We start from the raw sequence: 144,179 nt of genomic DNA on the forward strand, positions 1-144,179 counted from the left end.
TCCTGCTGCTGGGGAGTGCCCACTTCCAAGAAATCCTCCGCGTTGAATTTCTCAATCCCATCCCACTCATCTGCTGCATTGTTTGGTTAAAGGGTTTACAGGTTTCACATGTGCTAAACTAGATCAGAAACTTGGTGCGAGTATGAAAGATAATAGTGGGTGACAGACTATTAGAAGGATACGTCCTGTCTCCCACATGTTCGTCATGCTAACTCCTGTGTTGTCCGATAAGAGCCAGTAGTCTGTATCAGCCTGACAATATAGAAAGGGGTTAATGCCTTATAAAGTGCTTGCACTACAAAAAAAATGACTGCAAAAAGGAACATCATTGAGCTCAGAAGCGGCACAAGGATAATTTGCATAGAATAGTTTCCAAAATAGATGTGTAATCCATGAATATGGTGATGCTTGATAAAAAAACTCAATTTGTAACTCTTTACAGATCAATTGTTGAATCATCACAGGGAATCATATGGAAGTTGATATGTGTAGCGGACAAACTGAGAAATTGATATGTGCCAGATTGGACGAAGCATAGACCAACTAAGGGTGAAGCCAAAAGAGAAATTGAGGAGAGATGCAATGAGCCATGCTATAAAATAGTAATAAAATGATCTTAGACAAATGATTCCATTTAATACATCTTTTTGGATAATTATGCATGCAAGTGAACTTACATCAAGCTCCGAAGGGACAATCTTCATCATCCCTGAAATGTCCTGTGAACTACTAGGTGCATCAGAAGGTAGGATCAGTCCTCCGTGAATATTTGATTCCATCCCTGTGACTTTGTTGCAATCCGCAGCCAAAGGCGTCCTAGGATTCTCTAGAGAATCCATGCTTATTGTCTGTGTAGGCCTTGGAGGAGTCTCCATGCCACTCATCTCCTCAAATTGACTATGATCAACCAATAACACAATGTTAGGCAGGCAGGTTGGAGATGTACATTCTGAATTTATGTTTTTAGTACAATAATGTCAGGTGTATATGGAAACAAGGAAGATATACCTAACTAGGTACACATCTATCGGACCCATGGTACTTCTTAGGACAATCCTATATCTCCTTTGAGGATAATCATTAACCTGCAAAAGAAAATTGCTTCCATTAACGATATGTAACATCCCTCTAGGACACCCAGTATGAAAAACAAGGATGGTTTTGCAGACCCACCTCATCAGGATCTGGGACTTCCAAAGTTGTGCCATGCGGTGCTTTTATAGCAATTAGAGTCTGATTCTGATAGTTGTAAGGTATTATTAGTTTATATTAATTGATTCATATATACACAAAGTAGTAATGATTTTCACAGTTACTAGAGTTAGAAAAGAGAAGTACCTGGAAGCATGGCAAAGATTTGATATCTTCTTCCGTGACATAAAGCCACCTGTAGGTAGAGCGATTCATTAATAAAATCTTAAACCTGCACTGCCTTGACATCTGAGTAAGTTGCTCTGAAGAAGAAAAAAGGTAGTTACTTTTGATTATTTTCATCTTCAGTAAGCCCTCTTAATCTGTCCCGCATTTCACTGCAAATAATATTGGAGAAGCATGCTTAGTGAAAGCATAGCAATAGCATGAGCCTTTTAACAACTGGTGTCTAACCTTATTCGTTCATCCAAATTGCGCTCTTGCAGTGTAAGAGCATCAATATCTGCCTGTTGATAACAAATATAAAGAACAAATATTTATTCCAAGAGAAAAACCATTACTTAAGCATGAAGCATCTGCATTCCCAATTCGATAAATTGTGTCATGAGAATTCAAAGAACTAAATTAGTCAGAGAGAAGTGAACAGTGGTACCTGTAAAATTGACATATCATCACTAACTTCTCCGGGTCGAGAGTCATCAACTCCTCTACAAAAGGCCACATGAATTAAGTAATGCCCATAAAACACCAATTACAGATACAGACATTGAGAATAATTACTTCCAACGGATGTTGTTCTTAAGCTTTTTTTCTATCAGTCCTATCCCTTCAAGAACATTAGTGATGTCATATATACGCCTTTTCTGTACCTGAAAAAAAGTTATAAATGCATATGTTTAACAAAAGAAACCATGATTGGATCAAGGTACCAAAAGGAAAGCACCAACCTCTAGAGTTTCTGCAGCATTATTCAGATCAACAATGCCACCAGGTGCACCTTTTAGCAAGTTCAGGAACTTCTTTGTCAAGAGCCCTAAAAGGCAACAATACCCCGCAATTAAAAAAAAGGAAAACTCATCAAGATGCCATGGAGATGTGAACAAAAGAACAGGAAAACCAATAGCTGATTCTTCTCACCGAGGGAGCTATCATAGCGGCAGCCACCAACAGGAGTAGAAGGATTGCCCGGAGAACCTGAGGAAGAGTATTTGCAATTGAATTGAGTATTGGTCCCAAATAGGATGATTTATGGTTTACATTACAAGTGTGGCATCACTCACCAAAACCCAAAGGGGTCTGAGGACCAGATTTCTGGCCCTTCGTAGCCTTAGGCTTGGTGGATGCTTTTAAACCTTTCCCTGAAGGGGGTGTAGGAACTGGGCTGCTGCCAGCATTAGCATATCCAGGGCTCATCCAGTCATTTGATTCGGCAGCTTCATTTTCTGTTCTGTCGTTATGTTTCCGTTTCAACTGCAATAGGAAGGTTCTTGTTAGAATCGGAGCTAAATAAGGAGTCACATGCAAATGGTAAAGCGTAATGCTTTGAAAAGGATTTGAGATATAATATTTGTGAGCAAAGAGTTAACACTACTAAAAAATGCAATGTCATCCTGATAGTCTCCACATGCAAACAAGTGTAAAACCTCCTGAGAAAAATGTTGGTATGGCACAACTGGCAGTAGATATACCAGACTGATTAGACAATAGTGTTCTAAAGTAGCAAGGTAAAACTTTGTACAACAGTCACTAAGGTTAGCCTTGGCGACGGCGTGGGTCACACTTATTTCCCTCTTAACGAAACACGTGCTCAGGCACAGGAATGAAAAAAAAAGGTTTCAAGATTTTTCAGTAGGTTCAGATGCTGTGCCTGCACGATGTTTTACACCTGTATAAGGAAACATAGTCCACACTCAATTTTCAGCATTGCAGAGCACTGGAGCATTAGTTAGGGTCTTCAAGCTACTGCCAACATATTGCTAGTGCCTGGAGCTTTTAAGAAAATGCAGCATGCAAGATGCAAAGACTTAACACATGTTTATCAAAATCAGGTCAAATTTGCTACGCACCGACACCATAACCGATTATTCAACACAAGAATATGTTCATGTGCAGATTCCTTCACTGGTTATTTATTCTAGATGTTGATACGCACCAAGTAAAAAGATCATAATCCATTCCTTGAACCGTCAAATCAACAAATTCCAGCAGATCAGTACATTCTCTTACTACATCCTAGCAACATTCACCTAAACCGCAGCAAATTATCCTTGTAACCACCACCTAAAGTAACGACAAATTGCAGATGCCACGAATCCGTGCAGAATTCGCAGCAGATCGGATCTTATGTGCTGCAATTAAGCAACATGTCTCGACTAACACCAAAATGCACTCGTCCCCATCCACTTCAGCTCACTTGCCACCAAGTCCAAGGCATTACTACAGCCGATTCAGTCCGCCGGATGCGCGCGGACTCCCCCAGCTCCCCTCGCCGAGGGGCCAGGCCAATATAAACAGGCGCGCTAGAGCGCAAGACGACGCAAACACCGGAAAATTTCAGCACAACTCCAGCACACCACCAGTTCCCGGGAACTCACTGGCGTCCTGAGGACAACCGCCTCCACCATCTCGTCGGCGGCGGCGGAAGGCGCGCCGAAGTGGTGGTACTCCCCTGGCGGCGTCGCAAACGGCCGGTGCTGCTGCAGCAGCGCCCGTGCCCTGGCCTCGCCGGCCCCGTCACCGGCCGCCGCCGCCATGGGGATCGGGGCACGCGCGGGTGCGCGGATCGGAGGCCCGGTCGCGGGCGCGGGCGGGCGGCAGGGTCCTGGAGCTGGGATCTGAGGAGGAGGAGGCGGCGGGCGAGGGTTTGCGCGGGGTAGGGGGAGGAAGGGAGGGAAGAAAACGAGGGAAACGAAGGGGTGCGAGAAGCGAGGGAAATTGGAGTTTTCGTGGGGATTGCGAGTTTATGGTGTGGACGGGCCGCTGTAGCTCTAGTGCTCTCCTGGAGGAATAGGGGCAAAAATGTCAAACAGAAAAGTTTAAGCAGTTATGTTTCCATTTGTTTTATCGTTTTATTCGTAAGAAAAAATCGTTTATAGCTTCATCCGTGCATTGCGATCCGAAATTATTCAGAAATAATTGAATTTTGTATAGTTGAATATGTATGTACTCTCTCTGTCACAAATTAAAAATTCATGATAGCCTTTTAATGAATTCATATAATGATTAAGTTATGTGTTTTGTATATGAATCTAAAATTATCATAGTTCATTTGAATATAAACATAAAAAACAAGAGCTAAATAAATATTAATTTAGAACATATATGGTATATGTTGACATTACCGAAACAAGGCACACGTGGAATCTATGGGGAAGGAAATCTATTGGTACTCGATTTTGAATAGCACATGGTTTCCTTCTTATGAATCCTCTCTAATTCTCTTATCATCAAATTAGCTCTTAAAATGATAGTGTTTCTCTCTCTTAGAATGAATAGTTTATATTATGGTTAGTCAAACATTACAAAATTAGTTACATATTACTTTAACTTCTTGGGTTCAAATATAGAAACGTCCACATTAAATTACAGATTAAAAATGCAATTCGAGCATTTTTTTTGCAAATTATTCAGCATCTTGAATTCATCTCAAGTAGGGAGGACTCAAATCGTGAAGGTCTGTTTGGAGCATTGTTTGGGAGGACTCGGATTGAATTTATGGGAGCATTGTTTTGTCTTAGGCAGCTCCACTCAGAAGAGAAAGAAAAGGCCCTAGTGTCTTAATCTATAGCTTGTTCACTTGGTTTTAATCTGTATCGGCTTCTAATGTTTTTACAGTGTTTTGTCTATATGGATTGCAGCAGTAGTACGATCATTCAGCTTTAATCCGAAGCGAACAACCTGCTACTTTGTCGAAGTAGAGCTCAAGTTTTAGATTAATCTTTGTTGTGAGTTCCAAAAACTTAGTTTTTAATCTATCATAAACCAAATTTGTATAGTTTCAACTATTTTATAGGCAAGGTTTGTGTTAATAGCAAAGCCAAAATAATTTCCATCTAGTAAATACTGAGGAGTACCGCTGCATACCCCTTAATGGCTTAGTTTAGTTGGCCAAAGTAGTGGTCGAGTTTTAGAATCAGTTTTGGTGGTGAGTTTTCAAAAACTACAAGTCGTTTCTAGTTTGTCCTAAACTAAATTTGTATTAGTTTCAACTATTTCAGAGAAAAGATTTTGGCTTAACACCAAAGCTTAAAATAATTTCCATCCACCAAATACAAGACAACGAGTATCATTGTATACTCCTTGACTTAAAACATGTAATGTACATTTGTAGTATAAGAGAAATTCCAGTTGATGCTATACTAGGTTGAATTACGGGTGATGCAATGTGACGTGCTCCTCATTTCGTCACAGCGAGAGGCAGGGAGGGGAAAAGAAAGCCATGGGTGGGCGAGCAGCAGAAAGCAGCAAAGCGCGACAGGCAATGTCGGAGACCATAATTAGGGGTACCCCCAAGACTCCTAATCTCAGCTGATAACCCCCATCAGCACAAAGCTGCAAAGGCCTGATGAGTGCGATTAAGCCAAGGCTCGGTCCACTCAAAGGACACGACCTCGCCTCGCCCGAGCCCAGCCTCGGGCAAGGGCAGCCGACCCCGGAGGATTTACGTCTCGCCCGAGGGCCCCCTCAAGCAACGGACACACCTTCGGCTCGCCCGAGGCCCAGTCTTCGCCAAGAAGCAACCTTGGCCAAATCGCCACGACGACCGACCGTATCGCAGGAGCATTTAATGCAAGGAAGGCCAGACACCTTGTCCTGACGCGCCCTTCAGTCGACAGAGCCGAAGTGACCGCAGTCACTTCGCCGCTCCACTGACCGGCCTGACAAGAGGACAGCGTCGCCTGCGCCGCTCCGACTGTTGTGCCACTCGACAGAGTGAGGCTGACAGCAGCCAAGTTCGGCCTCGGGCGCCATAGGAAGCTCCGCCTCGCCCGACCCCAGGGCTCGGACTCGGCCTCGGCCCCGGAAGACGACGAACTCCGTCTCGCCCGACCCCAGGGCTCAGACTCGGCCTCGGCCCCAGAAGGCTCCAGCGCTCCTCCGACGGCCACGACATCACACGAACAGGGTGCCAAAACCTCTCCGGCTGCCACGACGGCATGTACTTAGGGCACTAGCTCCTCTCTGCTAGACACGTTAGCACATTGCTACACCTCCCATTGTACACCTGGACCCTCTCCTTACGCCTATAAAAGGAAGGTCCAGGGCCCTCTTACAGAGGGTTGACCGCGCGGGGAGGACGAGACGGCGCGCGCATAAGCCTCTCGCTCCCTACCGCGCGGACGCTTGTAACCCCCTACTGCAAGCGCACCCGACCTGGGCGCGGGACAAACACGAAGGTCGCGGGTTTCCCCTTTTACGCCTGTCTCCCTCCGGCTTTCCCCCCCTTCGCGCTCCGTCTCGCGCCGACCCATCTGGGCTGGGGCACGCGGCAACAATTTTCTCGTCTGTCCAGGGACCCCCCGGGGTCGAAACGCCGACAGTTGGCGCGCCAGGTAGGGGCCTGCTGCGTGTTGACGAACAGCTTCCCGTCAAGCTCCAGATGGGTAGTCTCCAGCAACCTTTCCAGCCCGGGACGGTGCTCCGTTTCGGGAGTCTTGAGTTCATGTCCCTCGACGACAGCTACGACATGATACTCCTTCCCCCGCCGCGCGATAGCGACAATGGCGGCCGACAACCCGCCCGCCGGCGGCGGAATCGACGACGTCTTCCCCACGTGGCGGAAGAACAACATTCGGGTTTGTCCCGTCGCCTCCCCCGCCGACGGAGGAGGAGGCGGGGCAACCAAGGCCAAGCAGGAGGCGGCACCTCGTCGGCTGTCGAGCGAGTCGACGGCGCCCCAACGGGGGACACGTCGGGCATCGACCTCGCGTCTGAGACGAAGACGAGCGTCGTTTCCCCGCAACACGCCAACTCCAAGCGGACGGACGACGCCAGCGCGCTCGCAAAGGACTTGTTGGGCGTCACCCTCGTACCTGAGACGACGGTGCAGTCTGCCCCTGACGTGACTTCGTCACCGCCTGTCGACCAAGAGGTACCGACCGATTCCCATCTCGTGCCTTTTGGATTTAGCCTCGACCCACCAAGCGACTTCGCTTCGGTGGACGCTTTCGTAGAGGCGAGTCCAAACCCTCCGGGGTACGGTATGCGGTCACCCTGGGACCGGCTGACAACCGTCTCGACCTACGGGCCCTCGGGTTCCGAGGAAGATGATGAGCCCGACTTTTGTTGGGATTTCTCCGGACTTGGCAACCCCAGTGCCATGCGGGACTTCATGACCGCATGCGACTACTGCCTCTCCGATTGTTCCGACGGTAGCCGCAGCTTCGGCGACGAGGACTGCTGCCCAAGTCATGAATGTTTCCACGTCGATCTAGGGGGTCCCGGCGAAGGCAACCATCTTGGTATACCGGAAAATGGTGATCCCCCTAGGCCTGCACCTCGCATTGACATCCTTCGGGAGCTAGATGTGGTCCTAGTCTCTGCGGGGGGTCAGGACTCACAGCTCGAGCAAATCCGCGAGATGCAGGCTAGGCTCGACGAGGGAGCAGGAACACTTGAGCCGTTCCACCGGGACATCGGGCAGGAATGGGCAGGCCAACCTCCGGCCGGAGAAGCGCATCATCTACCCCAGGGCATCCAGCACTGCATCGTCGACGATGTCAGGGCAAGGCCGCCACCGGCTTCCAGTGGGGTCGGCCAGAACCTGGCTGCAGCGGCAATACTTCTCCGCGCGATGTCGGAACCATCAACCACCGAGGGGCGGCATATTCAGGGAGAGCTCAAGAATCTCCTAGAGGATGCCGCGGTCCGACGAGCCGAAAGCTCTGCCTCCCGAAGGCAGGGGTACCCCTCGGAGCATCGCGCCGCGACTTCCCGATTCATGCAGGAAGCCTCGGTCCACACCGGGCGCACGCGCAACACAGCGCCTGCGGCCCCGGGTCGCCTCGGCAACGAGCACCATCACCGCAACCGTCGAGCCCACCTCGACGAGAAGGTGCGCCGAGGCTACCACCCCAGGCGTGGGGGATGCTACGACAGCGGGGAGGATCGGAGTCCCTCGCCCGAACCACCCGGTCCGCAGGCTTTCAGCCGGGCCATACGACGGGCGCCGTTCCCGACCCGGTTCCGAACCCCAACAACTATCACAAAGTACTCAGGGGAGACGAGGCCGGAACTGTGGCTCGCGGACTACCGGCTGGCCTGCCACCTGGGTGGAACGGACGATGACAACCTCATCATCTGCAACCTCCCCCTGTTCCTCTCCGACACCGCTCGAGCCTGGCTGGAGCATCTGCCTCCGGGGCAGATCTCCAACTGGGACGACCTGGTCCAAGCCTTCACCGGCAACTTCCAGGGCACGTACGTGCGCCCTGGGAACTCCTGGGATCTCCGAAGCTGCCGCCAGCAGCCGGGAGAGTCTCTCCGGGACTACATCCGGCGATTCTCGAAGCAGCGCACCGAGCTGCCCAACATCACCGACTCGGATGTCATCGGCGCGTTCCTCGCCGGCACCACCTGCCGCGACCTAGTGAGTAAGCTGGGTCGCAAGACCCCCACCAGGGCGAGCGAGCTGATGGACATCGCCACCAAGTTCGCCTCTGGCCAGGAGGCGGTTGAGGCCATCTTCCAAAAGGATAAGCAGCCCAGGGCCGCCAACCGGAAGATGTCCCCGAGGCGTCCACTCAGCGCGACACCAAGAAGAAAGGCAAGAAGAAGTCGCACGCGAAACGCAACGCCGCCGACGTGGACCTTGTCGCCGCCGCTGAGTACAAGAACCCTCGGAAACCTCTCGGAGGTGCCAATCTGTTCGACAAGATGCTCAAGGAGTCATGCCCCTATCATGAGGGGCCCATCAAGCACACCCTTGAGGAGTGTGCCATGCTTCGGCGCCACTTTCACAAGGCCGGGCCACCTGCGGAGGGTGGCAGGGCCCGCGACGACGATAAGAAGGAGGATCACAAGGCAGGAGAGTTCCCCGAGGTCCACGACTGCTTCATGATCTACGGTGGGCAAGTGGCGAACGCCTCAGCTCGGCACCGCAAGCAAGAGCGTCGGGAGGTCTGCTCGGTAAAGGTGGCGGCGCCAGTCTACTTAGACTAGTCCGACAAGCCCATATCCTTCGACCAGGGCGACCACCCTCGGCCCAGCCCGAGGCGCCCTCGGCTCAGCCCGAGGCACCCTCGGCCCCTGAGGGTGAGGCACTGCGCGTCGAGGAGGAGCGGAGCGGGGTCACGCCTAATCGAAACTGGCAGACCCCGTACCTGCAATATCTCCACCGAGGAGAGCTACCCCTCGACCGAGCCGAAGCTCGGCGGTTGGCGCGGCGCGCCAAGTCGTTCGTCTTGCTGGGGGACGGGAAGGAGCTCTACCACCGCAGCCCCTCAGGCATCCTCCAGCGATGCATATCCATCGCCGAAGGCCAGGAGCTCTTACAAGAAATACACTCGGGGCTTGCGGTCACCACGCAGCGCCCCGAGCCCTTGTTGGAAACGCCTTCCGACAAGGTTTCTACTGGCCGACCGCGGTGGCCGACGCCACTAGAATTGTCCGCACCTGCCAGGGGTGTCAATTCTACGCAAGGCAGACCCACCTGCCCGCTCAGGCCCTACAGACGATACCCATCACCTGACCGTTTGTTGTGTGGGGTCTGGACCTCGTCGGCCCTTTGCAGAAGGCACCCAGGGGCTACACGCACCTGCTGGTCGCCATCGACAAATTCTCCAAGTGGATCGAGGTCCGACCCCTAAACAGCATCAGGTCCGAACAGGCGGTGGCGTTCTTCACCAACATCATCCATCGCTTTGGGGTCCCGAACTCCATCATCACCGACAACGGCACCCAGTTCACCGGCAGAAAGTTCCTGGACTTCTGCGAGGATCACCACATCCAGGTGGACTGGCCCGCTGTGGCTCACCCCATGACGAATGGGCAAGTAGAGCGTGCCAACGGCATGATCCTGCAAGGACTCAAGCCGCGGATCTACAACGACCTCAACAAGTTCGGCAAGCGATGGATGAAGGAGCTCCCCTCGGTGGTCTGGAGCCTGAGGACAACGCCGAGCCGAGCCACGAGCTTCACACCGTTCTTTCTAGTCTATGGGGCCGAGGCCATCTTGCCCACAGACTTAGAATACGGTTCCCCGAGGACGAGGGCCTACGACGACCAAAGCAATCGAGCTAACCGAGAAGACGCACTGGACCAGCTGGAAGAGGCTCGGGACATGGCCTTACTATACTCGGCGTGGTATCAGCAGTCCCTGCGACGCTACCATGCTCGAGGGGTTCGGTCCCGAGACCTCCAGGTGGGCGACTTGGTGCTTCGGCTGCAACAAGACGCCCGAGGGCGGCACAAGCTCACGCCTCCCTGGGAAGGGCCGTTCGTCATCGCCAATGTTCTGAAGCCTGGGACGTACAAGCTGGCCAATAGTCAAGGCGAGGTCTACAGCAACGCTTGGAACATCCGACATCTACGTCGCTTCTACCCTTAAGATGCTTTCAAGTCATTCGTACACCTCATTCACACACAAAGTCTAACCATCAAGGAAGGTCAGCCTTGCCTCGGCAAAGCCCGACCCTCCCTCGGGGGCTAGAAGGGGGGAACCCCCTCCGTGTCAAAATTTTCCTCGGAAAAGATCTTTTCTGCCAGAACGTCTTTCGTGCTTTTCGACTACTTCGAAAGTGGGATCCTGAAAACGACGGAGTACACGTAAGCAGCCAAGGCTGACCGAGCCGAGGGACTCCTACGCCTCCGGGATACGGATACCTCACTCATCACCTTCTGCGATAAGTAACTCACGCTTGGATAGGTGATTCCGCGGACCGAACAAGTCTTCACGCTCGAAAACTCTTCTGCCGAAACGATTTTTTGGGCCTTCTCGACTATATCGATAGCAGAATCCTACGGACCAGTAAGAGTACACGTAAGCGGCAAGGCCGACCGAGCCGAGGGACTCCTACGCCTCCGGGATACGGATACCTCACTCATCACCTTCCGTGAAAAGTAACTCTCGCTCGGACAAACAATTATGTTACCGACAAACAAGTCCAGATACTCGAAACAAGAGGAAAAGAAATGCAGCTTTATAACACAACGACAGTATGTTTGGGCCTCGGCGGCCGCAGAAAACATACGCACACTACAAGATAAACCGATCCTACAGGCTCGGACCTTGACGAAGGGGGAGCAGCAGCACCCTCGGCGTCAACTACACCTTCAGCAAATCCGACCTAGCCTCGGATGGCAACGCGGTCGGAGGATCTCCACTCCGAAGGACGACGTCGGCACCGCGCCCAGGCCATCGCCGCCAGGGTCTTCTCCAGGAATCCGGCCCGAGCAGACAGCTCGGCCGGCCACCCCGAAGCCTCAGCCAGTTGTCCCTCGAGGACATCAGCCCGGCTCGTGGCCTTGGCAACTCGACTCCGGCGTCGGTCCCGCCAGTGGACGGCCTGGCCAGGCTCCGGCCGACGAAGTCTTCTTTTCGAGCCAACTCTGCCTCTGTCCATGCTGACACCGCTGCCTCCGGCTTCGGCTCATCGAAGAGCGGCCGAGGATCCCTTTAACTAAGCAAGAGAAGCCTCGGGCGGAAGGGCCGACCGAGCCGAGGGACTCCTACGCCTCCGGGATACGGATACCTCACTCGTCACCTTCGCACGAGGCAACTCACACTTGGTTAAGCGGTTCAGTTAGCCGACAGGCGAGTCCTAGTGCTCGAAATGAGGAAAAACACGGCTCCGTGCCGAAAATACATACATGTTCAGGCCCCGACAGCCACAATGAACAAGACACCGGCACTCAAGGTGCCATTACAAACGGAACTCCGTTTCTGCCTCCGCGGGTACGAACAACCCCCCACATTGGAGGTCCCGCGGGGCGATAAGGCTCCAGGTGGCTCACCGCCGCCCGCTCCAGTAGCAGCGACAACGACCTCCACTCTAGGCGGCCAGACTGCAGCGACGATGGCCTCAGGGCGGACGCCTCTGCAACAACGCCCTCGCCCACGTCTCCACTCGAGGGGCGAGGACAAGCTATCAAAGCCAAAGAGCCGGAGGCCCGGAGCGCGGATGGTGGCGGTGATCCCGTCGGCGACGAGGACTTCTTCAGCCGCCACCACCTCAGCGCCGACGACGGAAGCCATCTGCCCACCGGCAGATCCCCACTCGGATCCTCCCGGACGAGTGGAGCACCGACCTCCGCGCAGAGGCGCCGTACCGGGGCAAAGGCAGGACAGCCCCAGAACACGAACGCCGCCCTAGCAGCGCGCGACGTCTTGGGCGGTCCTCCGGTGCGCGCGGCGCGGCAACCGCCCTTGCGGCGGGAGGGGGCACCGGGAGCCGAGCCAGAGCCAGCTGAGCCAGCGAGCCCAACGCGCTGAAGCTGATGACACTCGCCGCCGACCAGCCCCGCGCTGTCGAAGTCCGACCCTCCCGCTAGGCCGGTGAGCGCCCTCTCCCTTGAATGCTGAGGGAGAAGGTGACCCATGAACCCGCGCGGGAGGTAGAGCTCCGGCTCAGCCCGGCCTCCGCCCCAGCCAGGATGATGAAGATCCTTGAAGCTGAGGGCGGGCCCAAGATCGCAGCCCGGCTCGCTTCTCCTCACCATCGAACTAGCGGTCACCGTCTTAGGTGACCACCGGCGAGGGGATGCGGCCGGGCTGCCTGATGAAAATCCTTGAAGCCGAACGATGGCTGAAAGGTACCAACTTCTGCGAAGTTGCGTTCCTCCAACGACAAGGCGGAAGGATTGCGAGTGTTCCCCATCCGGGGGCTCGGAAGCTGGAAAGACGCGATGCATAAGGGGAGCGCGAAGACATGGTTGCCTTTCAAGGGGGTCACCCTCCTTTTAAAGGCAACTCTCCCCACTTGCGTCCTCAGCCATCGCGGGCTGAGTCTTCTCCAACACGCTCCAAGGTCCTCCCCCTACGACACGGGGGATGGGTCCCACGCGTCATGCAAGCTGGCCCAGGGCAGAAGAAGCCAAACCGCCGCGCACGGTGCGCGCAACTGCCCAGCGGTTACGAGCATTCCTCCACTTTCGCCCAGACCAGCGGGTGAAAGGGCGGACCGCCATGCAGGCGGCATGCGACCGCACCAAGGGGGCGCACCCTTTCAACTTCAACGCGTCCAGCATGGAGGCCCAGGCCCACAAGTCATGTAACCGGCGCGCCGGTTGCTACGTACAAGAAACTGCACCGCCACTCATGCCACTACCGTGCCTCCTCGACTGCGGAACCAGTACCGCGACTCGAGGCAACCCTGCACATGACCCAACAATGCCAACCAGGCACATCGGTCACGGGTCAGTCAGTCGCGGGAGAAGGCGCGATGGTCGATACGGCCAGAAATGGGCCGGCAGTAATGGCGGTGGCAGGCGGGCGGAAGCAGCGGTCAAGTCGTCAGCCAAGCTCACGTCCCCTCCTGGGACAGCGAGAGAACCCTCTCCCACGGCGTGAAGACGGCGCGCCCGTGTTCCGTTCCTCGAACGGCTCGCGCACGCGCAACGGCTGCCCCGCGAACCACTCGTCCCGTCGCATTAACTCTGCGGCAGGACAGGCGGCACCTTTGGCGGCAGAAGCAGGCGACGCTTCACTTCCGCCATAATGACCGCGTCAAAAAAGGTGCGCCACGTCATTCAATTTCGTATCCTTTTCCTTTTCCTCTTTCTCTCTCTTACAACAGGGACTGGGAAAGGGGATACCCCGAAAGGGATCCTTCTCCGCGAAGGAAGCGAGCCCCGAGCCCCCCTACTGATCAGAGGTTCGAAGGCTGGCCCCTCGGAAGGGTTCAACAGCCGCCTCAGAGCACTCGGGCTCCGCCCCCACTACTGGTCAGAGGTTCGAAGGCCGGCCCCTCGAAAGGGCTCAACGGCTGCCTCAGACCACTCGGGCTCCGCGCCCACTACTGATCAGGGGTTCGTAGGCTGGCCCTTGAAGGGTTTGACAGCCGCCTCAGACGCAGAGCGAGGGATGACCCTGGGTATGTTCGATACATAACCAAGGCTCGGGCTACGCTCCCGAGGTACCCTAGGACATTTCCGAGACCAACGAGAATGATTTTGTAACGGAATCCCATCAGAGGGAGGCATCGAGCCCTCGGACCCCGTCAAAAGGGGACCGGGTCCGGCAAATCACCCGCAGGTACTTTTGGAGCGCGCCTCCGGGCCACTAGCCGACCCCTAACAAATGGGGCACGGGCGTCCACTCGGATTACCCGTTAACAGCTCACTAGAGACACCATGTTCGGCGCCCTCAAGGGCAACATGGCGCTTTTCCCCCCTCCTCCTTGCGGAAAGGCGACGCAGGGGCGTATGTAAAAAAGTCGAGTCTGTCCTTGACCGTCCTCTCGCTCTGTGCGGAGGCTCGGGGGCTGCTCTCGCAAACCCGGCTCCGGCCAAACCGTTGACAGCGTCAACATACCAGCCCGAGAACTTGGTACTCGACTGAGCACCCGGGCTACGGCCAGCTCGCATGAGGGAACAACTAGACTGGCCGAAGCATCGCGAAACGCATTAAGACCTCGAAGGAGTCAAACCACTCCTCCGAGGCCTCGGGGGCTACACCCGGCGGGTGCACTCGTGCGCACCCACCGGAACAAAATGCAACCGAGAAAGGCTAGTCCCCTTGCAAAAAAGTGCGACAAAAGCCTCCAAGCGAGTATTAACACTCCCTTCGAGGCTCGGGGGCTACTGTCGGGGACCATAATTAGGGGTACCCCCAAGACTCCTAATCTCAGTTGGTAACCCCCATCAGCACAAAGCTACAAAGGCCTGATGGGTGCGATTAAGCCAAGGCTCGGTCCACTCAAGGGACACGATCTCGCCTCGCCCGAGCCCAGCCTCGGGCAAGGGCAGCCGACCCCGGAGGATTTACGTCTCGCCCGAGGGCCCCCTTAAGCAACGGACACACCTTTGGCTCGCCCGAGGCCCAGTCTTCGCCAAGAAGCAACCTTGGCCAAATCGCCACGACGACCGACCGTATCGCAGGAGCATTTAATGCAAGGAAGGCATGACACCTTATCCTGACGCGCGCCCTTTAGTCGACAAAGCCGAAGTGACCGCAGTCACTTCGCCGCTCCACTGACCGGCCTGACAAGAGGACAGCGCCGCCTGCGCCGCTCCGACTGCTGTGCCACTCGACAGAGTGAGGCTGACAGCAGCCAAGTTCGGCCTCGGGCGCCATAGGAAGCTCCACCTCGCCCGATCGCAGGGCTCGGACTCGGCCTCGGCCCCGGAAGACGACGAACTCCGCCTCGCCCGACCCCAGGGCTCGGACTCGGCCTCGGCCCCGGAAGACGACGAACTTCGCCTCGCCCGACCCCAGGGCTCGGACTCGGCCTCGGCTCCGGAAGACGACGAACTCTGCCTCGCTCGACCCCAGGGCTCGGACTCGGCCTCGGCCCCGGAAGACGACGAACTCCACCTCGCCCGACCCCAGGGCTCGGACTCGGCCTCGGCCCCAGCCGACGGTCTCCACCTCGCCCGACCCAGGGGCTCGGACTCGACCTCGACCTCGGAGGAGCCTCCGCCTCGCCCGACCCAGGGCTCAGACCGACCACGCCATAGGAGGGGCCATCATTACCCTACCCCTAGCTAGCTCTGGCTACGGGGAACAAGACCGGCGTCCCATCTGGCTCGCCCCGGTAAAACAAATAATGATGGCGCCCCGCGTGCTCCATGACGACGGTGGCTCTCAACCCCCTTACGGAAGCAAGGAGACGTCAGCAAGGACTCGACAACCCCGACAGCTGTCCTTCCGCCAGGCTCCAGCGCTCCTCCGACGGCCACGACATCACACAAACAGGGTGCCAAAACCTCTCCGGCTGCCACGACGGCATGTACTTAGGGCACTAGCTCCTCTCTGCTAGACACGTTAGCACATTGCTACACCTCCCATTGTACACCTGGACCCTCTCCTTACGCCTATAAAAGGAAGGTCCAGGGCCCTCTTACAGAGGGTTGGCCGCGCGGGGAGGACGGGACGACGCACGCATAAGCCTCTCGCTCCCTCCCGCACGGACGCTTGTAACCCCCTACTGCAAGCGCACCCGACCTGGGCGCGGGACAAACACGAAGGCCGCGGGTTTCCCCTTTTACGCCTGTCTCCCTCCGGCTTTTCCCCCTTCATGCTCCGTCTCGCGCCGACCCATCTGGGCTGGGGCACGCGACGACAATTTACTCGTCGGTCCAGGGACCCCCGGGGTTGAAACGCCGACAGGCAAGAAGCCATCCAGCTGTGTGGGGTCGTCCGACGAATCCCCTGGCCGCGAAGTGAATGAAGTGCACACGCTTTTTATTTTCCTGCCGCCTGCCTCGTCGCCTCCCCCACTTCCCCCACATTGTGATAGGTGCATGACGCTCCAACTCGCGCACGTACCTTACCCCAGGTTTTGGCGGGGAGCTTCCTGATTGGCTCGCGCCAGCGCACGACCACGGTAAACCGCAACCGCCACATGCCCGGACGCTACTCGGGTTAACCGGCACTGACATGACATGGTGGCCCCGCGCTACTGGTCCGCATGTTAGTGGTACATATCACGTGGATGAGGTGGGGGTTGAAGTGATCTAGATGTGACTGGACCGCTCCCTAGGGTAAATTTTAGCTTGGACGCGCTGGGTTGCTGGCAAGAGGCGCCACGAGCATGGGCCGACAAAATCAGCAGCAGGTGGGAAGTGAGCCCATTGGTATGGCCTATTGTAGGCTTTGGTCTATCATTACTAACACATGTGTGGATTTAACTTCACTAAATTTAGCTTGATAATATTCAACTTCAACTTTATTATCTTGGCCACCAACATCATTAACTGGCCCATTTTTGCAAGATTCAACAACAACTACTTTATCTATGTCCACGTAAACCTTCTCATAGAGCAACTGTAGTAGTTCTCTAAAAGACCCACAAATCAATAATTTAGGTAGCTAAACTAAAATTTCCTCTCCAACAGCTCTCTAAATGAACTTTCTAGATTTAGCTATCTCTCATCAACCCCCATTTTCTCCCTGCATTTAACAACCATTTACCAACTCCCTAAATAAAAAAACTAGAGGTAATTTCTGTATTTTGGTGCCTTTTTCACTTTGTAGTGAAGATACACTAACAGAGCCCATGCGTCGACGCCATCAATGCACAATTGCGACAGTTAGTCACCTAGAGATTAAACAGTTGCCAATGCAGCAACCGCACGTGCACATGTTGGGAATAAACGAATAAACAATTTTGACAACAAATCAAAAGGCCAACACAGATCACAAGTTGAATTTGTCGTCGCTGACGATCCCACTCAAATTTGTTGACATGTCAAATTTTAACATATTTAGAAAGTAATATGTAGAGAACCCTTGGAAGAGATGAGTTTTTGTTTCCTATATTATTTGAGGACTTGCTAAATCTATGATTTAGGCAGTGTAATTATACATAACTACTGGAGTTGCTCTAATGTGGCCTCATCTCCCCCCTAGCCTAAAATTGATTGCTCAAATATGATAAAGTGTGAGTCTATTTGTATTTATTAGAGAAGCCATATGACATAGACATAAACAAAACAAATATTTGTCACTACAAACATATATGTTCATGTTTGCTTCTCCTGCCTTCATCTAGCCATGCCTTACATCGTTACTTGTGTTAGACATGACATCATCAAGAAGATAAGAATCATCACAGCACCCCTCAAGTTCTAACATATCACTAGGATCTAAAATAGTATCATTGGTAGAGATAGTGTCAGGTAAAGATGTTGGGTCTTCTTTCATCATTACATCTCTCCAAAACTCCATCAACATGGAATCACTTGCCATGTCAACTTCGTCCCAATTTATATTGTTGTCATCTGCATTAGCATTAGTAGTAGTAACAAATTCTGCATCTAACTCTCCATGTTCAGTATGCATATGATTGGCAGCAGTGGTTTCATCTCCCGCATGTTGTTGACCATCAATAACATTGAAAGTAGCTTCAGGATTAATGCCATATGTAGATTTTTCAATATGTGTTACCTTTAATTTGATATGATTCAGCTCGGTGATATCAGTATATATAGAACAACCGCCATTAGTCATTGGTAATGAGGTTGATAATTGGAAAGGCTTTGAAGGAACATATGGAAAATGGAACACCATGTCTCCATCTTCAGCAATAAAATTACAAGTCTTAGCACTACCAACACAATATGTATCAGTAGAAGCAATGTTACACATGTAACACTTATTTGGAATATTGGACAGTGCTTCTGGAAGTAATTGTGGAGGAGTCACAAGATCTATAGCATCATCATTGTTGCTAATGCCTTTTTCAAAGAACACAAGATCCTTGGTCATGTATGTGATAGGTGGGAGTGGCAAGGGTAGATGCATGTGAATATCATTAGTTTGTGGTAAAGTTGGAGGAATGTGAATAAAGGGACAATATCTAGTAGACTGAGGAATAAATTGTGTCATTTGGTATTGATGAGAAAGAGGTTGGAGATATGTTGGTGACTGATTTATAGCCCTATTGTGATGAGGATTTTTTATAGATTGTAGATGTGTATCAGACTTGTACTTTTCAAGATGTGCGCATAGAACATCATTTAGAAAACCATATGACTCAATGGAGGCAATTGACTCAGCAATATCAGAATCCAGTACGATGCTACGGTTGTGTGAATTGGCACACATCCAAGCACTGAGTGAAAGTTCCTGCACAAATATCTTACATGCCTTTGTCATGAATGTTGGGGTGTCAGACGTCATCATCATTTTACCCTTCTTAGCACAAATAACCTTTTTGAGACAGGTCACGGGGATTGTGTGCTCTCCAAAGTCCTCAATTGCCTCAATTTCTTCTTGTTTCTTCCTCCAAAATTCTTTTATCGTTTGTTGCTCGGACAACGACAAGGGCGTCCTTGGTGATGTACGGATATTAATAGGACGATCCATTTATTTCTTGTTTGGTCTTGATAGATTCACCTAGATATCCAAAGCACTCATATGGTTATTTCTTACTTTTTGTATTTTAATAATGATAAAATGAGCTATTGATTCACCCAACAAGTTGTTAGTTGTATTCTCCTACCAAGCATAGATTTGGAACTCAACATAATTTCTCGAAGTACATACTCCCTCCGTTTCTTTTTATTTGTCGCTGGATAGTGCAATTTTACACTATCCAGCGACAAATAAAAAGAAACGGAGGGAGTATATAACTAGAAACATGCCCGCATATAAACTAATTTCAAGAATTAAAAGGTAGATGTTGTACCTTAATTGGTTAGAACTCTCAAAGCGTAGAATAGCTAAAACTCCAAAAGGCACAACTGGTGATCGATGAGAATGTGCACCACATACATTGGCTTTTATAACAAACCTAGGGGTCACTTTGTTGTAGAAAATAGAATATAAAACTAATAAAATATAAGGTTGTTAGTTGTTGATGATATCTTGTTGTTTTCTATCCTTTGTATCCATAAGTAAATTTTGGTCATTTTATAAATGTTTTATGTATGATGCAATCTTTGCACCATTCCTTTTATATCCTCAAGCTATAGTCGGTTTATCATTTTCCATCTTTGGTGCTGATTTTTAATCATTTATTTGTTAAAGTAATATTAAATAACTTTCTGGTTCTCCTAGATATTACTTGTGGACATATATATGACAACTAAGATGCTCGTGGAATGCTTGGATCAAGATAAAACCCTATTTTGTGCAACCTATTAGACACTCTCAAAGGCTTGTCGTTTTTTCTTTGCACTATTGCAATGGATACATGTTTTGTGTAAATCTACACTTTTATGACACTATCTTTATCTTTCTATTCATAGGATAAAGGTTACCTTATCATTTGGATCTATTACTAAGGATGTTTGTCTATGGTGTGAAGGTGTGTATCGTGTCATTTAAGGGGGGAAACATTAACTTGTTATTTGGCTCTATTACTATGTTTGTTTGTTTGTGGTGTAAAGGTGTGTTTTTCTAGTTACTTGCTTTATATCTTTAATCATGTGAGGATAAAAAGGTTACCTTGTGAGAGCACCTAGAGGGGGTGAATAGGTGATCCTTAAAAACAGCTCAACAAAAATAAACCCGGTCTAAAATGAATTAGTGAGACCAAAAACCAAGTTCGAATGAAGAGTGTGAAAGGAGAGGACTTCAACTAATTGCTCTCACAAGTTGAGTATTAAACTTAGATCATTATTGTAAGTGAAGTGCTAGAAAGAATAGAATCACAATAAAGTAAAGTAGATAAGTGACACAGTGATTTTTATCTCGTGGTTCGGTCAAGCGTAAAATGCTTGCCTACTCCACGTTGTGGCATCCCAATGAACGAAGGTTGCACTCAACCCCTCTCAAGTTATCCAATGATCAACTTGAGTACCATGGTTCTTTTTCTTATCTCAAGTTTTTCCGTTGTGAGGAATCTCCACAATTTAGAGTCTCTCACGCCTTACACAATTGATCTTAAACAAACCATAAGAGTAAGAGAGAGTAGAGACACACACAAGACAAAATCACAGCAACACACACAAGTTGAGAGAAGAGCACATGAGACAACACAACGGAGTTACAACTCAAAAACATATGCTCGAATCTCAATCCATCAAAGCAAAAGTGTGGTCGCATTGTCTCGATGTCGTAGGATGTTCAAGGGATGTTTGGTGTTGAGCTCCATGCGCATAGGGGTCCCTTTTATAGCCCCAAGGGACCTAGGAGCCGTTGAAGCTCCATTTGGAAGGCCCTGGTTGCTTTCTGTCCGTGGGTGCATCGGACTGTCCGGTGCACACCGGACAGTGAACAGTGCAACGACTACAAAGTCCCTGATTGGTGGTTTCCTATTCTAGGAGCACCTGACTGTCCAGTGGATAGCACTGGACCGTCCGATGCACCATATGACTGTTGTCCCCCAGCTGACGTGGCCACTAGCCATTAGCTAGCTGGCACACCGGACTGTCCGGCGCTCCGCGCGGAAGGTCCGGTGAATTATAGCCGACGTAGGATGAAATTTCTGAGAGCGGACTGTCCGGTGGGTGGCACCGGACCGTCCGGTGCAGTGTAGACTAGTCTATCTTCTCTTTTTTAAATCTAAGTCTCTTAGGCTCCTTTTGGCTTGACTTCATAAGTCCCTAGCACTTAGACAAGTATGATTAGCACACAAAACAATTGACTGAGTGTCGAGAGCTTACCTTTTCTCTTGGCACCATATAGATTTGCATTTTGCCCTCTTCCAAGGTCAATTTGCTTTACGTGCCTATGCTTATTGCTCATGTAAGATGATGTTAGTTTAAACATTATGTGTCGAGAATTTAATCACCAAATCAATATAGAAATGGCCCAAGGGCACATTTCCCTTTCACCTTGTTATTTGGCTCTATTGTTATGGTTGTCTATTTGTGGTGTAAAAGTGTGCTTTCTAATCATTTGATTTATCTTTTTAGTCATTTGAGAATAAAGTCTTGGATTGTCATTTTGCTTTGTCACTATGTTTGCTTGTTTGTGGTGTAACGGTGTGCTTTCCTGTAATTTCCTTTATGTATTCCTAGACCATACAATGAGTTATAATACATCTTCTAGTTTTTTATATTGAGTCTTCAAGTTTGTAATAATCATGAGATTTCTTTACTTCTCACTTTTACAATGTTTAAGAAGCCATGCAAGATCATTAAAAAGCATCAAGTTACTTTCTTGTTGACCACCTATATTTTGTGAACTAGAAACATTGTTCATCTTGTAATGTCCTAGAAGTGAAACCAAAACAACATTATTTTACTTTGAAACAATAAATTATGATATGCAACACAAAAACTATAAAATATCAAAGGCATCCATTCCTAGAATTTAGTTATTAATGATAATTTTGTTCCAAGTTTACAAAAGATGTTCATGAGTAATATGGCACAAAAGTACAAATGAAAAAATAGGAAGGGGCCTTCTATAATACCTTCAATAAAACACAAAGTACATGTACATATTAGATGGAAAATACATAAGAAACACATATAACATTCCCATTTGTGGCATAAATAATTTGTATAGAAGCAAGCTTATGAGAGAAGTGGGTGTAACGCCCTGAATTTGGGGGTAGAAATTTTTCTTCTTTTCTCTCACCAAATTCGGGCGTTACTCTCTTTTCTTTTCCTGTTTCGCTCGTTCTTCCCAATTTCAAACCAGTATAGTGACAGGTGTCCATGCCATGTATAAACAAAACCTAAGTGTCATGAGTGTTGCATCATGCCGAAGTGCAGTTCTTTGTCTGATGTCGAGTGTTCGTCTCGTTCCGTTTCGGTTTTCGGTTCACGATTGGAGTCCGTTTAATGGTCGTGCGTGTCGTGGGTCTCGATCCGCGATGTGACCCAACCCAGCCCAGTCCGGTCCGGTCTGGCCCGCGCGCCCCTGGCGCCCCTGCCCACCCCATGCGCCCCCTCCCCCAGATCCATTTGCCTCATTTGATTTCTCCCGCGCAGCAACCTCTCTCTCTCTCTCCCATCTCTCTCTCTCTCTCGTGGTGCCCTAGGTTTTGGAGACAGTGATCGCCGGAGTTGGATCCCGAGGTGAGCTCCCCTCCCCTCCCTTCTTCTCTCCCTCTCCCTTCCCTTCTCTTCCCTGCGCGCGCCCTCCCTTTCTCCCCTGCGCGCTCGCCCCGGCCCGCAATGGCGCTCGCCCCTACTCGCCCCGGTGCGGCGGCCTGCGGCCCCTGCGCGGCCCGCCCCTCCCTCCCCGCGGCGGCGCGGCGCGACCCACCCTGGCCCCCTGCGCGGTGGCGCTCGCCCCTGCCCCTCCCCCGGTGTGGCGCCTGCCCCTCCCCTTCCCCGCGGCGGCGCGGTCGCCCCCGCCCTTGCTTCCCCCGCGGCGGCGCGGCGGCTCGCCTCTGCCCCTCCCGCGGCGGCGCGGCCCGCCCGCCCCTGCTCCCTCCCGCGGTAGCGCGGCCCCGCCCCCTGCTCCGTCCCCCGCGGCGGCCCTGCCCCCGGCGGCGGTCCCCGGCCCCGGTGCGGCCCGCCCGCCCCCCTGCTCCCTCCCCCGCGGCGGTCCTGCCCCCGGTGCGCGGACCCGGCCCCCGGCGCGGTCCCCTGCCCCCCGGCGCGGCATCCCTTGCCCCCGGCACGGCGGCCCGGCCCCCCGGCGCGCTGCCCCTGGCGCGCGGTCCCCTGCGCGCGGCCTTCAGCCCCTGCGCGCGGCGTCCCGGCCCCCGGCGCGGCTCGCGTGGCCTCGGCGCGGCCTCACGCTTCCCCGTTTACCCCAACGCGTTCCCGCGTGCGCAACCCCACGCGCGCGGTGATTATTCTTGGTTTTTAATTGATTTCAAACTCCGTTAGTTAGCGTGCTGCGTCGCGCAACGAATTTGTCTAATTTCAGATTCTATTAATGTGCTGCGTCGCGCGCTTCGTCGCGCGACGATCCATTTTAATTTCAGGTTGTTTAATGTGTGACGTCGCGCGTGCAGTCGCGCGACGTTCCACTTTAAATTCAGTTCGGATGACATATGTCGTCGTGTGTTTCGTCACACGATGCTTAACGTCTCTTTATAATTAATGCAAGTGTCTCGTCGTGCGCTCTGTCGCACGACGAGTCGTTGATTTCTTAATTCGATTTAGAGTGTTATGTCGCGCATCTCGCTGCGTGACAATCCTTTTAATTTATCTTCATCTGCTTATAATGATTAGACATGAAACATGACTTTACTTTATGCTAAACGTAGTGTCCAAATTAATGCCCTTCAATTAAGCGAGTGGTTTAATTCATAATAATGTAACGTGATCGTTTCTTGACTGTCTTTTCCTCTTTCTCTCTTAACCGTAATTGCGAGCCCGCGTGGAACGTCTGTTTATTTATTGCATCCTATTGTATGGTGTACTGTTCTTTTGTATTAAATGTGTGGATGTATGTATGTTTGCGCTCGCATAGAGAACGATCTGGTTGAGGAGCCCGATGAACTCGCAGGAGAAGCCCCTGAGCAACAGTCGGTTGGTGGAGGCAAGTGTCCCTTGACCTATCTCTGTCCTATTCATTCTTTAATTCACCTCCCGCATTTCACAGTTATACCTAAGGATTGACTAGCTTTTGTTATCCATGTCCTTGTTTACCTATTTGGGTTGGATTATTATTGTTTAGCTTTATGCTATTGCTCAACTCTAATCAATGAATATGATGATATTTATCAATGATACGCTGTTTTCCCCTCCTTTATTATGATGTTATACTTGTGGCCTTCAAGGGGGCTCGAGCGGTTTTCTCGAGTGCCTCTCCGTAAGGACCTGTTTGTTGGATGACCGCCCGAGAAAATAGTGCAACCATGAGGGTGGAATGGGATGCCCTTAGCTAAATAATTAGAGGAACCAGGGTGTAGTTCGCTTAGCCATCGTGCCATTAATGGGGCTCGGTGTATGCGGCTCGCTCTGCCAAGCTTGGGTTCGCCCCCTTGGGGAGGAGTGTGATGCATTTAGGAAACCTAACAGGCGGCTACAGCCCCGAGGAATCTTTGTAAAGGCTACATAGTGATGCCCTGCTGGGCCACCTAGGTAGTGGTCAATGGGGAGTAGCTCTCTCCGGGCAGAAAGGGAATCACGACTTGTGGGTAAAGTGCACAACCTCTGTAGAGTGTTTGAAAACTGATATATCTACCGTGCTCACGGTTATGAGCGGCCAAGGGAGCTCCATTGATTTGTGGTACTTGATCAGAGATGTTCGGATTGCAGGTGGCAATGAGATTGATGGTTCTTGGTATTGGTTCTGGTAATGGTAAGTGGTACTCTTTCCATTTGGAAAGGAGTACGTTTGGGTTAATGACGTGGGTTAATTCTAAAACTTGGCTTTCTATACTAGTAATAATAATCTGACCAACTAAAAGCAACTGCTTGACTTACCCCCACATAAAGCTAGTCCACTACAACCAAACAGGATACTTGCTGAGTATGTTGATGTGTACTCACCCTTGCTCTACACACCAAACCCCCCATCCCCAGGTTGCCAGCATTACAACCCCTGCTCAGGAGAGGATGAAGCTGTGGAAGGAGACCACCAGGAGTTCCAAGATTATGATGAGTTCTAGGCATGGGTTAGCGGCAACCCCGAGTCGGCTGCCTGTGAAGGCCGCGTTTATCTACGTTTCGTTTTTGCACTTTGATTTATTGTAAAGACTATGTGGATGTCTCAGACATATGATGTAATCGACTATTATTTCCCTTTTAATACTATTTGAGCACTGTGTGATGATGTCCATGTTATGTAACTGCTGTGTACGTGAATTGCTGATCCTAGCACGTACATGGTTCGCATTCGGTTTGCCTTCTAAAACCGGATGTGACAGTGGGTCCCTACTCCTTGTTGGTTGAATTGTAGCTTTTGTCTTCACTAGTCAAGAAAGAATCCCAATATTCAGAAGCATTTTGGCCTCTCTTTGTCAATCACACATCAATGTGTACATATGTCACACCCGATTTTGGAAGGCAAACCGAATGCGAACCATGTACGTGCAGGATCAGAAACTCACGTACACAGTGATTACATAATTGGACATCATCACACATTGCTCAAATTAAACATCGGAAAAGTACTTTATTACATCAAGATGTCTAAGACATCCCTATAACATAGTCATTAACATGTATACCATCAAAGTGCGGAAATAAGAAACGTAGTAGATAAGACCTTCACAAGCAGCTGACTAGGCGTTTGCCACTAAGAAAAACTACAACTCGTCGTAGTCCTGAAACTCCTCAAAGTCCTCCATGTTGCCAGCATCTCCTCCTGAGCACTGAGTACAATGGGGACAACCTGGGATGGGGTCGTTTGTAAAGCAAGGGTGAGTACACATCAGCGTACTCAGCAAATGTCCCGTTTGGCTAAAGTGGACTAGCTATATGTGGAGTTTAGGTTAAGTGGTTGCTTTTAGTTGGTCATGTATTTATTACTATCAGTAGAGCCAAGTTTTAGTAATAAACCCAGTTATTACCCAAATGTACCCCCTCCAAGAGGAAATACTAGAGATCATAATTGTAACCATCATCATTAATCATCCTCACAAAAGTAACCAAAGTTCTTCTAATCAAAGAGGATCCCAAGGCCACTCTTAACCATGAGCACGACTGATATACCAGTTTCTAACACTCTGCAGAGGTTGCACACTTTACCCACAAGTCGTGATTCCCATTCTGCCCGGAAAGAGCCAATCTCCATTGACCACTACCTAGGTGGCCTAGCAGGGTATCACTACATAGCCTTTACAAAGATTTCTCAGAGGTCATAGCTGCCCGTTAGGTTTCTCCAGTTTGATAAACATAGTACCTCTTTGAGAGCACCTAGAGGGGAGGGGGTGAATAGGTGATCCTATAAAATTCAACACTAAATAGCACAAACTTGGTTTATGAAATGTTAGTGAACTCAAAACCAAGGTGCTATGTCTAAAGAGAAAGAGATGACTTCTTCACTTAATTGCTCTTTACAAAGTGAGTATTAAACTTAGAGCAATTATTAAGTGAATAGACGCAGAGAGAATCGCACAAGAATAACAACAGGTGACACAACGATTTTTATCCCGTGGTTCGGCCAAGTAGAACACTTGCCTACTTCCACGTTGTGGCGTCCCAATGGACGAGGGTTGCACTCAACCCCTTTCAAGGGATCCAACGATCCACTTGAATACCATAGTTTTCTTCCTTAGTAGATGTTTCCCTTTTGTGAGGAATCTCCACAAGCTGGAGCCTCTCACCCTTACAAGATTGATCTCAATGAAAACCACAAGAGTAAGGAAGGGAAAGAAACACACGCAAGAGCTAGAGTCGCAACAATGACACACACATAAGTCAAGAAGCGAACACTCAAACACATCACAACTTGTTCACAACTCAACATGTGCTCAAATCTTAATCACAATGATCCGGATGCGTGTTTTTGGAGTACGAGAAGGTTGAAGATATATCGGTTTGCCAAATCATCATAATTATGAAGTTGACCTCCCTACCCTTAATAGGGAGATGGTCTTGGGAAAGCTTGTAGGGTATTACATCGCTTGGCAATGACGATACATTATAATGTTAACAAACTCGTTGATGCTACCTTGTACTTCTCAGCTGCAATTATTTCTAGTAGTAGAACAAGTACAAATTGGCTCCACGGGTGCAAGCATGTGTGCAGGTGGCACTAGTAGACGATCAATGTATGCCATTGATCCTAGAGGAGATAGTAGCATAGGAAAACATAGAAAACTTTGAAGAAAAGATGTTAGAGATCATTGCGAGGCAATCACTTGGGTTCGGGGTACCATGTAGTATAAGTCACAAATAATACAATGAAGAGGCACATGTGGATCACACTTAAGAAACAACACAACTAATGGATGAGGGCATCTTGCTTCCTCCACCATATATAGCATTAGTGCCTAAGATGATGAGAACATTTGAGAAGGATACCAACCCATATGGTGACATATTATCTATGTTTTGGGTTCTTAGCAAAAAGAATGACAACAATAATGATGCTTTTGGAATCAAGGGAAAGGATGGAGAATCTACACCAAAAGTCAAGAAAACATTTGCTACCAAGGCCATAGAGGGCAAGAAAGCATCTGCACCTAACTTGGCTAGTCCCATATGAGCAAAGTCGTCGTGGGTATTAACTTCGTTAAAGAGTTGGTGAGTCAAGAGTTGTGCAATCCCCTGAAAGTCGCCTAGAGGGGGGTGGATAGGCGGAATCTGAAATTTATAACTTAATCCATAAACTACAAGCCGGGGTTAGAGGAAAACAAATCAACCAAGAAAATAAAGCGGATGACACGGTGATTTGTTTTACCGAGGTTTGGTTCTAAAGAACCTAGTCCCCGTTGAGGTGGTCACAAAAATCGGGTCTCTTTCAACCCTTTCCCTCTCTCAAACGGTCACCTAGACCGAGTGAGGCTTCTTCCTTAATCTCACGGGTCACTTACACCCCACAAGGATCACCACACAATTGGTGTCTCTTGCCTCGCTTACAAAGCTTGAGAGTAAGAAGTGAGAAAGAAAAGAAAGCCAAGCCAAGCAAACAAGAGCAACAAGGAACAGAAAGAATCCTCTCACAAGTCCTAATGCGCTAGAGTTGAATTTGAGACTTTGAGCGGATCGATCACTTCAATTGTGTCTTTGGAGTGAAGTGTATTGCTCTTGTATTGAATGCACTATTGTGAATGCTTGGATAGTTGGAGTGGAGGTGGTTGGGGGGGGTATTTATAGCCCTCAATCACCAATTCAACTGTTGGGGCAGGCTGCTGTCGATGGGCGCACCGGACAGTCTGGTGCGCCAGCCACGTCACCCAACCGTTAGGGTTTGACCTTTTGAGCTTTGTCTTCTTGTGGCACCAGACAATCCGGTGCCGCACCGGACATGTACTGTGCACTGTCGGGTGCGCCCCTGGCGGCTGCTCTGACTTCTGCACGAACTGTCCGCGCACTGTAGCGTTGCAGGCGACCGTTGCGCTGGCTAGCCGTTGCTTCGCTGGTGCACCGGATAGTCCGGTGGCACACCAGATAGTCCGGTACATTATAGTGAAGCGGCGTCTGAGAAAACCCAAAGTTGGAGAGTTTAGAGTTGTACGGCCTGGTGCACCAGACACTGTCCGGTGGCACACCGGACAGTCCGGTGCGCTAGACCAGGGCACACTTCGGTTTATTTTGCTCCTTTATTTTTGAACCCTAACTTGATATTTTATTGGTTTGTTTTGAACCTTTATGCACCTGTAGAATATATAATCTAGAGCAAACTAGTTAGTCCAATATTTGTGTTGGACATTCAACCACCAAAATTATTTGTAGGAAAAGGTTAAACCCTATTTCCTTTTCAATCTCCCCCTTTTTGGTGATTGATGCCAACACAAAACAAAGCAAATATATAAGTGCAGAATTGAACTAGTTTGCATAAGGTAAGTGCTTAAGTTACTTGGAATTAAACCAATTTATACTTCTATTAGATATACATGGTTTGCTTTCTTTTGTTTAACATTTTGGACCACGTTTGCACCACATGTTTTGTTTTTGCAAATTCTTTTGGAAAGTCTTTTCGAAATCCTTTTGCAAATAGTCAAAGGTATATGAATAAGATTGCAAGAAGCATTTTCAAGATTTGATAATTTCTCCCCCTGTTTCAAATGCTTTTCCTTTGACTTAAACAAAACTCCCCCTGAATGAAATCCTCCTATTAGTTTTCAAGAGGGTTTTAATAGATATCAATTGGAAAAATATTTAGATGATAGTTTTGAAAATACACCAATTGAAAATCATAACAATTTGAAATATATCAATAACAAAATACCAATTGAAAACTTTATTTCGAAAATTTTGAAATTTGGTGGTGGTGGTGCGGTCCTTTTGCTTTGGGCTAATACTCTCTCCCCCTTTGGCATGAATCGCCAAAAACGGAGACTTTGTGAGCCCTTTTTACTTTCTCCTCCATTGGTAAATAAAATATGAGTGAAGATTATACCAATCGAAGAGTGGTGTGGAGTGATGGCGAAGAGTAAATGATACCAATAGAGTGGAGTGGAAGCCTTGTCTTCGCCGAGGACTCCATTTCCCTTTCAATCTACGACTTAGCATAGAAATACACTTAAAAACACATTAGTCGTAGGCATAAAAGAGATATGAACAAAGGTATATAAATGAGCTATGTGTGCAATGTTTTAATCAAAGTTCCGAGAATCAAGTATATTTAGCTCATTCCTAAGTTTGCTAAAGGTTTTCTCATCTAATGGTTTGGTAAAGATATCAGCTAATTGTTCTTCGGTGCAAACATAAGCTATCTCGATATCCCCCTTTGTTGGTGATCCCTCAAAAAGTGATACCAAATGTCTATGTGCTTAGTGCGGCTGTGTTCAACGGGATTATCCGCCATGCGGATTGCACTCTCATTGTCACATAGGAGAGGGACTTTGCTCAATTTGTAGCCATAGTCCCTGAGGGTTTGCCTCATCCAAAGTAATTGCGCGTAACAATGGCCTACGGAAATATACTCGGCTTCGGCGGTAGAAAGAGCTACTGAGTTTTGCTTCAACCCAAAACACTAGGGATCTTCCCAGAAACTGACAAGTCCCTGATGTGCTCTTCCTATCAATTTTACACCCTGCCCAATCACCATCTGAATATTCTATTAAATCAAATGTGGATCCCTTGTGGTACCAAAGTCCAAACTTAGGAGTATAAACTAAATATCTCATGATTCTTTTCACGACCCTAAGGTGAACTTCCTTAGGATCGGCTTGGAACCTTGCACACATGCATATAGAAAGCATAATATCCGGTCGAGATGCACATAAATAGAGTAAAGATCCTATCATCGACCGATATACCTTTTGATCTACAGATTTACCTCCTGTGTCGAGGTCGAGATGCCCATTGGTTACCATGGGTGTCTTGATGGGTTTGGCATCCTTCATTCCAAACTTGTTAAGTATGTCTTGAATGTACTTCGTTTGGCTGATGAAGTTACCCTCTTGGAGTCGCTTGACTTGAAATCCTAGGAAATACTTCAACTCCCCCATCATTGACATCTCGAATTTCTAAATCATGATCCTACTAAACTCTTCACAAGTTGATTTGTTAGTAGACCCAAATATGATATCATCAACATAAATTTGGCATACAAACAAATCTTTTGCAATGGTTTTAGTAAAGAGTGTAGGATCGACTTTACCGACTTTGAAGCCATTAGTGATAAGAAAATCTCGTAGGCATTCATACCATGCTCTTGGGGCTTGCTTGAGCCCATAAAGTGCCTTTGAGAGTTTATAAACATGGTTAGGGTACTCACTATCTTCAAAGCTGGGAGGTTGTTCAACATAGACCTCTTTCTTGATTGGTCCATTGAGGAAGGAACTTTTCATGTCCATTTGGTAAAGCTTAAAGCCATGGTAAGTAGCATAGGCAAGTAATATGCGAATTGACTCAAGCCTAGCTACGGGTGCATAAGTTTCACCGAAATCCAAACCTTCGACTTGTGAATATCCTTTGGCCACAAGTCGGACTTTGTTCCTTGTCACCACACCATGCTCATCTTGCTTGTTGTGGAATACCCATTTGGTACCTACAACATTTTGATTAGGACGTGGAACTAAATGTCATACGTCATTCCTTGTGAAGTTGTTGAGCTCCTCTTGCATTGCCAACACCAAATCCGAATCTCTTAGTGCATCCTCCACCCTGTATGGCTCAATAGAGGACACAAACGAGTAATGTTCACAAAAATGAGCAACTCGAGACCTAGTAGTTACCCCCTTATGTATGTCACCAAGGATTGAGTTGACAGGGTGATCTCGTTGAATTGCTTGGTGGACTCTTGGGTGAGGCGGTCTTTGACCCTGATCATCTTCCTTGTCTTGATCAACTTCATCTCCCCCTTGATTGTTGTCCTCCTCTTGAGGTGGCTCATACTCTTGATCTTTATCTTCATTGTCTTGAGCCTTATCCCATCTTGAGTTGGTGGAGATGCTGAAAGGGAAATGTGCCCTTGGGCCATCTCTATAAGATTTTGGTGATTAAGTGCCCAACACACATTAAGGGAATGAGTATATGCCAAAGGGTGGACAAAGTGCAAATCAATACAAAGGTATGATTCTAGACTTAGTACATTGGTTTTTGTGTACTAACATATTTGTCTAAGTGCTAGAATCAGAGAAAAGACAATTGGAAAAGACTTGGCTCGAGCAGCCAAGACTCTGCTCAGTCTGGGTACACTGGACTGTCCGGTGGTGCACCAGACAGTGTCCGGTGCGTCCGACTGGCTCTGGTGAAAAGGCCGCTCTCGGGAATTCATCGGCGGCGTACGGCTAAAATTCACCGGACCGTCCGGTGTGCACCAGACTGTCCGGTGAGCCAACGGTCGGCCGCGCAATCCGCGCGTGACGCGTGGCCGGGCCAACGGTCTAAAGGGGGCACCGGACTGTCCGGTGTGCACCGGATAGTGTCCGGTGCGCCAACGGATCCAAATCTTCAACGGTCGGCTGCGCCAGAATAGGAAAGAAATCTGCATCGGACAGTGTCCGGTGGTGCACCGGACTGTCCGGTGCGCCAGTCGACAGAAGGCAAGAATTGCCTTCCTGGAATGCTCTCAACGGCTCCTAGCTGCCTTGGGGCTATAAAAGGGACCCCTAGGCGCATGGAGGAAGAAACCAAGCACACTTTGAGCATTCTTGATCATTCACACTTCGTCTTTACGCACTCGTTTGACATTCTTAGTGATTTGAGCTCCGTTCTAGTGAGAACTTTGAGACAGTCATTTGAGCTCAAGTCTTGGCCGTGTGTGTGCGTATTTGCTGTGGACTTGTGTGTGTTGCTCATCCCATCCTTACTTCCGTGTTCTTTTGTGATCATCTTTTGTAAGGGCGAGAGACTCCAAGTTGTGGAGATTCCTCGCAAACGGGATATAGTGAAAGGAAATGAAACACCGTGGTATTCAAGTGGATCTTTGGATCACTTGAGAGGGGTTGATTGCAACCCTTGTCCATTGGGACGCCACAACGTGGAGTAGGCAAGTGTTGAACTTGGCCGAACCACGGGATAAACCACTGTGCCTCTCTGTGTTGATATCTTTGTGGTTGTTGTGTTTCACTAGAACTCCTCTCTAGCCACTTGGTTTTATTGTTCTAACACTTAAACAAGTTTGTGGCGTGAAGTTTTAAGTTTTTACAGGATCACCTATTCACCCCCCTCTAGGTGCTCTCAATTGGTATCGGAGCCGTTCTCTTCAAGAAAGGGACTAATCACCCGAAGAGATGGATCCTAAGGGAAAGGGGATGGTGGTCAACGACAATGAGAAGGAGTCCATCTTCAACGAGCCAAGGGACGACAAAGTCAATGACTCTGGCTCGAGTCAAAAGAAGAAATATGGAAAGAAGAAGAGGCGCATCAGGAAGGTTGTCTACTACGACAGCGACGAATCCTCCTCTTCTCAAAAGGACGACGAATACGAGGAGAAAAAGAAAACGGTTAACTCAAACTTTTCTTTTGATTACTCTCGTATTCCGCATAATTCCAATGCTCATTTGCTTTCTATTCCACTTGGTAAACCTCCTCACTTTGATGGAGAGGACTACGGGTTTTGGAGTCACAAAATGCGTAGTCATTTGTGTTGGGGACTTGTTCTCAAATGCTATGAATTAAGAACAAGGCAACATAAAATGTTAAATATCAATGCCCTTCGTCCGCCGAAACATTATCTCCATAAGGATTTAATGAACTTCGGACGACGGTCACAAGCATAAATGTTACGAAGGTTTTACCTTCGTAATTAAACATATAAAGATAATACAAATTGAAATTAGAACATGAAACATTAAAGATAAATATATTAAAAACAAATGACCCCATTCACGTATTTTATTATATGAATTTAAGATATTTGAATACAACGGTTAAGTACATGTATACCTTTGCCTTGACAAATAATTCCCGAGTGATGCGTTAGCAATTACAGGAATGCGTGAACAGTAAAGGAATATTGTTCACTATTTATAGGCACAGGACACAGCCCATGAGGAATTACAATCATGCCCCTCATAAAAGTTGACAACATTGACTCAGACCCTTATGGACTAAAAGGTCATTCTATCTTTAAGTCGGTTCGACCCTACAGCTTCGGATATGTTGTAGTTCCGGAGCTTCGTGAACGGTGTCTTCGGCATCATGTTCAAGCAGCTTCAGCTGAAGTTGTTTCTTTTTGCAGGACCTTCGGCGACGAAGCATGGTCCCAACAGTAGCCCCTTCGCGGTGCTAGATCGTTTTTCGTAACGAGCTTGATCCGTGAAAAAAGTCTCTTAGGCTTCAGGAAGCCAAAGGTCCGAAAACACCTTCCCTGAGCTCGTTGTCGAGAAACGGTACAGCTTTCGAGCGCGTAGCGGTCCCACCGTGCAGGTTCACTATTCTGGTTTTTGCGGCCCACCGTTCAGCGGGTGCGAGGAACTGTTTGCATGGTGTAAAAATCCTGACGATTCACCTTCTTACCTGCAGCACTATATAAACGGACGGGTAGGTGTGAAGTTACCACAACATTCATTGCTATTGCACTGTTTCGCTGCCAAAATTTTTAACCATAGCCGAAGCTTGACTTTCGCATTCAAACGAAGCTCCAGTTTGGTGTTTGCTTCGTCAAAAGAAAAGCTTCGGAAGGAAAGGTTATTATTTTCCAAGAAATTTTTCAAGAAATTCAAACTTAAATGGCCAGAGTGCGCTCTACTGCTAGAGTTGAGCGCGAGGGAGACGAAGCCGAAGGTGCGGAAACTGTTCCTATCTCTGAAGCAATGAAGTGATCCGGATTGATGACATCAGAAGACATCCCTGCTGCTGAAGCAGAACAAGCAGATATTGAGGAGGCTGGTACTGACGATGATTACAATATCGCAATACCGAGCAAGCCTAGTCATCTGGACTTCGGGAAGTCGACTATCTCGAAGGCTGATTTCCCAAAGATGGTGAAGTCGGGCTACTTCAGTGAAGATGAGAAAAAGATGATTCGCTTTGGTGGAGAAGAGATTACCCCAAAGCCAGAAAAAGATGAAATAGTGATTTTTAAGAGTTTCCTCAAAGCTGGTTTGAGATTTCCTTTGAATAGGATGATTGCTGATGTGCTACAAAAGTTTGGGATCTATTTTCATCAACTAACCCCTAACGCTATTGTTAGGCTTAGTGTTTATATTTGGGCTCTCCGAAGCCAGGGGGTGGAGCCATTTGCCGAAGGTTTCTGCCGAGTACACGAGCTACACTACCAAACTAAGGCCAGAAAGGATGGGCTACATGAGAATTTTGGTTGTTATAATTTTGCATATCGGAAAACTACAAAATTTCCTGTGATCAGCTATCGAAGCAAATGGCCGACAGGCTGGAAATCGGAATGGTTCTACGTCAAAGTCGATGACGACAAGGAGAAGCTTGTGCAGAGCCCGCTTGAACTAATCTTCGGAGAAACCCGACCACATTGCAGTATGACACCAGAAGGTCCAACCCAAACGGCGTTGGCTGAATTCAGAATTATTGCAGAGCACATTGGCACCAGGGATTTGGTGCAGGAATTTCTGGCCTTCAAAGTCTTTCCAACTATGAAGGAATGGACTATGCCGAAGCTTAAAGGAGAGAAGAAAGAGGGGGAGCTTGTCCGACTGCCCTATCATTATAAATTCAAGAAATATTTCAAGGCACCCTGCCAAGAATGGCTCGAAACAATCGAAATAATGAGTATTAAAATTCTTGGAAATTACTCTAAAAAAGGGGACCAATTGATGACAGCAGCCTTCGGCACCCGGTCGAAACGAAGGCTAAACAGAGTACTCGATGCTATAGGCTTTGAATATCCTGATTATGGGCGATTGGGCGGAGATGCTGGAGGCCCGAAGAGAAAAAGAATTGTCAGCGCCGTTGACGAAGAAAACACCAAAGTGACCAAAAAGAAAAAGGAGATTTCTGAAAAGCTGAGCCCTGAAAGGTTGAACCCTGAGCCGAAGGTGGCTGTTGCAAGAAAAAGGAAAACTGCATCCCCAGAACCAAAAACGTTGGTTCAAGAAGAAGACACTCCTGCGACACCTTCTGCTGCCGAAGTAGAAGAAATTCTGAAGGTAATGACTGAACCCTTGCCTATCAAGCTAAGTCCGCTGGCGCCGGAACTGACGAAGTTTTTTCAGAAGGACAAAGAAGCTTCGGCAGCAGAGAGCCCTGCACTGCCGAAAAAACGAAGAATTATTCAAATAGCAGATGTGGTTCATCAGACACCGCCACCGGCAACAGTGTCAAAAATTGTTTTTGCCGAGACCGCTGAAGGCGAAGGCGCCACCGCCGAAGCTTCCAGAGTGGAAACCACCGAAGCTGAAACCGGCGACGCCGAAGCTGCTGAGGCCGAAGCCGGAACCACGGAAGGTTCGAATCTGGAAGCCACCCTTGAAGTTATTGACAATATTCTCCTGAAAATGGCTGAAGAAGAAGCTGTTGTGGCTGCAGTAAACACGGCAACTGAAAAGGGAAAGAAGCAGATCGATGACACTTTAGAAGAAGAAAATTTTAACTTTCAAGATTTGCTTGGACAAGAGCTAACAGGTGCCGAAAAAGAAGAGTTGAAAAAATATGCCATATCTTGCGGATACAAGCCAGGGGCTACACTATTTGGTGGAGTCAACGAAGGGAGGCTAAGATGCCTTCGGAACCGCACCGAGGCCAAAATTGTTAGAACCCTCTCCAAAAACGTTGGCCTGCCGAAGCTAGAAGCGGACCTGTGCAGGTACCAGCGACACCATATCGCCGGAAGCCTGCTCTATGCTAATTTTAAGGTGACAAATTTTATTTTTATTATTATATATTTTTTAGGTCGTTTTTTGACGAAGATTGTTTTGGCAGAGTATACTATTGAGTAAGGTTCTAAAAATGCAACAAGATCTCGAAGAGGAGAAGAATAAAACTATCATCAAAGATTTGGAAGAAAAAGTTGAAAATTACGAAGCTGCTCTGAAATAGAAGGACTTCACCATTCAGGACCTTGAAACCATGGCAAAAGAACACGAAGGTGCATTAGAAAAGAAGGACTTTGTTATTCAGTCTATGGAAGGCTCCTTAGCTGAGGTCCAAGCCAAGAATGAAAATTTAAAGAATGAATTGCTCAAACAATCAGAAAAATCTGAGCAGGAAAAGAAACACCTTGAAGCAAGTCTTAAAACCGAGATGGAGAAGAACTTAAATTTGCAAAAATCCTTGAAGGAGCTTCAAGAGAAATGTCTAAGCTTCGGCAGCCGATGCGTGCAGCGGCTGAAGGATGTGTTTCATTCTATCGGAGCCAGCTCTGAAAAATTTACACCTTCAGCTGAAAACTTGCCCAGCACATTAGAATATATTGAAGGCGAGGTTGACGCTCTTGACGAAGTTATTGGTGGCCATGCTGACTTCTGCGCCCTGGTAGCTTCTCGGGGCACATCTACCGCTTTTCTAAAGGCTGGCTGCACGCATGGAAAAATTGTGAACAGACCAAACTTCAGCTTATCATCATCAGATCTGATAGATATTCCAAGCCTAGCCCGAAGCATCGGGAATAGATTTATGACCCAGATTTGGGTAAATGGCGGGCGGAAAGCGGCGGGTGACGAAGCTCGAAGTCATCTTAAGCCGGTAAGAGACTTGTATTTATTACTTTTACCTTCTCTTTTGAAATTTGCACCTTTCTTATTCTGTTCTTTAAAATACATAGGATGACGAAGCTGAAGTTTGACAAAGCTGAAGTATGACGACCTGAAGCTTGATAGTTGCTACAATATTTTTTCCTGCAAAAATTCTGGAGAGAATTTTGTAATATCATTATGGAAAAACTCATGTAAATTTGTACATACCTTGTAATATATTTTGTTTCCGCCATCTGTGTATAATCTGCTTTGCTGTGGACGAAACTTCTTTTTTGAGCCGAAGGCGAAAAACACCTTCCCTTCTTTTCGTACACAACGAAGCATAAAAAATTTTCCTTTTTCAAAATCTTTCCTCAATGCCGAAGCTCCTATCTTTTTGTGTGATATGATGATAATTCTATATATGTCTAAAATGAATGTTTATGAATGCAAATGACATGATGAAATGTATTGTGTAGATGAATATTGGGACACATGCTTAAAATCCATAATCATAGCCCTTCATCCCCTTAGGAATGATTCAAATCTTTTACTTTTTGGTATTTCAGCGTTGACTTTTCGCTGTAAGCCTCCCTTAGGAGCTTCTTCGCCTTTTACTTTCAGCGGAATCAACGTTGACTTTTCGCTGTAAGCCTCCCTTAGGAGCTTCTTCGCCTTTTACTTTCAGCGGAATCAGCATTGACTTTTCGCTGTAAGCTCTGCATTCCCTTAGGAACGACTTTTGAGCTTCTCCCTGTTTTCTTTTCTTTTTCCTTGGCATTTACATTTACATATTTTGGGGGATATCACTTTTATAGAATGGAAATAAAGAAAAGAAAAATTACATGTTGTGGCCCCATTAAAAACCTTTCTCCCCCTTTGGAAAGGAAAAGGGTGCCACAAAGAAGGATAGAAAAAATTACATCAAACTAAACATAATATCGCCGAAGCTCATCCGCATTCCATGACCTAGGGATGTCGTTGCCGTCCATATCCTTCAATCTATAGGAACCGGGTCTTGACGAAGATACTACTAAAAAAGGTCCTTCCCACTTCAGCTGTAGTTTGCCCACTGTCTCAGGGTTAGCTACCCTTCGAAGCACCAGATGTCCTGGTTCAATGTTCTTCAGCTTAACCTTTCTGTCACGCCATTTTATTGTTTCGGCTTGATATTTATTGATGTTTTCCATAGCCTGAAGTCTCATCCCTTCTATAGCATCTTTTTCCACAGAGCAATCAGCTTCGTCTTCACCTTCTGCCGAAGCTTCCGTTCTTATTGATCCTGCTTTGGCCTCTTCCGGGGTTATTGCTTCATCCCCAAACAATAGTTTGAAAGGCGTAAAGCCTGTTGATCTTGACATGGTTGTATTATGGCTCCACACCACTTTGATTAACTCGTCTGGCCACTTTCCTCTGGGCTGATTGAATATTGACTTCATTATTCCTGTCATTATGATCCCGTTAGCTCTTTCGACAAGTCCGTTCGACTCCGGATGTCGAACTGATGCAAAATGGATCTTCGGGCCAATTTGATCACAAAAATCTCTGAAAGCTTCAGAATCAAACTGTGTCCCATTATCCACAGTAATGGCCTTCGGCACTCCGAAGCGACAAACAATATTTTGCCAGAAAAACTTTTGAATAGTGACTGAAGTTATTGTGGCTAGGGGCTTTCCCTCAATCCATTTGGAAAAATATTCCACTGCCACTACAACATATCTTAAGTTTCCCTGTGCTGGTGGTAATGGACCTAGTAAATCGAGGCCCCACCTTTATAACGACCAAGTGGGTTGTATTAATTGAGTTAAAGACGAAGGTTGTTTTTGATCTCTTGCACATTTCTGACAACCTTCGCACTTTTGGACTAAATCCGCTGCATCCGAAGCTGCCTTTGGCCAATTAAATCCTTGACGAAAAACTTTCCCAAGTAAAGGCCTAGATCCAATGTGAGACCCACACAGGCCTGCGTGTATTTCCTTCATTAATTCTATACCTTCGGATCTGGATAAACACTTGAGCAATGAGGAACAGACCCCACGCTTGTACAACTCCCCTTCTATTATGACATATGGTCGAGCTCTTGCTTCTATTCTTTTGTTGTAAGCTTCGTCGTCTGAAAGAAAATTACCCTGAAGAAAAGAGATGATTTCAGTTCTCCAATCTTCACTATAGACAGGGGATATATTGAGGACCGCTCTTTCAAGAAGCTCGACCGAAGGTGCTTTTACTGTTTCGAAAAATACTTCCGAAGGTAAAGGCAGCCCCTGTGCTGCTGACTTGGCTAATAGATCAGCATATTCATTTTCTCCACGAGGAATATTTTTAACAGAGAATCCTTCAAAGGAAGCCTCGATCCTTCGGACTGTATCTAGATATTTTTCAAACTTCGAATCTCTTGCTTTATAGCTTTTGTCAACATGACCAGAAATAACTTGGGAGTCAGTTTTAAGAATGGCCCTTCTGATCCCCATTGCCTTTAACTTCCGAAGACCCAAGAGCAGAGCTTCGTATTCAACAATATTGTTTGTACAACTGAAATCAAGTCTTGCCGCATAACAAGTTTTAACTTTGGAAGGTGAAACCAACACAGCAGCTGCTCCTGCTCCGAAGGTTCCCCAAGACCCAACACAAAACACTGTCCATGCTTCGACATCTTTATTCGTTTCATCCTCCTGAGCCCCTGGCGTCCAATCAGCAATGAAGTCTGCCAACGCTTAGGACTGAATCGAAGATCTATGGATATAATCAATACAAAATTCATTGAGCTCTGCAGCCCATTTTCCAATCCTTCCAGTAGCTTCTCGGTTTCTCATAATATCCTTCAAAGGTTGTGAAGAAGGAACAATTATGTTGTAAGCTTGAAAATAATGCCGAAGCTTCCTGGAGGCCATCAAAACAACATACAGTACTTTCTCCAATTCTGTATAATTTTTCTTTGATAAACTAAGAACTTCGGATACAAAATATATTGGGGCCTGCTTCTTGACTTGGCCTTCAAGCTTCTCCTGGACAAGTGCTGCACTTACCGCTGAGTGCGAAGCTGCCACATATAACAACAAAGGAGCCCCTGGCGTAGGTGGAGTTAGTGTTGTTAGATCTATCAAATATTGTTTCAGTTCTTCGAAGGCTCTCTGCTGGACTGGTCCCCATTGAAAAACTTCGGCTGATTTCAGCACTTCGAAGAATGGTAAATTTCTCTCTGCTGATCTAGATATGAATCTGTTGAGAGATGCCAGCCTTCCTGTCAATCTTTGAGCCCCCTTCTTCGTACTTGGTGGTTCCATTTGAAGTATAGCTTCGATTTTGCTTGGATTAGCCTCAATTCCTTTTGTTGAAACTAGACAACCAAGAATTTTTCCCTTCTTCACTCCGAAGACACATTTTTCTGGATTCAACTTTAAACCAGCCTGTCTAAAATTAGCGAAAGTCTCCTGCAGATCAGCAATGTGATTATCTTGCTTTGTGCTTTTTACAATGATATCATCAACATAAGTTAGCACATTCCTATCGGTGTTTTGGGTCCGACCGCACACCCGGGGTTGCCCCTCGAGGTGTTTTTAGGAGTAGGACGGTGTCAACGACTGTAGCAAAATGGTTCGTGCCGGTCGCACGAGGGACAATGGACAAGATTGGCAGGTTCGGGCCGCTTAGAGATGCGTAACACCCTACGTCCTGGTGAGTATATGAGTGTGGTTACAAGAGGACTCTCTGGATTGAAGGCACAGAGAGTTTACGTGGGTGGCTAAGCAAAATAGGATCGATCGATCTGAAGGGGTGCCCCCTAGGCCTTATATACTCGACCGTGGGGCAGTACACGTGGATATGATAGCAACAAGTAGCTGAAAGGTAGCGAACCTCTTGAGTTTATCCCTACGTAACCCTCGCCGACTTATCCTCGCATGGCTCCGTTGCATGGGGGCTTCAGCGCGGGAAAGTCGGGTCTCTGTTGGGATTTACTCGTTCGACGTTGTGGGCCGTCCGGGTTTGCTTCAATCCGGTCTTACGTCTTCTCTGCTCTTGTTGATTGTCTTTCCCCAGGCCCACGAAAGAACGACCTTACGATTTGTTGGGCCCTTGGGCCTTTCGTGAGGTCTTTTACTTCTTTAGTGGACCTGGGGGATATCTATCCCCCACAAGCCCCCGATCTTTGGGTTGATTTAGAGGTAATCAACCCAAAGATCCAAGGTCCAAAAAATGACTTCCTGCTGTCTTCTCTTGCTCCGATCACTCGTTCGACCGAAGTTTTTAGTTTTGTGCTTGTGCCTTAGAGGTCGGCATTTTGATTTGTATGATTCTGGACTTCGTTGGGTGCACCGGAGGTGCACCCAATGGGTGTAGCCCCCGACCTTTGAGTAGATTTTAGAAGATAATCCACTCGAAGGTCTTCCCCAGAAACTATCTCCATTTGCGCTCCTGCATCTCGGTTGAGGATTGGTCTTTTTAATCTTGTGCCACGCCTTAGAAGTCGGCACTATGTCGGTTTGGGATGATAATCCATGGGGTGCACCGGAGGTGCACCCAATGGGTGTAGCCCCCGACCTTCAAATGGATTTTTTAAGGATAATCCATTCGAAGGTCTTCCTTTTGCTTGTAAAAATTGGCATGAAGCCATTCGCATTATGCTTTGGAGGTCAGCATTATGTCATCAATATTTCGCTGCAGAGGTCAGCACATATTTTGTCTTTAACAGCCGAGTTTGCAATCCATCTATATCTTGCGAGGTAATGCAATTTATTTGCTTCTACAACTTGATTGGACGTTTGATGGACGTTCTCTGTCTAGTCTTTGCGTCGCTTCTGTCGGCCATATCTTGTATTTTGCTGGCTATATTTGGCTTTCCTCTGATCCTTACTGATATCTCATTTTTGTCTTGAGGTATTTACTGCATGCCCTGCACGGATGTGACCGTTTTGAAAAATATACTGATAATTCCTGGGCGTCCCCCCCAATGGGTGTGGGCAAGGGACGGCTTGGTACGCTGAGTGTTTTAGCCGGCTGCTTCTGAGTAGTAATGTGATGGGACGGCTAGTGTAATCATAACCTTTGCGCTGTTGACTGGAGTCCCAATGGGTGTGGTCCATCTGCTGCTGACCCCAGTGGGGGTGCTGCTTGCGTTGTTACTGTGGAAGATGAGGAGGAAGAAAATGAAGCTCCATTAACTCGGAAAAACAGTCGGCAGTTCATCGCCAGCGGTGGAAGTAGTGGAGTTCCTTCTCCTGCATTGTCCGCCCTCATCGGTCTGCAAGATCTGTCCCTGGCCAACTTTGATCAAACTCTAGAGGATATGGTCCCAGAGGACTTGTTATCAGAACCTGTGGATGATGACGCAACAGAGGCTTGTGCTGCCGTGCCCGATGCTGGGTTGAGGTCATCCCGTGCCTCGTCGACCTTAGAGCATGATCTCAAGGGTCGGGATGCTGACTTGGATTGTTCTGGTCCCATGGAAGTAGCTGAAGGCCCGTCAACCTTAGAGGTGGTTACGGCAGAGAGCTTGGACCCCTTGAATAGTACTGACACGTGCCCAGCCCCCGAGGATGTCGTCGGGGAAGACTTAGCTCGGGTGAAGAGTATAAGCCACTGCCCAGCCCCCGAGGGTGTTGCCGGGGATGACCCGGCTCAAGTGGTCAGTGCCGACTGTGACCCAGCCCCCGAGGGTGTCCGAGCAAGGTCTCCTTCCTGCACTTCCATGGATGTTCACGCGGGCTCACCTCCACACTCCGGCGGCATGGTGGTGGCCCAAACTCTGGATCAGGGAGTCGCTTTAGAGGGCAGCGTTCCCACTGGTCTGGCGTTTGGCTCTGTTGAAGGCACCGAGCTCATTCCTACTGGTCTGTTGCAAGCTGCTTCGGTTGGTGATCTGGCATCTGATTATCATCTGATTTCTCCTGATCTGGGGATCCCTTCGTTCTTTTCCAACCTCCAGGTACTGAGCTGTACTTTTAGTTTGATCTTTGCGTTGCATGAGCTTTTGTCATTATGTTCATCCGCTCTTCTTATCAGGCTTTGGTGGATGGGATGGCCAGCCAGCTGAAATCGCAGGGTGCTTCCATCCCAGAAGTAGCTTCATCTCTTGAGCGTTGGAATCCGGTGTCGCTTCATCGTCGTGTATCCGAGTTGAAGGCAACTAATGCTGGTTAGTGCCCTTCTTCTTCTTCTTTGCCTTTGTTCGTGGATTGTTTTACCTTCTGACCTCATTTCGTTTGATTACCTCTTGATAGGAATGACTCGGCAGATTGCAGTTCTTGAGGAAAAACATTCCCAAGATCAAGCTGAAATGGCTCGACGGTGCGCTGACTTCGAGGAGAAGTATTCTCAGAGCCAGACTGAACTGAATCAGGTCTTCGCTGCTTTGGATGACGCCAACGCTCTGAGTTCTTCTCTTCATGCTCGGCTTGACTCTGAAAAGGTAACTTACAAAACCGTGCTTCGCTTTGTTATGCTCTTATTACTTGCTTGGATTCTGAAGGAGTTGATTTTTGTTTGTAGGAAGAAAAACGTATCCTTGCTGCCTCTCGCGACAATCTGGACAGATTGTACCGAGATTCTAGCAACTCGCTGACCATCTTGGAGAGGAGTCACCGCTTTACAATGGAAGAACTGGACAATCAGCGCTGCAGGCTGCAAGAATCTGCGGACGAAGTGACCCGCCTCAAGCAATTGATATCAGCAAAGGATGCCATCATCAAGGGACTCCGAGCTTCTAAGAAATCCATTGCTCAGGAGTTAGAAACTGCTCAGCTGGCTGCTAAAGTTGCCGAGGAAACTGCTGTTACTCTCAAAGCTCAGCTTGATAAAGCCATGGACAAGGCTATTCGGGCGGGACGAATCTTGATGAGAAGACCCGGCGTGGTAGTTCCTGAAGACATAAAGGCCGACGTGCATGCTGCCCCTGATTCCTCGAATCACCCTTCTTCGTCTGTCGTTCCTGAGAGAGACATTGAAAAATAGAGAAACATTTTGCGTGCTATGGGCGCGCGGTTAGCACGATCAAGTACTCGCTAGAGGATATCAGCTTATCATTCGAATGACATGATTACTCTCTTTATTGTATCAGAATTTATTAGTTCGCGAGTTTGTGGTAACGCTGCATGATGATTATGAAGTTTGTTTGCGGGACATGGAGGTCATTCCCTGAATTGCGTAAGCGCGAGTAAGCTGCACCGGCTTAAGCCACCACTGGCTTTAGCCGATAGCTCCGTTAGTAGGGTATAGTGGTCACCCTGGGTTAAGTAAGCGTGAGCATGTTGCACCGCCTTAAGTCGTTGCCGATTTAAGACGATTGCTCCGTTTGTAGGGCATAGTGGTCACCCCGAGTTAAGTAAGCGTGAGCATGTTGCACCGCCTTAAGTCGCTGCCGACTTAAGTCGATTGCTCCGTTTGTAGGGCATAGTGGTCACCCCGAGTTAAGTAAGCGTGAGCATGTTGCACCGCCTTAAGTCGTTGCCGACTTAAGTCGATTGCTCCGTTTGTAGGGCATAGTGGTCACCCTGAGTTAAGTAAGCGTGAGCATGTTGCACCGCCTTAAGTCGTTGCCGACTTAAGTCGATTGCTCCGTTTGTAGGGCATAGTGGTCACCCCGAGTTAAGTAAGCGTGAGCATGTTGCACCGCCTTAAGTCGTTGCCGACTTAAGTCGATTGCTCTGTTTGTAGGGCATAGTGGTCACCCCGAGTTAAGTAAGAATGCAAGTCAATCGTAAACGAGCCGAGTATATTTGAAATCTCTCTTTATTGATGACATATTTCCACTTTAAAGAATACATTGCCGCCCCAACTGTTTTGAAATACAGCTAGGGGTAAAACTTTCTGAGGTGCTCTATGTTCCAGGAATTCCCAACCTCTGTGCCATCCATTTGAGTGAGGCGATATGATCCGGGCTGAGTGACTTCTGCTACTATGAAAGGCCCTTCCCATAAGGGTGATAACTTGTGCCGTCCCTCCCCCGTTAGAATTCGGCGGAGGACGAGGTCTCCTATTGAAAAGAACCGCTGCCGCACAGCTTTGTCGTGATAGCGCCTTAGAGTTTGCTGGTACCGTGCTGATTGGATTACTGCATTCAGTCGCTCTTCCTCAAGTACATCAACGTCTTCTAGCCTGGTGGCCTCGGCTTCTGCTATGCTTTCGAAGATCAATCTTGGCGCCCCAAACTTGAGATCAGCAGGTAGCACTGCCTCCGATCCATAGACCATGAAGAAAGGAGTATTTCCATGCAGGGCTCGGCTAGGTTGGGTTCTTAAGCTCCAAACGACATAAGGCAGTTCTCTTATCCATTTTCCCGCGAATTTTTCATTCTTATCGAAGACCCTTTTCCTGAGTGCCTCCAATATCATTCCGTTGGCTCGCTCAACCTGCCCGTTGGCTCTTGGATGTGCTACAGATGCGTACTTGATCTGAATGCTCTTTTGCTCGCAGAAGTCAAAGAATTCTGAACTGGTGAAGTTGGATCCCAAGTCAGTGATGATACTGTTTGGTATCCTGAATCTGAATATTATGCTTTGTATGAATTCCACGGCTTTAGCAGAGGTTAAAGAAGCAATGGGCTGGAACTCTATCCATTTAGTGAATTTGTCAATCGCCACCAATACATGGGTATATCCTCCTTGAGCTTTCTTGAAAGGTCCAATCATATCCAGTCCCCAGCATGCGAAAGGCCAAGTTACTGGTATGGTTTGTAGCTGCTGTGCTGGCATGTGCTGTTGCTTTGACAGATATTGGCAAGCTTCGCATCTCTGAACTAACTCGGCTGCATCGTTCTTCGCCGTCTGCCAATAGAATCCTGACCTGAAAACCTTCCCGACTAGTGTTCTGGATGCTGCATGTACTCCACACTGCCCTGCATGGACTTCCTCCAGAAGTTGCTTCTCGGTGGACGGGAGAACGCACTTCATGAGGATGCCTGACGCGCCCCTTCTATACAATACCTCCCCAATGAGTGTATAGTGAGCTGATTGCCTGGCAATGCGCTCTGCCGAGTTCTTGTCATCTGGTTCTTCTTCATTCTTTATATACTTAATAATCGGCCGCCTCCAGTCATCGGAGTCTGACTCGGGTTGATTTATGATGTTGCATTCTTCTGTTTGATCCATTGAGATACTCGTCTGGAGAATTTCTTGCACGAAGACCCCGGGCGGGACCTGAGTCCGACCGGATCCAAGCTTGGACAGTACATCGGCCGCCGTGTTCCGATCTCTTTCTATATGATGAAACTCCAGACCCTCGAATTTATCTTCCAGCTTTCGGACGGCAGCACAGTATTTTCCCATTGAATCACTTGAACAATCCCATTCCTTGTTTATCTGGCTGATGACTACCAAAGAATCTCCGTATACCATCAATCTCTTGACGCCCAGTAACATGGCGATGTTCAATCCGTGTATCAAGGCTTCATACTCGGCTGCATTGTTAGAGGTCGGGAATAGCAACTGGAGAGCATACTTGAGGTGTTCGCCTCCAGGTGCAGTGAAGAGAATCCCTGCTCCTGCTCCCTGCAGCTTCAGCGAGCCATCAAAATACATTCGCCATACTTCTGCAGTTTCTAGATTGTCTGGTACTTGCTGTTCTGTCCATTCTGATATGAAATCAACCAGTGCTTGAGTTTTGATGGCGGTGCGAGGTCGGAACTCGATATCATGGGATCCCAGCTCGCAAGCCCACTTGGCTATTCGGTCAATGGCTTCCTTGTTGTGAAGAATGTCCCCTATCGGAAAACCAGTGACTACTATGACTTTGTGGTCGTCAAAGTAGTGGCGCAGCTTGCGGGTAGTTAGAAGTACTGCGTATAATAGCTTCTGAACCTAAGGATACTTTTTCTTCGAGGGGCCTAAAACTTCACTGATGAAGTAAACAGGATGTTGTACTGGATAGGCATGTCCCTCTTCTACTCGCTCGACTACCAACGCGGTGCTTACCACGTGAGTCGTGCAAGAGATATACATCAACAAATCTTCAGCCGGTTGAGTCGGCGTAGCTCGCCGGGGTGGTTTCAATACTGGTGGTGTTGTCAAGAATTTCTTCAGTGCGTCTAGAGCTTCTTGTGCTTCTGAAGTCCACTGAAACTTATCCACCTTCTTGAGTAGCTTATAAAACGGCAAACCTTTTTCTCCCAGCCTGGATATAAATCTGCTCAGAGCTGCCATACATCCAGTGAGTCGCTGAACCTTCTTTTGTGACCGAGGAGCTTCCATCTTCATGATAGCTTCAATCTTATCCGGATTAGCCTCGATTCCCCGGTGGCTGACGATAAATCCGAGCAACTTTCCTGCTGGTACCCCGAAAACACATTTTTCAGGGTTGAGCTTCCATCTATATCTTCTCAGGCTATTGAAAACCAGCTGTAAATCTTCGATGAAGTTTTCCGAGTTCTCTGTTTTGATCACCACGTCATCTACGTAAGCCTCCACACGCTTGCCCCAGTGATCGGCTAAGCATGTTTGAATGGCTCTCTGATAAGTCGCTCCAGCGTTTTTGAGGCCGAACGGCATGGAGGTATAACAGAAAGCACCAAACGGAGTGATGAACGCCGTTTTTTCCTCGTCTTCTTTTGCCAAACTGATCTGATGATACCCGGAATAGCAATCTAAGAAAGACAGCACAGAACATCCAGCGGTGGAATCCACCACCTGATCTATCCTCGGGAGCCCGAAGGGATCCTTCGGACAGTGTTTGTTGAGATCAGTATAGTCGACGCACATGCGCCAATCCACTTTATTCTTTTTGAGTACAAGAACAGGGTTGACTAACCACTCGGGGTGTAATACTTCTCTAATAAATCCAGCCGCGACTAAGCGGGCTAACTCGGCACGAATGGCCTCTCTCTTGTCGGGCGTGAAACGACGTAGCTTTTGCCGGATCGACCTCGCTTGGGGATAGACCTTCAATTTGTGCTCGGCCAGTTCTCTTGGGACTCCCGGCATATCCGCAGGTTGCCACACGAATACGTCTCGGTTATCTTGCAGGAACTGGACGAGCGCGCTTTCCTATTTGTCATTCAAACTGGAGCTGATGATGGCCATCTTGTGCTCATCAGCGAACCCCAGGTTGATCCGCTTGGTTTCTTCAGTCGACCGCATAGAGGTCACGGCCTGAGCTTCGTTTGCCGGTACTGCAAGGTCCTCCTCAGGCTTAGAGTTCGCCAGTGTAGAAGGAACCGTTGACGGCTTGGTGGTGAGGGCTGCTTGGATGGCCACTCGGAAACATTCTGCGGCGCCTTGGAAGTCGGCGCGCACAGTTATGATTCCTTGCGGTCCTGGCATCTTCAGTATCATGTATGTATAGTGCGGAATGGCCATGAATTTGGCCAGTCCCGGCCTCTCGATGATGGCGTTGTACCCGCAGTCGAAGTTCGCCACCTCGAACCTCAGGAACTCGGTTCTGTAGTTCTCCGGAGTTCCGAAGGTGACCGGCATGTAGATGTGGCCCAGCGGGTATTCCCCTTCCGTCGGCACGATGCCGAAGAAAGGAGTGTCCGACTCGTGGAGCTCTTTGAGGTGAACTCCCAAGCCTTGGAGTGTCCGGGGGAAGGTGACGTTGATGCTGCTCCCCCCGTCCACTAGCACCTTCTTTACCTGGCTCTCTCGGATCACCGGATCGACGAGGAGCGGGTATTTGCCTGGATGGTCGAAGTTGAGCCATTGATCCTCCCGAGTAAAAGTGATCGGGTGCTCCGACCACCGGTATGGGGCGGGAGGACCGGTGGTCGCCACCAGTACCTGGCGGTCGTTGAGCTTTTGTTGTCTTTTGCTCTCCTGCGACCCATGTCCGCCGAAGATGACGTTGACCTCCCTGTCAACGCGTGGGAAAGCTCCTCCTCCCCCCTCCTCCTGCTGATGGGGCTGTCGTGGTTCATCTGGTCCTCCCCTCGGCGGAGGAGGCGGTAGATGTTGGGTCTATGCTTCGTCACCGAAGGTCTTATAGAAAGAAGTGATCTTCGGATGAAACTGTTTGTATAAGATAGCCGAAGGTTCCTCTTCGTAAAGCTTCGGCATCACAAACCGACTTAAAGATAGAATGACCTTTTAGTCCATAAAGGTCTGAGTCAATGTTGTAAGTTTTTATAAGGGGCATACTTGTAATTCCTCACAGGCTGCGTCCTGTGCCTATAAATAGTGAACAGTATTCCGTTACTGTTCAGGCATTCAATTAATTGCAATCGCATCTCTCGGAATTCAACTCTTTGCCAAGGCAAAGGTATTATTGTATTCAATGATTCTGTATATTAAGTAAATGCAATATAATTCATCTATGACATATTTATTCCTCTTATACCTTTTATTTTATCTTATAATCTTTACCGAAATTTTATTACGAAGGTTCAAGCTTCGTAATTATGCTTTTATCAACCTTCGTCCAGGATCCATTATTCTCAAAGAGAATAATGTTTCATAGATGAAGGACATTAACATTTAACATTTTATGTTGCCTTGTTCTTAATTCTAAGCATTTGAGAACAAGTCCCCAACATTGGCGCCCACCTCCGGTGAACTCACTTCCACTTTTTGAGCTGATGGCTTCGTTCAACGACCAAGCTGGAGCTGCTTCGGACCCGAAGCTGGTGCTCCCGATCACAGGTGGCTCGTCCTCAGAGCCAGCTAACAAGAAACAGAAGAAAGAAGCACAGAGAAGGGTACAGCATGTTGGGGTGCAAGGACCCTTCATCAAGTCAAGATGGTCTCACATTCCTATTACCTTCTCCCAAGAGGACCTTCAGCTCAAAGATTACCCACACAACGATGCCATGGTTATCTCTTGTGTTATCAAAGGATTTCTGGTCCATAATGTCTTGGTTGACACAGGCAGTGCAGCTGACATCATATTTGCTAAAGCCTTCAGACAAATGCAAGAGCCAGAAGATAAGATTCATGATGCTACACATCCTCTCTGTGGCTTCGGAGGAAGACAGATAGTAGCACTGGGCAAGATCACCATGTCAGTGACCTTCGGGTTCATCAACAACACTAGAACTGAGCAAGTTGTGTTTGACATTGTTGACATGGAATACCCTTACAATGCAATTATTGGTCGTGGTACTCTCAATGCCTTTGAAGCAATCCTTCATCCTGCCTATCTTTGCATGAAGATACCTTCGGATCAGGGACCCATTGCTATCCATGGAAGTCAGGAAGCTGCAAGGAGGGCCGAAGGCAATTGGACTGACTCAAAAGCAATCCATAACATAGATGGAGCTGAAGCTTGTGAACAGTACAAATTCAGAAGGGAGAAAGCAGCTTCAGCAGATCAGCCGAAGCCTATGCTCTTATGTGAGGACATAGCAGAGCAGAAGGTGCTGTTAGGCTCTCAATTATCTGAAGAGCAGGAAAAAACCTTGATAAGGTTTTTGTTTAATAACAAAGATGTTTTTGCATGGTCAGCCAATGATCTATGCGGAGTTAATAGGGATGTTATTGAGCACTCGCTCAATGTCGATCCATCCTTCAGACCCAGAAAGCAAAGGCTTCGGAAAATGTCAGATGATAAGGCCGAAGGTGCTCGCAACGAAGTCAAAAGACTCCTCAGTGCAGGAGTTATCAGGGAAGTGAAGTACCCAGAATGGCTGGCTAACACTGTTATGGTAAAAAAGGCCAATGGCAAGTGGCGAATGTGCATCGATTTTACAGATCTTAACAAGGCTTGTCCAAAGGATGAATTCCCACTACCAAGGATAGACTCTTTAGTTGATGCAGCAGCTTCTTCAGAGCTCATGAGTCTGTTAGATTGCTATTCAGGCTATCACCAAATTTGGATGAAGAAGGAAGATGAGCCGAAGACTAGCTTCATAACTCCAAGTGGCACATATTGCTATCTTCGGATGCCTGAGGGGCTCAAAAACGCTGGAGGAAGTTTCAGCCGAATGACTGCGAAGGTTCTCCAATCTCAAATAGGCAGAAATGTGCTAACTTATGTTGATGACATCATTGTCAAAAGCACGAAGCAGGAGAATCATATTGCTGATCTGCAGGAGACCTTCGCCAGTTTCAGGCAAGCTGGTTTAAAGTTAAACCCAGAAAAATGCGTCTTCGGAGTGAAGAAGGGGAAATTTCTTGGATGCTTGGTTTCAACAAAGGGAATTGAAGCTAATCCAAATAAAATAGAAGCTATACTTCGGATGGAGCCACCAACTACAAAGAAGGGGGCTCAAAGATTGACAGGAAGATTGGCATCTCTCAATAGATTCATATCCAGATCAGCACAGAGAAACTTACCATTCTTCGAAGTGCTGAAATCAGCCGAAGTTTTTCAATGGGGACCACTCCAGCAGAAGGCCTTCGAAGAGCTGAAACAGTATTTAATAGATCTAACAACATTGACTCCACCAATGCCAGGGGCTCCTTTATTATTATATGTGGCAGCTTCGCACTCAGCGGTAAGTGCAGCGCTTGTCCAGGAGAAGCTTGATGGTCAAGTCAAAAGGCAGGCCCCAATATATTTTGTTTCTGAGGTTCTTAGTTTATCAAAGAAAAATTACACAGAGTTGGAGAAGGTACTGTATGCTGTCTTGATGGCCTCCAGAAAGCTTCGGCACTATTTCCAAGCTTACAACATAATTGTTCCTTCATCACAACCTCTGAAGGATATTATGAGGAACCGAGAAGCTACTGGAAGGATTGGAAAATGGGCTGCAGAGCTCAATGAATTTTGTATTGAATATGTTCATAGATCTTCGATTCAGTCACAGGCACTGGCAGACTTTATTGCTGATTGGACGCCAGGGGCTCAGGAGGAGGAAACGAATAAAGACAACGAAGCCTGGACAGTGTTTTGTGATGGATCTTGGGGAACCTTCGGAGCAGGAGCGGCTGCTGTGTTGGTTTCACCTTCCAAAGTCAAAACTTGTTATGCGGCAAAGCTTGATTTTAATTGCACAAATAACATTGCTGAGTACGAAGCATTGATTCTAGGTCTTCGGAAGTTAAAAGCAATGGGAATCAGAAGGGCCATACTTAAAACTGATTCCCAGGTTGTTTCGGGTCATATTGACAAGAGTTGCAAGGCTAAGGATCCGAAGCTTGAAAAATATCTGGATATGGTTCGAAGAGTTGAAGCTTCCTTCGAAGGGTTTTCTGTCAAAAATATCCCTCGAGGACAAAATGAGCATGCTGATTTGCTAGCCAAGTCAGCAGCACAGGGGCTGCCTTTACCTTCGGATGTGTTCTTCGAAACAATAAAAGCACCTTCGGTGGAACTTCTTGAAAGAGCAGTTCTTAATATATCTCCTGTTTTTAGCGAAGATTGGAGAACCGAGATCATCTCGTACCTTCAGGGTAAATTCCTTTCAGATGACGAAGCTTATAACAAGAGGATAGAGGCAAGAGCTCGTCCATATGCCATGATAGAAGGGGAGTTGTACAAACATGGAGTTTGTGCTCCGTTGCTCAAATGTTTATCCAGAACCGAAGGTATAGAGTTAATGAAAGAAATACATGCAGGACTGTGTGGATCTCACATCGGATCTAGGCCGTTACTTGGAAAAATTTTCCGCCAAGGGTTTTATTGGCCGAAGGCAGCTTCGGATGCAGCAGAATTGGTTCAAAAGTGTGAAGGTTGTCAGAAATGTGCAAGAGATCAAAAACAACCTTCGTCCTTAACACAGCTCATACAACCCACTTGGCCATTGCAAAGGTGGGGCCTTGACTTGTTAGGTCCGTTACCACCGGCCAAAGGGAATCTGAGATATGTTGTAGTAGCTGTGGAATATTTTTCTAAATGGATTGAGGCGAAGCCTTTAGCCACAATAACTTCGGCCAGCATCCAAAAGTTTTTCTGGCAGAATATTGTTTGTCGTTTCGGGGTGCCAAAGGCCATCACTGTGGACAATGGGACACAGTTTGACTCCGAAGCTTTCAGGGACTTCTGTAACCAAATTGGTACGAAGATCCATTTTGCATCAGTTAGGCACCCGGAGTCAAATGGACTCGTTGAAAGAGCCAACGACATTATAATGACAGGAATAATGAAGTTAATCTTCAATCAACCCAGAGGAAAATGGCCAGATCAGTTAACCAAAGTGGTGTGGAGCCACAACACGACAACATCAAGGTCTACAGGCTTCACTCCATTCAAGTTGTTATTTGGTGACGAAGCAATAACTCCGGAGGAAGCTAAAGCCGGATCAATAAGGATAGTAGCTTCGGCAGAGTCAGATTCCGAAGCTACTTATTCTATAGAAAAAGATGCTTTAGAAGGTATCAGACTGCAAGCCGTGGAGAATATCAATAAATATCAAGCTGAAACAGTCAAATGGCGGGATAGAAAGGTTCGGCTAAAAAATATTGAGCCAGGGCACTTGGTGCTTTGGAGGGTGGCCAATCCAGAAACAGTGGGAAAATTGCAGTTGAAATGGGACGGACCTTTCTTAGTAGCATCTTCGTCAAGACCCGGTTCATACAGATTGAAAGATATGGACGGCAACGACATTCCTAGGTCTTGGAATGCGGATGAGCTTCGGCGATATTATGTATAATTCGATGTAATCTTTCATATTTCTTATTTTTTCTTTCATGGCACCCTTTTCCTTTCCAAAGGGGGAGAAAGGTTTTTAATGGGGCCAGCATATGTAATTTCCTTTTTTAGTTCTATAAGAGCAAAATCCCCCAAAGAATGTAAATGTAAAAGCTGAAAGCGCACCATCGAGTGCCAAAAAGTAAAGGCGAAGAAGCTCCAAAGTCGTTCCTAAGGGAATGCAGAGCTTACAGCGAAAAGTCAACGCTGATTCCGCCAAAAGTAAAGGCGAAGAAGCTCCAAAGTCGTTCCTAAGGGAATGCAGAGCTTACAGCGAAAAGTCAACGCTGATTCCGCCAAAAGTAAAGGCGAAGAAGCTCCAAAGTCGTTCCTAAGGGAATGCAGAGCTAAGGTGTGATTGTTTCTAAGAAAATAATGGTTATGAATATGGTTTCGGATACGTGTTTGGCCATTCATTTGCACATCACATTACATCATAGCATTTGCATTCATAAACATTCATCTAGGCATATGTAGGATATTCATCTTCATCGCATAAATGGTTGCTTCGGCAAGAAGAGGAAAAAGAAAGGGAAAAAAGAGCTTCGTGCACAAAGAAGAAGGGAAAATGTTGTTTTCTATGAAGGAGAGCTTCGGAAGAAAGGATAATGTTGTTTTCTATGCTTCGTTGCGTACGAAAAGAAGGGAAGGTGTTTTTTCGCCTTCGGCTCAAAAAAGAAAATTTCGTCCACATCAAAGCATTTCTCATACATCAGTGAAAGGTTAAGGATATATTACAAGGTATGAACAGAATACATTAAAAACAAGTTTTGTTTACATTTACAAAAAGTTATCTCAAAAGTTTTTCAAGTCTACTATCTAAATCGCCAAGGAGCTTCGGCTTTGGCGTTATTTTTGATCATCAGCTTCGGCTTCGTCATCCTACATGAATAAGGTCGTTGGAAGTCAAAATCAAGTTTACAGGAAAAGGTAAGCACAAGGTATGGTTTCTTACTGGATCAAGGTGGCTACGGGCTTCGTCTCCAGCTTTCTCTCGACCACCTTTTGTCCATATCATTTTTACAAATCGATTTGAAATGCTTCGGGCGAGATCAGGGATGTCATCCAGGATTGATGGTGACAAAGTGAAATTTGGCCTGTTGACAATCTTCCCATGATCACAGCCAGCCTTCAGGAAGGCTGCAGCAGTCCCTCGAGAAGCCACCCAGGCACAAAAGTCACCATGCCCAGCTATGACTTCGTCGAGCTCGTCAATTTCCCCCTCAATATGTTCGAAGGTTTTCGGTAGATCTTCAGCTGAGGGGGTGAATTTTTCACTGCTGGCTCCAACTGAGTAAAAAATCTTTCTTAATCGTTGAATGCATTTGTTGCTAAATTCCAAGCATTTTTCTTGAAGACTTGTCAGTAGTTTTCTCAAATCCGAATTTTGCTGAGCTTCGGTTTCAAGTTTTGCATTGAGATCTTGTTTTTCTCGTTCGAACTGCTCAGACTGGTGGAGAAGCTTCGTGTTTAGTTCTGAAATTTTTGCTTCAGCTTCCGCCAGTAAACCTTCGGTTGCCTGGAGCTCAAAGTTCTTTTTCTCAAAAGCATCTGATTGCTCTTTTATTTTGTTTTCCAAATTTCCAATTATAACTTCATGCTTTTTATCTTCAAGATCTTGCTGCATTTGCAAGGCTTTGCTCAATAGCATACTCTACACAAACACAACCTTCGTCAGACATGTTTTTATTAGAAGCAATAAAAGTTAAGGGACAAGTTATTCACCTTGAAGTTGGAGTAAAATAAACTACCAACGACATGTTGTCGTCGGTAGCGGCTGATGTCTGTTTCTAGCTTCGGAAATCCAATACTCTTGGACAGAGTACTGATAACTTTGGCCCCTGTTTGGTCTCGAATACACTCTAATTTCTCATCATCAACGCCTCCGAAGAGGAGAGCCCCAGGTTTGTATCCACAGGATTTGGCATATTCTTTAAGCTCTTCAATTTCAGCTTTTGATAGATGTTCTCCAATTAAGTTTTGGAACGCGAAGGCTTCGTTTTCTGAAGCTTCTTCAGCAATATCTTTTCCTTTCTTTGACGCTGCGATCACGGCCTCTTCGGCAGCAGTGGTAGCTTCTTCTGCAGCCATGTCTAGCAACATTTGGTCAATATGTTCAATTGTGCTCTCCAAATTTAAATCTTCAGCTGAGGCAGCTTCGGCAGCTGCGGCCTCCGAAGGTGCAATTTCAATATCTGCCCCCTTTGCAGCTGCTCGTGTTTTTTGGGCCGAAGCTCTTGGCGGCGTTTTGTCAATTACCTCTGTCACGGTAATGATTCTTTGTTTCTTTGCCTTGATTGTTTTCCTCGATGTCTCGGGCTCTTTGTCCTTCTGAAAAAACTTTGTCAGTTGAGGACCCAGTGGACTTAGCTTCGCAGGTAAGGATTCAGTCATTACCTTCAGAATTTCCTCAACGACAGCAGCAGAAGGTGATGCGGGGGTTTCTTCTGCTTCGGATGTTTGTTGCTTCGGAGAAGAAGCTGTCCTCTTCTTTGGAATTTTCTTCTTTGGTTCTTTTTCTTCATGCACGGCCTCAGTTATCCTTTTTCTTTTTTGACCCCCAGCACCTTTGTTCAGGTTTTCATAATCAGGGTAATCCAAGCCCAAGGCGTCCAGCACTCGGTTTAGCCTTCGCTTCGGACGGGTGCCGAAGGCCGCGGTCATTAATTGATCTTCTTTTTTGGAATAGTTCCCAAGTATTTCGTTGCACATAGCTTCAATTGTTTCCAGCCACTCTTGGCAAGGTGTTTTAAAGTATTTCTTAAATTTGTAATAGTAAGGCAAACGCACAAGTTCGCCTTCTTTCTTTTTCCCCTTCAGCTTCGGCATTTCCCATTCTTTTAAACTGGGAAAAACTTGGAAAGCCAAGAACTCTTGAACCAGGTCTCTTGTACTAATATGCTCTGCAACAATTCTAAATTCATCCATTGCTTTTTGTGTGGTACCATCTATTGACATGTTGCAGAGAGGCCGGGTCTCTCCGAAGATTAGTTCGAGTGGACTTTGCACGAGCTTCTCCTTGTCATCATTAACCTTGACATAGAACCACTCGGATTTCCACCATGCTGCCCATTTACTCCGATAACTGATTACAGGAAACTTCGTAGTCTTCCGATAAGCAAAATTGTAGCAGCCAAAATTGTCATGTAATCCATCCTTTCTAGCCTTCGTCTGGTAGTGCAGCTCGTGAACCCGGCAAAAGCTGTCAGCAAATGGCTCCACTGCTTGGCTTCGGAGTGCCCAGATATAAACACTGAGCCTAACGATAGCGTTAGGGGTAAGTTGGTGAAAATAAATACCGAACCTTTTCAGCACCTCTGCAATAATCTCATGAAGGGGGAATCTTAATCCAGCCTTTAGAAAGCTCTTAAAAATGACAATTTCATCCTTTTCAGGCTTCGGGGTAGTCTCCTCTCCCCTGAAGCGTAATAGCTTCTTCTGATCTTCATTGAAAAAACCTGATTTTACCATCTTGGAGAGATCAGCCTTCGAAACGGTAGACTTTCCAAAATCCAAATGGCTAGGCTTGCTTGGCATAGCAATACGATAATCGTCTTCGGGATCAGTTTCCTCAATAACTTCTTCTTCCACTCCGACAACTGCTCGTTTTGCTTGTTCTGCATCTTTACTAGGGATCTCTTCAGAAACCACCAGCCCAGATCGTTGCATGGCTTCGGAAATGGGAACAGTCTCCGAAGCTTCAGTTTCGTCCCCCTCACGCTCAACCCTAGCGGTAGAACGGACTCTGGCCATTTAACTATGAACTGGTGAAACTTTAATACTTTTCTCCTCCGAAGCAGGCTTCAAGATGGAGCTTCGTTCGATTCTGACAAACAAGCTTCGGCGACGGTTAAAAATTTTGGCAGCAAAACAGTGCAAATAGCAGTAAATGCTGTGGTAACTTCACACCTACTCGTCTGTTTATATAGTGCCGCAGGTAAGAAGGCGAAGCGCCAGAAGTTTTACACCAGGCGGACACCCGCTCGCACTCGCTGTACGGTGGACCGCAGAGACCGAACAGTAACTCTGCAAGGTGGGGCCGCTACGCACAGGGAAATTGAATCGTTTCTCGACAACGAGCTCAGGGAAGGTGTTTTTGAGACCTTCGGCGCTCCGAAGCTTAAGAAACTTTTTTCACGGAACAAGCTCGTTACGAAAAACGATCTAGCACCGCGAAAGGGGCTACTGTTGGGTCTATGCTTCGTCACCGAAGGTCTTATAGAAAGAAGTGATCTTCGGATGAAACTGTTTGTATAAGATAGCCGAAGGTTCCTCTTCGTAAAGCTTCGGCATCACAAACCGACTTAAAGATAGAATGACCTTTTAGTCCATAAAGGTCTGAGTCAATGTTGTAAGTTTTTATAAGGGGCATACTTGTAATTCCTCACAGGCTGCGTCCTGTGCCTATAAATAGTGAACAGTATTCCGTTACTGTTCAGGCATTCAATTAATTGCAATCGCATCTCTCGGAATTCAACTCTTTGCCAAGGCAAAGGTATTATTGTATTCAATGATTCTGTATATTAAGTAAATGCAATATAATTCATCTATGACATATTTATTCCTCTTATACCTTTTATTTTATCTTATAATCTTTACCGAAATTTTATTACGAAGGTTCAAGCTTCGTAATTATGCTTTTATCAACCTTCGTCCAGGATCCATTATTCTCAAAGAGAATAATGTTTCATAGACGAAGGACATTAACATTTAACATTTTATGTTGCCTTGTTCTTAATTCTAAGCATTTGAGAACAAGTCCCCAACAGTAGAGGTTGGAAGGGTCGGCCGTGCCCGACGGAGTGCTTGAAGTCCCGGCAGTTACGGAGAGTATGGCGCATGTCCTTGTGGTACGGGCACTGGGCGTCGAGGATGTCGTCCAGCGTGCGCTCGCCTCCACGAGGTCCTCCTCGAGCGCGAGAGGCGGGTGGTCCGGCGGCATGTACTTCTTCACGAGGCCTCTTCTCCCAGCGTTTGTCGGGTGGTTGGTTCGCGTCACGGCGTGGTGCCGCCGGTGCAGGCTTTGCTCCTCCAATGAGATCCTGGGCCCGCTCGTCGGCGGTGATGTAGAGGTCGGCTTCCCGGAACAGCTCCTCGGAGGTAGTCGGCGCCTTTTGTAGTATGGCTCGGACGAAAACCGAGTCATTGGATCCTCTGTAGAAGTCCTCGATCACGGCCGCCTCCGTGACCTCGGGGATGCGGTTTCTCATGGTCTGGAACCTTTTGAGGTATGACCGGAGAGTCTCGTCCCCCCGGCGCTTGATGGATTTGAGGTCCCATGGTTGCGCTGGCTTGTCGGAGAGGGACTGGAAGTTGGCGGTGAAACGTCGACTGAAGTCTCCCCAGTCGTCGATGCAGTGTCGGGGTAGATGCCGTAGCCACTGCAGCGCATCTTGCCCGAGGACAATGGGCAGATACGCGGTCATGACGTCTTCAGATGCCCCGGCAGCCCGAGCAGCGGTGGTGTAGACGGCTAGCCAACCTCCCGGATCCTGCTTCGGTTCATATTTGTCGACATTGGATACCTTGAAGTTGGGAGGCCATTGGATGGCCCTAAGGCGCGGAGTAAGAGCGGATACTCCGCACATGTCCTCCTGTCGTCGGGGACGATGTCTATCCTGGGGAGGGGAGTGGTGGTGGTGGTTCCTCGACCGTCCCCGGGTGGTACCGCCAGTTGAAGCTGTTGCCGACTCAGTCCTGGTGGCCTGGCTTTGAGTCGGGAAGCCATGATCTCGGTCATACTCCTCCCGACGGCGAATTTCGTTTTCATGCCGCCGTTCGCGCGAAGCGTTGATAGAGCTTCGCGCGTCTCGGCGACTGTTGATGGCGTGTCGTAGGTCGTTCGGCGGGTGAGCGAGCGGTAGAAGATGGTTGGCCGCCTGAGTGAATAGTCGTCGGTATCCTTCGGCGTTGGGAGTCCGAGGAAGTCCATCAGCTATCCGAGCTAGTACGCCTCCGACTTTGCTTGGCGTGTTCATAGCTCGGGCGAAGTCGGGGTTCAGGTTGCGCCCGAAGAGCGGATTCTCCCGGCGTTGCCTTGCATCTTGTTCGGCTTGCTCCTGAGTCCGTCGGCGATCACGTCGTCGGGAGTTCCTTCGTTCTCTGAAGACACGTTCCTTCGGAGTTTCCCCTATCTCCGAGACCTCGTCTCGCGAGACAGGCTGCTCCGGGTCCCGTTCTCCGGCCGCGTGATGTCGTCGGACGTTCCTGCGTCGGTTCCTCCGTCGGCGGGATTCTCGTTGGGGTGGTTCTTCTCCAGGCGCGGTCGGTTCGTCGTCAGAGACGGCGGGCGACTCCACTCTCCCGATGAAGAGGACGTCGGGGTAGAATGGTGCTGCTGTCGTGGCGACTTTCTTTCCGTTCTCCTTTGAGGCCGGAGTAACGGAAAGAACGACTTGTCTTTCCCTGGTCTCCTTCTTCCTCGTGATCCGTGTCGATTCATTTGTCGGGGAAGTAGACAGCGGAGTCTCCCGGGTCGGCGAGCTTCTAGCTCCAGCCTTTCCGGAGACGATCTTTTTCCGAAGGGCTGGAGGTTGCGTTTTTCCAGCTTTTTCGGAGTTCGTTGGAGGAGACTTCTTTTCTGGCGGGTCCGCGATGCGGTGTAGAATTCCCTCTTCATCCGCTATAGATGAGATTGTCCCGAAGCAGAATATGGATCCGGGACGCACGGTGATCTTGCTGTGGAAGGTGACGGCCATTGAGCTAGCTTGGATCGTCGACACACCCCCTACCTGGCGCGCCAGCTGTCGGTGTTTTGGGTCCGACCGCACACCCGGGGTTGCCCCTCGAGGTGTTTTTAGGAGTAGGACGGTGTCAACGACTGTAGCAAAATGGTTCGTGCCGGTCGCACGAGGGACAATGGACAAGATTGGCAGGTTCGGGCCGCTTAGAGATACGTAACACCCTACGTCCTGGTGAGTATATGAGTGTGGTTACAAGAGGACTCTCTGGATTGAAGGCACAGAGAGTTTACGTGGGTGGCTAAGCAAAATAGGGTCGATCGATCTGAAGGGGTGCCCCCTAGGCCTTATATACTCGACCGTGGGGCAGTACACGTGGATATGATAGCAACAAGTAGCTGAAAGGTAGCGAACCTCTTGAGTTTATCCCTACGTAACCCTCGCCGACTTATCCTCGCATGGCTCCGTTGCATGGGGGCTTCAGCGCGGGAAAGTCGGGTCTCTGTTGGGATTTACTCGTTCGACGTTGTGGGCCGTCCGGGTTTGCTTCAATCCAGTCTTACGTCTTCTCTGCTCTTGTTGATTGTCTTTCCCCAGGCCCACGAAAGAACGACCTTACGATTTGTTGGGCCCTTGGGCCTTTCGTGAGGTCTTTTACTTCTTTAGTGGACCCGGGGGATATCTATCCCCCACAATTCCTGCCTATCTGAGAATGGAGAACCTTCGCTGTCATTCTGGTGAAGCTTCCTCCAGCATTTTTAAGCCCCTCAGGCATCCGAAGGTAACAATATGTCCCACTAGGGGTTATGAAGCTGGTTTTCGGTTCATCCTCCTTCTTCATCCAGATTTGATGATAGCCTGAATAGCAATCCAGCAGACTCATAAGCTCTGATGAAGCTGCTATATCGACTAAGGAATCTATCCTTGGCAATGGAAACTCGTCCTTCGGACAAGCCTTATTGAGATCAGTAAAATCGATACACATTCTCCATTTACCATTGGCCTTCTTCACCATAACAGTGTTAGCCAACCATTCTGGGTATTTTACCTCTCTAATAACTCCGACACTGAGGAGTCTTTTCACTTCATTCCGAGCACCTTCGGCCTTGTCATCAGACATCTTCCGAAGCCTGTGCTTTCTGGGTCTGAAGGATGGATCAACATTGAGCGAGTGCTCAATAACATCCCTGTTAACTCCACAAAGATCATTAGCTGACCAAGCAAAAACATCTTTATTGTTGAACAAAAACCTTACCAATGTTTTCTCCTGCTCTTCGGACAATTGAGATCCCAATAGCACCTTCTGCTCTGCTATATCCTCACATAAGAGCATGGGCTTCGGCTGATCAGCCGAAGCAGCTTTTTTCCTTCTGAACTTGTATTGCTCACAAGCTTCAGCTCCATCTATATTATGGATTGCTTTTGAGTCTGTCCAATTTCCTTCGGCCCTTCTGGCAGCTTCCTGACTTCCATGAATAGCAATGGGCCCTTGGTCCGAAGGTATCTTCATGCAAAGATAAGCTGGATGAAGAATTGCTTCGAAGGCATTGAGAGTACCACGACCAATGATTGCATTGTAAGGGTATTCCATGTCAACAATATCAAACACAACTTATTCAGTCCTTGTATTGTTGATAAATCCGAAGGTCACTGGCATTGAGATTTTGCCGAGTGCTACAATCTGCCTTCCTCCGAAGCCGCAAAGGGGATGTGTGGCATCAAGAATTTTGTCTTCGGGCTCTTGCATCTGTCTGAAGGCCTTAGCAAATATGATATCAGCTGCACTGCCTGTATCAACCAAAACATTATGGACCATAAATCCTTTGATCACACAAGAGATAACCATAGCATCGTTGTGTGGGTAATCCTTGAGTTGAAGATCCTCTTGGGAGAAGGTAATAGGAATGTGAGACCATCTTGACTTGATGAAGGGTCCTTGCACCCCGACGTGCTGTACCCTTCTCTGTGCCTCCTTCTTCTGCTTCTTGTTGGCTGGCTCTGAGCATGAACCGCCTATTATCGGGAGTACCAGCTTCGGAGCCGAAGCAGCTCCAGCTTGAATGTTGAACGAAGCCATCAACTCAAAAAAGTGGAAGTGAATTCACCGGAGGCGGGCGCCAATGTTGGGGACTTGTTCTCAAATGCTATGAATTAAGAACAAGGCAACATAAAATGTTAAATATCAATGCCCTTCGTCCGCCGAAACATTATCTCCATAAGGATTTAATGAACTTCAGACGACGGTCACAAGCATAAATGTTACGAAGGTTTTACCTTCGTAATTAAACATATAAAGATAATACAAAGTGAAATTAGAACATGAAACATTAAAGATAAATATATTAAAAACAAATGACCCCATTCGCGTATTTTATTATATGAATTTAAGATATTTGAATACAACGGTTAAGTACATGCATACCTTTGCCTTGACAAATAATTCCCGAGTGATGCGTTAGCAATTACAGGAATGCGTGAACAGTAAAGGAATATTGTTCACTATTTATAGGCACAGGACACAGCCCGTGAGGAATTACAATCATGCCCCTCATAAAAGTTGACAACATTGACTCAGACCCTTATGGACTAAAAGGTCATTCTATCTTTAAGTCAGTTCGACCCTACAACTTCGGATATGTTGTAGTTCCGGAGCTTCGTGAACGGTGTCTTCGGCATCATGTTCAAGCAGCTTCAGCTGAAGCTGTTTCTTTTTGCAGGACCTTCGGCGACGAAGCATGGTCCCAACAATTTGTTCTCTCTTCATCCAAGTATATGGGAGATAGTAGAAAACGGAATGCAATTTGATAGTTCGGATAATTCTATGTTTATCAATGAACAAATCCATAAGAATGCACAAGCTACTACTGTTCTTCTAGCATCCTTGTGCAGGGAAGAATACAATAAGGTGAGCGGCTTGGACAATGCCAAGCAGATCTAGGACACCCTCAAGATCTCACATGAGGGGAACGACGTCACCATGCTCACCAAGATGGAGTTGGTGGAAGGCGAACTAGGAAGGTTCGCAATGATCAGGGGGAGGAGCCAACCCATACGTACAACAGGCTCAAAACCCTCGTCAACAAAATAAGGAGCTATGGAAGCACGTGATGGACGGACCACGACGTCGTCCGACTTATGCTAAGGTCTTTCACCGTCCTTGATCCTCATCTTGTTAACTCTATTCGTGAGAATCCTAGGTACACCAAGATGACGCCCGAGGAAATACTTGGAAAGTTTGTAAGTGGGCGGATGATGATCAAGGAAGCAAGATACGTTGATGATGCATTGAATGGCCCAATCCACGAGCCTCAACCCGTTGCTCTCAAAGCAACAAGGAGCAGGGAGACGCTACCTAGCAAGGTGGCGCATGTTGAGGCGGTCGGGCTTAACGAGGAAGAAATGGCCCTCATCATCAAGCGTTTCAAGACGGCGCTCAAAGGTCGCAAGGAGCATCCCAAGAAGAGCAAGACGAAGGGAAAGCGCTCCTGCTTCAAGTGTGGTAAGGTTGGTCACTTTATTGCTAATTGTCCCAATAATGATAGTGACCAGGATCAAGAAAATAAGAGGGAAAAGAAGAAGACCTACAAGAAGGCTAAGGGCGAGGCACACCTTGGCAAGGAGTGGAACTCAGATTGTTCATCGTCCGACTCCGACGACGAAGGACTCGCTGCCTCGGCCTTCAACAAATCGTCCCTCTTCCCCAACGAGCATCACACATGCCTTATGGCAAAGGAGAAGAAGGTAAGTACTCGAAATAATACTACGTATGCTTCTTCAAGTGATGATGAATCTAGTGATGATGAAATAGACTATGCATGTTTATTCAAAGGATTAGATAGAACTAAAATTGATAAGATCAATGAGTTGATTGATGCCTTGAATGAGAAAAATAGACTTTTAGAAAAGCAAGAAGATCTTTTATATGAAGAGCATGATAAATTTGCAAGTGCACAAAATTCTCTTGGTCTAGAAGTTAAAAGAAACGAAATGCTTTCTTGTGAACTATCGACTTGTCATGAGACTATTTCTAGTTTAAAGAGTATTAATGATGATTTAAATGCTAAGCTAGAAGTACTTAACAAATCTGATTCTTGTGTAGAACATGTAGTGATTTGTGATAGGTGTAAGGACTTTAATATTGATGCTTGTGTTGAGCACCTTACCTCTATTGCAAAATTAAATGGTGAAGTGGCTAGTCTTAATGCCCAACTTAAGACTAGCAAAAGTGAATTTGATAAACTAAAATTTGCAAGGGATGCATACACTATTGGTAGACATACCTCAATTAAGGATGGACTTGGCTTTAAGAGAGAAGCCAAGAACTTAACAAGTCATAAGGCTCCCATTCCCGCCAAGGAGAAAGGGAAGGCTCCTATGACAAATAGAGCTCAAAAGAACCATGCTTTCATGTACCATGATAGGAGATATTCTAGAAATGATAGGAGTTGTAATGCTTATGATGTTCATCGTGATAGGAGTTACAATGCTTATGATTCAAATACCATGTTTGCTTCAAGTTCTTTCTATGTGCATGGTAGAGATATGCATAAGAAAAATGTCATTCATCATATGCCTAAGAGAAATGTTGCTCATATTCCTAGGAAAATAATTAATGAACCTTCTACAATTTATCATGCTTGCAATGCCTCATTTGCAATTTGTAGAAAGGATAAGAAGGTGATTGCTAGGAAACTAGGGGCAAAATGCAAGGGAGATAAAACTTGCATTTGGGTCCCTAAGACCATTGTTACTAACCTTGTAGGACCCAACAAGAGTTGGGTACCTAAGACCCAAGCCTAAATTGCCTTGCAGGTTTATGCATCCGGGGGCTCAAGCTGGATTATCGACAACGGATGCACAAACCACATGACGGGGGAGAAGAAGATGTTCACCTCCTACGTCAAGAACAAAGATTCCCAAGATTCAATCATATTCGGTGACGGGAATCAAGGCAAGGTTAAAGGGTTAGGAAAGATTGCTATTTCTTCCGAGCACTCCATTTCTAATGTGTTTTTAGTTGAGTCGCTCGGTTATAACTTGTTGTCCGTTAGTCAACTTTGTAATATGGGTTATAATTGCCTATTCACAAATGTAGATGTGTCTGTCTTTAGAAGAAGTGATGGTTCATTAGCTTTTAAGGGTGTACTAGACGTCAAACTTTATTTAGTTGATTTTGCAAAGGAGGAGGCCGGTCTAGATGCATGCTTAATAGCTAAGACTAGCATGGGCTGGCTGTGGCATCGCCGTTTAGCACATGTGGGGATGAAGAACCTTCGCAAACTTCTAAAGGGAGAACATGTGTTAGGTCTAACAAATGTGACTTTCGAAAAAGATAGACCTTGTGCAGCTTGTCAAGCAGGTAAACAAGTGGGAAATGCTCATCACAGCAAGAACGTGATGACCACATCAAGACCCCTGGAGCTGCTACATATGGACCTCTTCGGACCCATCGCCTATCTTAGCATCGGGGGAAGTAAGTATGGTTTAGTAATTGTTGATGATTTTTCCCGCTTCACTTGGGTATTCTTTTTGTAGGATAAATCTGAAACCCAAGGGACCCTCAAGCGCTTCCTAAGGAGAGCTCAAAATGAGTTTGAGCTCAAGGTAAAGAAGATAAGGAGCGACAATGGGTCCGAGTTCAAGAACCTTCAAGTGGAGGAGTATCTTGAGGAGGAAGGAATCAAGCATGAGTTCTCCGCTCCCTACACACCACAACAAAATAGTGTGGTAGAGAGGAAGAACATGACGCTCATCGACATGGCAAGGACGATGCTTGGAGTGTTCAAGACGCCCGAACGGTTTTGGTCGGAAGCTGTGAACACGGCTTGCCACGCCATAAACCGGGTCTATCTTCATCGCCTCCTCAAGAAGACTTCGTATGAGCTTCTAACCGGTAACAAACCCAACGTTTCATACTTTCGTGTATTTGGGAGCAAATGTTATATTCTAGTGAAGAAAGGTAGAAATTCTAAGTTTGCTCCCAAAGCTGTAGAAGGGTTTTTGTTAGGTTATGACTCAAATACAAAGGCATATAGGGTCTTCAACAAATCATCGGGTTTGGTTGAAGTCTCTAGCGACGTTGTATTTGATGAGACTAATGGCTCCCCAAAAGAGCAAGTTGTTGATCATTATGATATAGATGAAGAAGATGTTCCGACGGCCGCCATACACACCATGGCAATTGGAGATGTGCGACCACAGGAACAAACGGAGCAAGATCAACCTTCTTCCTCAACAATGGTGCAACCCCCAACTCAAGATGATGAACAGGTTCATCAAGAAGAGGCGTGTGATCAAGGGGGAGAACAAGATGATCATGTTATGGAGGAAGAGGCACCTCAAGTCCCTCTAACTCAAGTTCGAGCGACGATTCAAAGGAATCATCCCGTCGACCAGATATTGGGTGATATTAGCAAGGGAGTAACTACTCGCTCTAGATTAGTTAATTTTTGTGAGCATTACTCTTTTGTCTCTTCTATTGAGCCTTTCAGGGTAGAAGAGGCCTTGCTAGATCCGGACTGGGTGTTGGCCATGCAGGAGGAGCTCAACAATTTCAAGAGAAATGAAGTTTGGACACTGGTGCCACATCCCAAGCAAAACATTGTGGGAACCAAGTGGGTGTTCCGCAACAAACAGGACGAGCACGGGGTGGTGACAAGGAACAAGGCACGACTTGTGGCAAAAGGTTATGCCCAAGTCGCAGGTTTGGACTTTGAGGAGACTTTTGCTCCTGTGGCTAGGCTAAAGTCAATTCGCATATTGTTAGCCTATGCCGCTCACCATTCTTTCAGGTTGTTCCAAATGGACGTGAAGAGCGCTTTCCTCAACGGGCTAATCAAGGAGGAGGTGTACGTGGAGCAACCCCCTGGCTTTGAGGATGAACAGTACCCCAACCACGTGTGTAAGCTCTCTAAGGCGCTCTATGGACTTAAGCAAGCCCCAAGAGCATGGTATGAATGCCTTAGAGACTTTTTAATTGCTAATGCTTTCAAGGTTGGGAAAGCCGATCCGACTTTATTCACTAAGACTTGTGATGGTGACTTATTTTTGTGCCAAATTTATGTCGATGACATAATATTTGGTTCTACTAACCAAAAGTCTTGTGAAGAGTTTAGCAGGGTGATGACTCAAAAGTTTGAAATGTCGATGATGGGCGAGTTGAACTACTTCCTTGGGTTCCAAGTGAAGCAACTCAAGGACGACACTTTCATCTCCCAAACGAAGTACACGCAAGACTTGATCAAGCGGTTTGGGATGAAGGATGCCAAGCCCGCAAAGACTCCAATGGGAACTGACGGACACGTCGACCTCAACAAAGTAGGTAAGTCCGTTGATCAAAAAGCATACCGGTCTATGATAGGTTCCTTACTTTACTTATGTGCTAATAGACCGGATATTATGCTTAGTGTATGCATGTGTGCTAGATTTCAATCTGATCCAAGGGAGTGTCACCTAGTGGCCGTAAAGCGAATTCTTAGATATTTAGTTGCTACGCCTGCTTCGGGATCTGGTATCCAAAGGGGTCTACCTTTGACTTAATTGGATATTCAGACTCCGATTATGCTGGATGTAAGATTGATAGGAAGAGTACATCAGGGACGTGCCAATTCTTAGGAAGGTCCCTGGTGTCCTGGAGTTCTAAGAAACAAACTTCCGTTGCCCTATCCACCGTTGAGGCCGAGTATGTTGCCGCAGGACAATGTTGCGCGCAACTACTTTGGATGAGGCAAACCCTCCGGGACTTTGGCTACAATCTGAGCAAAGTCCCACTCCTATGTGATAATGAGAGTGCTATCCGCATGGTGGATAATCCTGTTGAACACAGCCGCACAAAGCACATAGACATCCGACATCACTTTTTGAGAGACCACCAGCAAAAGGGAGATATCGAAGTGTTTTATGTTAGCACCGAGAACCAGCTAGCCGATATCTTTACCAAGCCTCTAGATAAGAAGACCTTTTGCAGGCTGCGTAGTGAGCTGAATGTCTTAGATTCGCGGAACTTGGATTGATTTATAGCATACATGTGTTTTATGCCTTGATCATGTTCCTTATGCATTTTGTTGTTTATTTATGGTGCTCAAGTTGTACAAGCACTCCCCGGACCTGACAAGTCCATTTGCAAGTGATGCACATATTTAGGGGGAGATGTGCTACAACTTGAGTCTTTGGGACTAACCATGTGCTTGAGTGTTCTTAAATTAGTCTCAAGGTGGATTGAAAGGACTTGGACCATGAAAGACTTCCACTGCACTCCGATAAGAGGGTAACGTACTCCAAGTTCATCTCCATGTCTCTTATTGACCGCTGCTCTTAATTGACAATTTTGGTGAGGCAATGGGGTTTAAGTGTAACACCCGAAATCTTGTTTTGGGGATTAGTAGAAGAAATCGAAGTAAAATGTCCCTAATGGATAATTATACTTTAGAATTCACCCTTTCTAAAATAAATAGTAAAATTTAAAGCAATGATAGTTAATATATATAATAAAAGAGTTACAATTTATTATCCCCTTCAAGGAATATATAAAATATTCTCTTTTAAGTTAAAGTCACTCTTGTTAAAAGAATTCATATTAACTTCTTCCTAAATTAAAAGGGTAAGGCATATTGAATTATTGGAAATACTTTTAATCAGATACACATTCAATATAATGACTTCTTTGGAATAAGTGAATGTGAAGCATCCTATCTAAATAAATAAAATGAAACTTTGCATCATTCTAGGATTATACTGGTTGTTGCATATAAACTGGAATTTGAAATTGAAAACAGATTTGAATTAGTGACTCATTTAAATTTAAAATAGTTAAAACAAATAGAGATTTAAATTAAAAAAGGAAAAAGAGAAGGAAACCTGCGTCTGGGCCGAATCTCCATTTCCCGGCCCAACTAGTGCACCTGTACCACACTCCCGCGCAGCCCATTTTTTTCCCTCCCCGCGCCGTCAGTCAAGGTCTGGTGGGCCCCGTCTATAAGTCCCTCACCCCACTGACGCGTCCGCCACTCGGGTTCGCTAACAGCTGGGCCCAGAAAGCCAGGGTCTTCTTCTCCCTCCCGTATTCTGCTATGGTTCCGCGGGCGCCAACAAATCGCGAGATTCTCGCCGCTGCCTTCGCCGACCCGATTTTCTCCACGCGGATTCCGCCGAGTCTGTTTTGCTTGCCCCTATAAAATTGGACGCCGCATCACCGAGCACCTGCACATCCATCGGCGCCTGCCACACCCTTGCCACCGTAGTTTTCACTCGCCTTCGTGGCCATTGGGATCGGAGAGCGATGCAAGCTTGGGAGTTCACCAGTTCGCACAGGATCTTGGCAAGTCTTGCCGGTACTCAGAATGGTACATCGGTGCTCGTCGAAGCGTATCGATGTCATGGCGAGCGGGGTCCCTTCGGAGTCCAGAGTTTACGGCCAAATCACTATAGGCTAGGGTATGGATCGCCGCCCCACTTGTCGGTGAGTGTCTCCCCCTCTGCTTCTCTACTTTTGTTCCGTTTGGGCATATTAGGAGTGGGTCCAGCGCTCTGGTGCGTCTGGCGTCGTTGTGGTTCCGGCTGGTCAGTGCGCCATGGTGGCTTCGGTCGCCCTGGGCTGGCTGGCGAGGAGCGAGAATAGGGGGGCGAGAGGTTGAAGATGGCGTATTGGTCGTCCGATCATGGACGTATGTGTGTGCCTGGGTCGCCGGCGGGCTGGGCGTTGGTGTGCTCGCCGCGGCGGGGAAGAAACAGCCAGGGCCCTGGATCCATGAGTCAACGGTTGTGATTGAATCCATCCATATCTATGCGTCGAACAAAATCATGCCGTCAGTTTCCAGATCGGTGGCCTAGATATAGTCTAGTGTATCCCCTTCGCCGATGAGTCCTGAGTCGTAGATCTCGGTGTGGGTGGCTAGGATTAGAACACCCGTACCTGTTTGGCTGAACCAATCTGGTTTGTCTGATCTAGATCTAGCGCTTGCGATCGATGTAGGTAACTTTAAATCAGGACTGTTAGAAATCAATACAGTGGCTGGCGCGGTTTAATGTTGGGGTGTGGTTTCGGACCGCCCAGATCTAATCGTGCGGCCATGGTCGTCTGATACCCCTTCGACCGGGACCTTTCGCTAAAGAGCCCCTATTCTTTGGCATATTCAACTCGCAGTCTGTGCGTAGTGTTAGAACATTTAACTCAGGTCCTGGAAATTTGCAAACTTGACCCTAGACTTCTCTGGAATTGTGGCTGCAGCCCAAGAGATCTTATCTCCTTATTAAATTAATTCTGGAAATTTATTTTTGCATAAAAACAATACCAAAAATACTTGAGAACTTAGAAAATTCATATTTAATTCATTCTAACTCCAAATTGATCCATTCTAGTGGCAATAATTTTGTATTAATAATGTCTATCAACCAATAACACTGTTTAGCCATGAAACTTGAATTAAAATTGTTCATTTTGATTAATCTATTCTAAGCACTAAATAATTTTGGAAATTCATAACTCAATATCCGTAGCTCCGAATTTAGTGGTTCTTGTTTCTACGATCTTGTAGCAACGCGTAGATCATAATTATACAGTTTATCCTTATGTTTGGTGTAATGTTAATTTTGCCTATACACTGTTTGTTTGTAATGCTACGACTAGTGTGAGGACACGTGTCATCTGAAGAGCAAGTTGGTACCTGGAATCTCAAGTCCCAGGCAAGTTGTGCCCTTGATCACTTCTTTTTACCCACTCATGTTCTAATTAATCATAATGATCTGCATAGGTTAATTTTGATGGGACCCAATAGGTTACCCTAGTTTGATTATCTTTATACCTTGTTTACCACTGAACTTTTTGGGTAGTACTTGCTAGTGCTTTATGTGGTTTTGGGTATGAAGATACATTATTCATGATTATACTTTTGTTATCCGTTGTTATTTACTGTTCATGATAAGATCATTATGTTAATTGGAACATGGAGCGACCACCCGGGAAAACAGTGCTACCACAAGGGTTTATGGACGCCCTTGGCTGATTAATTAGGAAAGCTAGTGGAGGACTACCTTACCCGAAAGGGGCAAGGGCAGTAGGGGAGTGGTCAGTGTAGGGAGGTCCTTGGTTGATTTTGCTGCGATGGCGGTCAGGCAAGGGATCCCTGCATTGGAGCTTCCTATAAACTGTAGCGGGTTTTCTGAAGCTAGTGGAACTTTGTAAAGGCCTCGTAATGTTACCCTGCCTCGCCTCCTTGGTAGAGGTGTATGGGAAGTCGCGATCCCTTGGCAGATGGGTAACATAACTTGTGGGTAAAGATGTGCAACCTCTGCAGAGTGTAAAACTAGTATACTAGCCGTGCTCACGGTCATGAGCAGCTCGGACCCTCACATGATTAAATTATGGAACTAAATTCAATTTGTCATATGCATTGCATCGCAGGTGATGTTGTTACTTTTGTTCTACTACTTAATTGGGTTGGTGTTTACTTATACTTAGTAATTGCTAATAAAATTTTGACCAACTTTAAAAGCAATGCTCAGCTCTAACCATCCTCTTTGGTAAGCCTTACACTTCACGTGAGCTCCCACCTTTGGCGAGTTCATGCACATTATTCCCCACAACTTGTTGAGCGATGAACGTATGTGAGCTCACTCTTGCTGTCTCACACCCCCCACAGGTCAAGAACAGGTACCACAGGATGAGGCGCATGGAGGATGCTGTGATGTGTTCGTGAGAGGTATAGGTCGTCGTCTCCCAGTCAACTTTGGGTTGCTGGACCGTTGTCTCCTTATAATGTAATTATTTATTTATTTTGTATAGAACTCTTATTATATAGTAAAGATGTGACATTCGATCCTGTGCCATGATTCATCATATGTGTGAGACTTGGTCCCAGCATACCTGGTGATTATGTTCGCGCCCGGGTCTTGGTGCCCCGAAACCCGGGTGTGACATTAAGGGCCAAAAATAATCCCGTTTTGGTGCTTGATGCCAAAGGGGGAGAAATTAAGGGCCAAAGCAACAAATGGATCAGCTACCACTTGAGAAATATTGAAAATAGTAGAGTTAGGACTTTTGATTTGTCAAAATTCAAAATGTCTCTTTTTGTCAAAAGTTGGTCTCTTGTGGGGAGAATGTTTGATTATGGGAAATAGGGGGAGTTTTTGAATCAGTGATCAATTTCTCTTGGAATACCTTTCTCAATGCCTCAACAAGCGAATTTGACTTAGAAATAGGAAATTGAGTTTGATATGCAAAAACAAACCAAGTGGTGGCAAAGAATGATCCAAATATGCCAAATTTGAATCAAAACAAATTTGTGTTCTCATTTGCATTGATGTTGCATTTCTTTTAGTTGCTTTTTGTTGTGTTGACATAAATCACCAAAAAGGGGGAGATTGAAAGGGAAATGTGCCCTTGGGCCATCTCTATAAGATTTTGGTGATTAAGTGCCCAACACACATTAAGGGAATGAGTATATGCCAAAGGGTGGACAAAGTGCAAATCAATACAAAGGTATGATTCTAGACTTAGTACATTGGTTTTTGTGTACTAACATATTTGTCTAAGTGCTAGAATCAGAGAAAAGACAATTGGAAAAGACTTGGCTCGAGCAGCCAAGACTCTGCTCAGTCTGGGTACACCGGACTGTCCGGTGGTGCACCGGACAGTGTCCGGTGCGCCCGGCTGGCTCTGGTGAAAAGGCCGCTCTCGGGAATTCGTCGGCGGCGTACGACTAAAATTCACCGGACTGTCTGGTGTGCACCGGACTGTCCGGTGAGCCAACAGTCGGCCGCGCAATCCACGCGTGACGCGTGGCCGGGCCAACGGTCTGAAGGGGGCACCGGACTGTCCGGTGCGCCAACGACTCCAAACCTTCAACGGTCGTCTGCGCCAGAATAGGAAAGAAATCCGCACCGGACAGTGTCCGGTGGTGCACCGGACTGTCCGGTGCGCCAGTCGACAGAAGGCAAGAATTGCCTTCCTGGAATGCTCTCAACGGCTCCTAGCTGCCTTGGGGCTATAAAAGGGACCCCTAGGCGCATGGAGGAAGAAACCAAGCACACTTTGAGCATTCTTGATCATTCACACTTCGTCTTTATGCACTCGTTTGACATTCTTAGTGATTTGAGCTCCGTTCTAGTGAGAACTTTGAGACAGTCATTTGAGCTCAAGTCTTGGCCGTGTGTGTGCGTATTTGCTGTGGACTTGTGTGTGTTGCTCATCCCATCCTTACTTCCGTGTTCTTTTGTGATCATCTTTTGTAAGGGCGAGAGACTCTAAGTTGTGGAGATTACTCGCAAACAGGATATAGTGAAAGGAAAAGAAACACCGTGGTATTCAAGTGGATCTTTGGATCACTTGAGAGGGGTTGATTGCAACCCTTGTCCGTTGGGACGCCACAACGTGGAGTAGGCAAGTGTTGAACTTGGCCGAACCACGGGATAAACCACTGTGCCTCTTTGTGTTGATATCTTTGTGGTTGTTGTGTTTCACTAGAACTCCTCTCTAGCCACTTGGTTTTATTGTTCTAACACTTAAACAAGTTTATGGCGTGAAATTTTAAGTTTTTACAGGATCACCTATTCACCCCCCCTCTAGGTGCTCTCAGATGCTTGATTGGAAGATGATGGTTGATCTTGTGCTTGTGTGGGCTCTTCGGATTCCTTAGGACACACATCACCAATGGACATGTTCCTTAGCGCGACGCACAGAGCCTCTTCATCATCTAGCTCATCAAGATCAACTTGCTCCACTTGGGAGCCATTAGACTCATCAAACACAATGTCACAAGAAACCTCAACTAATCCAGTGGATTTGTTGAAGACTCTATATGCCCTTGTGTTTGATTCATAACCAAGTAAAAAGCCTTCTACAGCCTTAGGAGCAAATTTAGATTTTCTACCTCTTTTGATAAGAATAAAAAAAATTTGCTACCAAAGACTCTAAAATATGAAACATTGGGCTTTTTACCGGTTAGGAGTTCATATGATGTCTTCTTGAGGATTCGGTGAAGATATAACCGGTTGATGGAGTAGCAGGTGGTGTTAATTGCCTCGGCCCAAAATCGGTCCGGTGTCTTGTACTCATCAAGCTTGGTCCTCGCCATCTCCAATAGAGTTCTATTCTTCCTCTCCACTACACCATTTTGTTGAGGTGTGTAGGGAGAAGAGAACTCATGCTTGATGCCCTCCTCCTCAAGAAAGCTTTCATTTTGTGAGTTCTTGAACTCCGTTCTGTTGTCGCTTCTTTTCCTTTTGATCCTCAATCCGAACTCATTTTGAGCTCATCTCAAGAATCCTTTTAATGTCTCTTGGGTCTGTGATTTTTCATGCAAGAAGAATACCCAAGTGAAGCGAGAATAGTCATCCACAATTACAAGACAATACTTACTCCCGCCGATGCTTATGTAAGCGATCAGGCCGAATAAGTCCATATGGACTAGCTCAAGTGGCCTGTCGGTCGTCATGATGTTCTTATGTGGATGGTGGGAACCAACTTGCTTTCCTGGTTGACATGCGCTACAAACCCTATCTTTCTCAAAATGAACATTTGTTAGTCCCAAAATGTGTTCTCCCTTTAGAAGCTTGTGAAGATTCTTTATCCCAACATGGGCTAGTCGGCGATGCCAGAGCCAACCCATATTAGTCTTAGCAATTAAGCAAGTATCGAGTTCAGCTCTATTAAAATCAACTAAGTATAGCTGACCCTCTAATACTCCCTTAAATGCTACTGAATCATCACTTCTTCTAAAGACAGTAACACCTATATCCGTAAAAAGACAGTTGTAGCCCATTTTGCATAATTGAGATACATAAAGCAAATTGTAATCTAAAGAATCTACAAGAAAGGCATTGGAAATAGAATTGTCAGGTGATATAGCAATTTTACCCAGTCCTTTGACCAAACCTTGATTTCCATCCCCGAATGTGATGGCTCTTTGGGGATCTTCGTTTTTCTCGTAGGAGGAGAACATCTGTTTCTCCCCTGTCATGTGGTTTGTGCATCCGCTATCAATAATCCAACTTGAGCCCTCAGATGCATAAACCTACAAAACAATTTAGGCCTTGTTCTTAGGTACCCAAACAGTCTTGGGTCCTTTTACGTTAGAAACAAGCACCTTGGATACCCAAACACAAGTCTTTGACCCCTTGTGTTTGCCCCCAATATATTTGGCAACTATTTTGCCTGATTTGTTAGTAAGCACATATGAAGCATCAAAAGTCTTAAATGAAATGTTATGATCATTTGATGCAGTAAGAGTTTTCTTTTTAGGCAATTTAACATGGGTTGATTGCCTAGAGCTAGAAGCTTCGTTCTTATACATAAATGCATGGTGAGAAACAAAATGAGTTTTCTTAGCATGAATTATCCTAATCTTGTGTTCAGGATAACCAATAGGATATAAAATGTAACCCTCGTTATCCTAAACCATGGGAGCCTTGCCCTTAACAAAATTAGACAATCTTTTGGGGGCATTAATTTTGACATTGCTTCCCTGTTGGAAACCAATGCCATCCTTAATCCCAGGGCGTCTCCCACTATAGAGCATGCTTCTAGCAAATATAAAATTTTCATTTTCTATCTCATGCTCATTAATTTTAGCGGTTAATTGAGCTATATGATCATTGTCGAAGAGGAAATTCTCTGGCCGGGTGGCGGAACGCACCCGCCCTAAATCCTAAGATGAGGAGGTGCCTAAGCGTTTTTCCTTTCTGCTAGATGGTCGATGAACACAAGTGAACACGCAAGGGTTTAGAGTGGTTCAGGCCGCCGGAGCGTAATACCCTACTCCATTGTGTGTTGTATTGAATCTGTGAGCTTGAGAGCTCGAGTGTATGAGAGTCTGTGAATCTAAGTTGGGTCTAAGTGAGTGTAAGTGAGCGTGCCTTGTAACGTTGTGTGCCTTCCCTTTTATAGCTCAAGGGAGGCACATACAAGGATACTGAGCCCCGACATGTGGGCCCAGGGGCAAAATGGAAGGAAGAACGGATGCCTATAACGCCTGGGCGATCTCCGAGCGCCATAATGTCCGTAGTCCATATGGTATTGATATGTCGCGGCTGCTTCCTCGGTAACGTGTGAGTCATCATGAGTGTAGTGCATGCGGCAGTATGGATGTGTCACCTGCCAATGGAATGGATAGGCACGCCGCCTGCGGGATGGTCTGGTCGCCGCCTGCCAGCGGAGTGGACAGGGCTCATTAAATGCTAAGGCGGCACATCGCCTGCCAGTGGAATGGACAGGGCTCATTAAATGCCGAGGCGGCACATCACCTGCTAGTGGATTGGATAGGTGGCGTGCCTTATCCACAATAAATGCAGAGGTCACGCGGCCCAGAGGCCTTACGTTAGGCTCCGCCCGTTGGCTTATGTCACGTGCACCATGCCACGTGGCAGCATCGGGGCTCCGCCTGAGCGGGGAGCAGAAGCGTATACAATATGGTCCGGACATGTGTCGGCTCCGGACCACCGCCTGGCCTTGATTAAGGCCTGGGTATTCTTTGTCCCAGAATCCCTGGACCCTGCCGTGAGTGGCCTAGACCCCACGCAGAGGGGTCCGGTTTGCACCCATGGAGGTCCTGGACCTTACCCGGAGGTCCGGTCTATATATACAAGGGTCCGTCACCTTCCCATGGGGGTCCGGACTCACTGTTGATACCTTGGAGTACATCATCTTCTCAGGCCACGTGGCGGTCCCGGAGCCTTCCACATGGTGGGGTCGGGCGCTGTTTACCACGCGACTAGAGATAGCCACGTGGGTATCACGTCTTCATACTGTAGTAAGGGATACCCCTGTTTCAGGGTACCGACAGTGGCCCCCCGGGCCCACCTCAGGGGAGGATACGAGCCTGCAGGTGGGGCCAAAGCTTGATTGGCGATTGGTGCGCCACTTCCGTGCGTTTGCTGACGTAATCACCGCCAATCCGCCTTCGGTCACACCAACTGCCATGTCTGTCCCCGGCTCCCCACGGGTGACTGACCCACGGCCCCCATGCCTGATGGTTTCGTCGGGCCGCGCGTGAGGCACCTCGATACCGCTGCATTGGTTTTAAAAAATCACCTTATCTGTCTTATGCGGCGGCCCCGAGGAGGCGCGGTACTGGCGCGAGCGGCGGTTTGCTCTTTCTGCACCTAGGAACCGACACCCAAAGAGTATGACTTGTGGGCCTGGACCCGTGTCATAGACTGGGTCGTTGTTTTCGGCGGAGATGAAGAGGCGCACTACCACGGGCAACGGTTCGCTCCTCGCGTGGCGGTTCGCCTTCTCCGCACTCGGAGACCAGCACACCAGCTGTATGACTTGTGGACCCGGGCCCCCGTGTCATAGGCTGGGTCGCTTTGGTGCACATCGGGCAAAATTTTCCGCGGCGCCTCGGGGCGCGAGCGGGAAAGTCTGCCTTGAAAGGGATTCACCCCGCGTGCAACAGTTACGCTTTTGCATTCTCTCCAATTGCTGCGCCCTTTCGCCTCCGAGCTCTCCGCGCCCCTTTGCATTCACGCTCTTCTGCTTTCCGCCGCCGTAGTCGCCATGGCCTCGCTAGTTCATCCCGAGCGTTTCCAGTCCGAGGGGGCACTCAACCTGGTGCGCAACCTGCTCGGATGGAGCGCGCCGGCGTTCGCCGAAAGGATCCGCGCCGGCGCCACTCCCCTCGGCGATCTCGCCGCTGGGGAGTTTGTGTTCTTCGTCTCCTCCTCTCCTGCGGGTTGGCGCTGCCGATCTCGCTTTTCTTCCTGCTGCTGCTGGAGGAGCTCGACCTCCAGCTTCAGCACCTCACGCCCCACTCCATCCTCCAGGCGGCCATCTTCGCCCACCTCTGCGAGATGTTCGTGGGGGTGGCGCTCTTCTGCCAGTGCCCAGATGAAAGGATGTTGCACAGCGACCTTCCAGAGATGGAAAGCGAGTTGAGCTGCGACTCCACCCTTCGCATGAACTCCATCGCCTCCTGCAGCGGCCTCGTCAGCTCCTCCCTGAACTTCACCAGCATCTCGTGGTACGCCTCCATGAATTGGTCCAGCTCCGGCTCCGTCGTAGCGGCCAGGCCGCCGAGCGCCATGTGCTGTCGTGTCTCCACCTCCTGCGCTATCTCCGTCAGCCTCGCCGACACCTCCGGTGGTGCCCCCACCTTGTTGTACTCGAGGTAGGCAGCGAGGAGCGAGTAGTAGTGTGGGTGCGAGATGATCTTAGCCTTGATGGCCTCGATGTCGCCTCCGTAGGGAGACGACGAGGAGGGTTCCAGGCGGCGCAGGCGGCACCGGGGCCCCAAGCGGTGGAGGCGACGAAGAAGGCACTTGAAGATCTCTAGGCGGAGCATCGCGCCGGGGTCCAGCGCATTGCTGCATGGGCCGGCGAGGCGAGCACGACACCGGTGCCGCTCGGGATGAGTCCCATCCCGGTGTCGGAGCTGCCGACGTCTATCTCTGATGCGCTCCCGGTGCTGGACTCCACCGTCGACCGCCTCCGACGCCTGGACTAGATTCTTGGCGCCCGCTTGGAGGCTGAGGGCGGCAGGCTCTATCGGGCGGTGATCGAGTACATCCTGACATGCTTCCGGAGCCACGACCCGACCATCTCCTTGGAGTCGGTGATTGCTGGTCTGGTGACCGATACTGAAGACGCCGCCCGGGAGGCCGTACAAGATGTCGTGGAACTGGTGGCCGAACGTTTCCAGTGGGAACCTGCTGATGATGAGTAGCTAGATCTACAGAGAGAAGGCAAGGGTCCCGCTGGGAAGCGGCTTTGTAATATTTTTTGGTCTTTGTAAGATACTTTTGAGTACTATTTATCGAGCAGTATTAGCACTTATCTGTATGCTATTTGTCCTTGCTGTGTGTGGCGTTGCCAACTGCTCCCTGATACTTGGTGAAAGGGAATTAGGCTTACACCTATTTCCTAATTGATTTTGGTGGTTGAATTGTCCAACACAAATAATTGGACTAACTAGTTTGCTCTAGTCTATAAGTTTTACAGGTGCCAAAGGTTCACAATAAGCCAATAAAAAGACCAAGAAAGGGTTCAAACAAAGAGAGCAAATGACATCCCAAAAGGCACCCTGGTCTGGCGCACCGAACTGTCTGGTGCACCACCGGACAGTGTCCAGTGCACCACCGAACAGTGTCCGGTGCACCAGGGCACTCGAAGCTGAACTCGCTACCTTCGGGAAAATCAGAGGGCGCTCTGCTATAATTCACCGGACTGTCCGGTGAAGCACTGGACAGTGTCCGGTGTCACACCGGACTGTCCGGTGTGCCAGCGGAGCAACGACTACTTCGCGCGCAACGGTCGACTGCAACGCATTTAATGCGCGCCTGCGCGCGCAGAGGACAGAGCACGTGCAGTTGGCGCACCAGACAGTCTACAGGACCTGTCCGGTGCACCACCGGACAGCCCAGAGGCCCCACCTGTCAGAGCTCCAACGGTCGAACCCCAATGGTCTGCTGACGTGGCTGGCGCACCGGACAGTGTCCGGTGGCGCACCGGACTGTCCGGTGCGCCATGCGACAGCAGCCTTCCAACGACCATTTTTGGTGGTTGGGGCTATAAATACTCCAACCACCCCACATTCAATGGCATCCAAGTTTTCCACCTTCAACACATTACAAGAGCTATAGCATTCAATTCTAGACACTCCAAAAGATCAAATCCTCTCCCAAGTCCGGAATCACTCCAAATCAAATAGCGACTAGAGAGAGCGACATTTGTGTTCATTTGAGCTCTTGCGCTTGGATCGCTTCTTTTCTTTCTCATTCTTCTTGTGATCAAACTCAATTGTAACCAAGGCGAGAGACACCAATTGTGTGGTGGTCCTTGCGGGAACTTTGTGTTCCGTTTGATTGAGAAGAGAAGCTCACTCGGTCTAAGTGACCGTTTGAGAGAGGGAAAGGGTTGAAAGAGACCCGGTCTTTGTGACCACCTCAACGGGGAGTAGGTTTGCAAGAACCGAACCTCGGTAAAACAAATCATCGTGTCTCACTCTTTATTCGCTCACGATTTGTTTTTCGCCCTCTCTCTCGGACTCGTTTATATTTCTAACGCTAACCCGGCTTGTAGTTGTGCTTAAGTTTGTAAATTTCAGATTCGCCCTATTCACCCCCCTCTAGGCGACTTTCACTTGGCCCCCCTGGGATGTAGGCTCGACGTGTCGAGGCTGGATACCAGTATACCTAAGAAAGAGTTGGTGACCCGGCCCCCAGGAGGTAGCCTCGACTGGGACCTGGACCTGTACATAGCTTCGGCTAGGAAGTGTTAGTAGCACACCCATAGGACCCATCGTCTGGTATCAGTCATCCTTTGATTCATGCAATAGGACCTGCAGGATTGAGTCTGGGAAGCCGAGCCTCATGTCCGGACCTACAAGATCACAACTCCAAATACTAGGGCACTCATTGCAGAGTGGTGGAGGTGCAGGCTTAGGGTACGGGACCAGGCTAAGCGGCTACACAGCTCCGGACCACCCCAGAAAACAAGCGCCCATTCTCTAGAACCGGACCTGCAGGTTACCGGACCCCCCGTATCTGGATAGGGGTCCCGAACTGCAAGCCTGGCTTACTCAATTCGGATGTCATCATACTAGCAAGGGTGGGAACTGTATGGGTGGGTTAGATAAAAAATATTATCTGGGAACTGCAGCAGAATAAAACCATCACAGAAGCACATCTTGGGGGGGGGGGGTAAATCCTTTCTTTATAACTTGATATACATAGATGCAGATCAACAGGTCGGGCTTATGAGGGTGGACCTCACCGGGCTGACGTACACATATGCACAACCCAGTTACAAAAAGAAGAAACCTCAACCCCTCAGACTTGCTCCTATGGATAGAACTTACGGAGATGCTCTATGTTCCAGGGATTGGGAAGAGGCACTCCTTCAATTGCGGCAAGGCGGACACACCCGGGTCGGCATACTTCCGTCACCTTGAAGGGTCCTTCTCAACTGGGGGAGAGTTTGTGGAGCCCTTCTCGGTTCAGTACTTGCCTTAGGACTAGGTCCCTGACCCCGAGCTCCCTACTATGCACAAACCGTTGATGGTAGCGCCTGAGCGCTTGGTTGTACCGTGCATTTCGGATTGCCGCTTGCCATCTGCTCTCGTCGATGAAGTCCACGTCCTCACGCCGTAGCTGTTCCTGCATAGACTCATCAAACGACTGGACCCGTGGGAAGCCCATAAGGATTTCCAGGAGAAGGCAGGCTTCAGCCCCGTAGACCAGGAAGAACGTGGTCTCCCCGGTGGCTCGACTGAATGTGGTCTGGTTCCCCCATAGCATGGACGGAAGTTCGTTGACCCAATTTGCACCATGCTTTTTCAAGCAGTCATATGTGCATGTCTTGAGTCCCCTGAGGATCTCTGCATTTGCCCTCTCAACTTGGCCATTGCTCCTGGGATGATCCATAGACGCAAAGCAGAGTTAGGTGCCGATGCCCTCGCAATACTCCTGGAAGAGTCGACTTGCAAACTGGGTCCTGTTGTCCGTAATGATACGGCTTGGGACCCCGAATCTGCAGACGATTGACTTAAGGAAGGCAACAACAGCACCCTGGGTGATGCTAACCACAGGGGTGGCCTCAGGACACTTCGTGAACTTGTCGATGGCGACGAAGAGGAATCGGTACCCGCCGACGACCCTGGGGAATGGTCCCAGGATATCCACCCCCATACGACGAATGGCCAGGAGGGTGGAATCATCTGCAGAGCATGAGCTGGTGTGTGTATCTTCTTTGCATGGAATTGACCCGCCTTGCAGGACTTTACCATCTCAGCTGCATCCTGGAGAGCTGTTGGCCAGTAAAAACCATGTCGGAAGGCCTTACCAACCAGTGTGCGGGATGCTGAATGACTTCCGCACTCTCCTCCATGGATCTCCACGAGTAACTCACGACCCTCCTCCTGGTGATGCACCGCATGAGAATGCCATTGGCGCCACGGCGGTAAAGATCCCCCTCTACCACCGTGTAGCGTTTAGCCAACCGCACTATGCGCTCTGCAGACACATGATCTTCAGGAAGGATATTTTCCTTCAGGTAGCCCCGGATCTCAGAGATCCATGCATCGGGACCACTCTGAGACACTGGCTGTGGCGCTACAAGGTTGGCAGGACCCACTGTAGCACAGACAGTCTTCGGTGGGTTCTGTAGATGGTACGCCACCGGGACTGCTAGCTTCGAGGTGCTAGTCTCGCCCCCTTCGTCCAGTTCGGCAGGCTGGGCAATGGGTCTCAGCAGCCATCTTTCGAAGATGCCCTCGGGCACGGGTGCCCAAGTTGATGCCCTCACGGAGAGTTCATCTGCCGCCGAGTTGTCAGCCCGAGGAACATGTTGCAGTTCCAGGGCCGTAAAGTCTTTCTCCAGCTTCCTTACGTGGAGGAGATAGGCTGCGAGCCTTGGCTCGTTGCAGCTACATTCCCCGCGGACTTGTTGATGATCAGCCGGGAGTCCCCCTTCACGAGGAGCTGTCGGATCCCCAGGGATAGGGCGACCGACAAGCCGAAGATCAATGCTTCGTACTCTGCTATATTGTTGGTGGCCTTGAACTCAAGGTGCACCATGTACTTCACTTGATCTTCGTTGGGGTCGATGAGGACCACCCCAGCTCCACCAACTTGTTGATGGGTGAATCCGTCAAAGAACAACGTCCAGCGGGCCCCGGTGAAGACCGGACCCCTGGGCTTCGCAGGTGTGGGGTCCGAATCGGGATCTGGACCCATAGGAGCGCTCGGGGGAGGTGTCCACTCCATGATGGAGTCAGCCAGGATCTGGCTCTTGACGGCGTGGCGAGGCTGGAAGTCCAGCTGGAACTCAGCGAGCTCCGCAGCCCACTTGGCGATGTTGCCTGTGGCGTTAGAGTTGTGGAGGATGGCCCTTAACAGAAAGGAGGTCACCACCACGACCCTGTGTGCCTGGAAATAGTGGCGCAACTTCCTCGACGCAACAAGCACAACATAGAGAAGTTTGTGTGTCTCAAGGTACCTGGTCTTTGCTTCATGGAGGACCTCGCTGACGTAGTAGACCGTCCTCTGAACGGTCCGGAACCCTGCCGAGCCCTCAGGTTCCTGGCCTTCTAGCACCACCTAGTCTTCTTGTGCCGTCCTTTCGACGACCAGCACCATGCTCACCGCTTCTGCAGCCACCGCGATGTATAAATACAACGGCTCCCCAGGTTCTGTAGCTACCAGTATTGGTAGGGACACTAGGTGCTGCTTCAACTCTTGAAAGGCTTGTTCCACCTCTTCGGTCCAAGCGAATAGTCCGGACTTCCGTAACTGCTTGAAGAAGGGCAATGCCCTCTCAGCCAACCTTGAAATGAAGCGGCTAAGGGTGGCTAACGACCCCGTAAGCTTCTGGACGTCCTTGATACGGGCCGGAGGCCTCATCGCCTCAATCGCCTTGATCTTCTCCGGGTTTGCTTCAATGCCCTGGTGCGAAACCAAGAATCCCAGCAACTTCCCTGCGGAGACACCAAAGACGCACTTGTCTGGGTTCAGCTTCGTGCGTGTTGCCCGCAGTTTGTCAAAGACCAGGGTTAAGTCTTCCACTAGGGTCGACCCTCTCTTAGTCTTGACCACGATGTCATCGACGTATACCTCTACTCTATCCCTGATCAGGTCCCCAAAAGTCTTACTCATTGCCCGCACAAATGTCGGCAAGGCATTTTTCAGACCGTAAGGCATTACGACATAGCAGTAAAGCCCATCCACTGTTACAAAAGCAGTATGCTTCCTATCTTCCCTAGACATCTGGATTTGATGGAAACCAGAGTAAGCATCTAAGAAGGACAAGAGGTTGCACTCGGAGGTAGAATCCACGATTTGATCTTTTCGTGGAAGTGGATACGGGTCCGTGGGACAAGCCTTATTAAGGCTGGTGTAGTCGATGCACATCTGAAGCTTCTCATTCGCCTTGGGGATGATGATTGGGTTGGCCAGCCACACTGGGTGATGAACCTCTTCGATGAAGCCGGCGTCTAGCAGCTTCTGGACCTCCTTGGGGATGATGACAGTGTCCGGTGCCCCAAGGGAGAGCGACTCTAAACTCGCCAGCTTCGGGAATCCGCTCCGCTAAAATTCACCGGACTGTCCGGTGAGTCACCGGACATTGTCCGGTGCACACCGGACTGTCCCGTGTGACAGCGGAGCAACGACTACTTCGGGCAATGGTCGACTGCAACGCATTAAATGCGCGCCTGCGCGCGCAGAGGAGCAGTGCACGCGCAGGTGGCACACCGGACAACCTACAGAGCCTGTCCGGTGCACCACCGGACAGCCAGGCGGGCCCACAAGCTAGAGCTCCAACGGTCGGAACCCAACGGCCAGGTGACGTGGCTGGCGCACCGGACAGTGTCCGGTGGCGCACCGGACTGTCCGGTGCGCCCGTCGACAACAGCCTCCACCAACGGTCAAGTTTGGTGGTTGGGGCTATAAATACCCCAACCACCCCCACATTCAAGTCATCCAAGTTTTCCACTCTTCTACACCTTACAAGAGCTAGCATTCAATACAAGACACACCAAAGAGATCAAATCCTCTCCCAACTCCACACAAAGCTTTAGTGATTAGAGAGAGTGATTTGTTGTGTTCATTTTGTAACACCCCAGGTGTTGCCATGGCTGGAGCACACCTTGGCACTCAAGACTATGATCACATGTGGAAGAACTTAAGGAGCAAAAGTATAAGGGGCTTTGGAAACTAAGTTTTTACCAAGAGTTGGGAATGACCAAAGGCATTACCCTAATTGTGTGCAACTATCACCTTGGGAGAGGGGGAAAGAACCCTAGGCCTCTCTTAAACCCTATCTCCCAAAACCATGGATAAGAGGGGAAAGAGAGTGAGCAAATGTGCAAAACATGGGTAATCTTTACCCAAACCCTAAGCAACATTATAACCATCAATTGGGGGAGGGAAATATTACAAAAAGGCCCCTAGGGAAACCCCATTTCAAATCTCCAAGTGGAGAGAGAGCTAGAGCTCTCTAATTCCCTCTAAGTCCCATTTTAGCCCTAAATCAAAGATCAACCGTGTTCACTTTAAAAATGGCGCCAAAACCACTTGGGTTCTATACCAAAAATGTGCAATACCACTTAGGGCACCCACTGGAAAAAGTTGAGCTCGAGACTCAGACGTTTGACATGCCATGGCATGGCTTTTGTCGTGATATGCTCAGTATGACACACCTGTTTTGGCACCCGAAGATCTCCCTCCCTAGGCCGTATCTGCCCCGGCGTCTCACAGTTGAGTGACAGCCCTAGGTGCCAGGAAGAGGTCTGCGCCGGACTTTTGCAAAGATTCGCACGTTTGCGACCTCTGGCGACATTTGAACACTGGAAGAAACAAACCGCCACGTGTTCGACGCCGTCTGCCGCGCCAGAGCACGCCCGCGCGCGCCCGCGCCGCGCCCAAGCCAAGCCAGTGCCCTGGTCCGCGTCCGCGACTATAAAACGCCCAGGAGCCTTGGCCGTACCCCTCCGCACGCGCTCAAGCCTCACCGGAGCTCAGTTCGCCGCCGTTTGCCCATACGCGACGTGCCCGCGGCCACCCGAGCCCCTGCCACCATAGACCGGCCAGCCCAGCCATTCCCAACCCCGTCCAGCCCTCGGAGAAGACTGTGCACGTCTCCGTGAAGCTCCCCGAGCGAGGAATCGGGCTCTGCTTCACCGGAGAGGCCGGCCCAAGGTCACCGGACTTCAACCGACCGCCGGCAACCGTGGACCAAGGTACACCGTGCACCTCTCTTCGATTCCTTGCACGGTTAGACTCCTTAGACCTCCACGAAGCTCCCTATGCCCTTGGATTGAACTATGCCGCCGTGGATAGGCCGGAGCACACGCCGCCGACGAGCTCGCCCGCCTGCTCACGTGGACCGGGCGATTCCGGCCATCCCCGACGACGAGCCGTACCTCGACGTGATCGCCAGACCCTCCCCGAGCCAACCCTACCCTTCGCCGGACCTCCCTCGCCGCCGGTAAGCCGCGCCACCCTTTTCTTTCCCGCGGCTACTGTTTCAGTTGAGGGAGGGACTGCGGGTGAGAGGGAGAGAAACCCATGGGGTTAAGTGAAAAGTCAGAGACTCAAGTGAATAGTGCCTTAAGGGTAGATCTGCGAGGTTTGAATTGTTTTAAACCCAGGGACCTCGGCGCAAACTGTTTTTCCAGGAAAACTTAATTAAAACCTAATTTAAATTCAAGCAGAAACTTTAAAAACCCATAACTTCTGTTTGGTTTATCCAATTTTGGTCAAACCAATTTTGCCAGACTCTAAATCATGTAACCTATTTAGGAAAAATATAAAACCCCTTGGTGCTGTGGAAAACTTAAAAGTTCTGATTTAATGTTAACTTTGGCCAAAAGCTAAATAATAGTAAGAAAAATAGTTAGGCTATTTGACTAAGGTTAGGAAAATTTGGAGAAGTTTATATTCACCTACTAACCTGTTTAAAAATGTTAAACCCCTCTGTCCATTACATTTAAGTTAGTTTTACCCTTTATTCTAAAATATGCTTAAAGATGGGGAAAATAGAAAATACAACTTAATTAATGAACCAGAGAGCACTTCTATTTTTGTTGAGGTACTTATTCAATGTAGTTCACTGGAAAAATATATCATACCCTGGTTTAGTACAAATTAAGTAGGATATCTTTTATTTTATTAAAACAAGGATAACTTAGAAAAACCCTACAAAAATGACTCCAAGGTGAAAACACCCCCACCCTTGGGATAACTATTGTTTTATCAGAAAGAACTTAGGAAAAATAAGAAATCTGCTGTTTGACATTTTTCAAATAATAATGTAGTAGAAAGTGCCTTTTTGACATTAAACTTGAGAAAATCATAACTAAATAACCACCTCTTAGTTCCCTGTGATTTTTAGCACAAAGACCTATTATTACCAGAGGATGTCAACAAAAATAACCTTTAGGACAGAACCTACCCCTGACTAGGAGGTGTAGTGTAAAGTGCCCCTTTTTGCCTAACTTTTGTTATTTTTGTTTAAGGCCTAACTTTTATACTTTAAGCCTCAAATTCTTAAAACAAGCTAAAATAGCCAGTGACAACCCACTGTAATTTTTACAGAATTTTTGGAAATTCTTAAAACACTGTCGTAGTTCAAACCTGCACTAGAAACCCTAAATGGAAATTAAAGAAAGGAAAATGAATAATGGAAATTGATGTCATCCTAAAACCTTTGTAAATTTGTCCACTGAAATCTTTGAAGGCAATACAAATCCCCTATGTTATCCTAAAGGAAAACCTAAGTCCAAAGAGTAATAAGTCTATCTATGTACCACTAGAAGCCCCGCATAACTAAGAAAACCCTAAGTTACTTCTCGACTTAGTTTCTCTTGCATAATGTTATTAAATCATGCATAATCATGACATACATGTTCATTGCATTCGCTAGACTGTAATCTTGCTGACGGAGAGTACATCCTCGTGCCGGAGCAAGGAGCTGCTCAGGAGGTAGCCCCAGATCCAGCACCAGAGCCAGCACCAGAGGACCTGCCTGCCACTGCTTTGGAAGGCAAGCCCCGGTTTTATGCATAACCTGTTATTTATGCTATTTTACTTCATTTAATGATTGTAGGTTTGATTGTGCACTTAAGTGTAGGAGTTGTTTGAAACCCTAGTTGCATGATCTCAGGAATCCCGTTGAGATGAATACTAGTATGCTAGGTCGAGTAGCTGCTTTACTAATTAGGGATCTCGGTAGAAGTCGAGTGATTTTTCCAGCACTCGCGCGAGGTCAGGAAATTGATTGTATCCACTTTCTTATCATAATGATGCTGGTTTGTGGACAACAATCCATGGGGATTGGTTGTCCACGGGATAAAATTGGAATAAGGATTAAGGTGTGGTACCGTGAGTCAAGCGTTTGAACGTACTAAACACATACCGAGAAATATGGTAAATCGGTAAGCCTAGTACCTGAGTGAACCTGCCCGCAGACTTTACCCCTCACGCGACCTGAGACGAGGTCTCCCATTCCGGTTATGGTGGGTACAAGTGCGGCCACTGCACGACGGCCAGTCGGGGTCAGTGGGGCATTGTACGCCAAGGCGGTGAGCCCTGATCTGTTGCCAGGGGATCGATGGGGACGGTTGATGTGTGTGGGGACGGAGTGCCCCTACATGTCGTGTGTTTAGGTTTACCTTGCAAGGATAAAAACTCGATTCGAATCGTCTGCTTCTCGCAGTTAATGAGACTGCTTGATCCATGCTGCTACATTGAGTAATAAGTGGAAGTATGATGAGTTGAGATAAGATGATGATTGTTAATAATGCTTGCTACCATGTATGAGTAGATAGTCCACTTTTAGCCTTAAGAGAGTCACACTTAACTTTGATTAAGTTAAAACCTTGATTTAGAAACTCAGCTAGTGCTTTTGGCAACCAAACCCCACAGCCAAACAACTGCATGTCTAGAGGTAGAGGAGTAGACTCCTCACACCGGGTAAGTCTAGCTGAGTATTAGTATACTCAGCCTTGCTTGTGGCATAATTTTTACAGGTTCTCTGGAGGAGATGGTTGCTGGGATAACTTGGCCGACCACCCTGCCACCGGGTTGGACTGTCGAGTGGGACCCTGCCTCGGCTGAGGAGGAGCATGAGGAGTGATGGGACAGGCTTCTCCATCTCTCTGTTTAATTATCGTTAGTTTTATTCCGCTGCACTTCGAACAATGATGGTTTCTTTTTGCAAAAACTCCGATGATGATGATGGTGATGTAATAATTTAACATTATGGCATGTATGGTTTTATGCTTTATTGTATTTGCTCTGTGACTCACCTTTGAGTGAGATTGTGGTACTTGATCCTGTCGGTGGCCGTGTCGGACTAGATCCGAGGGATTGACGGGTTATTCCCATTTAAGTGTGGTCTAGCCTCTAAGGCGGGACTTGGACACTTAAGTCGGAATAATTCGGGCAGTTCCGCCACACATTTGAGCTCTTGCGCTTGGATTGCTTCCTTCTTTCTCTTTCTTCTTGCGATCAAACTCATTTGTAATCAAGGCAAGAGACACCAATTGTGTGGTGGTACTTGCGGGAACTTTGTGTTCCGATTGATTGAGAAGAGAAGCTCACTCGGTCTAGGTGACCGTTTGAGACAGGGAAAGGGTTGAAAGAGACCCGGTCTTTGTGACCACCTCAACGGGGAGTAGGTTTGCAAGAACCGAACCTCGGTAAAACAAATCATAGTGTCTTGCTCTTTATTCGCTCATGATTTGTTTTGCGCCCTCTCTCTCGGACTCGTTTCTATTTCTAACGCTAACCCGGCTTGTAGTTGTGATTAAGTCTGTAAATTTCAGATTCACCCTATTCACCCCCTCTCTAGGCGACTTTTAATTGGTATCAGAGCCCGGTGCTTCATTAGAGCCTAACCGCTCGAAGTGATGTCGGGAGATCACGCCAAGAAGGAGATGGTGACCGGCGAGAAGCCCGCTACAAGCCACGGGAAGGCTCCATCGGGAGAGTCCTACAACAAAGGGAAGGGGAAGGAAAAGGAATCCCCTTCACACAAGTTGCGTCGGAGCGGTGACAAGAAAAAGAAGATGAGGAAGGTGGTCTACTACGAGACCGACTCCTCGTCGCCATCCACCTCCGGCTCCGACACGCCGTCTGTAACTTCTAAGTGCCATGAGCGCAAGAACTTTAGTAAGATCCCCCTACGCTATCCTCGCATTCCTAAACATACGCCTTTACTTTCCGTCCCATTAGGCAAACCACCAACATTTGATGGTGAAGATTATGCTAGGTGGAGTGATTTGATGCGATATCACCTAACCTCACTCCACAAAAGTATATGGGATGTTATTGAGTTTGGTGTACAGGTACCATCCATAAGGGATGAAGATTATGATGAGGACGAAGTGGCCCAAATCCAACACTTCAACTCCCAAGCCACAACTATACTCCTCGCCTCTCTAAGTCGAGAGGAGTATAATAAGGTGCAAGGGTTGAAAAGTGCTAAGGAGATTTGGGACACGCTAAATACTGCGCACGAAGGAGACGAGGTGACCAAAATCACCAAGCGGGAAACAATCGAGGGGGAGCTCGGTCGCTTCCGTCTTCGTCAAGGGGAAGAGCCACAAGACATGTACAACCGGCTCAAAACCTTGGTGAACCAAGTGCGCAACCTCGGGAGCAAAAAATGGGATGACCACGAAGTGGTTAAGGTTATTCTTAGATCACTTGTTTTCCTTAACCCTACTCAAGTTCAATTAATTCGTGGTAATCCTAGATATACACTAATGACTCTCGAGGAAGTGATAGGAAACTTTGTGAGCTTTGAATTAATGATCAAAGGCTCAAAGAAAATTAACGAGCTAGATGGCCCCTCCACGCCCGAAGCACAACCGGTCGCATTCAAGGCAACGGAGGAGAAGAAGGAGGAGTTTACATCAAGTAGACAACCAATCGACGCCTCAAAGCTCGACAATGAGGAGATGGCGCTCATCATCAAGAGCTTCCGCCAAATCCTCAAGCAAAGGAGGGGAAAGGACTACAAATCCTGCTCCAAGAAAGTTTGCTACAAATGTGGTAAGCCCGGTCATTTTATTGCAAAATGTCCACTATCCAGTGACAGTGACAGGGGCGACGACAAGAAGGGGAGAAGAAAGGAGAAGAAGAGGTACTACAAGAAGAAGGGCAGCGATGTCCATGTTTGCCGGGAATGGGACTCCGACGAGAGCTCCACCGACTCCTCCGACGAGGACGCCGCAAACATCACCGTCACCAAGGGTCTTCTCTTCCCCAATGTCGGCCACAAGTGTCTCATGGCAAAGGACGGCAAAAGGAAGAAGGTAAAATCAAAATCCTCCACTAAATATGTGTCGGGGACCATAATTAGGGGTACCCTCAAGACGCCTAATTCTCAGCTGGTAACCCCCATCAGCATAAAGCTGCAAAGGCCTGATGGGTACGATTAAGTCAGGGATCGGTCCACACGAGTGACTCGATCACGCTTCACCCGAGCCTAGCCTCGGCCAAGGGCAGCCGACCTCGAGAGACTTTCGTCTCGCCCGAGGCCCCCCTTTTTACGGCGGACACATCACCGGCTCGCCCGAGGCCTTGGCTTCGCTCAGAAGCAACCTTGACTAAATCGCCACACCGACTGACCAAGTTGCAGGAGCATTTAACGCAAAGGTGGCCTGACGACTTTATCCTGACACGCGCCCCCCGGCAGAGCCGAAGTGACCGCCGTCACTCCACCGCTCCTCTGGCCAGTCTGACAAAAGGACAGCGCCGCCTGCGCCACTCCGACTGCGGTGCCACTCGACATAGTGAGTCTGACAGGCAGTCAGACCTTGCCAAAGGCGCCACGGCGAACTCCGCTCCGCCCGACCCTAGGGCTCGGACTCGGGCTAAGACCCGGAAGACGACGAACTCCGCTCCGCCCGACCCCAGGGCTCGGACTCGGGCTAAGGCCCGGAAGACGGCGAACTCCGCTCCGCCCGACCCCAGGGCTCGGACTCGGGCTAAGACCCGGAAGACGGCGAACTCCGCTCCGCCCGACCCCAGGGCTCGGACTCGGGCTAAGACCCGGAAGACGACGAAACTCCGCCTCGCCCGACCCCAGGGCTCGGACTCCGCCCTGGCCTCGGCCGAACGACTTCCGCCTCGCCCGACCCCATGGCTCGGGCTCGGCCTCGGCAACAGAAGACAGACTCAACCTCGGCTTCGGAGGAGCCCCCACGTCACCCTGCCTAGGGCACAGACCCGCCACGTCAACAGGAAGCGCCATCATCATCCTACCCCGAATCGACTCGGGTCACGGAGAACAAGACCGGCATCCCATCCGGCCAGCTCCGCCGGATGGGCAATGATGGCGCTCCACCAGCTCTGTGACGACGGCGGCCCCCAGCTCTCTTACGGAAGCAGGACGACGTCAGCAGGGACTCGACCGCTCCAACAGCTGTCCCTCCGCCAGGCTCCGTCGCACCTCCGACAGCCACGACATCACGCCAGCAAGGTGCCAAGATCTCTCCGGCTGCCACATTGGCATGTACCTAGGGCGCTAGCTCTCTCTCCGCTAGACACGTAGCACTCTGCTACACCCCCCATTGTACAACTGGATCCTCTCCTTACGACTGTAAAAGGGAGGACCAGGGCCTTCTTAGAGAAGGTTGGCCGCGCGGGACCGAGGACGGGACAGGCGCTCTCTTGGGGCCGCTCGCTTCCCTCACCCGCGTGGACGCTTGTAACCCCCCTACTGCAAGCGCACCTGACCTGGGCGCGGGACGAACACGAAGGCCGCGGGACTTCCACCTCTCTCACGCTCGACTCCGGCCACCTCGCCTCTCCCCCCTTCGCGCTCGCCCACGCGCTCGACCCATCTGGGCTGGGGCACGCAGCACACTCACTCGTCGGCTTAGGGACCCCCCTGTCTCGAAACGCCGACAGTTGGCGCGCCAGGTAGGGGCCTGCTGCGTGCTGACGAACAGCTCCCCGTCAAGCTCCAGATGGGCAGTCTCCAGCAACCTCTCCGGCCCGGGACGGTGCTTCGTTTCGGGACTCTTGAGTTCATGTCCTTCGACGGCAGCTACGACATGGTACTTCTTCCACCGCCGCGCGACAACGACAATGGCGGCCGACAACCCGCCCGCCGGCGGCGGAATCGACGACATCTTCCCCGCGCGGTGGAAGAGCAACATTCGGGCTCGCTCCGTTCTCTCCCCCGCCAACGGAGGAGGAGGCGGGGCCATCAAGGCCAAGCGGGAGGCAGCGCTTCGTTGGCCGTCGAGCGAATCGACGCCCCCGACGCCCCGACGGAAGGCACGCCGGACGTCGACCTCGCGTTCAAGACGGAGGCAAGCGCCGTCCCCCCGCGACACGCTGACCCCGAGCAAGAAGACGACGCCGGCGCGCTCGCGGAAAGCCTGCAGGACGTCGCCCTCGTACCTGAGATGACGGTGCAACCAGTCCCCGATGTGACTACGTCGCTCCTCGTCGACCAAAAGGTACCGACTAACTCCCATCTTGCGTCATTTCGACTCGGCCTCAACCCGCCAAACGACCTCGTTTTGGCGGGTGCTCTCATTGAGGCGAGTGCAACCCCACTGGGGTTTCGTATGCGGTCGCCTTGGGACCGACTGACGGACGTCTCGACCTACGGGCCCTCTGGGTCCGAGGAAGATGACGATCCCAGCATCTGTTGGGATTTCTCCGGACTTGGCAACCCCAGTGCCATGCGGGACTTCATGACCGCATGTGACTACTGCCTATCCGACTGTTCCGACGGAAGCCGCAGCCTTGGCGACGAGAGCTGCGGCCCAAGCCGCGAATGTTTCCACATCGAGCTAGGGGATCCCTCCGAAGGCAACCATCTCGGCATGCCGGAGGACGGTGATCTTCCTAGGCCGGTGCCTCGCGCCGACATCCCACGGGAGCTAGCTGTGGTCCCCGCTCCGGTGGGGGGTTACGACCCACAACTCGAGCAAGTCCGCGAGGCGCAGGCCAGGCTCAACGAGGGAACAAGAGCGCTTGAGCCGATCCGTCGGGACGTCGGGCAGGTATGGGCGGGCCAACCCCTGGCCGGAGAAATACGTCACCTGCCCCAAGGTCTCCAGCACCGCGTCGCCAACGATGCCAGGGTCAGGCCGCCGCCCGCATCCAGCGGGGTTGGTCAGAACCTGGCAGCCGCAGCGATGCTCCTCCGCGCGATGCCGGAGCCATCAACCACCGAGGGTCGGCGAATCCAGGGAGAGCTCAAGAATCTCCTGGAAGGCGCTGCGGCCCGACGGGCCGAAAGCACTGCCTCCCGAAGGCAAGGATATCCCTCGGAACCTCATGCCGCGACTTCCCGATTCATGCGGGAAGCCTCGGTCTACACCGGGCGCACGCGCAACACCGCGCCTGCGGCCCCGGGCCACCTCGGCAACGAACACCATCAACGCGACCGTCGGGCCCACCTCGACGAAAGGGTGCGCCGAGGCTACCACCCCAGGCGTGGGGGGCGCTACGACAGCGGGGAGGATCAGAGTCCCTCGCCCGAACCACCCGGTCCGCAGGCCTTCAGTCGGGCCATCCGACGGGCGCCATTCCCGACCCGGTTCCGACCCCCGACTACTATCACGAAGTACTCGAGGGAAACGAGACCGGAACTGTGGCTCGCGGACTACCGGCTGGCCTGCCAACTGGGTGGGACGGACGACGACGACCTCATCATCCGTAACCTCCCCCTGTTCCTCTCCGACACTGCTCGCGCTTGGTTGGAGCACCTGCCTCCGGGGCAGATCTCCAACTGGGACGACTTGGTCCAAGCCTTCGCTGGCAATTTCCAGGGCACATACGTGCACCCCGGGAATTCCTGGGACCTTCGAAGCTGCCGGCAACAGCCGGGGGAGTCGCTCCGGGACTACATCCGGCGATTCTCGAAGCAGCGCACCGAGCTGCCCAACATCACCGACTCGGATGTCATCGGCGCGTTCCTCGCCGGCACCACTTGCCGCGACCTGGTGAGCAAGCTGGGTCGCAAGACCCCCACCAGGGCGAGCGAGCTGATGGACATCGCCACCAAGTTCGCCTCTGGCCAGGAGGCGGTCGAGGCTATCTTCCGAAAGGACAAGCAGCCCCAGGGCCGCCCATCGGAAGAGGCTCCCGAGGCGTCTGCTCCGCGCGACGCCAAGAAGAAAGGCAAGAAGAAGTCGCAATCGAAACGCGACGCCGCTGACGTGGACCTTGTCGCCGCCGCCGAGTACAAGAACCCTCGGAAGCCCCCCGGAGGTGCAAACCTCTTCGACAAGATGCTCAAGGAGCCGTGCCCCCACCATCAGGGGCCCGTCAAGCACACCCACGAGGAGTGCGTTATGCTTCGGCGTCACTTCCACAGGGCCGGGCCACCCGCCGAGGGTGGCAGGGCCCGCGACGACGACAAGAACGAAGATCACCAAGCAGGAGAGTTCCCCGAGGTCCGCGACTGCTTCATGATCTATGGAGGGCATGCGGCGAATGCCTCGGCTCGGCACCGCAAGCAAGAGCGCCGGGAGGTCTGCTCGGTGAAGGTGGCGGCGCCAGTCTACCTAGACTGGTCCGACAAGCCCATCACCTTCGACCAGGCCGACCACCCCGACCATGTGCCGAGCCCGGGGAAATACCCGCTCGTCGTCGACCCCGTTGTCAGCAATGTCAGGCTCACCAAGGTCCTGATGGATGGGGGCAGCTGCCTCAACATCATCTACGCCGAGACCCTCAAGCTCCTGCGCGTCGATCTGTCCTCCGACCGAGCAGGCGCTGCGCCCTTCCACGGGATCATCCCTGGGAAGCGCGTCCAGCCCCTCGGGCGACTCGACCTCCCCGTCTGCTTCGGGACACCCTCCAACTTCCGAAGGGAGACCCTGACGTTCGAGGTGGTCGGGTTCCGAGGAACCTACCACGCTGTACTAGGGAGGCCATGCTACACGAAGTTCATGGCCGTCCCCAACTACACCTACCTGAAGCTCAAGATGCCGGGCCCCAACGGGGTCATCACCGTCGGCCCCACGTACAAACACGCGTTCGAATGCGATGTGGAGTGCGTGGAGTACGCCGAGGCCCTCGCCGAGTCCGAGGCCCTCATCGCCGACTTGGAGAACCTCTCCAAGGAGGTGCCAGACGTGAAGCGCCATGCCGGCAACTTCGAGCCAGCAGAGACGGTTAAGGCCGTCCCTCTCGACCCCAGTGGCGACACCACCAAGTAGGTCCGGATCGGTTCCGGGCTCGACCCCAAATAGGAAGCAGTGCTCGTCGACTTTCTCCGCGCAAACGCCGACGTCTTTGCGTGGAGTCCCTCGGACATGCCCGGCATACCGAGGGATGTCGCCGAGCACTCGCTGGATATTCGGACCGGAGCCCGACCCGTCAGGCAGCCTCTGCGCCGATTCGACGAGGAGAAGCGCAGAGTGATTGGCGAAGAGATCCACAAGCTAATGGCAGCAGGGTTCATCAAAGAGGTATTCCATCCCGAATGGCTTGCCAACCCTGTGCTTGTGAGGAAGAAAGGGGGGAAATGGCGGATGTGTGTAGACTACACTGGTCTCAACAAAGCATGTCCGAAGGTTCCCTACCCTCTGCCTCGCATCGACCAAATCGTGGATTCCACCGCTGGGTGCGAAACCCTGTCCTTCCTCGATGCCTACTCAGGGTATCACCAGATCCGGATGAAAGAGTCCGACCAGCTCGCGACTTCTTTCATCACGCCGTTCGGCATGTACTGCTATGTCACCATGCCGTTCGGTTTGAGGAATGCGGGCGCGACGTACCAGCGGTGCATGAACCATGTGTTCGGCGAACACATCGGTCGCACAGTCGAGGCCTACGTCGATGACATCGTAGTCAAGACAAGGAAGGCTTCCGACCTCCTCTCCGACCTTGAAGTGACATTCCGATGTCTCAAGGCGAAAGGAGTCAAGCTCAATCCTGAGAAGTGTGTCTTCGGGGTGCCCCGAGGCATGCTCCTAGGGTTCATCGTCTCCGAGCGAGGCATTGAAGCCAATCCGGAGAAGATCGCGGCCATCACCAGCATGGGACCCATCAAGGACTTAAAAGGTGTACAGAGGGTCATGGGATGCCTCGCGGCCCTGAGCCGCTTCATCTCACGCCTCGGCGAAAGAGGTCTGCCTCTGTACCGCCTCTTAAGGAAGGCCAAGTGTTTCGCTTGGACCCCTGAGGCCGAGGAAGCCCTCGGCAACCTGAAGGCGCTCCTTACAAAGGCGCCTGTCTTGGTGCCCCCGGCGGATGGAGAAGCCCTCTTGGTCTACGTCGCCGCGACCACTCAGGTGGTTAGCGCCGCGATTGTGGTCGAGAGGCAAGAGGAAGGGCATGCATTGCCCGTTCAGAGGCCGGTCTACTTCGTCAGCGGAGTGCTGTCCGAGACCAAGATCCGCTACCCACAAGTTCAAAAGCTGCTGTATGCTGTGATCCTGACAAGGCGGAAGCTGCGACACTACTTCGAGTCTCATCCGGTAACTGTGGTGTCATCCTTCCCCCTGGGGGAGATCATCCAGTGCCGAGAGGCCTCGGGCAGGATCGCAAAGTGGGCGGTGGAAATCATGGGCGAAACGATCTCGTTCGCCCCTCGGAAGGCCATCAAGTCCCAGGTGTTGGCGGACTTCGTGGCCGAATGGGTCGACACCCAGTTGCCGACGGCTCCGATCCAACCGGAGCTCTGGACCATGTTTTTCGACGGGTCGCTGATGAAGACAGGAGCCAGCGCGGGCCTGCTCTTCATCTCGTCCCTCGGAAAGCACTTGCACTACGTGCTGCGCCTCCATTTCCCGGCGTCCAACAATGTGGCCGAGTACGAAGCTCTGGTCAACGGGTTGCGGATCGCCATCGAGCTAGGGGTCAGACGCCTCGACGCCCGCGGTGATTTGCAGCTCGTCATCGACCAAGTCATGAAGAACTCCCACTGCCGCGACCCGAAGATGGAGGCCTACTGCGACGAGGTTCGGCGCCTGGAAGACAAGTTCTTCGGGCTCGAGCTCAACCACATCGCTCGGCGCTACAACGAAACCGCAGACGAGCTGGCTAAAATAGCCTCTGGGCGAACGACGGTCCCCCCGGACGTCTTCTCCCGGGATCTGCATCAACCCTCCGTCAAGATCGACGACGCGCCCGAGCCCGAGGTACCCTCGGCTCAGCCCGAGGCACCCTCGGCACAGCCCGAGGTACCCTCGGCCCCCGAGGGCGAGGCACTGGACGTCGAGGAAGAGCAGAGCGGGGCCACGCCAGATCGAGATTGGCAGGCCCCGTACCTGCAATATCTCCGTCGAGGAGAGCTACCCCTCGACCAAGTCGAGGCTCGGCGGGTAGCGCGACGCGCCAAGTCATTCGTCTTGCTGGGCGATGAAGAGGAGCTCTACCATCGCAGCCCCTCGGGCATCCTTCAGCGATGCATCTCCATCGCCGAAGGTCGGGAATTGCTGCAAGAAATACACTCGGGGGCTTGCGGCCACCACGCAGCGCCCCGAGCCCTTGTCGGGAATGCTTTCCGGCAAGGCTTCTACTGGCCAACGGCGGTGGCTGACGCCACTAGAATTGTCCGCACCTGCGAAGGGTGCCAATTCTATGCGAAGCGGACACACCTGCCCGCTCAGGCTCTGCAGACAATACCCATCACCTGGCCCTTTGCTGTATGGGGTCTGGACCTCGTCGGTCCCTTGCAGAAGGCGCCCGGGGGCTACACGCACCTGCTGGTCGCCATCGACAAATTCTCCAAGTGGATCGAGGTCCGACCTCTGAACAGCATCAGGTCCGAGCAGGCGGTGGCGTTCTTCACCAACATCATCCATCGCTTCGGGGTCCCGAACTCCATCATCACCGACAACGGCACCCAGTTCACCGGCAAAAAATTCTTGGGTTTTTGCGAGGATCACCATATCCGGGTGGACTGGGCCGCCGTGGCTCATCCCATGTCGAATGGGCAAGTAGAGCGTGCCAAAGGCATGATTCTACAAGGGCTCAAGCCTCGGATCTACAACGACCTCAACAAGTTCGGCAAGCGATGGATGAAGGAACTCCCCTCGGTGGTCTGGAGCCTAAGGACGACGCCGAGTCGTGCCACGGGTTTCACGCCGTTTTTCCTGGTCTACGGGGCTGAAGCTATCTTGCCCACTGACCTGGAATACGGCTCCCCGAGGACGAGGGCCTACACCAATCAAAGCAACCAAGCTAGCCGAGAGGAATCGCTGGACCAGCTGGAGGAGGCTCGGGACAGGGCCTTACTACACTCGGCGCGGTACCAGCAGTCCCTGCGACGCTACCACGCCCGAGGGGTCCGGTCCCGAGACCTCCAGGTGGGCGATCTGGTGCTTCGGCTGCGACAAGACGCCCGAGGGAGGCACAAGCTCACGCCCCCCTGGGAAGGGCCATTCGTCATCGCCAAAGTTCTGAAGCCCGGAACATACAAGCTGGCCAAAAGTCAAGGCGAGATCTACGGCAACGCTTGGAACATCAAACAGCTACGTCGCTTCTACCCTTAAGATGTTTTCAAGTTGTTCATATACCTCGCGCCTACGCAAAGTTTAGTCGTCAAGGAAGGGTCGGCCTAGCCTCGGCAAAGCCCGACCCTCCCTCGGGGGCTAAAAGGGGGGAGACCACCTCTGCGTCGAATTTTTCCTCGAAAAAGGATCTCTTTTTAGCAGGATTTCTTTCGTGCTTCTTGACTACTTCGGAAAGCGGATCCTGGAAACGACGGAGTACACATAAGCAGCCAAGGCTGACCGAGCCGAGGGACTCCTACACCTCCGGGATACGGATACCTCACTCATCACCTTCTGCGATAAGTAGCTCGCGCTCGGATAAAGCGACTCCGTGGACCGAACAAGTCTTCACGTTCGGAAGCTCTCCTGCCGAAGCAGTCCTTCAAGCTTTCTCGACTAAGTCGGGGACAGGGCCTCATGAACGGGTGAAAGTACGCGTAAACGGCAATGCCGACCGAGCCGAGGGATTCCCACGCCTCTGGGATACGGATACCTCACTCGTCCCTTCCGCGAGAAGCAACTCTCGCTCACACAAACATCCCTGTTACCGACAGAGTCCAGATGCTCGAAGCAAGAGGAAAAAAGACGCAGCTTCGCAAGCGCGGCGAGGGTGTGTTTTTCTGGCCTCGGCGGCCGCAGAAGGCACACGCTACAAGACGATCTGATCCTGCAGGCTCGGGTCTTCACGCCGAAGGGAGCCATAGCACCCTCGGCATCGACGACGTCTTCAGCAAAGTCCGACCCAGCCTCGGACGGCGACGCGGTCCAGGGACTCCTCCGGGAATCCGGCCCGAGCAGACGGCTCGGCCGGTTACCCCTGGGGCCTCGGTCAACCGGCTTCCAAGGGCGCCAGCCCGACCCGAGGCCTCGGCTGATCGACTTTGGCGTCGGCTCCACTGACGGACAACACGACTAGGCTCCGGCCAACCAGGTTCCCATTCTCGAGCCAACTCCGCCTCTGTTCATACTGATATCGCTACCCCTGGCTTCGGCCCATCGAAGGGCGGCCGAGGGGTCTCTTTAACTAAGCTAGAGGAGCCCCAGACAACAAGGCCGATCGGGCCGAGGGATTCCCACGCCTCCGGGATACGGATACCTCACTCGTCACCTTAACACAGGGCGACTCATGCTTGGTAAAGCGGTTCAGATAATCAACAGGCGAGACTTAGTGCTCGAAAATGAGGAAAATCCTTGAAGCCGAACGATGGCTGAGAGGTACCAACTCCCATGGAGTTGCGTTCCTCCGACGAGGAGGCGGAAAGGCGGCGGATACCCCCCATCCGGGGGCTTGGAAGATGGAAAGACACGACGCATAAGGGAGGAAGAAGACATGGTTGCCTTCTGAAAGGAGTCTCCCTCCTTTTAAAGGCAACTCTCCCTACGTGCGCCCCCAGACGTCGCGGGCTGAGTCTTCTCCAACACGCTCCAAGGCCCTCCCCTGCGACTCGGGGGCTGGGTCCCGCATGTCATGCAAACCGGCTCAGAGCAGAAGAAGCCAAACCGCCGCGCGTGGTACGCACGACCGTCCAGTGGTTACAAGCGACCCCCCACTTTTGCCCAGACCAACGGGCGGAAGGGGCGGGCAGCCATGCAGGCGGCATGCAACCGCGCCAGGTGGACGCGTTACTCCGACTTCTGACACGCCAGCTTGGAAGCCCAGGCCCACGCGTCAAGCAACCGGCGTGCCAGTTGCTGCATGCAAGCAACCGCACCGCCACTTGTGTCACCGTCGCGCCTCTTCGGTTGTGGAGCCTATGCCGCGGCTCGAGGCGACCCAGCGCACGACCCAACAGCGCCAGCCTGGCGCGTCGGTCAAAGCGACCGAAAGTGGGCCGGCAGTAATGGCGGTGGCAGGCGGGCGGGCGCAGCAGTCACGTCGTCAGCCAGGCTCACGTCTCATCCTGGGACAGCAAGAGAGCCTCCTCTCACGGCGTGAAGACGGTGCACCCGTGACCCGTTCCTCGAACGGATCGCGCACGCGCAACGGCCGCCCCGCCAACCACTCGCCCCGTCGCATTAACTCCGCGGCGGGACAGGCGGCGCCTCTGATGGGAGGAGCGCGCGACGCTTCACCTTCGCCGTAATAACCGCGTCAGAAAAGGTACGCCACGTCGTTCGATTTCGTATCCTTTTCCTTTTTCCTCTTTCTCTATCTCTTGCAACAGGGACCGGGAAAGGGGGACACCCCGAAAAGGATCCTTCTCCGTGAAGGAACCGGGCTCCGAGCCCCCCCTACTGATCAGGGGTTCGAAGGCTGGCCCTCCGAAGGGTTCAACAGTCGCCTCAGATCGCGTGGGTCCGACACCCACTACTGGTCAGGGGTTCGAAGGCCAGCCCCCTGAAGGGTTCCATGGCCGCCTCAGGCTACTCGGGCTCCGCGCCCATTACTGATCAGGGGTTCGAAGGCTGGCCCCCGAAGGGTTCACAGTCGCCTCAGACACCGAGCGAGGGATGACCAGGGGTACGTTCGATACATAACCGAGGCTCGGGCTGCGCTCCCGAGGTACCCTAGGACATTTCCGAGACCAGCGGGAACGATCTTGTAACGGAATCCCATCGGAGGGAGGCATCGAGCCCTCGGACCCCGTCGCCAGGGGACCGGGTCCGGCAAATCACCCGCAGGTACTTTTGGGCGTGCCTCCGGGCCCCTAGCCGACCCCCAACGAACGGGGCACGGACGTCCACTCGGATTACTCGCTTGCAGCTCACCGGAGACACCATGTTCGATGCCCATCGAGGGTAACATGGCGCACTCCCCCCCTCCTCCTTGCGGAAAGGCGACGTAGGGGCGTATGTAAAAAGTCGAGTCTGTCCCTGATCGTCCTCTCGCCCTGTGCAGAGGCTCGGGGGCTGCTCTCGCAGAAACCGGCTCCGGCCGAACCGTTGACAGCGTCAACATACCAGCCCGAGAGCTTGGGCACCGACCGTGCACCCGGGCTACGGCCAGTTCGCATGAGGGAACGACTAGACCAGCCAAAGCATTGCGCGAGGTATTAAGACCTCGAAGGAGTGTAACCACTCCTCCGAGGCCTCGGGGGCTACACCCGGCGGGTGCGCTCGCGTGCACCCACCGGAACAAAATGCAACCGAGAAAGGCTGGTCCCCTTGCAAAAAAGTGCGACGAAAGCCTCCAAGCGAGTGCTAACACTCCCTTCGAGGCTCGGGGGCTACTGTCGGGGACCATAATTAGGGGTACCCTCAAGACGCCTAATTCTCAGCTGGTAACCCCCATCAGCATAAAGCTGCAAAGGCCTGATGGGTACGATTAAGTCAGGGATCGGTCCACACGAGTGACTCGATCACGCTTCACCCGAGCCTAGCCTCGGCCAAGGGCAGCCGACCTCGAGAGACTTCCGTCTCGCCCGAGGCCCCCCTTTTTACGGCGGACACATCACCGGCTCGCCCGAGGCCTTGGCTTCGCTCAGAAGCAACCTTGACTAAATCGCCACACCGACTGACCAAGTTGCAGGAGCATTTAACGCAAAGGTGGCCTGACGACTTTATCCTGACACGCGCCCCCCCCGGCAGAGCCGAAGTAACCGCCGTCACTCCACCGCTCCTCTGGCCAGTCTGACAAAAGGACAGCGCCGCCTGCGCCACTCCGACTGCGGTGCCACTCGACAGAGTGAGTCTGACAGGCAGTCAGACCTTGCCAAAGGCGCCACGGCGAACTCCGCTCCGCCCGACCCCAGGGCTCGGACTCGGGCTAAGACCCGGAAGACGGCGAACTCCGCTCCGCCCGACCCCAGGGCTCGGACTCGGGCTAAGACCCGGAAGACGGCGAACTCCGCTCCGCCCGACCCCAGGGCTCGGACTCGGGCTAAGGCCCGGAAGACGGCGAACTCCGCTCCGCCCGACCCCAGGGCTCGGACTCGGGCTAAGACCCGGAAGACGGCGAACTCCGCTCCGCCCGACCCCAGGGCTCGGACTCGGGCTAAGACCCGGAAGACGACGAAACTCCGCCTCGCCCGACCCCAGGGCTCGGACTCCGCCCTGGCCTCGGCCGAACGACTTCCGCCTCGCCCGACCCCATGGCTCGGGCTCGGCCTCGGCAACAGAAGACAGACTCAACCTCGGCTTCGGAGGAGCCCCCACGTCACCCTGCCTAGGGCACAGACCCGCCACGTCAACAGGAAGCACCATCATCATCCTACCCCGAATCGACTCGGGTCACGAAGAACAAGACCGGCATCCCATCCGGCCAGCTCCGCCGGATGGGCAATGATGGCGCTCCACCAGCTCTGTGACGACGGCGGCCCCCAGCTCTCTTACGGAAGCAGGACGACGTCAGCAGGGACTCGACCGCTCCAACAGCTGTCCCTCCGCCAGGCTCCGTCGCACCTCCGACAGCCACGACATCACGCCAGCAAGGTGCCAAGATCTCTCCGGCTGCCACATTGGCATGTACCTAGGGCGCTAGCTCTCTCTCCGCTAGACACGTAGCACTCTGCTACACCCCCCATTGTACACCTGGATCCTCTCCTTACGACTATAAAAGGGAGGACCAGGGCCTTCTTAGAGAAGGTTGGCCGCGCGGGACCGAGGACGGGACAGGCGCTCTCTTGGGGCCGCTCGCTTCCCTCACCCGCGTGGACACTTGTAACCCCCCTACTGCAAGCGCACCTGACCTGGGCGCGGGACGAACACGAAGGCCGCGGGACTTCCACCTCTCTCACGCTCGACTCCGGCCACCTCGCCTCTCCCCCCTTCGCGCTCGCCCACGCGCTCGACCCATCTGGGCTGGGGCACGCAGCACACTCACTCGTCGGCTTAGGGACCCCCCTGTCTCGAAACGCCGACAATATGAAACCTCTAGTGATGAGGATAATGCTAGTGATGAGGAGGATAACTTGCGCACTCTTTTTGCCAACCTAAACATGCAACAAAAAGAAAAATTAAATGAATTGATTAGTGCTATTCATGAGAAGGATGATCTTTTGGACTCCCAAGAGGACTTCCTTATTAAAGAAAACAAGAAGCATGTTAAGGTGAAAAATGCTTACGCTCTAGAAGTAAAAAAATGTGAAAAACTATCTAGTGAGCTTAGCACTTGCCATGATACTATTGCCAACCTTAGAAATGAGAATGCTAGTTTAATTGCTAAGGTTGATTCAAATGTTTGTGATGCTTCAATTTCCAATCTTAGAGATGATAATGTTGAATTACTTGCTAAGATTGAAGAATTAAATGTTTCTATTGCTAGCCTTAGGAAGGATAATGAAAAATTAATTGCTAAGGCTAAAGAATTAGATGTTTGCAATATTACTATTTCTAACCTTAGAAGTGAAAATGATATTCTACATGCTAAGGTTATTGAATTAAAATCTTGCAAACCCTCTACATCTACTATTGAGCATACTTCCATTTGTACTAGATGTAGAGACATTAATGTTGACGCTATCCATGACCACCTAGCTCTAATTAAGAAACAAAATGATCACATAGCTCAACTTAATGCTAAAATTGCCGAGCATGACTTAGAAAATGAAAAATTTAAATTTGCTAGAAGCATGCTCTACAGTGAGAGACACCCTGGCATAAAAGATGACATTGGCTTCCAGAAAGGGGACAATGTCAAACTTAATGCCCCTCCTAAAAGATTGTCTAATTTTGTTAAGGGCAAGGCTCCCATGCCTCAGGATAACGAGGGTTACATTTTATACCCGGTCGGTTATCCCGAGAGCAAAATTAGGAGAATTCACTCTAGGAAGTCTCACTCTGGCCCTAATCATGCTTTTATGTATAAGGGTGAGACATCTAGCTCTAGGCAATCAACCCGTGCTAAATTGCCTAAGAAGAAAACTCCTAATGCATCAAATGATCATAACATTTCATTTAAAACTTTTGATGCATTTTATGTGTTAACTAACAAATCCGGCAAGATAGTTGCCAAGTATGTTGGGGGCAAACACAAGGGATCAAAGACTTGTGTTTGGGTACCCAAAGTTCTTGTATCTAATGTCAAAGGACCCAAAACCATTTGGGTACCTAAAATCAAGAACTAAACTTGTTTTGTAGGTTTATGCATCCGGGGGCTCAAGTTGGATCATCGATAGCGGATGCACAAACCACATGACACGGGAGAAGAAAATGTTCTCCTCCTATGAGAAAAATCAAGATCCCCAACGAGCTATCACACTCGGGGATGGAAATCAAGGTTTGGTCAAAGGATTGGGTAAAATCGCTATATCTCCTGACCATTCAATTTCCAATGTTTTTCTTGTAGATTCTCTAGATTACAATTTGCTTTCCGTATCTCAACTATGCAAAATGGGCTACAACTGTCTTTTTACTGATGTAGGTGTCACTGTCTTTAGAAGAAGTGATGATTCAATAGCATTTAAGGGAGTGTTAGAGGGTCAGCTATACTTGGTAGATTTTGATAGATCTGAACTCAACACTTGCTTAATTGCTAAGACTAACATGGGTTGGCTCTGGCACCGCCGACTAGCCCATGTTGGGATGAAGAATCTTCATAAGCTTCTAAAGGGAGAGCACATTTTAGGATTAACAAATGTTCATTTTGAGAAAGACATGATTTGTAGCGCATGCCAAGCAGGGAAGCAAATTGGTGTTCATCATCCACACAAGAACATTATGACGACTGACAGGCCACTCGAGCTCCTACACATGGACCTATTCGGCCCGATAGCTTACATAAGCATCGACGGGAGTAAGTACTGTCTAGTTATTGTGGATGATTATTCTCGCTTCACTTGGGTATTCTTTTTGCAGGAAAAATCTCATGCCCAAGAAACCTTAAAGGGATTCTTGAGACGGGCTAAAAACGAGTTCGGCTTAAGGATCAAGAAAAATTGAAGCGACAATGGGACGAATTCAAGAACTCTCAAATTGAAGGCTTCCTTGAGGAGGAGGGCATCAAGCATGAGTTCTCTTCTCCCTACACGCCACAACAAAATGGTATAGTGGAGAGCAAGAATAGAACTCTATTGGACATGGCAAGAACCATGTTTGATGAATACAATACTTCGGATCGGTTTTGGGCCGAGGCGGTCAACACCGCCTGCTACGCCATCAACCGGTTATATCTACACCGAATCCTCGAGAAGACATCATACGAACTCCTAACCGGTAAAAAGCCCAATATTTCATATTTTAGAGTCTTTGGTAGCAAATGCTTTATTCTTGTTAAAAGAGGTAGAAAATCTAAATTTGCTCCTAAGACTGTAGAAGGCTTTTTACTAGGATATGATTCAAACACAAGGGCACATAGAGTCTTTAACAAGTCCTCAGGACTAGTTGAAGTTTCTTGTGACGTTGTGTTTGATGAAACTAACGGCTCTCAAGTAGAGCAAGTTGATCTTGATGAGATAGGTGATGAAGAGGCTCCGTGCATCGCGCTAAGGAACATGTCCATTGGGGATGTGTGTCCTAAGGAATCTGAAGAGCCTCCAAATGCACAAGATCAACCATCCTCCTCCACACAAGCATCTCCACCAACTCAAAATGAGGATGAGGCTCAAGTTGATGAAGGAGAAGATCAAATAGATGAGCCACCTCAAGATGATGGCAATAATCAAGGGGGAGATGCAAATGATCAAGTCAGGGAGAATGAAGAACCAAGACCGCCACACCCAAGAGTCCACCAAGCAATCCAACGATATCACCCCGTCGACACCATCCTTGGCGACATTCATAAGGGGGTAACCACTAGATCTCGTGTTGCACATTTTTGTGAGCATTACTCTTTTGTTTCCTCTATTGAGCCAAACAAGGTAGATGAAGCACTACAAGATTCGGATTGGGTGGTGGCGATGCAAGAGGAGCTCAATAATTTTACAAGGAACGAGGTATGGCATTTAGTTCCTCGTCCTAATCAAAATATTGTAGGAACCAAGTGGGCCTTCCGCAACAAGCAAGACGAGCATGGTGTGGTGACATGGAACAAAGCCCAACTTGTGGCCAAGGGATACTCCCAAGTCGAAGGTTTGGACTTCGGTGAAACCTATGCACCCATAGCTAGGCTTGAGTCAATTCGTATATTATTAGCCTATGCTACTTACCATGGCTTCAAGCTTTGCCAAATGGACATGAAGAGTGCCTTCCTCAATGGACCGATCAAGGAAGAGGTCTATGTTGAGCAACCTCCCGGCTTTGAAGATAGTGAGTACCCTAATCACGTATACAAACTCTCTAAGGCGCTTTATGGGCTCAAGCAAGCCCCAAGAGCATGGTACGAATGCCTAAGAGATTTCCTTATCACTAATGGCTTCAAAGTCGGAAAAGCCGATCCTACTCTATTTACTAAAACTCTTGACAATGATTTGTTTGTATGCCAAATTTATGTTGATGACATTATATTTGGGTCTACTAACGAATCTACATGTGAGGAATTTAGTAGGATCATGACAAAGAAATTCGAGATGTCGATGATGGGGGAGTTGAAGTACTTCTTGGGATTTCAAGTGAAGCAACTCCAAGAGGGCACCTTCATTAGCCAAACAAAGTATATTCAAGACATTCTAAACAAGTTTGGAATGAAGGATGCCAAGCCCATCTGAAAGGGAATTAGGCTTACACCTATTTTCCTAATTGATTTTGGTGGTTGAATTGCCCAACACAAATAATTGGACTAACTAGTTTGCTCTAGTCTATAAGTTACACAGGTGCCAAAGGTTCACACTTAGCCAATAAAAAGACCAAGAAATGGGTTCAACAAAAAGAGCAAGGGATAACCGAAGTGTATCCTGGTCTGGCACACCGGACTGTCCGGTGTGCCACCGGACAGTGTCCGGTGCACCAGAGGACTCCAAGCCAAACTTCGCACCTTCGGGAATTTTCAGAGGCGCTTCGCTATAATTCACCGGACTGTCCGGTGCACCACCGGACAGTGTCCGGTGCCCTAGAGGAATGCGACTCTGAGCTCGCCAGCTTCGGATTTCCGCTCCGCTATAATTCACCGGACATGTCCGGTGCACACCGGACTGTCCGGTGAGCCAGCAGAGCAACAGCTACTTCGCGCCAACGGTCGACTGTAGGGGCATTAAATGCGCGCCAGCGCGCCTAGAGGAGCAGAGCACGCGCGGGTGGCACACCGGACAGTCTACAGGACTTGTCTGGTGCGCCACCAGACAGCCAGGCAGGCCCACTCGTCAGAACTCCAACGATCGGAACCCAACGGCCTGGTGACGTGGCTGGCGCACCGGACAGTGTCCGGTGCGCCATGCGACAACAACCTCCACCAAACGGCTAGTTTGGTGGTTGGGGTTATAAATACTCCCAACCACCCCACATTCAAGTCATCCAAGTTTTCTGTCACACCCGGTTTTTAGAAGGTAAACCGAATGCGAACCATGTACGTGCCAGGATCAGTTATTCACGTACACAGCAGTTACATAATATGGACATCATCACACAGTGCTCAAAATGGTATTAATAAGGGAAATAGTCGATTACATCATACGTCTGAGACGTCCATATAGTCCTTACAATAAATCAAAGTGCGAAAACGAAACGTAGATAACACGGCCTTCACAGGCAGCCGACTGGGGGTTGCCGCTAACCCACACCTAGAACTCGTCGTAGTCTTGGAACTCCTGGAAGTCTCCTTCCACAGCTTCATCTTCTCCTGAGCAGTGGTTGCAATGCTGACAACCTGGGGGGGGGGTTTGGTGTGTAGAGCAAGGGTGAGTACACATCAACATACTCAGCAAGTATCCTGTTTGGCTGTAGTGGACTAGCTTTATGTGGGGATAAGTCAAGCAGTTGCTTTTAGTTGGTCAGGTTATTACTTACCAGTAGAAAGCCAGGTTTTAACATTAACCCAAGTTATTAACCCAATGTATCCTTTCCAAACGGAAAGAATACCACTTACCAATACCATAATCATAACCAGAACCATCAATCTCATTGCCACCTGTACCAAAATATCTCTGATCAAGTATCACTAATCTCTGGAGCTCCCTTGGCCGCTCATAACCGTGAGCACGGCTGATATATCAGTTTCATAACACTCTGCAGAGGTTGTGCACTTTACCCACAAGCCGTGATTCCCTCTTGCCTCGGGCCGATCAAACCCTTAAACACTACCAAGGTGAATAGGCAGGGTTTCACTACGTAGCCTTTACAAAGATTCCCCGGGGCTGTAGCCACCCGTTAGGTTTCCTAAATGCACCGCACTCCTCCCCAAGGGGCGAACCCAAACTTGGCAGAGCGAGCCGCATACACCGAGCCCCATTGACGGCACGACGGCTAAGTGAACTACATCCCGGATCCTCTAATTATTCAGCTAAGGGCACCCCATTCCACCCTCATGGTTGCACTGTTTTCCCGGGCGGTCATCCATAGAACAGGTCCTTACGGAGAGGCACTCGAGAAACCGCTCGAGTCCCCTTGAAAACCACAAGTATAATCATAAAGAAGAACGGGAAAACAGCGTATCATAGATAATCACATCATGTTCATTGATTAGAGTTGAGCAATAGCATCAGACTAAGTAGTAATAATCCGACCCAAATAGGTAAACAAGGACATGGATAACAAAAGCTAGTCAATCCTTAGGTATAAATGTGTAATGCGGGAGGTGAATTAAAGAATGAATAGGACAGAGATAGGTCAAAGGACACTTGCCTCCACCAACCGACTGCTGCTCAGGGGCTTCTCCTGCGAATTCCTCGGGCTCTTCGACCGGATCGTTCTCTATGCGAGCGCAAACATACATACATCCATCCACATATTTAATACAAAAGAACAGTACACCATACAAGATAACAAATAAAGTGAATATGCACCAAGTATGACATTCGATAACGCATTTGTTATGGTTAGAAAGAAACGGGAAAGGTCTCGCAGGGGGTTAAATCTTATGCACTAATGACACAATTGGTTTTTTTAACAAAATAATTCTGTTATATATATTTATATATACTAATGGAAACCTAATCACTTTTAGTTGATCAACATTGCACAGGGTAAACAATTAACTACGTGAATCAATAACATAACGGAATTTTAAATTAAACTTCCTATTTTCCCATAGCATGAACAGTGATTAGCCTACTTAAAATACAGTAATTATGATCACAGAAAGTGTCACACCCGGTTTTAGAAGGCAAACCGAATGCGAACCATGTACGTGCCAGGATCAGTTATTCACGTACACAGCAGTTACATAATATGGACATCATCACACAGTGCTCAAAATAGTATTAATAAGGGAAATAGTCGATTACATCATACGTCTGAGACGTCCATATAGTTCTTACAATAAATCAAAGTGCGGAAAAGAAACGTAGATAACGCGGCCTTCACAGGCAGCCGACTGGGGGTTGCCGCTAACCCACACCTAGAACTCGTCGTAATCTTGGAACTCCTGGAAGTCTCCTTCCACAGCTTCATCTTCTCCTGAGCAGTGGTTGCAATGCTGACAACCTGGGGGGGGGTTTGGTGTGTAGAGCAAGGGTGAGTACACATCAACATACTCAGCAAGTATCCTGTTTGGCTGTAGTGGACTAGCTTTATGTGGGGATAAGTCAAGCAGTTGCTTTTAGTTGGTCAGGTTATTACTTACTAGTAGAAAGCCAGGTTTTAACATTAACCCAAGTTATTAACCCAATGTATCCTTTCCAAACGGAAAGAATACCACTTACCAGCACCATAGTCATAACCAAAACCATCAATCTCATAACCACCTGTACCACAATGTCTCTGATCAAGTACCACTAATCACTGGAGCTCCCTTGGCCGCTCATAACCGCGAGCACGGCTGATATATCAGTTTCATAACACTCTGCAGAGGTTGTGCACTTTACCCACAAGCCGTGATTCCCTCTTGCCTCGGGCCGATCAAACCCTTAAACACTACCAAGGTGAATAGGCAGGGTTTCACTACGTAGCCTTTACAAAGATTCCCCGGGGCTGTAGCCACCCGTTAGGTTTCCTAAATGCACCGCACTCCTCCCCAAGGGGCGAACCCAAACTTGGCAGAGCGAGCCGCATACACCGAGCCCCATTGACGGCACGACGGCTAAGTGAACTACATCCCGGATCCTCTAATTATTCAGCTAAGGGCACCCCATTCCACCCTCATGGTTGCACTGTTTTCCCGGGCGGTCATCCATAGAACAGGTCCTTACGGAGAGGCACTCGAGAAACCGCTCGAGCCCCCTTGAAAACCACAAGTATAATCATAAAGAAGAACGGGAAAACAGCGTATCATAGATAATCACATCATGTTCATTGATTAGAGTTGAGCAATAGCATCAGACTAAGTAGTAATAATCCGACCCAAATAGGTAAACAAGGACATGGATAACAAAAGCTAGTCAATCCTTAGGTATAAATGTGTAATGCGGGAGGTGAATTAAAAAATGAATAGGACAGAGATAGGTCAAAGGACACTTGCCTCCACCAACCGACTGCTGCTCAGGGGCTTCTCCTGCGAATTCCTCGGGCTCTTCGACCGGATCGTTCTCTATGCGAGCGCAAACATACATACATACATCCACATATTTAATACAAAAGAACAGTACACCATACAAGATAACAAATAAAGCGAATATGCATCAAGTATGACATTCGATAACGCATTTGTTACGGTTAGAAAGAAACGGGAAAGGTCTCGCAGGGGGTTAAATCTTATGCACTAATGACACAATTGGTTTTTAACAAAATAATTCTGTTATATATATATATATACTGATGGAAACCTAATCACTTTTAGTTGATCAACATTGCACAGGGTAAACAATTAACTACGTGAAATAACATAACGGAATTTTAAATTAAACTTCCTATTTTCCCATAGCATGAACAGTGATTAGCCTACTTAAAATACAGTAATTATGATCACAGAAAGTAAATAAAATAGAATAAAAAAAATAAAAAAAACAGAAGGGGGGGGGGGCGGTTGAACCGGCCCTAGGGCGGTTGAACCGGCCCTAGGCGGGGCGCGCAGGGGGCGGCCGAGCGGCCGAGCAGGGGGGGGGCGGGGCGGCCGAGCGGCCGAGCCGGCCGAGCCGGCCGAGCCGGCCATGGGGCGCGCGCGGGGGGGGGGGGGGCCGGGGGCGCAGCCAAGGGGCCGAGCGGGCGGGGTGGGGCGGGCGGCCGAACCGGCCATGGGGCCGAGCGGCGAGAGGAAGGGGAGGGAGGATGGGGGAGGGAGGAGAGAGGGAGGAGGGGGGGGGCTTACCGGCGTCGGGGATCGACGGCGAGGGGCGGCCGGCGGCAGGGGGCGGCGCGGCAAGCAGGGGGCGGCGACGGCTACCTAGGGCAGGGGGCGGGTAGGGGGTAGGGGCGGCGGCCTAGGTGGGGAGGGAGAAAATGAGGGGGGAGAGGGAGAGGGTTAGGGAATAAGGGAAAGAGGGGGGGCGGCTGGGCCTATTGGGCCCAAGGGGGGGGCGCCAGGGGGCGGCTGGGCCGGCCGGGGTCGGCCCAGGGCGCGGGAGAGAGAGAGAGAGGGGAGAGAGAAAGAGAGAGAGAAAAGAGAAAGAAAGATCTTCTCTTCATTTTTGAAATCCGATCTTTCTACATGCATGCATTTGCACTTTCAAAGCAATCAAAAGAAATGCAAGGTTCGGCATGGTGCATCAAGCAACATAAAGCATTTAGGGTTTTTATACGTACGGGAATTCCAAACCGAATCCCGCTAGAACTTTGGAAAAGGTCAAGGTTTAGCGAAGGGAAAAAGAAAAGGAAAAGGTAACGCCCGAATTTTGGCAAGTAAAGAAAAGAAAAAATTCAACTGCAAAATTCGGGGCGTTACAAACCTATCCCCCTTAAAAGAATCTCGCCCTCGAGATTCAGGGCTGGCTAGCAAAGAGCTCCGGGTACTTGGCCATCAGATCATCTTCACGCTCCCAGGTTGCTTCTTCTTCAGAGTGGTGACTCCATCTGACTTTGCACATTCTGATGGTCTTCCTTCGGGTGACTCTATCTGCAACCTCAAGGATCTGAGCTGGCTTCTCAACATAGGTCAAGTCCTCCTGGACTTCAAGACCTTCCACTGGCAACTGCTCTTCCGGCACACGCAAGCACTTCTTCAACTGAGACACATGAAAGACATTATGCACAGCAGACAAATTCTCTGGCAAACTGAGCTGATAAGCCACTTCTCCTCGTCTTGCAAGAACCTGATACGGACCAATGTAGCGGGGTGCTAACTTGCCTTTCACTCCGAACCTTCTGACTCCTCTGATCGGTGACACTTTCAGATAAACAAAGTCTCCGACTTCGAAACTCAGCTCTCTTCTTCTTGTGTCTGCATAGCTTCGCTGCCTTGATTGCGCTATCTTCAGATTCTCTCGGACCATCTTGATGTTCTCTTCGGCTTCAAGCAAAATATCTGGCCCAAACACCTGCTTCTCTCCAGGCTGATCCCATTGCAACGGAGTTCTGCAACTCCTTCCATACAGCGCTTGAAACGGTGACATCTTCAAACTGGCCTGATAACTGTTGTTATAGGAAAACTCTGCATAAGGCAATCGCTTGTCCCATCCGGACTGATCTTGCAACGCACAGGCTCTCAACATATCCTCAAGAATTTGATTGGTTCTTTCAGTCTGACCATCTGTCTGCGGGTGATAAGCTGAACTGAAATTCAGATGCGTGCCCAAGGCTTCATGCAACTGCTGCCAGAAATGAGAGGTGAACTGCGTTCCTCTGTCTGACACTATCTTCTTTGGCACACCATGAAGACAGACGATCCGAGACATATACAATTCTGCCAATACTGCACTGTTGTAGTTGGTCTTGACAGGTATGAAGTGGGCTGACTTGGTCAAGCGGTCCACTACTACCCAAATGGAATCGTAGCCGGCTCGAGTGCGAGGCAATCCGACTATGAAATCCATACCAATTTCATCCCATTTCCACTGAGGGATCTGCAACGGTTGCAACAATCCAGCTGGTCTCTGGTGTTCTGCCTTAATTCTTCGACAACTATCGCACATAGCCACATGCTCTGCGATTTCTCTTTTCATTCCGTACCACCAGAATTTCTTCTTCAGATCCTGATACATCTTCTCACTGCCAGGGTGAATCGAATAAGCTGTCTCATGAGCTTCCTTAAGAATCAACTCCCGAATAGACTGGACATTGGGAACACACAAGCGGTCTTTGAACCATACCACACCTTCTGCATCTTCTCGAAAGTCTTTGCCTCTGCCATCTAGAATCAATCGCCGAATCTCACTGATCTTCTCATCATTTTTCTGCGCTTCTTTGATTTCGCGCTCCAAGGTAGGTTCCAATTCAACTGTGACTCCTCGCGAATTGTTCAGAAACCCGAGACTCAACCTGTCAAACTCTTTGGCCAACTCATACGGCATCGGACGAGCAACCATCAGATTGACTTGACTCTTTCTGCTCAAAGCATCTGCCACTACGTTTGCTTTGCCTGGATGGTAATGAATCTCCAACTCATAGTCTTTGATCAATTCTAACCATCTTCGTTGCCTCATGTTCAACTCTGACTGAGTGAATATGTACTTAAGACTCTTGTGATCTGTGTAAACATCACATTTCTGCCCATACAAATAGTGCCTCCATGACTTCAGTGCGTGAACCACTGCTGCCAACTCTAGATCATGGATTGGGTAATTCTTCTCATGAACCTTCAACTGTCGGGACGAGTAAGCCACAACTCTTCCCTCTTGCATCAACACACATCCCAAACCTGTGTAACAAGCATCGCAATACACCGAGAAGGGCTTGTGCACATCAGGCAAGACTAGGACAGGCGCTGTAGTCAACTTCTCTTTCAGCGCTTCAAAGGCCTCTTGGCATTTCTGGGTCCACTTGAACTCAACCTTGTTGCCTAGCAACGCTGTCATTGGTTTCGCAATCTTCGAAAACCCTTCAATGAATCGCCGATAATATCCGGCCATTCCAATGAAGCTCTTGATTCCTCGAGCATCCGTTGGCGCTTTCCAGTTTAGAATGTCTGCCACTTTCTTCGGATCCACAGCCAATCCTTCTTTGTTGATTATGTGACCCAAGAACAGGACCTCACTGATCCAGAACTCACACTTGCTCAACTTTGCATACAACTGGTGCTCTCGCAATCTCTGCAATACCATCCTCAAATGATCTGCATGCTCTTCTTCACTTTGAGAATAAACCAGAATGTCATCAATGAATACCACCACGAACTTATCAAGATAATCCATGAATACACTGTTCATCAAATTCATGAAGAATGCTGGCGCATTGGTCAAACCAAAAGACATCACTGTGAACTCATATGAACCATACTTGGTAATGAATGCCGTCTTCGGAATGTCCGAAGGTCGGATCCTGAGCTGATGATAACCTGACCTTAGATCGATCTTGGAGAACACACTGGCTCCTCTCAACTGGTCGAACAGATCTTCTATTCTGGGCAAAGGATACTTGTTCTTGATCGTGACTTCATTCAAAGCTCGGTAATCAATACACATCCTCTTAGTACCATCTTTCTTCTCCACAAACAAGACAGGGGCGGCCCAAGGCGAGGTGCTTGGCCGGATGTAACCTTTCTCTGACAGCTCATCAATCTGCTTCTTAAGCTCAACCAACTCTGGTCCAGATATTCTGTAAGCTCCCTTAGAGATGGGGGCGGTTCCAGGAAGAAGCTCTATAGCAAATTCAACTTTCCGCTCTGGTGGCATACCTGGTAGATCCTTTGGAAACACATCTGGGAATTCAGACACAACCTTGATACTCTCAATTGGGTCTGCTTCACTGCTATCAACAGCCATCTGATAACAACTTCCTTTCTTTGGCTCAGGCGGGACTAACTCGGTCACCACTTCCTCTCCTAGTGGGGACACCAACTTGATTGTCCTTTTATCACAACTGATAACTGCCTGATACTTATCTAACCAATTCATCCCTAGGATGACATCTATTCCCTGAGTACCCATTACTATAAGGTTGGCGGGAAACGCTATCCCCCTTATTTCCACACTTACATTTAAACAAATGCTATCAGCTCGAATTCTACCACCGGCTGAGTCAATTTGAATGGGGGTTAACATGGTAGTAGTTGGAAGATTATGTGCTTCTACCCATGATGCAGTAATGAAAGAATGTGTTGCTCCAGTATCAAATAACACTTCTGCAATATGGGAATCGACTGGGAACATACCTACTGTCATGCCGGGGGTCTCCTGAACTGCTTCAGCCTCCAAGTGGTTCAGCCTTCCATGATTATAGCGCGGCTGAGGGCGATTGCCTGCTCCAGGCTGAGACACATTCTGCTTTGCTGGGGCATTGGGGCCTGACTGCTGCTGGGCTGCCTTCTTCGGACATTGCATCACCCAGTGGCCTTGCTCTCCACAGTGGAAACACGCCCTGTTTCCAACCTGAGCTGGTGCTGCCTGACTGTTTTGCTGATTTGCTGGGGTAGGAAGACGAGGTGCTTGCTGATTCTGCTTCTGAAACTGACCTCCTGACTGATTGCTCTGACGGTTCTGGTACTGATTCTGAGGGTACTGCCTTTGGAACTGCTGATACTGCTGACGCTGCTGATGCTGCTGAGGTGGACGCTGGTTCTGCCTGAACTGCTGAGGTTGATTGCCTGAGAAACGGGGACGGCTGCTGCTTCCAGGCTGGGGTCCACTGATCTTGCGCTTACGATCTTCCATCTCCTTACGCTTCCTTTCTGTCATGATTGCTCTGTCAATCAGGTGCTGGAATGTCGGGAAGGTGTGATTCATCAGCTGATACTGCAGAGGGTCAACCAAGCCTCTCAGAAAACGGTATTGTCGCTTGGCGTCAGTGTTGACATCTTCAGGAGCATAGCGAGACAACTGCAGAAACCTGTCCCGATACTCACTGACAGACGATGACCCTTGCTTAAGGGCCAGGAACTCCTCCTTCTTCACTGTCATCAGACCTGCAGGGACATGGTACTGACGAAAGCTACCTCTGAATTCTTCCCAGGTGATGGCGTCGGGGTTGGCATGGGTGGCGAGGTAAGACTCCCACCATGACTGGGCTGCTCCTCTCAACAGACGGGGACCATACAGAACTTTCTCCCTGTCATCGCACTGAGCGGTATGCAACTCCCGCTCCACAGTGCGCAGCCAATCTTCAGCATCCATGGGGTCAGAAGAGTGAGCGAACGTTGGGGGATGGCCTCTCATGAATTCAGCACGCTTGTCTCTAGGCATCTGAGGCATCTGAGGCTGGGGTGGTGCTTGCTGCTGTTGCTGCTGCTGCTGCTGCTGAATGGCGGCCAGAGTCTGACCGATGGCTTGAACTGCCTGAGTCTGCATCAGAAACATCTGCTCAATCGACATCGGGGGCGGGGGCGGCAGGTGCTGCTGCTGGGGCACCTCATCCTGCGGAGCGGCTCGCTCCTGCTGAGCACGCCTTCCTCCTCTACGCCTGTTCTCTGACAATTGCAGAACGCAACCACACATCAGAACTGATCTGGCAAAGCTTGCAGCATAAGAAAAGAGTATAGAATTCTCCAACAGCACTGAACAGATGAGCATCTTCACTGATCTCCAACACAGACCACACAGCTTCTCAGATAAAGAGGAAAGGAGAATAATGGGTTTCCCAACTATATAACTAACTTTATTGACATAGTATGTAAACCAAAATGCAGGGGATACCCACACTCTGGTGACAATCATTACAAAGATCCAAACCAAACATAGTTCATCATGACAAACATAAATGCACAGGATATAGCAAACTACCCTGTCTAACTAAAACTAACTAAGACCGAGACTAACGCTAAGACTGAAGCTTCTATGTATATATTTATTTCGTATTAATTACAAGATCCAACTCTAACGATCTATGGTTCTAGGTTTATCTTGGTCTTGCAGGCGGGATTGCCATAAGACTGGTGTCCACGCTGAGGTGAGCGGTACGGGTGCTGAGTCCCAACGGGAGCGGGGGAACCACCGTCCAGATAACGACGTTCCGCGCGCTCAGCCCGCAGCAGGGCGATCTCAGCACGAGCCCTACTCAGCTCGTCTAATGCATGGTCCAGCTCCGTGTTTAGCACGGCGGCTAGGTTGACTGTGCTGCTCAACCTAGGATTGCCCTCACCGACAGGTGAGACAATCACGCCTCCTGTGCTGCCAGATGAACGGCGGGGATAATACTTCAGGTCAAGACCGTCAGCTGCCCCACCGAAAACCGAGCAGTAGTGCGAAAGCGCACGCCGTGCAGCATCTTGCATGGCTGCCTCAGCTGAGTCCCGCTCAGAGATAGAATAGTGCTCTGAACAGGCCTCTGCACCCTGGAGACTGTCCTCCGGGCAGCGCACCAAGCAAGTCGCCTCCCAGCGGTCCGGGTAGACCCCGCGACTATGCTGGTAGACCACACAGCGATACTCGACGGACCAAGTATGCCGGTCAAATGCCCGACGTAGCAGGGTGTCGAGCGCATCATGGAAGTGACACCCGCGAGCAGCGTCGCGAGTGATGGGTCGAGCAACCCATCCTTCCGGCTCAGGGTTAGCAGAGAAGTCGGTGTCGTGGCTCGAGCTGTCGTCGCCTCCTCCGTCGTCTGGATCTCCTCCAGCAGCTACTCCAGAGGCTAGGGCGCCCAGTGGTGGTGCAGGGGGCGGCTCCAGAGGAAGCACAGGGGAGCAGCTCCTCACAGACTCTATCTCCTGGTGGAGCGAGAGGGAAGAGCTCTGCTGCTCCTGTCGTCGACGCTCCTGCTCCTCACGCAGGCGGTGGTGTAGTCTCTCCAAGTGGCTGGACTGTCCGGCCACGGGACGGCGAAGCGGACGCTCAGCAAGGCGGGAGGGTAAGAAGGGGATGACTGACTTTCGTCCAGTGTGTCTAAGTCGAGCCATCTACAAAAGACATCGCAAGCAGAAGGGTGAGAACAGAATTAATATGACCAGCAAGTAATGAATCATAAGCAAATGAAGGATTGGAATAAAACATGATTTTCAGCAAGGTATAGTATATAGTAGAACATAGGTTTGGTCAGTAGGACCAACTTTTGAAGAGATATCAAAGTCAAGGTAGGGACAGAGGTCTATAGTCCTTAGAACGACCATTCTACTCTAGGTTAGCGGTCCTACAGTCAGCACGGCTCTGATACCACTTATGTCACACCCGGTTTTAGAAGGCAAACCGAATGCGAACCATGTACGTGCCAGGATCAGTTATTCACGTACACAGCAGTTACATAATATGGACATCATCACACAGTGCTCAAAATAGTATTAATAAGGGAAATAGTCGATTACATCATACGTCTGAGACGTCCATATAGTTCTTACAATAAATCAAAGTGCGGAAAAGAAACGTAGATAACGCGGCCTTCACAGGCAGCCGACTGGGGGTTGCCGCTAACCCACACCTAGAACTCGTCGTAATCTTGGAACTCCTGGAAGTCTCCTTCCACAGCTTCATCTTCTCCTGAGCAGTGGTTGCAATGCTGACAACCTGGGGGGGGGTTTGGTGTGTAGAGCAAGGGTGAGTACACATCAACATACTCAGCAAGTATCCTGTTTGGCTGTAGTGGACTAGCTTTATGTGGGGATAAGTCAAGCAGTTGCTTTTAGTTGGTCAGGTTATTACTTACTAGTAGAAAGCCAGGTTTTAACATTAACCCAAGTTATTAACCCAATGTATCCTTTCCAAACGGAAAGAATACCACTTACCAGCACCATAGTCATAACCAAAACCATCAATCTCATAACCACCTGTACCACAATGTCTCTGATCAAGTACCACTAATCACTGGAGCTCCCTTGGCCGCTCATAACCGCGAGCACGGCTGATATATCAGTTTCATAACACTCTGCAGAGGTTGTGCACTTTACCCACAAGCCGTGATTCCCTCTTGCCTCGGGCCGATCAAACCCTTAAACACTACCAAGGTGAATAGGCAGGGTTTCACTACGTAGCCTTTACAAAGATTCCCCGGGGCTGTAGCCACCCGTTAGGTTTCCTAAATGCACCGCACTCCTCCCCAAGGGGCGAACCCAAACTTGGCAGAGCGAGCCGCATACACCGAGCCCCATTGACGGCACGACGGCTAAGTGAACTACATCCCGGATCCTCTAATTATTCAGCTAAGGGCACCCCATTCCACCCTCATGGTTGCACTGTTTTCCCGGGCGGTCATCCATAGAACAGGTCCTTACGGAGAGGCACTCGAGAAACCGCTCGAGCCCCCTTGAAAACCACAAGTATAATCATAAAGAAGAACGGGAAAACAGCGTATCATAGATAATCACATCATGTTCATTGATTAGAGTTGAGCAATAGCATCAGACTAAGTAGTAATAATCCGACCCAAATAGGTAAACAAGGACATGGATAACAAAAGCTAGTCAATCCTTAGGTATAAATGTGTAATGCGGGAGGTGAATTAAAAAATGAATAGGACAGAGATAGGTCAAAGGACACTTGCCTCCACCAACCGACTGCTGCTCAGGGGCTTCTCCTGCGAATTCCTCGGGCTCTTCGACCGGATCGTTCTCTATGCGAGCGCAAACATACATACATACATCCACATATTTAATACAAAAGAACAGTACACCATACAAGATAACAAATAAAGCGAATATGCATCAAGTATGACATTCGATAACGCATTTGTTACGGTTAGAAAGAAACGGGAAAGGTCTCGCAGGGGGTTAAATCTTATGCACTAATGACACAATTGGTTTTTAACAAAATAATTCTGTTATATATATATATATATATACTGATGGAAACCTAATCACTTTTAGTTGATCAACATTGCACAGGGTAAACAATTAACTACGTGAAATAACATAACGGAATTTTAAATTAAACTTCCTATTTTCCCATAGCATGAACAGTGATTAGCCTACTTAAAATACAGTAATTATGATCACAGAAAGTAAATAAAATAGAATAAAAAAAATAAAAAAAACAGAAGGGGGGGGGCGGTTGAACCGGCCCTAGGGCGGTTGAACCGGCCCTAGGCGGGGCGCGCAGGGGGCGGCCGAGCGGCCGAGCAGGGGGGGGCGGGGCGGCCGAGCGGCCGAGCCGGCCGAGCCGGCCGAGCCGGCCATGGGGCGCGCGCGGGGGGGGGCCGGGGGCGCAGCCAAGGGGCCGAGCGGGCGGGGTGGGGCGGGCGGCCGAACCGGCCATGGGGCCGAGCGGCGAGAGGAAGGGGAGGGAGGATGGGGGAGGGAGGAGAGAGGGAGGAGGGGGGGGGGGGCTTACCGGCGTCGGGGATCGACGGCGAGGGGCGGCCGGCGGCAGGGGGCGGCGCGGCAAGCAGGGGGCGGCGGCGGCTACCTAGGGCAGGGTGCGGGTAGGGGGTAGGGGCGGCGGCCTAGGTGGGGAGGGAGAAAATGAGGGGGGAGAGGGAGAGGGTTAGGGAATAAGGGAAAGAGGGGGGGCGGCTGGGCCTATTGGGCCCAAGGGGGGGGGGCGCCAGGGGGCGGCTGGGCCGGCCGGGGTCGGCCCAGGGCGCGGGAGAGAGAGAGAGAGGGGAGAGAGAAAGAGAGAGAGAAAAGAGAAAGAAAGATCTTCTCTTCATTTTTGAAATCCGATCTTTCTACATGCATGCATTTGCACTTTCAAAGCAATCAAAAGAAATGCAAGGTTCGGCATGGTGCATCAAGCAACATAAAGCATTTAGGGTTTTTATACGTACGGGAATTCCAAACCGAATCCCGCTAGAACTTTGGAAAAGGTCAAGGTTTAGCGAAGGGAAAAAGAAAAGGAAAAGGTAACGCCCGAATTTTGGCAAGTAAAGAAAAGAAAAAATTCAACTGCAAAATTCGGGGCGTTACAGAAAGTAAATAAAATAAAATAAAAAAAATAAAAAAATAAAAAAAACAGAGGGGGGGGGCGGTTGAACCGGCCCTAGGGGCGGTTGAACCGGCCCTAGGCGGGGCGCGCAGGGGCGGCCGAGCCGGGGCGGCTGAGCCGGCGGCGGGCGGCCGGGCTGGCGAGGGCGGGCGGCGCAGGGGGCGGCCGAGCCGGCCGAGCAGGGGGGCGGGGCGGCCGAGCCGCTGGGCGCGCAGGGGCGCGGGGCAGGGCGCGGGGCGGCCGAGCGGCCGAGCCGGGGGCGCGCTGGGGGGGCCGGGGGCGCGGCCAAGGGGCCGAGCGGGCGGGGTGGGGCGGGCGGCCGAACCGGCCATGGGGCCGAGCGGCGAGGGGAAGGGGAGGGAGGAGAGGGGGAGGGAGGAGAGGGGGAGGGGCCTCACCGGGGACGGGGACGGGGCGGCCGAGCGGGGCGGCCGATCGGCGACGGGGAGGGGCGGCGGCCTAGGCAGGGGCGGCGGCTAGGGCAGGGGTAGGGGCGGCGGCTTAGGGAGAGAGAGGGAAAATGAGAGGGAGAGGGAGAGGGTTTTGGGAAAAAGGGAGATGGGGGGCGGCATGGGCCAATTGGGCCCAAAAGGGGGGGCGCCAGGGGCGGCTGGGCCGGCCGGGGTCGGCCCACGGCGCGGGAGAGAGAGAAAAAGAGGAGAGAGAAAGAGAGAGAAAAAGAAAGAAAAGATCTTCTCCTCATTTTCGAAATCCGATCTTTCTACATGCATGCATTTGCACTTTCAAAGCAATCAAAAGAAATGCAAGGTTCGGCATGGTGCATCAAACAACATAAGGTATTTAGGGTTTTTCCTACACGGGAGATCCAAACCGAATCCCGCTAAACTTTGAAAAAGGTCAAGGTTTAGCGAGGGGAAAAAGAAAAGGGAAAGGTAACGCCCGAATTTTGGCGAGTAAAGAAAAGAAAAAATTCAACTGCAAAAATTCGGGGCGTTACAAACCTATCCCCCTTAAAAGAATCTCGCCCTCGAGATTCAGGGCTGGCTAGCAAAGAGCTCCGGGTACTTGGCCATCAGATCATCTTCACGCTCCCAGGTTGCTTCTTCCTCAGAGTGGTGACTCCATCTGACTTTGCACATTCTGACGGTCTTCCTTCGGGTGACTCTATCTGCAACCTCAAGGATCTGAGCTGGCTTCTCAACGTAGGTCAAGTCCTCCTGGACCTCAAGACCTTCCACTGGCAACTGCTCTTCTGGCACACGCAAGCACTTCTTCAACTGAGACACATGAAAGACATCATGCACAGCAGACAAATTCTCTGGCAAACTGAGCTGATAGGCCACTTCTCCACGTCTTGCAAGAATCTGATACGGACCAATGTAGCGGGGTGCCAGCTTGCCTTTGACTCCGAATCTTCTGACTCCTCTGATCGGTGACACTTTCAGATAGACAAAGTCTCCGACTTCGAAACTCAGCTCTCTTCTTCTTGTGTCTGCATAGCTTCGCTGCCTTGATTGCGCTATCTTCAGATTCTCTCGGACCATCTTGATGTTCTCTTCGGCTTCAAGCAAAATATCTGGCCCAAACACCTGCTTCTCTCCAGGCTGATCCCATTGCAACGGAGTTCTGCAACTCCTTCCATACAGCGCTTGAAACGGTGACATCTTCAAACTGGCCTGGTAACTGTTGTTATAGGAAAACTCCGCATAAGGCAATCGCTTGTCCCATCCGGACTGATCTTGCAACGCACAGGCTCTCAACATATCTTCAAGGATTTGATTGGTTCTTTCAGTCTGACCATCTGTCTGCGGGTGATAAGCTGAACTGAAATTCAGATGCGTGCCCAAGGCTTCATGCAACTGCTGCCAGAAATGAGAGGTGAACTGCGTTCCTCTGTCTGACACTATCTTCTTTGGCACACCATGAAGACAAACGATCCGAGACATATACAATTCTGCCAATACTGCACTGTTGTAGTTGGTCTTGACAGGTATGAAGTGGGCTGACTTGGTCAAGCGGTCCACTACTACCCAAATGGAATCGTAGCCGGCTCGAGTGCGAGGCAATCCGACTATGAAATCCATACCAATTTCATCCCATTTCCACTGAGGGATCTGCAACGGTTGCAACAATCCAGCTGGTCTCTGGTGTTCTGCCTTAATTCTTCGACAACTATCGCACATAGCCACATGCTCTGCGATTTCTCTTTTCATTCCGTACCACCAGAATTTCTTCTTCAGATCCTGATACATCTTCTCACTGCCAGGGTGAATCGAATAAGCTGTCTCATGAGCTTCCTTAAGAATCAACTCCCGAATGGACTGGACATTGGGAACACATAAGCGGTCTTTGAACCATATCACGCCTTCTGCATCTTCTCGAAACTCTTTGCCTCTGCCATCTAGAATCAATCGCCGAATCTCACTGATCTTCTCATCATTTTTCTGTGCTTCTTTGATTTCGCGCTCCAAGGTAGGTTCCAATTCAACTGTGACTCCTCGCGAATTGTTCAGAAACCCGAGACTCAACCTGTCAAACTCTTTGGCCAACTCATAAGGCATCGGACGAGCGACCATCAGATTGACTTGACTCTTTCTGCTCAAAGCATCTGCCACTACGTTCGCTTTTCCTGGATGGTAATGAATCTCCAACTCATAGTCTTTGATCAATTCTAACCATCTTCGTTGCCTCATGTTCAATTCTGACTGAGTGAATATGTACTTCAGACTCTTGTGGTCTGTGTAAACATCACATTTCTGTCCATACAGATAGTGCCTCCATGTCTTCAGTGCGTGAACCACTGCTGCCAACTCTAGATCATGGATTGGGTAATTCTTCTCATGAACCTTCAGCTGTCGGGACGAGTAAGCCACAACTCTTCCCTCTTGCATCAACACACATCCCAAACCTGTGTAACAAGCATCGCAATACACCGAGAAGGGCTTGTGCACATCAGGCAAGACTAGGACAGGCGCTGTTGTCAACTTCTCTTTCAGCGCTTCAAAGGCCTCTTGGCATTTCTGGGTCCACTTGAACTCAACCTTGTTGCCTAGCAACGCTGTCATTGGCTTCGCAATCTTCGAAAACCCTTCAATGAATCGCCGATAATATCCGGCCATTCCAATGAAGCTCTTGATTCCTCGAGCATCTGTTGGCGCTTTCCAGTTTAGAATGTCTGCCACTTTCTTCGGATCCACAGCCAATCCTTCTTTGTTGATTATGTGACCCAAGAACAGGACTTCACTGATCCAGAACTCACACTTGCTCAACTTTGCATACAACTGGTGCTCTCGCAATCTCTGCAATACCAGCCTCAAATGATCTGCATGCTCTTCTTCACTTTGAGAATAAACCAGAATGTCATCAATGAATACCACCACGAACTTATCAAGATAATCCATGAATACACTGTTCATCAAGTTCATAAAGAACGCTGGTGCATTGGTCAAACCAAAAGACATCACTGTGAACTCATATAAACCATACTTGGTAATGAATGCCGTCTTCGGAATGTCCGAAGGTCGGATCCTGAGCTGATGATAACCTGACCTCAGATCGATCTTGGAGAACACACTGGCTCCTCTCAACTGGTCGAACAGATCTTCTATTCTGGGCAAAGGATACTTGTTCTTGATCGTGACTTCATTCAAAGCTCGATAATCGATACACATCCTCTTGGTGCCATCTTTCTTCTCCACAAACAAGGCAGGGGCGGCCCAAGGCGAGGTGCTTGGCCGGATGTAACCTTTCTCTGACAGCTCATCAATCTGCTTCTTAAGCTCAACCAACTCTGGTCCAGATATTCTGTAAGCTCTCTTAGAGATGGGGGCGGTTCCAGGAAGAAGCTCTATAGCAAATTCAACTTTCCGCTCTGGTGGCATACCCGGTAAATCCTTTGGAAACACATCTGGGAATTCAGACACAACCTTGATACTCTCAATTGGGTCTGCTTCACTGCTATCGACAGCCATCTGATAACAACTTCCTTTCTTTGGCTCAGGCGGGACTAACTCGGTCACCACTTCCTCTCCTAGTGGGGACACCAACTTGATTGTCCTTTTATCACAACTGATAACTGCCTGATACTTATCTAACCAATTCATCCCTAGGATGACATCTATTCCCTGAGTACCCATTACTATAAGGTTGGCGGGAAACGCTATCCCCCTTATTTCCACACTTACATTTAAACAAATGCTATCAGCTCGAATTCTACCACCAGCTGAGTCAATTTGAATAGGGGTTGACATGGTAGTAATTGGAAGATTATGTGCTTCTACCCATGATGCAGTAATGAAAGAATGTGTTGCTCCAGTATCAAATAACACTTCTGCAATATGGGAGTCGACTGGGAACATACCTACTATCAGGTCGGGGGTCTCCTGAACTGCTTCAGCCTCCAAGTGGTTCAGCCTTCCATGATTATAGCGCGGCTGAGGGCGATTGCCTGCTCCAGGCTGAGACACATTCTGCTTTGCTGGGGCATTGGGGCCTGACTGCTGCTGGGCTGCCTTCTTCGGACATTGCATCACCCAATGGCCTTGCTCTCCACAGTGGAAACATGCCCTGTTTCCAACCTGAGCTGGTGCTGCCTGACTGTTCTGCTGATTTGCTGGGGCAGGAAGACGAGGTGCTTGCTGATTCTGCTTCTGAAACTGACCTCCTGACTGATTGCTCTGACGGTTCTGGTACTGATGCTGAGGATACTGCCTTTGGAACTGCTGATACTGCTGACGCTGCTGATGCTGCTGAGGTGGACGCTGGTTCTGCCTGAACTGCTGAGGTTGATTGCCTGAGAAACGGGGACGGCTGCTGCTTCCAGGCTGGGGTCCACTGATCTTGCGCTTACGATCTTCCATCTCCTTACGCTTCCTTTCTGTCATGATTGCTCTGTCAATCAGGTGCTGGAATGTCGGGAAGGTGTGATTCATCAGCTGATACTGCAGAGGGTCAACCAAGCCTCTCAGAAAACGGTATTGTCGCTTGGCGTCGGTGTTGACATCTTCGGGAGCGTAGCGAGACAACTGCAGAAACCTGTCCCGATACTCACTGACAGACGATGACCCTTGCTTAAGGGCCAGGAACTCCTCCTTCTTCACTGTCATCAGACCTGCAGGCACATGGTACTGACGAAAGCTACCTCTGAACTCTTCCCAGGTGATGGTGTCGGGGTTGGCATGGGTGGCGAGGTAAGACTCCCACCATGACTGGGCTGCTCCTCTCAACAGACGGGGACCATACAGAACTTTCTCCCTGTCATCGCACTGAGCGGTATGCAACTCCCGCTCCACAGTGCGCAGCCAATCTTCAGCATCCATGGGGTCGGAAGAATGAGCGAACGTTGGTGGATGACCTCTCATGAATTCAGCACGCTTGTCTCTGGGCATCTGAGGCATCTGAGGCTGAGGTGGTGCTTGCTGCTGCTGCTGCTGCTGAATGGCGGCCAAAGTCTGACCGATGGCTTGAACTGCCTGAGTCTGCATCAGAAACATCTGCTCAATCGACATCGGGGGCGGGGGCGGCAGCTGCTGCTGCTGGGGCGCCTCATCTTGCTGACCGGCTTGCTCCTGCTGAGCACGCCTTCCTCCTCTACGCCTGTTCTCTGACATCTGCAGAACGCAACCACACATCGGAACTGATCTGGCAAAGCTTGCAGCATAAGAAAAGAGTATAGAATTCTCCAACAGCACTGAACAGATGAGCATCTTCACTGATCTCCAACACAGACCCCACAGCTTCTCAGATAAAGAGGAAAGTAGAATAAAGGTTTTCCCAACTATATAACTAACTTTATTGACATAGTATGTAAACCAAAATGCAGGGGATACCCACACTCTGGTGACAATCATTACAAAGATCCAAACCAAACATAGTTCATCATGACAAACATAAATGCACAGGATATAGCAAACTACCCTGTCTAACTAAAACTAACTAAGACCGAGACTAACGCTAAGACTGAAGCTTCCATGTATATATTTATTTCGTATTAATTACAAGATCCAACTCTAACGATCTATGGTTCTAGGTTTATCTTGGTCTTGCAGGCGGGATTGCCATAAGACTGGTGTCCACGCTGAGGTGAGCGGTACGGGTGCTGAGTCCCAACGGGAGCGGGGGAACCACCGTCCAGGTGACGACGTTCCGCGCGCTCAGCCCGCAGCAGGGCGATCTCAGCACGAGCCCTACTCAGCTCGTCTAATGCATGGTCTAGCTCCGTGTTTAGCACGGCGGCTAGGTTGACTGTGCTGCTCAACCTAGGATTGCCCTCACCGACAGGTGAGACAATCACGCCTCCTGTGCTGCCAGATGAACGGCGGGGGTAATACTTCAGGTCAAGACCGTCAGCTGCCCCACCGAAAACCGAGCAGTAGTGCGAAAGCGCACGCCGTGCAGCATCTTGCATGGCTGCCTCAGCTGAGTCCCGCTCAGAGATAGAATAGTGCTCTGAGCAAGCCTCCGCTCCCTGGAGACTGTTCTCCGGGCAGCGCACCAAGCAAGTTGCCTCCCAGCGATCCGGGTAGACCCCGCGACTGTGCTGGTAGACCACACAGCGATACTCGACGGACCAAGTATGTCGGTCAAATGCCCGACGTAGCAGGGTGTCGAGCGCATCGTGGAAGTGACACCCGCGAGCAGCGTCGCGAGTGATGGGTCGAGCAACCCATCCTTCCGGCTCAGGGTTAGCAGAGAAGTCGGTGTCGTGGCTCGAGCTGTCGTCGCCACCTCCGTCGTCTGGGTCTCCTCCAGCAGCTACTCCAGAAGCTGGGACGCCCAGTGGTGGTGCAGGGGGCGCCTCCAGAGGAAGCACAGGAGAGCAGCTCCTCACAGACTCTATCTCCTGGTGGAGCGAGAAGGAAGAGCTCTGCTGCTCCTGTCGTCGACGTTCCTGCTCCTCACGCAGGCGGTGGTGTAGTCTCTCCAAGTGGCTGGACTGTCCGGCCACAGGACGGCGAAGCGGACGCTCAGCAAGGCGGGAGGGTAAGAAGGGGATGACTGACTTTCGTGCAGTGTGTCTAAGTCGAGCCATCTACAAAGGACATCGCAAGCAAAAGGGTGAGAACAGAATTAATATGACCAGCAAGTAATGAATCATAAATAAATGAAGGATCAGAATAAAACATAATTTTCAGCAAGGTATAATATGTAGTAGAACATAGGTTTGGTCAGTAGGACCAACTTTTGAAGAGATATCAAAGTCAAGGCAGGGACAGAGGTCTATAGTCCTTAGAACGACCATTCTACTCTAGGTTAGCGGTCCTACAGTCAGCACGGCTTTGATACCACTTATGTCACACCCGGTTTTTAGAAGGTAAACCGAATGCGAACCATGTACGTGCCAGGATCAGTTATTCACGTACACAGCAGTTACATAATATGGACATCATCACACAGTGCTCAAAATGGTATTAATAAGGGAAATAGTCGATTACATCATACGTCTGAGACGTCCATATAGTCCTTACAATAAATCAAAGTGCGAAAACGAAACGTAGATAACACGGCCTTCACAGGCAGCCGACTGGGGGTTGCCGCTAACCCACACCTAGAACTCGTCGTAGTCTTGGAACTCCTGGAAGTCTCCTTCCACAGCTTCATCTTCTCCTGAGCAGTGGTTGCAATGCTGACAACCTGGGGGGGGGGGTTTGGTGTGTAGAGCAAGGGTGAGTACACATCAACATACTCAGCAAGTATCCTGTTTGGCTGTAGTGGACTAGCTTTATGTGGGGATAAGTCAAGCAGTTGCTTTTAGTTGGTCAGGTTATTACTTACCAGTAGAAAGCCAGGTTTTAACATTAACCCAAGTTATTAACCCAATGTATCCTTTCCAAACGGAAAGAATACCACTTACCAATACCATAATCATAACCAGAACCATCAATCTCATTGCCACCTGTACCAAAATATCTCTGATCAAGTATCACTAATCTCTGGAGCTCCCTTGGCCGCTCATAACCGTGAGCACGGCTGATATATCAGTTTCATAACACTCTGCAGAGGTTGTGCACTTTACCCACAAGCCGTGATTCCCTCTTGCCTCGGGCCGATCAAACCCTTAAACACTACCAAGGTGAATAGGCAGGGTTTCACTACGTAGCCTTTACAAAGATTCCCCGGGGCTGTAGCCACCCGTTAGGTTTCCTAAATGCACCGCACTCCTCCCCAAGGGGCGAACCCAAACTTGGCAGAGCGAGCCGCATACACCGAGCCCCATTGACGGCACGACGGCTAAGTGAACTACATCCCGGATCCTCTAATTATTCAGCTAAGGGCACCCCATTCCACCCTCATGGTTGCACTGTTTTCCCAGGCGGTCATCCATAGAACAGGTCCTTACGGAGAGGCACTCGAGAAACCGCTCGAGTCCCCTTGAAAACCACAAGTATAATCATAAAGAAGAACGGGAAAACAGCGTATCATAGATAATCACATCATGTTCATTGATTAGAGTTGAGCAATAGCATCAGACTAAGTAGTAATAATCCGACCCAAATAGGTAAACAAGGACATGGATAACAAAAGCTAGTCAATCCTTAGGTATAAATGTGTAATGCAGGAGGTGAATTAAAGAATGAATAGGACAGAGATAGGTCAAAGGACACTTGCCTCCACCAACCGACTGCTGCTCAGGGGCTTCTCCTGCGAATTCCTCGGGCTCTTCGACCGGATCGTTCTCTATGCGAGCGCAAACATACATACATCCATCCACATATTTAATACAAAAGAACAGTACACCATACAAGATAACAAATAAAGTGAATATGCACCAAGTATGACATTCGATAACGCATTTGTTATGGTTAGAAAGAAACGGGAAAGGTCTCGCAGGGGGTTAAATCTTATGCACTAATGACACAATTGGTTTTTTTTAACAAAATAATTCTGTTATATATATTTATATATACTAATGGAAACCTAATCACTTTTAGTTGATCAACATTGCACAGGGTAAACAATTAACTACGTGAATCAATAACATAACGGAATTTTAAATTAAACTTCCTATTTTCCCATAGCATGAACAGTGATTAGCCTACTTAAAATACAGTAATTATGATCACAGAAAGTAAATAAAATAAAATAAAAAAAATAAAAAAATAAAAAAAACAGAGGGGGGGGGGCGGTTGAACCGGCCCTAGGGGCGGTTGAACCGGCCCTAGGCGGGGCACGCAGGGGCGCCTGAGCCGGCGGCGGGCGGCCGGGCTGGCGAGGGCGGGCGGCGCAGGGGGCGGCCGAGCCGGCCGAGCAGGGGGGCGGGGCGGCCGAGCCGCTGGGCGCGCAGGGGCGCGGGGCAGGGCGCGGGGCGGCCGAGCGGCCGAGCCGGGGGCGCGCTGGGGGGGCCGGGGGCGCGGCCAAGGGGCCGAGCGGGCGGGGTGGGGCGGGCGGCCGAACCGGCCATGGGGCCGAGCGGCGAGGGGAAGGGGAGGGAGGAGAGGGGGAGGGAGGAGAGGGGGAGGGGCCTCACCGGGGACGGGGACGGGGCGGCCGAGCGGGGCGGCCGATCGGCGACGGGGAGGGGCGGCGGCCTAGGCAGGGGCGGCGGCTAGGGCAGGGGTAGGGGCGGCGGCTTAGGGAGAGAGAGGGAAAATGAGAGGGAGAGGGAGAGGGTTTTGGGAAAAAGGGAGATGGGGGGCGGCATGGGCCAATTGGGCCCAAAAGGGGGGGGCGCCAGGGGCGGCTGGGCCGGCCGGGGTCGGCCCACGGCGCGGGAGAGAGAGAAAAAGAGGAGAGAGAAAGAGAGAGAAAAAGAAAGAAAAGATCTTCTCCTCATTTTCGAAATCCGATCTTTCTACATGCATGCATTTGCACTTTCAAAGCAATCAAAAGAAATGCAAGGTTCGGCATGGTGCATCAAACAACATAAGGTATTTAGGGTTTTTCCTACACGGGAGATCCAAACCGAATCCCGCTAAACTTTGAAAAAGGTCAAGGTTTAGCGAGGGGAAAAAGAAAAGGGAAAGGTAACGCCCGAATTTTGGCGAGTAAAGAAAAGAAAAAATTCAACTGCAAAAATTCGGGGCGTTACATTTTCCAACTCCCAACCACTTACAAGAGCTCTAGCATTCAATTCTAGACACACCCAAGTGATCAAATCATCTCCCAATTCCACAAAAGCTTTAGTGTTAAGTGAGAGAGATTTATTGTGTCCTTTTGAGCTCTGGCGCTTGGATTGCTTCTTTTCTTTCTCAATCTTTCTTGAGATCAAACTCACATGTAATTGAGGCAAAAGACACCAATTGTGTGGTGGTCCTTGTGGGAACTTTGTGTTCCATTTGTTTGAGAAGAAGAAGCTCACTCGGTCCGAGGGACCGTTTCAGAGAGGGAAAGGGTTGAAAGAGACCCGGTCTTTGTGACCACCTCAACGGGGAGTAGGTTTGCAAGAACCGAACCTCGGTAAAACAAATCCGCGTGTCTCACTCTTTATTCACTTGCGATTTGTTTTTCGCCCTCTCTCTCAGACTCGATTATATTTCTAACGCTAACCTGGCTTATAGTTGTAATTAACTTTGTAAATTTTAGTTTCGCCCTATTCACCTCCCTCTAGGCAACTTTCAATTGGTATCAAATCCCGGTGCTTCATTAGAGCCTAACCGCTCGAAGTGATGTCGGGAGATCACGCCAAGAAGGAGATGGAGACCGGCGACAAGCCCGCTACAAGCCACAGGAAAGCTTCATCGGAAGAGTCCCGCAACAAGGGGAAGGGGAAAGAAAAGAAACCCTCTTCCCACAAGTCGCATCGGAGTGGCGACAAGAAAAAGAAGATGAGGAAGGTGGTCTACTACGAGACCGATACTTCATCACCTTCCACCTCCGGCTCCGACGCGCCGTCCATTACTTCTAAGCGCCATGAGCGCAAGAAGTTTAGTAAGATCCCCTTACGCTATCCTCGCATTCCTAAACATTCACCTTTACTTTCCGTCCCATTAGGCAAACCACCAACTTTTGATGGTGAATATTATGCAAGGTGGAGTGATTTAATGCGATTTCATCTAACCTCACTCCACAAAAGTATATGGGATGTCGTTGAGTTTGGTGTACAGGTACCATCCGTAGGGGATGAAGATTATGATGAGGACGAAGTGGCCCAAATCGAGCACTTCAACTCCCAAGCCACAACTATACTCCTCGCCTCCCTAAGTCGAGAGGAGTATAACAAGGTGCAAGGGTTGAAGAGCGCCAATGAAGTTTGGGACGTGCTCAAGACCGCACACGAGGGAGATGAGCTAACCAAGATCACCAAGCGGGAGACGATCGAGGGGGAGCTCGGTCGCTTCTGGCTTCGCAAAGGGGAAGAGCCACAAGACATGTACAACCGGCTCAAAACCTTGGTGAACCAAGTGCGCAACCTCGGGAGCAAAAGGTGGGATGACCACGAGATGGTTAAGGTTATTCTTAGATCACTCATTTTCCTTAACCCTACTCAAGTTCAATTAATTCGTGGTAATCCTAGATATACACTAATGACTCCCGAGGAAGTAATCGGGAATTTTGTGAGCTTTGAGTATATGATCAAGGGCTCAAAGAAAATCAATGAGCTAGATGATCCCTCCACATCCGAAGCACAACCGGTTGCATTCAAGGCAACGGAGGAGAAGAAGGAGGAGTCTACATCAAGTAGACAACCAATCGACGCCTCAAAGCTCGACAATGAGGAAATGGCGCTCGTCATCAAGAGCTTCCGCCAAATCCTCAAGCAAAGAAGGGGGAAAGATTACAAGCCCCGCTCCAAGAAGGTTTGCTACAAGTGTGGTAAGCCCGGTCACTTTATAGCAAAATGTCCTATTTCTAGTGACAGTGACAGGGGCGACGGCAAGAAGGGGAGAAGAAAGGAGAAGAATAAATACTACAAGAAGAAGGGTGGCGACGCCCATGTATGCCGCGAGTGGGACTCGGACGAGAGCTCCTCCGACTCCTCCTCCGACGAGGACGCCGCCAACATCGCCATCAACAAAGGCCTTCTCTTCCCCAACGTCGGCCACAAGTGCCTCATGGCAAAGGACGGCAAAAATAAGAAGGTGAAATCTAAATCCTCCACTAAATATGAGTCCTCTAGTGATGATAATGCCAGTGATGAGGAAGATAATTTACGTACCCTTTTTGCCAACCTAAGCATGCAACAAAAAGAAAAGTTAAATGAATTAATTAGTGCCATCCATGAGAAGGATGACCTCTTGGACACCCAAGAGGACTTCCTAATCAAGGAAAACAAAAAGCATGTTAAGGTTAAAAATGCTTATGCCCTAGAAGTTGAAAAATGTGAGAAATTAACTAGTGAGCTAAGCACATGCCATGATGTTATCAACAACCTTAGAGATGAAAATGCTAGTTTAGTGGCTAAGGTTGATTCAAATGCTTGTAATATTTCAATTCCCAATCTTAAAAATGATAATGTTGATTTACTTGTTAAGATTGAAGAATTAAATGTTACTCTTGCTAGCCTTAGGATTGAGAATGAGAAATTAATTGCTAAGGCTAAAGAACTAGATGTTTGCAATGTTACAATTTCTGATCTTAGAGATAAAAATGATATATTGCGTGCTAAGATTGTTGAACTTAATTCTTGCAAACCCTCTACATCTACCACTGAGCATGTCACTATTTGCACTAGATGTAGAGATGTTGATATTAATGCTATTCATGATCACATGGCTTTAATTAAACAACAAAATGATCATATAGCTAAGCTAGATGCAAAAATTGCCGAGCATGAACTAGAAAATGAAAAAATTAAGTTCGCTCATAGTATGCTTTATAGAGGGAGACGCCCTGCATTAAGGACGGTATTGGCTTCCAACAGGGAGGCAATGTCAAACTTAATGCCCCTCCTAAGAAATTGTCTAATTTTGTTAAGGGAAAGGCTCCCATGCCTCAGGATAACGAGGGTTACATTTTATACCCTGCCGGTTATCCCGAGAGCAAAATTAGGAGAATTCATTCTAGGAAGTCTCACTCTGGCCCTAACCATGCATTTATGTATAAGGGTGAGACATCTAGTTCTAGGCAACCAACCCGTGCTAAGTTGCCTAAGAAGAAAACTCCTAGTGCATCAAATGATCATGACATTTCATTTAAAACTTTTGATGCATCATATGTCTTAACTAACAAATCCGGCAAGGTAGTTGCCAAATATGTTGGGGGCAAGCACAAAGGGTCAAAAACTTGTGTTTGGGTACCCAAAGTTCTTGTGTCTAATGCCAAAGGACCCAAAACCATTTGGGTACAAAGTCAAGAACTAAACTTGTTTTGTAGGTTTATGCATCCGGGGGCTCAAGCTCGATCATCGATAGCGGGTGCACAAACCACATGACAGGAGAGAAGAAGATGTTCTCCTCCTACGAGAAAAACCAGGATCCCCAAAGAGCGATCACATTCGGGGATGGAAATCAAGGTTTGGTCAAAGGATTGGGTAAAATAGCTATATCTCCGGACCATTCAATTTCCAATGTTTTTCTTGTAGATTCTTTAGATTACAATTTGCTTTCCGTATCTCAATTATGTCAAATGGGCTACAACTGTCTTTTTACTGATGTAGGTGTCACTGTCTTTAGAAGAAGTGATGATTCAGTAGCATTTAAGGGAGTGTTAGAGGGTCAGCTATACTTGGTAGATTTTGATAGAGCTGAACTCGACACTTGCTTAATTGCTAAGACTAACATGGGTTGGCTCTGGCACCACCGACTGGCCCATGTTGGGATGAAGAATCTTCATAAACTTCTAAAGGGAGAGCACATTTTAGGATTAATAAATGTTCATTTTGAGAAAGACAGGATTTGTAGCGCATGCCAAGCAGGGAAGCAAGTTGGTGTTCATCATCCACACAAGAACATCATGACGACTGACAGGCCACTGGAGCTCCTACATATGGACCTATTCGGCCCGATTGCTTACATAAGCATCGGCGGGAGTAAGTACTGTCTAGTTATTGTGGATGATTATTCTCGCTTCACTTGGGTGTTCTTTTTGCAGGAAAAATCTCATACCCAAGAGACATTAAAAGGATTCTTGAGACGGGCTCAAAATGAGTTCGACTTAAGGATCAAGAAAATTAGAAGCGACAATGGGACGAAGTTCAAGAACTCTCAAATTGAAGGCTTCCTTGAGGAGGAGGGCATCAAGCATGAGTTCTCTTCTCCCTACACCCCACAACAAAATGGTGTAGTGGAGAGGAAGAATAGAACTCTATTGGACATGGCAAGAACCATGCTTGATGAGTACAAGACTTCGGATCGGTTTTGGGCCGAGGCAGTCAACACCGCCTGCTACGCCATCAACCGGTTATATCTACACCGAATCCTCAAGAAGACATCATATGAACTCCTAACCGGTAAAAAGCCCAATATTTCATATTTTAGAGTCTTTGGTAGCAAATGCTTTATTCTTGTTAAAAGAGGTAGAAAATCTAAATTTGCTCCTAAGACTGTAGAAGGCTTTTTACTAGGATATGATTCAAACACAAGGGCACATAGAGTCTTTAACAAGTCCTCTGGACTAGTTGAAGTTTCTTGTGACGTTGTGTTTGATGAAACTAACGGCTCTCAAGTAGAGCAAGTTGATCTTGATGAGATAGGTGATGAAGAGGCTCCGTGCATCGCGCTAAGGAACATGTCCATTGGGGATGTGTGTCCTAAGGAATCTGAAGAGCCTCCAAATGCACAAGATCAACCATCCTCCTCCACACAAGCATCTCCACCAACTCAAAATGAGGATGAGGCTCAAGTTGATGAAGGAGAAGATCAAATAGATGAGCCACCTCAAGATGATGGCAATAATCAAGGGGGAGATGCAAATGATCAAGTCAGGGAGAATGAAGAACCAAGACCGCCACACCCAAGAGTCCACCAAGCAATCCAACGATATCACCCCGTCGACACCATCCTTGGTGACATTCATAAGGGGGTAACCACTAGATCTCGTGTTGCACATTTTTGTGAGCATTACTCTTTTGTTTCCTCTATTGAGCCAAACAAGGTAGATGAAGCACTACAAGATTCGGATTGGGTGGTGGCGATGCAAGAGGAGCTCAATAATTTTACAAGGAACGAGGTATGGCATTTAGTTCCTCGTCCTAATCAAAATATTGTAGGAACCAAGTGGGCCTTCCGCAACAAGCAAGACGAGCATGGTGTGGTGACATGGAACAAAGCCCAACTTGTGGCCAAGGGATACTCCCAAGTCGAAGGTTTGGATTTCGGTGAAACTATGCACCCGTAGCTAGGCTTGAGTCAATTCGTATATTATTGGCCTATGCTACTTACCATGGCTTCAAGCTTTATCAAATGGACGTGAAGAGTGCCTTCCTCAATGGACCAATCAAGGAAGAGGTCTATGTTGAGCAACCTCCCGGCTTTGAAGATAGAGAGTACCCTAATCATGTGTATAAACTCTCTAAGGCGCTTTATGGGCTCAAGCAAGCCCCAAGAGCATGGTATGAATGCCTTAGAGATTTCCTTATCACCAATGGATTCAAAGTCAGAAAGGTCGATCCTACACTCTTTACCAAAACACTTGAAAATGATTTGTTTGTATGCCAAATTTATGTTGATGATATTATATTTGGGTCTACTAACGAATCTACATGTGAAGAGTTTAGTAGGATCATGACACAAAAATTCGAGATGTCAATGATGGGGGAGTTGAAGTATTTCTTAGGATTTCAAGTGAAGCAACTCTAAGAGGGCACCTTCATTAGCCAAACAAAGTATACTCAAGACATTCTAAACAAGTTTGGGATGAAGGATGCCAAGCCCATCAAGACACCCATGGGAACCAATGGGCATCTCGACCTCGACACGGAAGGTAAATCCGTAGATCAAAAGGTATACCGGTCGATGATAGGCTCTTTACTCTATTTATGTGCATCTCGACCGGATATTATGCTTTCCGTATGCATGTGTGCAAGATTCCAAGCCGACCCTAAGGAAGCTCACCTTACGGTCGTAAAACGAATCTTGACATATTTAGTTTATACTCCTAAGTTTGGGCTTTGGTATCCTAGGGGATCCACATTTGATTTAATTGGTTATTCGAATGCCGATTGGGCGGGGTGTAAAATTAATAGAAAGAGCACATCGGGGACTTGCCAGTTCTTGGGAAGGTCCTTAGTGTCTTGGGCTTCAAAGAAGCAAAATTCCATAGCTCTCTCTACCGCCGAAGCCGAGTATATTGCCGCAGGCCATTGTTGCGCGCAATTGCTTTGGATGAGGCAAACCCTTAGGGACTATGGTTACAAATTAACCAAAGTTCCTCTTTTATGTGATAATGAGAGTGCAATCCGCATGGCGGATAATCCCGTTGAGCATAGCCGCACTAAACACATAGCCATTCGGTATCATTTCTTAAGGGATCACCAACAAAAGGGAGATATCGAGATTTCATATATTAACACTAAAGATCAATTAGACGATATCTTTACCAAGCCAATAGATGAACAAACTTTTAACAAACTTAGGCATGAGCTAAATATTCTTGATTCTAGTAATTTCTTTTGATGTTTTGCACACATAGCTCATAAGTATACTTTTGATCATGTCTCTTTCATATGCTATGACTAATGTGTTTTCAAGTGAATTTTGAACCAAGTCATAGGTGTATTGAAAGGAAATTGGAGTCTTCGGCAAAGACAAAGGCTTCCACTCCGTAACTAATCCTTCGCCGTCGCTCCAAGCAACTCTCCATCTTTTGTATAATCTTCACCCGTATTTTATTTGCCAAAAGGGAGAAAGTAGTTCTAAAGGGCTCTAATGATTCTGTTTTTGGCGATTTATGCCAAAGGGGGAGAGAGCATGAGCCCAAAGCAAAAGGACCGCACAACCACTAATTTTAAAAATAATTTCTCAATTGATATGCTTTTCAAATTAGTATCTCATTGTGTTCAAAAGGGGGAGAAAGTAGTGGGGGAGAAAGTAGTGTTTTCAAAATTGATATCTTAAAACCCTCTTGAACACTAAGAGGAGAATTTCATTGAGAGGAAGTTTTGTTTAGTCAAAGGAAAAGCATTTGAAACAGGGGGAGAAAATTTCAAATCTTGAGAATGCTTCGCAAAATCTTATTCATTTACCTTTGACTATTTGCAAAAGGACTTTGAAAAGGATTTACAAAAAGAATTTGCAAAAACAAAACATGTGGTGCAAGCGTGGTCCAAAATGTCAAAAACTAAAGAAACAATTCATGCATATCTTATGAGTAGTTATATTGGCTCAATTCCAAGTAACCTTTGCACTTACATTATGCAAACTAGTTCAATTATGCACTTCTATATTTGCTTTGGTTTGTGTTGGCATCAATCACCAAAAAGGGGGAGATTGAAAGGGAATTAGGCTTACACCTATTTTCCTAATTGATTTTGGTGGTTGAATTGCCCAACACAAATAATTGGACTAGCTAGTTTGCTCTAGTCTATAAGTTACACAGGTGCCAAAGGTTCACACTTAGCCAATAAAAAGACCAAGAAATGGGTTCAACAAAAAGAGAAAGGGATAACCGAAGTGTATCCTGGTCTGGCACACCGGACTGTCCGGTGCACCACCGGACAGTGTCCGGTGCACCAGGAGACTCCAAGCCAAACTTCGCACCTTCGGGAATTTTCAGAGGCGCTTCGCTATAATTCACCGGACTATCTGGTGCACCACCGGACAGTGTCCGGTGCCCCAGAGGAATGCGACTCTGAACTCGCCAACTTTGGATTTCCGCTCCGCTATAATTCACCGGACATGTCCGGTGCACACCGGACTGTCCGGTGAGCCAGCGGAGCAACGGCTACTTCGCGCCAACAGTCGACTGTAGGGGCATTAAATCCGCGCCATCACGCGCAGAGGAGCAGAGCACGTGCGGGTGGCACACCGGACAGTCTACAGGACTTGTCTGGTGCGCCACCAGACAGCCAGGCGGGCCCACTCGTCAGAACTCCAACAGTCGGAACCCAACGGCCTGGTGACGTGGCTGGTGCACCGGACAGTGTCCGGTGGCGCACCGGACTGTCCTGTGCGCCATGCGACAGCAGCCTCCACCAAACGGCTAGTTTGGTGGTTGGGGTTATAAATACTCCCAACCACCCCACATTCAAGTCATCCATGTTTTCCAACTCCCAACCACTTACAAGAGCTCTAGCATTCAATTCTAGACACACCCAAGTGATCAAATCCTCTCCCAATTCCACAAAAGCTTTAGTGTTAAGTGAGAGAGATTTGTTGTGTTCTTTTGAGCTCTTGCGCTTGGATTGCTTCTTTTCTTTCTCAATCTTTCTTGAGATCAAACTCACTTGTAATTGAGGCAAGAGACACCAATTGTGTGGTGGTCCTTGTGGGAACTTTGTGTTCCATTTGTTTGAGAAGAAGAAGCTCACTCGGTCCGAGGGACCGTTTGAGAGAGGGAAAGGGTTGAAAGAGACCCGGTCTTTGTGACCACCTCAACGGGGAGTAGGTTTGCAAGAACCGAACCTCGGTAAAACAAATCTGCGTGTCTCACTCTTTATTCACTTGCGATTTGTTTTTCGCCCTCTCTCTCGGACTCGATTATATTTCTAACGCTAACCCGGCTTGTAGTTGTGATTAACTTTGTAAATTTCAGTTTCGCCCTATTCACCCCCCTCTAGGCAACTTTCACCATCAAGACTCCCATGGGAACCAATGGGCATCTCGACCTCGACACGGGTGGTAAATCCGTCGATCAAAAGGTATACCGGTCGATGATAGGTTCTTTACTCTATTTATGTGCATCTCGACCGGACATTATGCTTTCCGTATGCATGTGTGCAAGATTCCAAGCTGACCCTAAGGAAGCTCACCTTACGGCTGTAAAACGAATCTTGAGATGTTTAGTTCATACTCCTAAGTTTGGGCTTTGGTATCCTAGGGGATCCACTTTTGATTTAATTGGTTATTCGGATGCCGATTGGGCGGGGTGTAAGATTAATAGAAAGAGCACATCAGGGACTTGCCAGTTCTTGGGAAGATCCTTGGTGTCTTGGGCTTCAAAGAAGCAAAATTCCGTAGCTCTTTCTACCGCCGAAGCCGAGTATATTGCCGCAGGTCATTGTTGCGCGCAACTACTTTGGATGAGGCAAACCATTAGGGACTATGGTTACAAATTAAGCAAAGTTCCTCTTCTATGTGATAATGAGAGTGCAATCCGCATGGCGGATAATCCCGTTGAGCATAGCCGCACTAAACACATAGCCATTCGATATCATTTCTTAAGGGATCACAAACAAAAGGGATATATCGAGATTGCATATATTAACACTTAGGAACAATTAGCCGATATCTTTACCAAGCCACTAGATGAACAAACTTTTAACAAACTTAGGCATGAGCTAAATATTCTTGATTCTAGGAATTTCTTTTGATGTTTTGCACACATAGCTAATTAATATACCTTTGATCATGTCTCTTTTATATGCTATGACTAATGTGTTTTCAAGTGAATTTCAAACCAAGTCATAGGTATATTGAAAGGGAATTGGAGTCTTCGGCGAAGACAAAGGCTTCCACTCCACTCCATAATTCATCCTTCACCGTCGCTCCGAGCAACTCTCCAACTTTGGTATAATCTTCACTCATATGTTGTATTTGCCAAAGGAGAGAAAGTAGTTAGGAAAGGGCTCTAATGATTCCATTTTTGGCGATTTATGCCAAAGGGGGAGAGAGCATGAGCCCAAAGCAAAAGGACCGCACCACCACCTAATTTTTGATGTTTTCAAATTAGTATCTCTTTATGTTCAAAAGGGGGAGAAAATAGTATTTTAAAAATTGATATCTTAAAACCCTCTTGAACACTAAGAGGAAGATCTTATATAGGGGGAGTTTTGTTTAGTCAAAGGAAAAGCATTTGAAACAGGGGGAGAAAATTTCAAATCTTGAAATTGCTTCTCAAAATCTTATTCATTTACCTTTGACTATTTGCAAAAAGAACTTTAAAAAAAATTGACAAAAGAATTTGCAAAAACAAAACATGTGGTGCAAGCGTGGTCCAAAATGATAAAAATAAAGAAACAATCCATGCATATCTTATGAGAATCTATATTGGCTCAATTCTAAGTAACCTTTGCACTTACATTATGCAAAGTAGTTCAATTATGCACTTCTATACTTGCTTTGGTTTGTGTTGGCATCAATCACCAAAAAGGGGGAGATTGAAAGGGAATTAGGCTTACACCTATTTCCAAATTGATTTTGGTGGTTGAATTGCCCAACACAAATAATTGGACTAACTAGTTTGCTCTAGTCTATAAGTTCTACAGGTGCCAAAGGTTCACAATAAGCCAATAAAATGACCAAGAAAAGGGTTCAAACAAAGAAAGCAAGGGACAACCGAAGTGCTCCCTGGTCTGGCGCACCAGACTGTCCGGTGCACCAGGGGACTCCAAGCTGAACTCCTCACCTTCGGGAACTCTCAGAGCCGCTTCGCTATAATTCACCGGACTGTCCGGTGCACCACCGGACAGTGTCCGGTGCCCCAAGGGAGAGCGACTCTGAACTCGCCAGCTTCGGGAATCCGCTCCGCTAAAATTCACCGGACTGTCCGGTGCACACCGGACTGTCCGGTGTGACAGCGGAGCAACGACTACTTCGCGCAACGGTCGACTGCAACACATTAAATGCGCGCCTGTGCGCGTAGAGGAGCAGTGCACGCGCAGGTGGCACACCGGACAGCCTACAGGGCCTGTCCGGTGCACCAACGGACAGCCAGGCGGGCCCACAAGCCAGAGCTTCAACGGTCGGAACCCAATGGCCAGGTGACGTGGCTGGCGCACCGGACAGTGTTCGGTGCGCCCGTCGACAGCAGCCTCCACCAACGGTCAAGTTTGGTGGTTGGGGCTATAAATACCCCAACCACCCCCACATTCAAGTCATCCAAGTTTTCCACTCTTCTACACCTTACAAGAGCTAGCATTCAATACAAGACACACCAAAGAGATCAAATCCTCTCCCAACTCCACACAAAGCTTTAGTGATTAGAGAGAGTGATTTGTTGTGTTCATTTGAGCTCTTGCGCTTGGATTGCTTCATTCTTTCTCATTCTTCTTGCGATCAAACTCATTTGTAATCGAGGCAAGAGACACCAATTGTGTGGTGGTCCTTGCGGGAACTTTGTGTTTCGATTGATTGAGAAGAGAAGCTCACTCGGTCTAGGTGACCGTCTGAGAGAGGGAAAGGGTTGAAAGAGACCCGGTCTTTGTGACCACCTCAACGGGGAGTAGGTTTGCAAGAACCGAACCTCGGTAAAACAAATCATCGTGTCTTGCTCTTTATTCGCTCACGATTTGTTTTGCGCCCTCTCTCTCGGACTCGTTTCTATTTCTAACGCTAACCCGGCTTGTAGTTGTGATTAAGTCTGTAAATTTCAGATTCGCCCTATTCACCCCCCCCCCTCTAGGCGACTTTCAAAGGCGAAGAGCACGAGTTCCTATTTTTCCTCCAGATCACCCACAATGCGAGTGGTCTGGGGGGAATCCGCGCAGAGCCGGATGGCCTTGATGGGGACGTCGTCCGCTCCGAATAGCCACACCTTTGGTACCTTGGTAGGCGCCATGGTGCCGGAGGTCAAGGGGTTCCTCCCTACGTCATCCGGGCGAGCAGTTTCTGCCGCCAGGGCGTGCAGGTTCTCCACAGCCGCCAGCGCAGCGGCGCGGTCGCCCCGCACGGTGAGGACCCCGACTGGAGACGGCATCTTGAGGACCAAATACCCGTAATGGGTAATGGCCATGAACCGGTACAGGGCCGGCCTGCCAATGGTGGCATTGAATGGGAGGTTAACCTCAGCAACGTCGAACTGGACGTTCTCTGTGCGGAAGTTTTCCTCGGTCCCGTGTGTAACCGGGAGCGTGATGCTCCCAAGGGGATACACCGGTCGAGCGCCCACTCCAGAGAACGGACGAGAGGGTCCCAGCCGGGACCCTGGGATATGCAGCTGCTTGAACGCAGCGTGGCTGATGACGTTGAGTCCAGCCCCACCGTCGATCAGAATGTGATGCAGCTTGATGTTGGCAATGACAGGGGCGGTGATGAGCGGCAGTATGCCGACCCTTGCCATGTTCTCGGGGCAGTCGGATGCCTCGAAGGAGATAGTTATGCTCCGCCACCGCTGGTGTGGGGCCGCCTTCGGGACCCCTGGGGTCACCGACAGGACCTCGCGGCGCAGGGATTTCACGTTCCTGCGGGA

At 49.2% G+C, this 144,179-nt stretch overlaps 3 protein-coding genes across 3 annotated transcripts in view; all 3 read right to left on the reverse strand.

The window, feature by feature from the left end:
* LOC100192057 (uncharacterized) overlaps positions 1 to 4,032 on the reverse strand; it is a 4,511-nt gene extending 479 nt beyond the window's left edge. The window contains exons 1-14 of the mRNA NM_001137480.1: positions 3,747 to 4,032; positions 2,433 to 2,622; positions 2,290 to 2,346; positions 2,100 to 2,185; positions 1,933 to 2,021; positions 1,805 to 1,859; positions 1,606 to 1,658; positions 1,479 to 1,529; positions 1,339 to 1,387; positions 1,174 to 1,239; positions 1,009 to 1,085; positions 678 to 897; positions 183 to 252; positions 1 to 73 (exon numbers count right to left, since the gene is read on the reverse strand). The exon at positions 1 to 73 is cut by the window's left edge and continues 479 nt beyond it. Of these exons, the coding sequence (NP_001130952.1) occupies positions 1 to 73; positions 183 to 252; positions 678 to 897; positions 1,009 to 1,085; positions 1,174 to 1,239; positions 1,339 to 1,387; positions 1,479 to 1,529; positions 1,606 to 1,658; positions 1,805 to 1,859; positions 1,933 to 2,021; positions 2,100 to 2,185; positions 2,290 to 2,346; positions 2,433 to 2,622; positions 3,747 to 3,905 (1,295 nt within the window). The 5' untranslated portion in view covers positions 3,906 to 4,032. The remainder of the gene's footprint in view (positions 74 to 182; positions 253 to 677; positions 898 to 1,008; positions 1,086 to 1,173; positions 1,240 to 1,338; positions 1,388 to 1,478; positions 1,530 to 1,605; positions 1,659 to 1,804; positions 1,860 to 1,932; positions 2,022 to 2,099; positions 2,186 to 2,289; positions 2,347 to 2,432; positions 2,623 to 3,746) is intronic.
* A 13,734-nt stretch (positions 4,033 to 17,766) lies between these two features.
* LOC103640778 (Nuclear transcription factor Y subunit C-10) lies at positions 17,767 to 19,500 on the reverse strand. Its single transcript, XM_008664262.4, has 2 exons — positions 19,443 to 19,500; positions 17,767 to 19,150 (listed from the first exon to the last, which is right to left on the reverse strand). Exon 2 carries the CDS (start codon positions 19,118 to 19,120, stop codon positions 17,801 to 17,803), a length of 1,320 nt encoding a protein of 439 aa, XP_008662484.1. The 5' UTR covers positions 19,121 to 19,150; positions 19,443 to 19,500; the 3' UTR covers positions 17,767 to 17,800.
* A 16,409-nt stretch (positions 19,501 to 35,909) lies between these two features.
* On the reverse strand, positions 35,910 to 78,708 carry LOC118473622 (homeotic protein knotted-1). Its single transcript, XM_035963594.1, has 2 exons — positions 78,196 to 78,708; positions 35,910 to 36,080 (listed from the first exon to the last, which is right to left on the reverse strand). Exons 1-2 carry the CDS (start codon positions 78,706 to 78,708, stop codon positions 35,910 to 35,912), a joined length of 684 nt encoding a protein of 227 aa, XP_035819487.1.
* Between the last annotated feature and the right edge of the window lie 65,471 nt (positions 78,709 to 144,179).

Source organism: Zea mays, chromosome 10, assembly GCF_902167145.1.
Source record: "Zea mays cultivar B73 chromosome 10, Zm-B73-REFERENCE-NAM-5.0, whole genome shotgun sequence".
In the NCBI taxonomy this organism is placed as follows: Eukaryota; Viridiplantae; Streptophyta; class Magnoliopsida; order Poales; family Poaceae; genus Zea; species Zea mays.

Excerpts from the sequence above, each read along its gene's own strand:
- LOC103640778 (XM_008664262.4), bottom strand. The coding sequence starts at position 19,120 with ATGGATCGTCCTATTAATATCCGTACATCACCAAGGACGCCCTTGTCG.
- LOC118473622 (XM_035963594.1), bottom strand. The coding sequence starts at position 78,708 with ATGCTCCGCCTAGAGATCTTCAAGTGCCTTCTTCGTCGCCTCCACCGC. Across the intron at positions 36,081-78,195 it reads CGCAGAGGTGGGCGAAGATG|GAGAATATTGTCAATAACTT; the intron begins GCCGCCTGGAGG and ends AGCCATTTTCAG.